This window comes from Lycium barbarum, chromosome 11 (genome assembly GCF_019175385.1).
Source record: "Lycium barbarum isolate Lr01 chromosome 11, ASM1917538v2, whole genome shotgun sequence".
Lineage (NCBI taxonomy): Eukaryota > Viridiplantae > Streptophyta > Magnoliopsida > Solanales > Solanaceae > Lycium > Lycium barbarum.
In genome coordinates, this window is record NC_083347.1 from 37,095,542 (window position 1) to 37,230,504 (window position 134,963).

Consider the following 134,963-nt stretch of genomic DNA (forward strand, 5'->3'; position numbering starts at 1 on the left):
CAAAGATATGCATACTTCACTAACTAAAAAAAGTCAATGCAATTTCAATAAATTCATAACTGAATGTATAAAGTTGTAAGCTCTAAGACACACATTTTAAATCTACTTGAAAATTAAGTTCTTTCAAGATTGATGGAAGAAATTTATAGTTGTAGCTTGTTCGTAGATTCCAATCTCTTGGTGGTGATATAACACTTTAATTGACGAAGATTCGCATCCAAACTTTCAGCAAATGAGTATTTAATTGCTTTCCTTGAAGGAAATATAAGAGTTGAACTGTTGAATATTCTATCGCATTCCAAGTAACAATAGGTTCAAGTTCTTCGTCAGCACTTTCATTGTGTCAAATTAAATATTTGGTTAAAATTTCTACACTTATTATTGGTAATCATAGATATTCTATTTTTATAAAGATAGTTAATTAATATTTTACGAAAAAAAGGAAGATAGTTATTATATGGGTAATTTCACAAAGAGCGTATTGTTGTAAAGTTGGTTGTTGCTGTTATAGGTAAAATGTTGTTACAGAGAAGTAAAATATAACATAAAAAATCGATTCCGAAAAATTTAGCTGTGTACAGAGAGGTGTTGTTATATATGGATGTTGTTATAGAGAGGTGAGACTGTTTATGATTTAAATTTTAAAATATTGAGTTAGATTAATCTAATTAATTTAGCTTCAAAGTTTAGTCAAATTGAATATCAAAAAATGAAAAATATCACATAATTGAGAATGAGTTATATATCTTTCTCAATTCATCAGTACTTGTCAAGGGAATTACATTATTGGTTAAGTTCCATTTGTTTTTTTACAATTACATTATTGGTTAAGTTCCTTTTGTTTTTTAACACGTAATATTTAACGACCGTCATCGACAAAGTTATCTCAAGTTCTCAACCGAGGTTGTAAATTGCAATCAAGAAATGTCAAAAGAAGGGATTAAGTCCGGAAAAACATTACAGTATCAAACAAAGAAATATTAATTTAAAAACCCAAAAATATTTTATTTTCATCCCCTTCTCTATAATTAAAATTAATGCTTGTGAATGTGCATTCATTTTCTACAATTGCTTGAAATTCAAGAAAAGGACTACTATTATAGCTTTAAAATCCAGTTTACTTTAGTGACATTCTGATTTGGCATTTAATATTGGATCGAAATAATCAGGGCGTAATGCGAAAGTTAATAATCCGCAAATCTTAAACATGATAAATCAGACGACAAAGAAAACTATATTAAAAGAAGCATATTATTCTAATTGGCCAATTGGCCTACATATGAAAAAAACGTAAAATCCTACTGAGAGAATAATCTCCCCCTAAACAAGATTCTTTAATTACTACATTGTGGATGTAGTTGTGTTTTATCTGAGAGAGACGGATTTTCAATTTGTAGAAGTCCGAAACTTTTCCTCCAAGAAAGGATTATTCAAATATGGAATAGATCTTTTCTAATAAGGAAACTTTTTCCATCAAGAAAACCTTTTAAAAATAAAATACAATTATGGTAGAATCTAAATAAGGTAGGAAATTCAGAGCAAACCCTAACAAATCTCCCCTTGGCCTAAATTTTGTGGCAAAATAATTTTGATTCTCCATCTTCATATAATCTTCATCACAACTGCTTGTCATTGTTAAAAGTAGGTATGGTTTAAAATTGGAGCCCTATGCGTTAAAAGTAAGCATGGGTTAAAACTGTTTTTTATTTTTAAAGATGTAACAACAAGATTGTTGATAATATGGTTGAAAACTTTGTCTCCACATCATGTAGTACTTCAGACAAAAATCTTGATTATCGTCGAGTTGATTGCAACTTGAACTGATCCACCTTGAACCTGTCTTCAATCTCGTTAAACCATTGGTTTAACAATTGGCATTGATACCACTTATTGAGATCGAAATAATCAGGGCGTCATGCGTAAACTAATAATTTGCAAACCTTAAACACGATAAATCAGACGACAAAGAAAACTATATTAAAAGAAGCATATTATTCTAATATAGTTTGACCAATTGGCCTACATATGAAAAAACTAATATAAAAAACATAAAATCCTACTGAGAGAATAATCTCCCCCTAAACAAGACTCGTTAATGACTACATTGTGGATGTAATTATGTTTTGTGTGAGAGAGACAGATCTTCAATTTATAGAAGTCCGAAACTTTTCCTCCAAGAAAAAATTATTCAAATGTGGAAGAGATCTTTTCCAACAAGGAAACTTTTTCTATCAAGAAAACCTTTTTAAAATAAAATACAATTATGGTAGAATCTAAATAAGATAGAAAATTCAGGCTAAACCCTAACATTTAATACATTGTTTGAACAGAGTACTAGAGTTGCCATCACTAGAGTCTTCAGGTTTTGTTGGGATTTTTGTACAGTTGTTACTGCAACTAAATATTTGGGTTTTATTGTGTATTTTGCTTATTAGGCACTCTCCAATGCTCTCTTGTAGTAAAGAGACTTGATTTAATCGATCGTAGGAGTATACTTTTTTGCACCTAAGTTAGAATTCATATATAATAGTAGTGATACTTTTGTTAATTAGAAGAGGTGGGAAGAAAGAATATTTGTTTAGATGTGATGTATGCTTCAAATACATACCTGAATAGTTTGTTCTACTTTTCTTCTTTTTTCGTCTATCCTTTTTTGTTCTTCATTTTTTGGTTCTTATTTCATATGCTATTTAGAGCAAATCATTATGATAAAATAAAAAGGAAAAATGAGTACAATAAAGGGAACGGGTAAAAGGAAATTATTTATTTCGTAAACGTTGATGTTATTTGTGTAGGTTTTAATTTTTCCTGTAGGATCAAATATTACGTAAAAGGAACATTAAAGAAGAAAACACGGCATATTTTAAGTGGCTACAAAAATGTTATTCCCTCCGTCTTAATTTGTGTGGCATCATTTGACTCGACGCAAAATTTAATAAAGAAAGTAAGACTTTTAAGTAATCCAAAATAGAGAAATAGTCAAATGCCCCCTCAACGTTTAGTCGGATTAATCATGACGCACCAAATCTTTACGGGTGACCTATTACCCCCTTGACTATTTTTCAAACGGAATTATTACCTCCCAGAAACGCTACCACCAGATCTGTATTTGAGTGGTGAAATGCACACGCCTGACGTGTATTTTTTTCACCTTTTACTTCTAATTTCGAAATTACTACACCAAATAAAGCCAATCCATCACCAAATGAAGCCATTTTTCACCAAATCAAGAATGCTATACTAAACAATGCCAACAAACAAGGCTAAATGGACATTTTTTTTTCCTATTTCTGTCAAAAGGGTACTGAAATTCTGGTTTTTCTTTGATTGTTTTTTTTTCCATCTTTTATGTCTTTGCTCACTTTTTAGGTGTATATGTATTTGTGGATGTTGAAGTATAAGGAAGTGTTTGGGGATGTTGAATTGGATGTAACAGAGAATTTCCCCAATAATGAAATGATTGAGCTTTACTGGTGATAATGGGGTACCCTCTAATGGAGGATGATGAGGAAGATGATAGCGGGGAGGGAGAGGAAGTTGAGGATAGTGTTAGGATTAGGACGGTGTGTGAGCAAGTTTTGGAGTGGGGTTTGGATAAAAGAAGGTGGGGGAAGTAATGGGTTAATTTTTAGAAAATTAACTGGCAGCGGTGGAAGGTGGCGGACAGTGGTGGACGGTGGCGGGCGGTGAAGAATAAAGGAATAAGAGGAAAAAAGAAGAGAGAGAGAATAAAAAAATAAAAATAAATAATGCTTATATATATTTTTTTTAAACATTTTTATTTGCTTCTCACTCTCTCAAAGAGAGTGAACGACACTCTCTGTGCCACCTCACCATCCAGGGAGGTATTAATTTTACTTTAAAATTGTCCAGGGGGATAATAGGTTACCCGTAAAGGTTGGGTGTGTCATAATTAATCCGGCTAAACGTTGAGGGGACATTTGACGATTTTCTCTAAATAGAAAAATAAGAGTTAGATATTGATGTGGCAGTAAATCATTTCATAAAGCTAAATTGTTTCTAAATATAAAAATGTGACAATCTTTTTTGGACAAACTAAAAAGAAAAATGTGCCACATATATTGGGTCGGAGGGAGTAATAACATGATTGAAATAAGTAAAAAAATCATTATGAAAGAGGTCCGTAGAAAACAAAATAAGAGTTTGGTCAATATTTTTATTGTATATTAATTTGAGGTCGCTGAAGGAATTGATAGATTTCAAATTCTGTGTGTGCAGAATTTTAAGTTTGTCAATTCCTTTAGCGACCTCAAGTTAATATACAATCAAACTAAAATGTACATAGTCAGATACTTTTAGAAATTTAGTGGATAATTTATTGACACCCAATTTTGGCTCGTGTTTTTCCTTTGATTAATTTCTATGTGCTTCTTAGTCCTAAGTAATCTACTAAGACAATTCGTTTAGTTTAATATCAATCTCTTGTGTCAATACTGACATTTATATTTTATTTAATTATGTTATTACTATTTTTAATTAGCTTAACTATTTCATTGTATGGTTACTACAACAACAAAAACAACATACTAGTGTAATCTCACAACATTAGGTCTGGGGAGGGTTAGAGTGTAAGCAGACCTTACCCCTATCTTGGGATATATAGAGGCTGTTTCCGGAAGACCCTCGGCTCAAGAATAGTATTTTATTATATGGTTACTCTATTTTATTAATTACAAAATTCATTTCTTAAAATTTACATATGCCAATTTAATAATTTTATAGTAATATATTGTAGAATTAATTAGGACAAAAGAAATATTTTTAAATATTAACTTAGTAGAAAAAGTATTGAGAAATTGGGATTTAAATCAAGTGATATTGTGATTCACCCAATTTGTTTCTTCCAATTTCAGACCAAAAAAGGCCCAAACCCGAAAAAATCCATTCCCGAATTCAACCATTTCTTTTATCCAACTCAGTAATCCATGCCATTCTCTTTCTTCCAACAAAATGGAGACACGTCACCCTGCATGAATATTTAATCCGAAGCGTTGGCCGACACACTGTTTGCCCTTGGAAACAAAAACCAAAATCCACTATCTTCCCCTAAGCAGCAAACACACAGCCATTAATAGCGCCGAATCTCTTCCATTTTTCGTTCATCTCATTCTTCACGCCTCGCCTATTATCAGACCCCTTATTTGTGCTAATATTGAAAACTCTTTGCATTAAAGCTCAACTGCTCCTTGCTTTTTCACACTCGAATCAGGCTTAGCGTAAGCCTTTATCTCTGAGCATGCATTTAAATGAATGCTTGGATCTTTGACTTTCAAACAGAATTTTGGTTTGCCTGCCCCACATGTTGAACTTTATTATATTAATGAAAATTATAACTCAAGTAATGTGAAAAAGTATAAATGTTCATCGATCATGTGATGTTAAGTTTGATTAAACTTGAGTTTTTCTTTAATGCTCAAACAATTAGTGACGTTAAGTTGATGTCTACCAAAAAAAAAAAAAAAAGAGGATGTAATGTGTTTGAAGATTAATCTTTGTTTTGTCATGGAAGTTTACTACTCCCTTTGTCCCAATTTGTTTTACACTTTTCACTGCTAGAGTCAAAATTGTTAGTTTTAATCGTGTATTTGAACATAAAATCTTTAATTTTTTCAAATAAAATTTATATAGTTAGAAACTACGTAAAAGGTACTATAAGTCACCATAATTTAATAATTTAAAATATTTAAATGACATATGAAAAAATTACGATCAAAGAACAATCCGTTTGACTCTCGAAAAGCGAAAAGTGTCAAACAAATTGGGACGAAGGAAGTATAATTTTAGGCTCGGACACATGGGGGTTTCTCTTGGACTTAACAAATTAGTGTATGTGATAGTCCTGGTGTTCAAGGTTTGGTTAAAAACTGATTCAATTCAAAAATCGAACCAAACTTATTTAATAAATTGATCTTTGTTTGGATTTGATTTGGTTGGTTTTACATTTTAAAAAATCGATAATATTTAATTTGGTTCGGTTTGGTTTTACTAAAAGCAACACCCAAAAAAACATCGAACTAAACTGATAAATTATATACACAAATTTTATAATTACATTTATACACCAATATATTAATTTTTATAAATAGTTTTAAATATTTTGTATACTTTTTTATGAAAATTTTATTTATCTCTAATAGGTTAATGAGTTTTACACCTTAAGCTCATTTCATAAAAGAAAGTCATGAATCAAAATTCATTAATTCAAAGAAACAACGAAGATTTACCTATATATCTTTTTGTATTTCTTATATATTTATTCACTTGATTAAAGCTTACAGATCTTAAGACATTTTATCCATAATCTAAAAGAATTATAGCCACCACAATAAAAGGTTAATAAAGAATTATAAGTTGGAAATGGGTGAAAAATACTTTTCTAATTGTGGGAAAAAAATGAAAGAGAGAAATACCATTAAGTTTATTAAAAATTGAATAAATCGAACTAAACCGATGAATGTGAATTATATTTGATTTTATTTGGTTTTAGTAATTAAAAAATCGACTAAATTGGTTTGGTTTTGATTTTGATTTTAACCAAAACCGACCCATGTACAGACTGGTAGTCTTTCGAAGTTGCATTAATCCGAATGATTTTCTTTAGGAGCTGTTTGGACATGATTTGAAACCATGAGATGAAATCATGATGATTTAAAGTTGAAGTTTTGTGATTATAAAAATAGCTTGTTTTGTGATTTATATATATTCTAAGCTAGCGGCGGAGCTACACTAGTGGAAGGGTGTTCAGCCGAACACCCGTCGCCGAAAAAGTACATTGTATATATAGGATAAATCCAAACCGTTGAACGCCCCTGACCGTACCAACAGCGATGACTCAGTGGTCAAGGGTGTTCCAATCTTCCTCAGGGTCGCGAGTTCGTTCTCTTTGTCTCGCCTTTGTTTTACATTATTCCAAAACGAAGTAATTTCTGCTAGCTGCGCTGTGTGGGCTGCATACTAAGGTCCATCTTTAACATCAACAATTTGATTTCAAATGGAGCATCTTACTTTTATTGTTTACTAATTTTATCTTTTGAAATATTCCCTCCTTCTTTATATTTTTTTATTTTCTTTAACAACATGATTCCGCTGTATAATATAATTCTTGTAAGATCTCTTTGTATTATTATTGGAAGAACACTAAAATTTTGATGAGAATAATAATTTGTTATTATTTAAAGAAGAGAATTAATTTGTTGTCTTTGCACTAAAATTGATATATATGCATAAAAAGATTATGTGCAAAGTAAAAACGCCATTTTATTGTCCGTAAATATCCCGGTGATAATAACATAGTTGTCGAGCTCTATTTTCCAATTTTTTTTGTTGGATTATATTTTTTCTAATTAAAATACCTTGTGATTCAATTTGAAATTTCAATAGGAAAATATTTTTAAATACCACAAAATTGTAGTCTTCTAAATAAAATGCACTACATGAATAATGAATTTTTTGGGATTCTGTCGTGGCTTATATAAATAGAAGTATCTAGTATTAATTATTTCTAATAATCTATCGTTAAATATTTCAGGGGATGAAACCTTCTCGAACGATTTGAATAATATATTCAAATTATGCTTTGACTAAAAGAATTTCTTTGTTGATTTTTACGTCAGTTTTGATTTGTACTATTGTTAATTTTATAACAAGTATTTTTATGAGTTGGTTTAATATTATATATAGTTTGACTTAAATTTCTCGGTGGATCCATCGATAGATTTTTTTATATGTATATATCTCTTCGAAGTTTGAATCCTTACCGAAAATTCTGACTCCACCATTGTTCTAAGCACTGCCTCGTGAGCGGCCTTGCATTTAAGAATATACCAGACATTGATTTTTTTGTGTCTAGGACTGCATGTACCCTCTAGGATCCTTCTATTTTCAATATAGAAAAGAAAACCATTTTTTGCATGTACGTACTATCTCTTTTATTTTTCTGTATCTGCTTGTTTTGGGGAAGCTTCATTGTAATAAATAAACATATTTCTACTATATTAGAAAAGTGGGTTGGATCGTCGTTCACCCACTCTTCTAATATAGTAAAAAAAATTAGGGCCCACTCTTTTACAATAGTAGATTTTTTTAAAAAAAAAACTTAAGGTGGGATCCACGTGAACTATTAGGAGGCAATTTAAAAAAGAAAAAAAATTAAAGTGGGGTCCACTTGAAGAATTATGAGACAATTGCAAAAAAATAAAAATAATAAGGTGGGTCCACGTGAAGAAGTAAGAGATAATTGCAAAAAAAAAAAAGGACATTTAAATAGTGATAATAAGTTCAGAAAATGGTAAAGGTACCTTAGAGAAATTTAAAGAAGAGAAATTCATGAAAAAAGAAATAATGATTTAAATTGAACACAAAAACTGCTAAAGAAGTTATAAAACCAAAAGATTTAAAACTTATACCTTTGGGTATAAGTTTAGACACATACGTGTCACACAAATAATGAGCAGACGAAACATAAACGATCAAGAAACGTATAGACATATTTTCTTAAAATGATGAAGTTGGTCTATACTTAAAAATTTAAGACTACAACAGATGCTAACACATGAAAGCGCTTTTCAGTGTTGTTGAGTAGAAAGAGATGATGGCATGAAACCAGTGTTTTAAAAGGCGGGGGCGTAAGGCGGGGCGTTTTACATACGCCTCAACGAGGCGTAAGCCTCGAGGCACGGGGCGTAAGCCCCATGAGTATTTAATTTTTAGTATTTCTTAAAATAATATAATTACAATAAATATTTTTAAATAGGTAAAATTACATAAAAAAAAATAAAAAAAAACTGTAAATAAATGAAATATATATATATGTATGTATGTATGTATGTGTGTGTGTGAGCGCGCGCGTGCGCTTGATCCTCACAAAAAAATGATCAAAGCAATCCATTATACACCGCTTATAACTTGTAATTATATATAACAGAATTTTACAAGTATAAACAATACAATGAAATAAAAGCTATTATGAAATGCAAAACAATTCTAACATTTTAACTTTCAAACACGGAAAAAAACACAGTTTCTTAAAACACTATTACTATCATACTATTCATTTTATCTCCCTATAAGCAAATAATCAATAAAATTTATCAATATTACAATTAAAACATAACTTCTTCATGAACAAAAAATTAAATTATATGATAATTCTGATACATAGGACTTATGACCAATGACAAGTGAAAATGTACAATTCCGCTATGTGTTTTTTTTTTTTTTAAATTAAGTGATATTCACCCTCACGACGTTCTCAAATAGTAAATATCCAATACTACGACTTGTTATTTGAGTTACACCCAATCTTCTATTTCTATAGATGAAAAACTATTAAGTATCATTATTTTGTTAAAACATTATGAGGGTGAATGATTTTAATTAAGGAATTTAAAATATAATTTGTGTAAGAACTGTTAGGCGAGCCCTGGGCGTTGGGCGTGTTTAGGGCGTACGGTTGGGCGCTTAAGGCGTAAGTCTCATAGGAACTAAGCCCCACACGTTAGCCCCAGGGCGTTTTGCCACTGCCCTGCCCCGAGGCGAGCCCCGGGGCGAGTCCTGACACTGCTTTTTAAAACAATGCATGAAACTCGGTAGAAGAAGGTGTATTTTAAATCTTTCAATTGAAGAACCAAACCAAGAAAGTATACGGGGAGAAACAGACTAAGTAAAATAATTTATTGATATTTTCAATTAATTGAATTATAATATTTTCTATAATAAAAATTCCATAATTATATTACTAAACGGTACTTTCTCTGTCCTAATTTATGACATAGTTTGACTAGGTACGAAGTTTTTTTTTTAAAAAAAGGAAAAATCTTTAAAACTTGTGGTCTAAAACAAGTCATAGATATTTGTGTGGATTTAAATAATTTCATTAGAGGTAAAAGGGAAAGTTTCAAGTTAAATGATTTCTAAACATAAAAATATATCATTCTTTTGAAGACAGACTAAAAAGAAAAGTGTGGTACTATTTTTTGTGTTGGGCCCGTGCTAGCACTGGCTTTCATCACCTAGTTAATAAAATATTTTTTTGCACGGATTGCCCTTCTTTTGGGGTGGTCTTTAAATTTTGCCCATCATATTTGTGTTCTTTAAGTTTTGGTCTTCGCTTGGATACCTGAGGTTCTGGGTTCGAACCCCCGCTCAAACATAAAATAAAAAAATAATTTCAAAGCCATATAATTAATTTAAAACTATTACAAATCACAATAATTAACAACTTAAAATATTTAAAAGGCATATAAAGAAATTCTGGTAAAAAAAAAAAAAATTTGGTTGACTCTAGAAATTCCAATTGTGCCACATAAATTGAGATTGCTGGAGCAATTAATTGCTGATGCTCGACCTATAGCACTTCGCGTGTATGATTAGCTACTTTCTTTGCTTACTTATATGTTGGAAATAGTTTAAAATAATAAGATGCATCAGGCAGCTTCTTCAGACGCTCACAACTGAGTTTTTGCCTCAGTTCTCAGTTGTTACCTTTCTTTTTATGCTTTTTCTATTTTGGTATTATACTGGCTAATGACCTGAAGATTTAGGAACTTTGTTTCTGAAACTCAATGCCTTTCTTTTATTCACGCTCCCTTTTTAATTTCCTCTTCGCCACTATCTATGTCTTATTTATTAATTTTCGTGGTGTTAATTAATTTGACTATCCTTTGAGAAAATTTATTTGCATTGTTACAATTTAGTGCTAAAGAAGTATTCTGTTGCAAGTGTAGCATTGTGTCTACTCATCTGTAAGACAGGTGTTATTGCTTTCGAGAAGATGAAAATTTATACTTGCTTTGTTACATTTCTGTGCTAAAGGGTACTCTTGTTCAAGTGTAGCATTGCATCTTCTGTGCTAAAGGGTACTCTTGTGCAAGTGTAGCATTGCATCTACTCTTCTATGAGACAAGTGACATGCCTTTAAAAGATGCCGCACTTTGCTGTGTTGAGAGTTGAGACCAAAAATGCCACATTAGCTAGATATTAACAAGAGTTATTCAGGAGGGGTTTAACGTTCTCCAAAACATGCTTATGAAATCTGATAATGTTACACTGAATAAAATAAATCTCTTCACTTATACTACTCAAAGGCCAAAAGCAATGACTGTAAAATAAAATGGGCATTATATATCAGGACGAAATGTGATATATTTGCTTCCGGCTAGAAGGGATTTAACCAGCTTTTGCAATATAAAAAAGTTAAGCTACTCAAACCATAATCCGTAAGACGGTAACTGTGACTTTAATTTACTCATAACAGGAAATTGATATAGCATACAACATAGAAATCTAAGGAATCAATTTATCAAGCTAAAACCAAGTAAATATATTCAACATTAAAAGATTCAAGACCAATTTAGCCTAAAAATACCGTAATTCCGCAACATAATTATATCAGATTTTAAACAAACAGAACGGAACCAAAAAAAGGGGAGCAAATATCTATGTTAACTGGAATTCAAATCATATAAAAGGGTTATAGAGAAACTACTAATTCCTCTTTGTCTTTGATAACCAAGTTCTTTTTGGCCTGCCTCTGTTTGTGCACTAAACTGTGTAGTCCCATTTTGCTTTCTAAAGTATGTTCACTTATAGTATTAATCTTCATGGCTTCCTCATCACTCAACATCTGCTTTTGAAATGTATTGAGTTTTCATGTTTCTGCTGTCATACTATTAGGTTTTAAAATGTCTCGAACACATTAGCTGTAGTTGGACTCCACATTTCTTTAAATATCATATTACTTGATGAACAATTTGCACATACATAAATGAAAATTGTATTTCTGGAATGAAAATGGTATGCTTCCCTGATTTGTTTGGCTTTTTCCTGCTGTTTTCACCAAGTCGACAACAATTTAATTAAATGTCCTTTTGTGAGTCAATAACGCCTGGATCCTTACAACATAGTAGCTCTTTAGCTGAAGATTCATGCTTGAAAGGTTCCAAGAAGAGGTGCACTTAATTAGTTTTTTGCAATTAAGAAATCACAAGACAGGTGCAGTTAGCCTGTCAATATGTTGTTTCTTATGATTGGGCTACTTATGTGTTGGGCCAAACGACCCAAAGATACTCTTAACGTGATGTGATATCGTCCGCTTTGGGCCAAACCCGCACGGTTTTCCCCAAAAGGCCTCACATCATTAAGAATATCCAACTCCTTATAAGTAGTTTCTTTTTCTTTTCAGCTACCAATGTGTTACTTTGTTCGCACACCCAACAATCTCCCCCTCGAACTAGGTTCCACATGACTCATTACGGGTCAGAGATTCAACGTGTCAATGTGTCACCCACATTGTCAGAGTATTTACGGTCACCGAAGCCCAAATGCTGTGTATGCGTCTTCAAAGCTACGGGTAAAGGTTGTAAACCGGCCCATAGACGGACAAAGGCACTAAGCCGGACCCCACGCCACACTTCGCCATCTTCATACTCGTCCCGCCAAACCATTGGCTCTGATACCAGTTGTTGGGTTAAACAGCCCAAAGATACTCTTAACATGATGTGATATTGTTCTCTTTGGACCAAGCCCGCACGGTTTTCCCCAAAAGGCCTCACATCATTAAGAATATCAAACTCCTTATAAGGAGCTCATTTTTCTTTTCAGCTACCAATGTGTTACTTTGTTCGCACACCAACAATCTCCCCCTCGAACTAAGTTCCCATAACTCATTACGGGTCAGAGATTCAAGCCCAAAGGCATTTATGCCTTCAAAGCTACGGGTAAAGGTTGTAAACCGGCCCACTCGTCCCGCCAAACCATTGGGGCTCTAATACCAGTTGTTGGGCTAAACGGCCCAAAGATACTCTTAACATGATGTGATATTGTCCGCTTTGGGCCAAGCCCACACGGTTTTCCCCAAAAGGTCTCACATCATTAATAGTATTCAACTCTTTATAAGTAGCTTCTTTTTCTTTTCAGCTACCAATATGGTACTTTGTTCGCACACCCAACATTATGTTTATGTTAATAACCTTGTTCCTACATTTTTAGATATCTCTCTATATATATAGACATCCCCCTTTCAAGTGGCTTAAATATTGATTGAGTTCATCTTTTGTCATAAGATAGTTAAAAATTATCGGAGTCCAGAGTTTCATGAAGTTGTGAGAGGAACGACCTACCATCTAGTAATACGTTTGGATTCAAAATATAAAGAGGTAAACATGCGAACAAGATAAAGGGATTCAATATATATGTAAAAAATTATTTTGGCCTTATGATGGTCAAATTAAGCATTTTAATATGTGCTTAATAGTAAAATAAATTGTATTAAAGTGTCTTTCACTTGATTCATTATCCAATTCATAGTGGCAAAAGCTGTGCCCGTTCTTTGCCTCATATTAAAGTATCCATAATGGTGCATTTCTTATTCATTGTTAAGTGGCAGTAACTCATTTTCCGTTGGAGGCATAATAAGACAGAAACGGTCTCTTAATTTCTCACGTTCTCAGTGACCATAATGTGACCAATATTCTTTTGTAACATTTGTAACCTTCTGCCCGTTATTCTTCATATTCACACCACTTTATTATCCCTTTAATCCACTCTTTTCATTCAATTAATTCAAGGATGAATTTTTCAGCTATAAATAGTTTGTCATCCTTACCTTATGGGTAGAGAAAAATACTTTGGAGAGTTCTTAAAAGAGTGAGGCAAATAAAAGAGAGTGGAATTAGTTGAAGAAAGATGTTCTTCTTTGTGGAGCTTTGGACTCAACTTCTTGTCCAGAGTTTGTTGAGTTATACGACGTGATCGGACTGTTGTATCCTGAAGGGGACATATTAGAAATATTACTGCTGGACTGGTGAAGATTTGCTGCGCTGGGCTTGAATCTCCTTAGAGAGAGCGAGATATCCACGCCTCAGTCGAAGATACTTATATTTCTTCATTTTATTTTTCAATTGTAATTGTAATTTCACCAACAATTTTAAGGAGATTCAATGGCTACTATTGAAAAATCCGCGGATGTCAAAGTGGGAGATCTTAACAAGACATTTCGGTTCAACATGACTCATTTTAAGAGATGGAAGGGTAAAGTGCTTTTCTATTTAAGTCTTTTCAATGTTTCTTATGTGTTAACTGAGAAGAATCCAAATAAAGTAGACAACTCTTCCATGAATGATGAAGAACTTATTTCTCTTCAAGAAAAAATTGAAAAGTACGATGAAGATTCATACAAGTGTCAGTATTATTTACTTAATTGTCTATCAGATAATTTTTATGATTATTATGATAGAACTTACTCGACTGCAGAGAAAATTTGGAATGCGTTGCAGAGTAAACATGATATCAAGAAGGTTGGAGCGAAAAAATATGCTGCTAGTAGATTTTTCGTTTTCAAATGGTGGACAACAAATCAGTGGTAGACCAAGCTCAAGACTTTATATTGATTGTTGGAGAGCTCAGGTCCGAAGAGATAAAAATTAGAGATAACCTTATTGTTTGTTGCATAATAGATAAACTTCTACCTTCATGGAAGGAATTTCAAAAAACTTAAAAAACTATGTGCCACAAACAAAAGGAAACCTCTCTTGAGACGTTGATTATACGAATTCGTATGGAAGAAGAGGCAAGGGGCCAAGATGCGCTTTTGCAAATAGAAGAGAGAAACTTACAACCGGTCACAAATAAAGTAAATTTAAATACTTCAAATAATGATGCTCGTAATGCTAACAAAAATACCTCTATGAAGCCTAAGAAGAAAATATTCAAGAAAAATAATGGTGGTAATAACCAAGCACAAAATTGAGGATCATGCTTTGTCTGTGGCAAGAGTGGGCATATTGTTCGGTTTTGCAAGTTTCGGAAACGTAGTCCTACATCTCAGGCGAACGTTACCAAAGAGCCACTTGTGGCGGTTGTTACGCCCTATTTTGAACGGGTCCAAGATAGTTTGCAACTTCACGGTTCTTCTAACTGATTTTAAAAGGGTTAGAGTCGCCACCTTATTTTTTAGGAAAATCAGGAAACCTATATGTACTTGTGTGTCTACTCCATTTTAGTCCACGAAACCTGTGAAATTCTAGATAAGGGTTTTATTTACCCCGAAGGGAAGGTATTAAGCATCCCTCAGAGCCTGCTCAAAGACAGTCCTTAAACTTAGTTTAACTGAACACTAGAGGGGGATTATCTATCTGTTTATCATTATTATTACCCGTCTTCAAAATGTTGTGATTTCACGAAAAAGCTACACTAGGTGATAATATGCTAAGTGTATACAATGTATAAAAAATGTATGTATATCAAGTATCAAGAATTTATGAAGAATGTATATCGATATGAATGTACAAAGGGGTGTAAAGAAAACATACCTCGTTTATATGGTAGTGTATTTGTTACTAAAAACAAGTGTATATCTATTAGCTCAAAGGTATATCAGTTGGTGTAAAGAATATATACAACAATATAGAAGATGTATAAAAATATAAGAGTATGTAAAATAGGTATATAAAGAATGTGTGTCTATGTGTAATGTATGTATATTAAACATATAAAGAACATATTTCAAGTATAAAAGAGTGTATATCAAATATAAAATGTCTAAAGAATTGTATAACTAGGTACATTAGTGCCTAAAGAATGTAAAAAATAATCTACGAATATTCTTTGATGTAAAGAGTTTATATAGCAAAATTATTCAGAAAAATAAAGTTTATTTGACTTGTTTCTACCATTTAGTTAAAAGAGTGTTTGTTTAATCATCCTATCAAAAGAATAAGAAGCAAAATAGTTGTAAAAAGTATTGGTAAAAAATAAGTATAAGAGATTGTGGATAAAAAATGAGTGAAAAAGATATAATGCCTTTAAAAAATGAAAGATTTGTAAATGGACGGCCTAGTATTTACCTAGCGTTAAAAATGTGGATTTAACTTAACTAAAATATGTATTGGTGTATACGAAATAATATAAAATGTACGTTGTATTAAAAGTGTATAAAGAATATAAAATAAAGGATGGACTAGTATTTTTTGCCTAAATGCCAAAAGTGTGAATTTAATTAACGAAGCATTTATACCAAGTCAATTTAATCTATTTATGAAAGTATTGACGGCCTAAATCTTGCCTAAAGCGAATGACAAATTTTAAGTTAAACAAACACGGCGACAAGTAAATACATATATCAACATGTCATTCCAAAAATAAAGTTTCCACTATACTACGAGTTCATGTTTTGTACATTTATAAAGAACGCAGAAAGTAAATACAAACAGTGATTCAGGTTCCTTTCGAGTATCGTCTTCGAGATGTATTTTCCCGTACCTATATAAGCACTTGGTAAAAATGTTAGTAAGAAAATAAATAACTATATAATGAATTAAAGAAATGATAAATAAACTTAAAATAAAAAACCCGTCTTTTGTACATGGGAGGCCTTGGAAACCGACGGAAATTTCTTCATCGGCCATTTGGGTTTAGTATTCGCCCAAATGAATTTAACTAAATGCGATAAAAAAGTTAACAGTACCATTGACCGCCAAAAGTATTTTTTTTTTTTCGGGCACAAAACCAACATTTATTTAGTAAAAGAAAATGTAAAATTAGTCCGAATGCAATGTAACAGGGATGAATGTAGTACAAAATCAATAGCAAATTAGCTATAGCTAAATTACAACAGAAGCAATAACTAAAAAATGAACTCTGCAGAATACGCCTGATAAATGCAAAGGCAGCGCCAATGATTTTCCGAAACAGTTAAGGCAACACAAAATTATTAAAGACAATAATAAACATAGCAATGGTTTAACGTAACAACAGCAGAGTTGGCAAACGTAGTAAAAAACGGGGCAGCCATGGTCGCCGGAAAAAAAAACCAGTAGGAATAAGCTTTAAGTACCCGGCTAAAAGAATGAAGTCGATGTTGTGGGCTCTTAGAGAACCCACAAGATCCTCCTCTGATAAACCCTCGGATGAATTCTTTGCTTTAGGAAACAAAATAACAGGGATGCCTTGCTCCCTTGCATACTTAGCACCTCCACAATCATGTTTATTAGTAACTAAAACAGCTACCTCTCCATGAACAATCCCTTCAAGTGTAGCTTCATAAATTGACTTGAAATTTGAACCACCACCAGATACAAAAACTGCTAATTTCTTCTTTTTAAGTTCTTTATTCACTGTAATAACTTCTTTTTCCATTCTTTGCAAACAATTAGTACACTGTAAGATTTTAGAAGAAAAAGAAAAATGGGGTTTCAAGAAAGAGCCTTTAAGGGTAAGATTATTATTTAATGGTTTGTGTAAAACATGAAAGAATGGGTTTTTTGGGATTTGATTTGGTGAAGTGGTGGGTGTGCTGAAGGAAAGTTTAAAAGATAAACTTTGAACTTCCATTGAAATTTGCACTATTTGAGTTGGCGGCAGACGGCGGTGAACGGCGGCGGGAAGTGGTGGTGCGGCCAAGGTAGTAAAGGAGAGGGTATTTTTTATTAAGTTTAGAAAAGGAGAGGGCAAAATCTGAAAATTGTATTGTGTTGTGTGTGAAAAAGATGTGTATAAGATTAAATTAACCCCCTCCCCTTCTCTTATAATGCAAAATGGCCCCTTACTTTGTCCAAAAAATAAAAGAGTGCACCTCTTTGTCCCCTCAATGCTTATTTTAATCCTTGGGTTATTGTCCAATGGGGATTTCACCCTTTTAACCAATGTATAAAAATTTATTAATCAATGGATCAAGAACTCAACTCATCACCTCAAATGACAACTTTTAAAAAGGTGACGAGACCTCGACTTGATCGAATTTTTGCTCTGCGTTTAAAAATTAATTGCTCCGATTTTCTCTGCACTGTCGGATTGTACTAAAATATAGTTAATTAATACATGTATAAATAATAACGTAAGTATAAAATATAAATATTAATGTGTAAGATATGAAAATGTATTGCTATAAAATTAAGAAACAATTATTAATTGCACAAAAATAGTAGTATTACACTGTACATGTGCAAAATAATGATTCTTGGAAAATTACAATAAATTGGTAAAATTCCCAAAATAAGGATAATCATCAATAAATTATCGAGAAATGTAAAAATGTGTAAAAAATGTATTTCGCGCTCTTTAACAAATCAGCCCCCCCCCCCCCCCCCCCAAACGTTAATTTTAAGCACGTCGAGCCAAAATTAGGTGTCAACAGCGGTGATAACAGACATAAACATGGTTGAAAATGTTGATGGATGTTGGGTTGATTCTGGTGTAAACTGTCATGTCTGCTATGACAAAGATTGGTTCAAAATGTATACTCCATTTGAGGAGCGCAAAACCATCATTGGTGATTCTCACACTACTCAAGTGCTTGGAAAGGGAGATGTCGAGTTGAGCTTTACATCAGGAAGGGTGTTAACATTAAAAGATGTACTTTTTACTCCTTCTATGAGAAAAAAATTGATGTCTAGTTTTCTTCTTAATAAAGCAGGCTTCAAACAAATTATTGAGTCTGATCAATATGTAATAGTGAAAAAAAATATTTTTGTGGGATAGGGGTATGCTTGTGATGGGATGTTCAAGTTGAATTTTGAGATGAATAAAGTTACTAATTCTGTTTACATGCTTTCTTCTACTAATTTTTGGCAAACTCGTTTGTATCATATTAATAATCGTTATGTGGGAATTATGAGTAGTTTATGATTAATCCCAATGATTAAAAAGGATTTTGAAAAATTTGAGGCTTGTAGTAAAGCCAAAATCACAAAAAGGCCTCATGTTCAAGTTGAAAGAAAAACTGAATTGTTAGAGTTAATTCATACTAATATTTGTGAACTTGGAGGAATTTTAACTCGTGAAAGAAATAGATATTTTATCACTTTTATCTATGATTTTTCTAAGTATGCATATGTTTTCTTGATGAAAAATAAAAGTAATGCTTTTGAAAATTTTAAAATTTATCTCCATGAAGTTGAAAATCAGTTTGGTAGAAAAATAAAAAGAATTAGAGGTGATAGAGGCCATGAATATGAGTCTAATGAGTTTAATTCTCTTGTTAGATCATTGAGAACAATTCATGAAACTACTCTATCTTATTCTGCGGCATCTAATGTGTAGCAGAAAGAAAAAATAGAACCTTAGTTGAGTTGAAAAATGTCATGCTTATTGAATCAAGTGCACTTCTAAATTTTTGGAGTGACGCTATTTTGACTACTTGTTATGTGTTGAATCGTGTGCCTCATAAAATGACAAAATTAACACCTTTTGAGTTGTGGAGAGGCCACAAACCAAATTTGGATATCTAAGAGTTTGGGGCTGTTTAGCTTATGTAAGGATAATGGATCCCAAAATTTTTAACTTGGGTAAAAAAGTTACTACTTATGCTTTTCTTGGTTATGATTTAAATAGTACAATAGATTTTTTAGTCTTGAAGATAATATAATAACAGAATCGGGTGATGCTATTTTTCATGAAAATAAATTTTCATTTGAATCTAAAAATAGTGGGGGTCATAGGACTGAAGAAGATATTTTATCACTACCTAGTTCTTCTACTTCTATTTTGAAGAATAAAGAAAATGATGACTGTTATACCCCATTTTAACTGGGTTAAATTAGAGTACAACATATTGGAGATTCCTAAATTTTTTTTTTTTTGAAGGAGTCGCCACCTAATTGATTTTAAGGTGAATTAGGACACCTAATTATTAACTAAGGTAAAGCTAGCTAAACCTCTGTTAATAGTCTGCTTAATCAGTGTGATTCTAGGTAAGGGTTCTATATTATCCTAAAGGGAAGGGAAGGGGTTAGGCATCCTTTAGAATCCGTTAACTACGGTTATCCGGCCAAACTTAGGTTAATTCATTAATACTAAATAAGATGCCTGAAATTTTAAGAAAAGGGGCTAAGAAATGTTGCTAAGGTTTTTAAGAAAAAAATATAAGAATGTTGCTTAAGATAGGATGTAGAGAAAATATAATAATTTGCATAAAAGAAGATTTTAAATGTCATTTAAAATAAAACTTATAAAAGTTGCTAAGGCTTTAAATAAAAATGCTATTTAGAATGAGATTTATAGAAAATATAATGATTTGCATAAAAAGAACTTCAAATGCCATTTAAAATAAACTTATAAATGTTGCAAAGACTTTAGATAATAATGCTATTTAAAATAAGATTTGCATAAAATATATAAATAGAAGAAAACGCGGGTTTGTGAAATGTTTTAATAAATACTTGAAACAAACTAAACAATGAGGTACTAATTGACTTTGCTTTTTAGAAGTATAAACAAAATTATGTTTTATTAACTACATTCGGCTAAAAGTATGCATAATTTGGATGACCTTAAAAGATGTTTACGAAATATTTTTTAGTTCTTTTCCTTAAACTAACTACCCATTCCTAAACTAAACCTACTAATTCATCAGGACTTATCTAAACTAAAAAAATAAAAGTTAGTTGCATAATACAAATTAATGTGCACAAAAATAAAACGAAAGGGCCAATGATATCAAATGGGCCAGCCCACTTTTGAGGGACTGCTGCTGCTGCTGCTGTTGGGCTTTTAGCCCAATAATTTCATTGCATTGCTGTGGGCTATTGCTGCTATATGGGTTGGCACGGGAATGACTCAATAATAATACGTTGGGCTTTGGCCCAACTCCGAATGCGGGAGAAGAACGAGTCTCTCGGACTCATATGCGGTAGTCATGCATAAAAACGAAAGGAAAAGGATTAGGATGCAATCGATAAACAGAACTACACATGTATAATATAAATAAAAGCAGACCAGTAGATTGTGTGTATAACATGTATATTTGAGTATATCTCATGTATATATACAACATGTAAACATAGAATGGCCTAAAATAGCTCCTAATGCATACTAAACAGGTTAAACTAACAATTAAATCATACTTAACAACCAACCAAACTAGCGTGCATAATTCTATTTTCGGATAAAAACTAAACTGAGCAAAAACTATAACTAACACACTTAAACAACTGGACTAATTCAACCTATCTAGACATGCTAATCTACTTAATTTAAACAGCAACATACCAAAACCGTCAACTACAATGAACAACTAAAAAAATGCAGAAAATTTAAAAGAGAAGGGGAATTACACCAGTAGATTTTAGGACACATAAGGCGATAGTTTGACTAACAAATCTGAATACCGTGTAACCACATAAAAAGCATACTTCAGATTAAAAGGGTCACTTTAGGTTAATACATGAGACATACTAAGACAGACTAAACTTGAATTAATACAACGACTATACCAACTAAGCTAAAAGTATCATACAAGAAGCATGGCTTAACTGTATAAATCAATTCAAACTAACACAAAAGCATATCTAACTAAACAAAATCCCAGCCAACTACAGTTTGAAAACGACCAAACGACAGCTAATACTTAATGTTGACACAAGGAAAGATTATCTAATTCAAATTGTTATTACAAAGAGGAAAACTGTTGACAAGTTGAAATAAAGAGGTTTCAAAACTGGACATTATCTAACACATAAAGGATTCCATCAACACCCTCTTATGTTTTAAAAGTAGCTTTGGGAATAATTATCGCCAATTATAAATTTTTCTACTGCAACAAAGGTGGTAAGTTTGCTGATCTAAAACAGTTTTTTTTTTTTTTTTGTTTTTAAAGAAAGAAGTTTGTGGATATTCAAAGAGCAATATTCATTTAGGCTTTACACGCATGGCACTGGCAAATAACTCAGGGAAGTCTACCTTTTATTGTAACTAAAAAAATAGCAGATACGAATTCATGCTTATGAGAAAATGAACTTCTAGAAGTCACCAAATGCACATGTAAGTACCATCATCCAAGCATCAAAATACATCCTAGAATGTCCAAAAGACCATGGTTTTGATTGAAAGCTCAATTTACTCAAAGAAACATGTATTAACGAACTCCTGGGCATGGTATCAAGAAATGAAAATACCTACCTAGACAATTATGCTTCAGGAAAGAAAATGAACTTAAGGGTTGGTCACAAACATTATAGCAAGGCATCAGACATATTCAGATCATGAAGGAGTTTTAGAATATAAGCTTGTAACTTAGTCTGATATGTTAAACTCATTTCTTAATTATCGGCTGACCTTACAATATGTTTTAGTCAAATAAGGAAAAGTAACTACCATATTTCAAGTTAAGTTACCATGACACAAATGACAAACAAGGCTCAAATCAAACGGAGACTCACAACTAAAGAAGCACAAAAGGTAAACATGCTTATACTCAGCTAATACGAAAGAGACATCAAACTGAAAACAACATTCAATTTTATATTAGACTACTGAAATATCCGAATAAGCATACATACTTGTATCAACAAGATTCCTGCTAAATTAGTATGTGGAATAATGATAAACCTAACCAACTATGACATCACATAAAGGCCTAGTTAGGCAAAACCACAGGTTAACTGCTGCACAACTAACCAAAGTTGGACATGTATGGCACAACTAAGCAGCTACAGACCTGAACTGATCTGTGAACAATCATTATTGAAAACTGCTATAAGCTGAATACATATGGCTAATCAAAATAAGAATAAAAATGAACCACTATAGAACAACTAAAAGGTAAGCACATGCACATAATTGGCAAACTACAAACTAATGTATAGAACTAATCAAATGAAGAATAAATAAGCGATGTAGACCTAACTAGCACATGACTAACCCAAGTTGATACATAATATGGAACTGAACAACTACGGAACTAGAACAGGATTAATCTAAGCTTAAACATGCATAATACAACTAAAACAACTACAAACAAAAACTGAAATACAACTAAGCAAACATATCACAAAACAGTTTCAAACATTATAACAAATACTAAAAATAAATTAAGGGAAGGAAATTTACCTTCTTCGGGTGCAGCGAAGTGGGGCAGGCGTCTCCGATTCACGCTCGAACACTTCAAATCTCCGAGTTTGCGGAGACTCGGATGCGAAACAATAACAAGGCAAAAAATGCGAAAATAAAAATGACTCGACACTTTGAATATTAAGAAAACAGTGGGTTAATATTTTAGGGGGAAAACAAAGGCGGTTGGAAAACTCAATACTTTCAGGGGATTTCCACCACCGAAAAATTGTTATTTTCCGGCGACTTCAAGGGTTCAAGATTGGTTTTGTAAGGGGATTCTTTTGCGATTCCAGGGCTTTCCCAAACCCCCCCCCCCCCCCCCCCCCCTCAAACGATTCAAACGCCCCTATTTATAGGGTTTTGCTTTGCATTATGTTGAATAAAAAGAGAGACACGTGGGGAACAGAGGGAATGGGGGTGGCAGTGAGCGTGGGGAACAGGAGAAGGTGGAAGTGGCAGAGGCAACGTGGGGGGAGAGAAGAGAGGGGAGAGGTGAGCGGCGGTGAGGAAAAAGTATGAAACCCTAGGGTTTCATATTTTATTAAAAGGGTAGTTGAGCCGGGTCGGGTATAAATTAAACGAGTATGGGCTGGTCCGTTTGGGTAATTATTTGGGCTGAATCGGCTGAAAATATAGGCTGGGCGGATGAAAAACATTGGGTTGCTTTTTTTATGAATTGATCAAAAAAAAAATAGTATGGGTTGATTGGGCTACTACATTTTAAATAAAAGACCTATTTAAATAAATCATATACTAAGTGTGCTAAAATATTACCTAATATAAAAGCATGTATTTATTAGTGCTCAGATACAACAAAATTATATGATGCCATAATAGCCATGCGATAATATATTTGAAATTCAACAGTAAGTAAACGCTATTATTAAATTACACGAAGATAAATGCGATGCGTGTGCATAAGCTGGTAAAAATCCTGAAATGATAAAAAAAAATGCAAATTATAATGATACTTGGTAACATAATAATAATAATAATAATAATAATAATAATAATAATAATAATAATAATAATAATAATAATAATAATAATAGTAGTAGTAGTAACGGTAATAAAATAAAAGATAATAACCGTAGTGACTGCAATAGAATAATGAAATGCCGGTATTAATAAAAACTAATAATTATAGTAAAAAATGCAAATAATTATTTGTTTGAAGTTGCCAAAAATACTAGAAACGTAAATAGATATTTCGGAGGAAAGGTGGGACAAAACTGGGTGTCAACAATGACTTTGAGTTAAGAAGAAGTAAAAGAGCTAGAGTAGAAAAAGATTTTGGTCCTGATTTTTATGTGTTTAATGTTGGAGATGACCCACTCACTTTACAAGAAGCTTTATCTTCACATGATTCTATTTTCTGGAAAGGGGCTCTAAATGATGAAATGGAATCACTTATTTCCAATAAAACTTGAAAGTTAGTTGAACCAGGTTGTAAAACAATTGGGTGTAAACGGGTCCTTAGAAAAAAGTTAAAACCGGATGGTTCTGTTGATAAATATAAGGCTAGACTAGTTGCTAAGGGTTTTAAACAACTAGAAGGCCTAGAATTTTTTGATACTTTTTCTCCGGTAACTAGAATTACATCTATAAGGCTTTTAATTGCTATTGTTGTAATTTTTGATTTGCATATTTACCAAATGGATGTAAAAACTGCTTTTTTAAATGGGTACCTTAATGAGGAAATTTATATAGAACAACCCGAAGGTTTTGTTGAAGCAGGCCAAGAAAGAAAAGTGTGTAAACTTACTAAATCCCTATATGACATGAAACAAGCACCAAAGCAGTGGCATGGGAAATTTGATTCCTGCATGATTGAAAATGGTTTTTGAACGAACAAGTGTGATAAGTGCATCTATCATAAGTCTTGGAATAATTCACATTTTATTGTTTGCCTCTATGTTGATGATTTATTGATCTTTGGCTCTAACATGAATGTTATTGGTGAAACTAAAAATATTCTTAGAAGCCATTTTGACATGAAAGATCTCGATGAGGCAAATTTTATTCTTGGAATAAAAATTACTTGAACATGTGAAGGAATTTTCCATGACCAGTCACATTATGTTGAGAAAATTTTGAAAAAATATAACTTTCTTGATTGCAAGCATGCTGTAACTCCTTTTGATTCAATTGTTCACTTGTTTCCTGTTCAAAGTGAAAATGATGTGATAAATCAAAAGGAATATGCTAGCTTAATTGAAAGTTTGAGATATGTGACTGATTGCACTAGGCGTGATATTGCGTATGTAGTTGGAGTACTTAGCAGGTTTACAAGCAAGCCAGGTAATGAACATTGGCATGCCATAACAAGAGTGATGAAATATTTACTTGGTACAAAATATTAGGGCTTGTTTTATAAAAAATATCCGGCTGTACTTGAAGGCTTTTCTGATACAGATTGGAACACTTTATCTGGTGATTCCTGTTCTACCACTGGTTATATTTTTAAGAAGGCAAGTGGTGTTATTTGTTAGAAATAAAAAAAAAAACTATTATTGCTAACTCTACCACGGAGGCTGAACTAATTGCATTAGCTTCAACTAGTGAAGAAGCGAATTGGTTAAGAGATTAATTATTTCAAATTCCTTATTCTGAAAAAACCAATTTCTCCTATTTTAATTCATTGTGATAGCACCGCTGCAATTGGTAGAGTTCAAAACCGTTATTACAACGGTAAATCCAGACTTATAAGGAGAAAACACAGTACTGTGAGATCATATTTGACAAGTGGCACCATTAACGTTGATTATGTCAAATCTTATAATAATCTTGCAGATCCACTAACCAAGGTCTTGACAAGAGAAAGGGTCTTGAGCACATCGAGGGGGATGAGATTGAAGCCCATAAATTCATGAGTCGTATATGAGGAAATCCAACCTGGAGACTAGAGATCCTATGTAACGACCCGTCTGTCGTTATTTAATACTTTGTAGGCCCGTACTAAATCAAGGCCTAAAGTCTTGAAAGATAAGCCCTATGGGGTATCTAAAATGAATATAGTGGGAAAAATCAATTTCGGAAAGAGTTAAAAATCGTGGGCTCGGGCAAAATTCGATCTGCCGCAGCGGCCAAGGTACCCGCGCAGCTGTCTCGCCGTAGCGAGAGCGAACATCACGGACCAGTGGGCGCGTTTTTCCGTACTTAGTTTTATATTTCACCCTCTTTTTTAATAAAAGACCCTTTAAGGCTGCCATTAGGTTTTACATGAAGAAAAACCCTTGACACCTAGAAAAAAAAAAGGGGCTCCTCCAACATTCTTTACATCTTCCCCTTCAATTATCATCTCTCGCGAATTTCAGACAAAGGTTAGGAGGGTGGATATTCAAGAAAGTTTGAATAGCTGCTCATCATCGAGGTAGGTTACGGTATACTTGAGTTAGACTTTGATTAGTGAGTCATATATATGTATAGAATTGATGGGAGAAAGCATGATTAGGTCTTCGGGCATGGAGTTCGATGGAATACACATAGTTTAAGGGAAGTTGTACATATGCAGTAACTAGGGTAATAACGAATGTATAAATGGGCACTAAGTTCTATACTTGTTGAGGTCTATGTGCTGCTAATTGGGAGGGATCACTTGTTACGATTAAGAATGGTTACCCCACAGGTTAGCATAATTATTCCGAGGTATATTTAGTTCCGCAATAAATTGTTGAGTATTTGCAATGTTCACACGGCTGTTCATTCTTGTCAATAAAAAGGGTTGCATTGGGTGAGTTGACGTGAAAGCAAAATAGTGTTACGCCCGCCAAGGGCATGTTTCATGACATTAATCTCATTCATTAGCATTGTTGCATATGTTGCGTGTAATTATTGAAGACTACATGAAACGGAAAGTATGGGTAAATATCAGTTGTACTACCCGGTTTATGGCTGAGGTGGTTGGATTATGAGGTGCTACTTGAAGTTCGATCATTGGAAGTGATGTGACAATAAATATATATATATATATATATATATATATATATATATATATATATGAAAAGGCACATTTGACAGGGGGTGAGATGTGGCCTAGTTGTGAGCTCGTGATCTGAGCTTCGTTCCGGAACGAGTGGTACATGGACACCATGGGTCCGCTGCAGGTCATGACTATTGGGAAAAGACACCAATTAACATGTATGTACAGTTTATGTATTAGGCCCTTGCATTGCATTACATACATTCATATCCTCATGTTTACATGTTGTCATTCTACTATGATTGCATTATCCATCTCTTACAATTGTGTTGGACTGTCTGAGGAGTTCTGATCATGCATGAAGGTGTTGGCATAGGAATGAATTACTAAATTTTAGAGTTTCTGTGTTAAATCTGGTGAACTTAGGGAGTCACAATGTTTGATGAAAGTGTGAGGAATATGTTCTGTGGATGTATCATACCCTAGCGAGTGAACCGGATGGAAAACTCTAAGGCTAAAAATCAAAGAGTAGACGTTAGAGAATTTGAGGAAATAAGGCTCAATTATTTGGCCCTAAAAAAATAAATGAGGTAGGACTAACGGGACTAGGCGGGTGGATGGTGTTATCGTGGTAATAAGGGTATCAGAATAACCAAGCGTTAGAGAGGTGAGCTCATATCGTGTAGTTGTCTATATTGAGAGTCTTGGGGCGTACGTTGACTTATCTGTTTATCTTGTCGATTTTATATTGTGTTGCGTGAACTAATCTTAGTCGACCTATGATGCTTACCGGTATGTGTAGTGTACTGATACTACTCTTGCTACATCCTTTTATGTGTAGATGTGTTGCAGATTATGACTTGAAGCTTCTCTTAGTGGACTACCGGACATCTTCTTACAGCCTTTCTCATCTCATTCTAGGCAGAGGTTGTGTCGTTTATTTTGGTTTATCCCTGTGTAATAGGAGCTCTTGTACCTGTCTAGACTAGATCCCCGAAAATTTTGCAGTCTTTCTTGTATTGATAACAGAGTCATTATGAATATTTACTTTTAAACTGCGATCATTAAGTATGTTATTGATAATAAAAGATCTTGGATATTGGGTTGGTTGGTATGGGTTCGCCTACTCGGTAGTAATACCGTAGGTGCCCACATGGCTCGTAGTTTGGTTCGTGACAGTTGGTATTAGAGCCTAGGTCACCAGTCTCACAAGTACAAGAACAAATGTCCAGTAAAGTCTTGTGGAATGGTACAAAATAACGTCCGTACCCATCTGCAGTTTTCCTTTGTTCATTCTATCATGCTACTCCAATACGCAATCTCCTAGTTGAATCCAATTGGTATCTGGGCGATTCCAATTGGTATCTTGATGGACTAATTGGTATCTGTCGATTCCAACAGGTATCTAATTATAATGTCCCAAAGAAGACCCTCTGTAGGTAGTATGTATGTTAAGCATGTGAATAAATGGAAATCCTGTTGCCAGTATTAGGGGGTATAGATGTTACACCTCGGAAAATTCATGTTGTTGTATGGTAGATAGACTAACGTAGGGTGAGAAGTATTCAATGTTCCTACAAGTAAGAAAGGTTACTTAACGGTTACCATTAAGATTCCAAAGACGTTTGAGGCAAGAAAAGAAAGTTCGCTGAAGAATGATTAAGTATAAGTCGTGTTTTGGAAAAGGATTTTGCCAAGTACCGAGCTAATGTTGATTTAATAATGTCTTGAGGAAAAGTTATAGCGCTCCTTATATTGTTAATGATGTGTTAAACAAGTGCCAAAAAGGTTCCATAAGGATTGGAGATCAAACGAAACGACGAGAACGAGTTCGGAGAAAAAGTGAATTATACGACCATTTATACGGTCCGTATAATGGTCCGTATAACCGTTACAGTGAAGGTCCATCACTGATGGAGTTATACGGTCACTTATACGGACCGTATAAAATTATACAGACCGTGTAATGTGCCGTATAATGGTTACAGAAATGAGATGTAGTTGGGGCGATTTCATGGTCACTTATACGGACCGTATAAGTGTCCGTAGAATACACGACGGGTCAGTTTTTTTCCAATTATAAATACAAGACCCCACATTATTATTTTCATTTTTCTCACTTCTCCACTTCTCTCCAAGTCTCTAGATCATTCTACACCCTTCATCCACAAGAATTTAAGGGAAATCAAATATCAATATCATAAATTCAAGGGAATCAAGTGTAAGAATGGTAGCTAGGGTTGCTTGAAGTCAAGAAATCTCTTTGGATTGAAGCTAGGGTTTTTCTGCAAGTGAAGCATTTCCATCCAAATCCCGTCCCTACATAATCAACGGTAAGTTTTATGATCATTTTATGTTATTTGGAATATTGAGGGGTTGAAAGACTTGGATTGTGGAAGAATGTAGGATATAGAGCTCATATGTAAAGAAATGGTGTTCTTGAATAATAGTGTGACATGAGCCATAATTCTTGAGATGTTATGAGTATAATCTTGTTATAAATGGTATTAAGAATATTGGAGAAACATTATATGAGGATGAATGTGGTGTTATAATATGGCTTTGGTTATGAGTGACTTTGAGGGGAATTTTGGGAATTTAATAATGTTGAACTTGTCAAGGTATGGATTATAATATTATGAATATGGTTATAGATGTTTGGGAGTTGTTATATTATATGGAGAAAGTTCTGATTAAGCTTAAGTACGTTTCTGATTATCTAATCTTAGCACGAATTACTTTGAATGTAGAATTACGAACTTGGAAGGAAGCGTTTAGTTGGCAAGATAGCAAGGCAAAAAGGTATGTGAGGCTAGTCCCTTCTTTTCTAAGGCATGATTCCTATGACATGATTCCCTTTATCTTTCAGTGACTTTCTTACATTCCGAAAACTATGAGTCTATGTTTATAAAGAGTTTCTCATGAGATAAAGATAAGAGACATGCTATGAAAACGATAATAATGATGATGAGTCCATGTCTAAAGATTCCAAAGCCTATGATATGATATTCTTATGAAGTCAATGATTCTTTGATGATATTCATTGTTGTTATACTCACCTTATAATGCTAGTTCCTTAAAGGTAAGGCAGGATGATTATGACTATTCCATAATGGAATTGGGGGTTCCCTACCTTACGTTACCCCGATAGAGTTATAGCTTATCCTTGAGTTCTTATGCATGCACTATGATAAGTACATGATGATGAGATTACACTGTTCCTAGATGGCCGGGCAGACACCGCTAAGGCGGGCGGCATATGCATCATGTCTAGAGAGCATGGGCAGACACCACTAGTGGGCGGCATGAGATGGTTACCCCGGACGCGGGAGGCATGGACACGGGCTTGATATGATGATATTTATGATGTAAGTTAGCATGCATTGTTCGGTTTTAAGTGATCCTCAGCACAAGTTGCTTCCTTACTTGATGTTCCCTTGTTTCTTCGATATGTTATTATTGTTCATGCCTAACATACTCAGTACAATGTTCGTACTGATGTCCTTTCTTTTTAGACGCTGTGTTCATGCCCACAGTTAGACAGGGAGGTGGCCCAGACCCATCGGAGTCTATCAGCAGCTACTTGGGAGCACCCTACTATTTCGGAGGTGCCAGTTATTGATGTATTCTTTTGTATGCATATATGGGCATGACGGGGTTCTGTCCCGTCCTTATGTCTAGTAATCTAGTAGAGGCTCGTAGATGTGTATGTGTGGGTAGTAGATGTTCCATGATGACTACATTATACATTTGTATATCATTTTTGCAGCTGTGAGGGCCTATATATATATATATATATGCATGTGTTGTCTTAGAGTTTATATGTGCTCAGGATGAGTATGATGATTAGCATAATGAGTGGTGCTCAGTAGTCAGCTCCGGGTACCCGTCACGGCCCCCTAGTCGGGTCGTGACAATAGATTTGTGTACGTATATTATAAGGGTTAGTTAATCGAGAATATGTTGTACCCGTTCGGTGAATTCCGTGTTTGTACGTGCTAAGCAAACAAACGAGCCCCTGTGTGCCCTGAGTTGATAGGCATCAAAATTCGCCCACTGACACTGTAGCTTCGCTGCAGCGGTGTGGGAACCACTCTAGCGGGCTCGCCATAGCGGATCCTTGTCTGCTATAGTAGGCCTAAAATTTTCCACAGTCCCGCTATAGCGAGGCTATCCCCGCCATAGCACTCTTGCTGCAGCGGTCAAGTGATCGCCGCAGCGGTGCCACAAACCAGTGACCTCCCCTGTTCCATATTTTCCCAACTTGTTCATCCATCAACAAAATTCAAAGAAAAGCCAATTTTCAAAGCAAAAACCTGCATAGAAACACCTTCTCAACGAGGGCAATTGTCTTACGAGTGCCCTTAAAATAGGACACCCGCACCCGCACCAAAAACAAAAATAAAATTATCCGAACATCTAAAACAAACCAAAGCAGTAAATTGTCTTAAAACAAGCACTACAAGGGCAAATGGGAACCAAGCTGATATAAGGGGAGGGGGGGAGGTCTCTAAGCCACTACTTTGCTAGTCGCCTCGTTACCTCCGGCATTTGAGTGGCTGGAGTCTTCGCTGCCAAGCCCGGACACACTCGGTAAGGAGAACTGCGGGACCTCTCGAGTGGTCAGCTTGGGGTGCTTCTCCTTCGGGACTAGGGCTTATCCCTAGCCCGGTTCTTCTTCTTCTCCCGGTTCAAGTTCTTCTGAAGATCTACGTGGGCCTAGGCTAGAGATCCAAAGGCACCCTGCAAGGCATCCACAGCGTCCCCCATCTTGGCCTGAGTGTCCAGATAACCCTTCATCTCATTCGGGGTGAAATAACCAGCACCAACAGCAACAGTAGATGACCCGGCCTCCATGGAAGGCCATGCAAACCCCATTATGGCCTCCTTTAACGCCGTCATATCCGCCTCCATGCGCTCTAAGGTACCCGAGGCCTATGAAGGACCACTCCCGTTTCCACCTCCCTCTTGGCCCTCGCTGGCTTTATCACCATCCGAGTCGGTCCTCCTCCTCTTACCCCTGCCCTATGACCCCTTCACCTTCAAAGGGTCGAAAGGGACATCGCACTCAATATATCGGTCGCAAGGATCCACAGTCACACCTGCCCTTTGGCGTAAGTGGGTAATCAGGGAAGAAAATATCAAGCTCGGGCCAGCCTTGGCCTTGAAACTCCGCCACTCTTTAATCACCTGCATCCTCACATTCACTGCACACTATCCAAAATGCAAGCAACCACAAGGGCCTAGGGGTAGGTGACATCAGTAGTGTTACTCGAAGGGTGAACCCTTCGGGCAATAAGGTTTAGCTACCTCCGAGCCTCTGGGGTAAAGTGACGGCTCTTGATGGCAGACCGAGTGATTCCCCAAGTGGTATTCCTTCTCTTGGACTCCTGTACCAACGTCCTCACCAACCAAGGCCCGTTCTCCTCGTGGTCCTTGGCCTTCAGCTCAGCCTGCGAAGGATTAGGCAATCTGTGAACAACATTTATTGCCTCCGCGCCAACCTTTATATTAACCCCTATAATGGTGATCTCAGGCTTCGGAGCAGTCCAATCAACAGTAAGGATCATGGCATGGAACTCCTTAACCCAATTACATTTAACCTCTCCTAACTCCTCGATCAATGGACCCCAACTAATTTGATGTAGGAGTTGATAAAATTTCTGGGCCGGCGCTTCCACCCGATCCTTGACAAAGGCCCTCTCATGAAGTAGACCCTTGGTCTGCTGCTCCATGAAGATTCTCTTGCATGAATACGAAGGAAACCTAACATAGGCGGGACCAGCAGGTGCTTCTTGTTGTTGTTGTTGTTGCGGATTTGCCATAGCAAAGTAAGATAGTTAGCCTGTAAAGGGAAGATTGAGTTAGAATAATATGGTACAAAGATTAGACAATGATAAGACGTGCGTAATTAAGTTAAAACCTGGACTCTATCTGTTTATAAGGTTCTGCCTCAGGCAGCTTCGCTGCGGCAGTAGGATGACTGATGCGATGAAGCCACTATAGCAGAAAAAAGGCTGCCACAGCAACGACGCTATAGCGGGCTCGCCTTGTTACGCCTCTCGTTTTCGTCATAAGAAAGTCTATGGCTTCCTAGTTGTGTATACCCTTAGTACGGAAATTCGTACCCGATTTTATGAGATATTAAGTGCCTTACCTTACATATATCGAGGCACAAGTATATGTTCCTTACAATGCGATAGGATTCGAAGTTAACGAATCAAATCAAACACAATTTGGAGAAACTTAGGGAACCAGGGACTAGTGCACATTGACGGTGCAAAAGGACGGCCCGTCAACACGTTGACAAGGCGTCCTTTCACGCCGTCAACCTGCCAAAGTCCCTGAATCTCAGATGGAAAAAGGATGGTGCATGTCGACGACCAACGACATGTTGACGGGCCGTCCACCCTGAGGCGTGGAGCTTTATTCCACTTACTATATATATAGCCAAATCACGTTTTCCTCTTCTATTTTTCACTTTCCCAACCAAAGATAAACCCTAAAATATTCCTCCCAACATTTCCCAACGTATTAGTGAAGTTTTAGCAAGATTCGAGCCCCGTGAACCCTAGCTAGTGAAAGGAAAGTTGTTCCTAGGGTTTTATTGAAGTTGTTGAGCTTAGGAGCTGGATGTGAAGTTTGAGTTTTGGAGTTCTAGTTCCTTCAATGTATGTATATAATTCTTACCTTTGTTATTGGATTAATTGCCAAGAGTTTTAATGTTATAAAGTGAATAAAATATAGTTATGAAGCGGTAAGTTGATTGAAGTTAAAGATGGGATTAGGGGCTGTTTTGGGAGATATTTTGGAATGGATTTGATTATATTTTGATATGAAAGTATTGATATTTTTGTTGTTGGTATTGTTGTTGATGTTTGGGTTGAAATGGAATTTTAGGGATTGTTGAGTTTACAGAGGAAATGCTGCCCGAATTCCGTTAAGTTATGAACTAGTTTAAAGGTTAGAATATAAGCACGTTCTAGTCTAATAGTTAAAATACTTGGTCTTGTGTGTAGATTTGTCAAGCGCGGGACATAAGAATAGTTAGCTCGAGGAGTGGATAAGGTATGTTCAGGCTATCCCTTTTATTCTTTTGGCATAATCGTTATGAGACGAACAAAAGAAGTAAACGAGCGAGTTCCAAAGACTCTATTCCTAGATAATATAGGAATCATTGTGTCCTTGATCTCACATGTTTCATATCCATAGCTTCCAAATATCTATTATATTGATACATTAGCTTTATATGCCACTTGGAAATCTTATGTTACCCCGAGGAGTTCAGAGTACTCTTTTACGAGTCTTTTATGCATTGATATATATATATATATATATATATATATATATGTGTGTGTGTGTGTGTGTGTACAACTACTTTCTTACACCGCGTCGCGCTATAGTCGTCCGGGCAGGCACGTAAATGTGCATACCACTGCAGTGGGTACGGTATGAGATTACCCTGGACGCGGGATGCTATGATATATGGATCGGGCTATACGTTCCGCAGCATTGACATTATGGATCGGGCTGTACATTCCACAGCTTTGACATTATGGATAGGGCTGTACGTTCCACAGCGCTAACATTTATATTATGATATATGTTTTTTTTAAAAGAAATCATGTATATCATACGCTCTCAGAGGCACTTTTAGTTATACAGAGTTATACAAGTACTTCGAGATATTCAGTCACACTGATATATTCAGATACCTAGATTAGCTTCCATGTTTCAGCTTTCTTTCATGATTCTTATGTATATGTTACTCTTATGCCTTACATACTCGGTACATTATTCGTACTGACTCCCCTTTCCTTAAGGGGTTGTGTTCATGCCCGCAGGTTCAGGTAGACAGACAAGCGGCCCAGCTCAGTAGGACTTCCACCCAGCAGTAGTCAGTGCGCTCCACTTAGTTTGGAGCTGCAGTCTATTTTTGATATGTATATATTGGTACGACGGGGCCTTGTCCCGTCCTTTCTATAGCTTTGTATTCCATTAGAGGTTTGTAGACAGTTGTACATAGTTGGGATGATATGTAGCCTTGTCGGCTCTTATTTTGTTGTACAACATATATAGCAGCCTAGTCGGCTTGCACTGTTATTTTCAGTATATATGTACAGGTGGTTGTGAGTTCTTGATGCCGAGTTCATGGTGTTGTTCTTACACGAGTCATTATAGTTCAATTATAAGTCATATATGGGCCACCCTATTGTTCAAGGAGATCCAAGTACAAGTATAAGGGTGTCTGGTCAGTAGGGTCAGGCACTCGTCATGACTCATCAGTTTGGATCGTAACAGAAGTGGTATCAGAGCAGTTCTGTCCTAGGGTTGTTTACAAATCGTGTTTTGTAGAGTCTTGTTTATGGGTGTGTTGTGCACCACACTTATAGACAGGAGGCTGCAGGACATTTAGGATGTTGTCATTCTTTCTATCCTAGATCGTGCGATAGAGCTATGTGATAAGAGTTCGCCTTCTAATAATCCGTTATGATTTCAGCGATGCCTCGGAAGAAAGCTACAGCTGCCCAGAAAGGCAAGACAGTGACCGGAGAGGCTACTAGTCGTACTCCTCGGACTACCAGGGCTCGGGCTGAGTCCCAGAGTGAGCTTAGAGGGGTGCCAGCCCCAGCTCCAGCACCTGCCCAAGTGCCTCCAGTTCCTCAGCCAGATGTACCGGATCAGGATATACAAGATGCTATACAGTTGTTAACTATATTGGTAGCCGCTCAGGCTTAGCGTCAGGGAGTTAGTGTTGATCAGGCAGATCGAGCTATTAGTGCGAGGGTAAAAAAAAATTATTTTAGATCCCCCCAGAATTCTCCGGATTGAGGCAGAATATGGTCCCCCAGGACTTTATTAATAGTATACAGAGGACATTGAGGGCCATGCATGCTAATGAGGTTGAGCCAGTGGAGTTGGCTTCTTATAGGCTCCGTGATATTGCAGTGCAGTGCAGTGTGCCAGATGTGGGAGCTATCTAGGGGATAGGATTCCCCCCAGCCATTTGGCAAGAGTTTTCAGAGGCCTTTATTCGCCATTACTTACCGCTAGAAGTTCGACGGTCCCGAGCAGATAGATTCTTACATATTGAGCAGGGCAGCATGAGTGTTCGGGAGTACAGTGTGCACTTTGATTCATTGGCTAGATATGCCCCAGTTATGGTGGCTGATATGGTGGATCGAGTTCACCGTTTTGTGGTCGGTTTAGGGCCATATTTGATTGACGAGTGTATGATATCTGCGTTACAGCCAGGTATGGATATTTCTCACATACAGGCATATGCACAGAATTTGAAGGATCGTAAGCGTCAGCGGATAATAGAGCGTGAGTGTGACCAGGGACATGGTAAGAGGGCTAGATCTTTACATATTGTTGGTGACTTTAGAGGAGGACAGAGACAACAGTATTTTCGGTATCCATCTCATTCAGCGACGAGTGCACCTCCATGGTTTTCAGGTCAGAGATTTGATTGGCCTTCTTATTCCGGAGCGGGTTAGAGTTCTAGAGCTTCGGGTTCTCAGTATAGACAGGAGTTGGGACAGATGAGGCCACCTTTTCCGCGGTGTACCCAATATGGTAGATTACATACTAGAAAGTTCTGATTGGGATCAGATGTTTGTTATGCTTATGGCCAGCCAGGTCACGAGATGAGGGAGTGTCCGTCGAGGGGTGGTGTAGGTATTGTTCAGCCTACAGGGTCTGTAGCTGGTTCTTCTTCATCGGTGCGCCCTTCAGGGCCAGACACCAACAGTACGTGGTAGAGGAAGGGGTGGAGCATCTAGTTCAAACGGTCCTCAGAACCGCATTTATGCATTAGCTGGTAGACAGGATCGTGAGTCGTCTCCTGATGTTGTTACAAGTATACTATTCGTCTCCTCCTATGATATATACACACTGATTAACCCAGGTACTACTTTGTCATATGTTAGTCCGTTGGTTGCTGGTAAGTTTAGGATAGAGCCTGAGTCGATTAAACCTTTTGAGGTGTCTACGCCAGTTGGTGACCCAGTCATAGCTAGACGAGTATATTGAGGTTGTGTAGTTATAACTTGTAATCGCCATACCATAGCAGACCTGATTGAGTTAGATATGATCGATTTTGATGTTATTATGGGTATGGATTGGTTGGCTTCCTGTTATGCTAATGTTTATTGTAGAACGAAGGTAGTCCGATTCTAGTTTCCAGATTTGCCAGTTTTAGAATGGAAGGGTAATGTTGCTTCACCGAGGGGTAGGTTTATTTCCTACCTTGAGGCAAGTAAGATGATTAGAAAAGGGTATATTTATCACCTAGTTCAGGTTCAGGATGTACAAGCAGAGTCACCGACCCTTCAGTCTGTTCCTGCGGTCAATGAGTTCCCAAAGGTGTTTCCAGATGAGCTTTCAGGCATTCCACCAGAGCGGGAGATTGATTTCACTATCGATCTATTACCAGATACTCAGCCGATATCCATTCCTCCTTATATAATGGCACCTGCAGACTTGAATGAATTGAAGGAATAATTGAGAGATTTACTTGAGAAGGGCTTTATTAGACCCAGTACATCGTAGTGGGGAGCATCGGTATTATTTGTAAGAAAGAAGGATGGCTCTTTGCGAATATGTATTGATTACAGGCAATTGAATAAGGTGACTATAAAGAATAAGTATCCACTTCCGAGGACTGATGACTTATTTGATCAGCTGCAGGGTGCCAAATATTTTTCGAAGATAGACTTGAGATCAGGGTATCATCAGCTTAGGGTGAAAGATGAACACATTCTTAAGACGGCATTCAGGACTCGATATGGGCACTATGAGTTTCGTGTTATGTCATTCGAGTTAACTAATGCTCCAACTGTATTCATAGACATGATGAACCGTGTATTCAGACCCTTTCTAGATCTATTTGTGATTATATTTATAGATGATATTCTGGTTTATTCACCGTCAGAGGCTGGACATGCAGATCATCTACGTGCAGTGCTTAGAGTTCTTCGAGATAGATAGTTATATGCGAAGTTTTCTACATATGAGTTCTGGCTGAACTCTGCGGCTTTTCTTGGTCACATTATTTTAGATGAAGGCATTAGAGTGGATACTCAAAAGATTGAGGCTGTAAGGAATTGGCCAAGACCCACGACACCAACAGAGATATGTAGTTTCTTGTGTCTGGCAGGATATTATAGGAGGTTTGTTGAGGGATTTTCTTCTCTTTCAACCCCACTAACCAAGTTGACTCAAAAATCAGCTAAGTTTCAGTAGACGGATGCATGTGAGCGGAGTTTTCAGTTATTAAAGGACAAGTTGACCTCAGCACCCGTCTTGACTCTTCCAGAGAGAACAAATGGCTATGTGATATATTGTGATGCTTCAGGTATCGGGTTGGGCTATGTATTAATGCAACACGGTAAGGTTGTTGCTTATGCTTCTAGCCAGCTGAGGAAGCACGAGTCGATGCTCTCAGTCGTAAGTCCATGGGTAGTTTATCATATGTGCAGCCAGAAAAAAGAGTGATCGTCCGCGAAGTTCGTCAGTTAGCTAGCCTTGGAGTTTGGTAGTTAGACTCAGGTGATACAAGAGTCACTGTCCAGGATATAGCGATGTCATCTTTGGCAGCTGAGATAAAGGAGCGTCAGTTTGAGGATCTTATTTTAGTTCATTATCGAGATACCGCCCCTCAGAAAGAAAAGATACCCTTGGTGATTACAAGGGATGGAGTGCTCAGATATCGAGGAAGATTATGTGTTCCTAATGTTGCAGGGCTTCGTTGGCAGGTTATGAGTGAAACCCACTATTCTCGTTATTCTATTCATCCGGGCACAACAAAAATGTACTATGATATCAAGGAAGTGTATTGGTGGGATGGTATGAAAAAGGACATAGCAGAGTTTGTGGCTCAGTGTGCAAATTGCCAACAAGTTAAGATAGAGCACTAGAAGCTCATAGGTTTATTGCAGGCTATTGAGATTCCGACATGAAAATGGGAGGTAATTGTCACGACAAAGCTAGGGGCTGCGACAGGTACCCAGGGCTAGCCACCAAGCACCACTCGTTCTACTACTCATCTTGCTCATTTAATGCCCTTTTATCACATTCTTATACTCAAAGCGTAGGAAGATCATATTTCATAGGAAAACACAAATACATTTATATACATATGCCCTTAGGTTATCCAAATAATATATATATATATATATATATATATATATATATATATATATATATATATATATATATATATACATATACAGTAGCATCCTCGGGAGACTGCCTAACCCACACTGCGCATCTACGAGCCTCTACTGGAGTACTGAACTCAAGGACGGGACAAGACCCCGTCATGCCCAAAAATATATATATATACATGACTATATACACAAAAGAATAATCAAGCACCTCCGGGACAAAGGAGTGCTTCCAATCGGCTGACAGCTACTACGAATCTGGATCAAGCTCCCCTCCCTGTCTACCTGTGGGCATGAACACAGCGTCCAAAGAGAACGGACGTCAGTACGAACATTGTACTGAGTATGAGAGGCATAAACAGTGAAATAAGACAATAATAGTAAGGAGATACCAATATAGGACATCTGAATCTGACTGTCAAACATGAGGGAAATAAGTCATACTGTCTTACTCATGCTCATCATCATATCATATATGCATAACGTATAATTGCCTGTCCATACCGGATCGGTGTGATAATCATAACATTAGCCTGCGTCCAAGCCTCACGCGTCAGGGGTACCATCTCATGCCGCCCACTAGTAGTGTCTCCCCATGCCATTCGGCCATGGTGTGTATAGCTGCCCGCCTTGGCGGTGACTGCCCAGCCAAATAGGCACGGTGTAATAGTAATATCATCATAATATGCTTAACTTATCATAATACATGCATAAGGCTCAAGATCAACCATACTTTATCAGGGTGACGTAAGGTCGTGATCCCCCTATTGCATTATGGAGCAATCATTGACATTCTGCCTCACCTTGATGGAATTAGCATATAAAGTGAGTGTAGGCAATAAATAACATCATTATACTTTAACTCATTACCTTGTGTAGCTAATTATGGACATAGGCTCATATCTTTCGGAACTTAAGAAGTTCATGGATAAGAAGGAAAGTACACTACAGGATTCATGCCGTTAGAAAGAAAGGACTAGCCTCACATACCTTTGACGTTTAACGAAGCTATCGTTCGCTTGTTCTCCTTTGATATCACGTCTAGAGGGAATTCGTACTAACGTTAGTTAATCGACTATAAAAACGTGCTACCATTTCTAGAGGAAATTGGGCAGCACTTCCCTTATTTATACTACTTTTCCCGTGTTCTATATCAACTCCCAAACGCTCACAGCAACATTCACAATATTGCAATCAACAATCATCGTTTATATACATTGACCACAATCCACCATTCCTTTTCAATTTCTCCACATTCATAGTTATAGCTTACTATCGCGTTTTCTCATGTATAATACTTATTTCATGGTCTAAGCGTCATTTATAACGTATTCATGATCTCAACACATCAACATTCATGATTTCATTCAACTACCATTCAACCATGGCACTATTCACTCATTTATGACCCATTTGCTATACTTTTCTACAATTCAGGTATCTTAACCTTTCAACACCTTAAACAACATGATATGGTCATGAAACTTACCTTGGATGATGGTTGAACAAGTCTTGAGTGGACTTCCTCCTCTAGCACCAAAACCCTACTTCACTTCTTTTGGGTTTTCTTGAGAAAGATGAATTTTAGTGTGATTCTTACACTTGATTTCGTGGGTTTCATGCAGTTGATCACTAATTTCCTTTGGTTTTCTTGTGATGAAGAGTAGAGAGTATTCTAGAGGCTTCTTGAGAGAAATACCATGGAATTGAAATGAATTGAATGAGGTTAGGTCTCCTTTTAATGACTTAAAATCTAATCCGGAATGAACAGTGACTGAGGTGTACAGTGGTCCTAAACCCACTTTTCGGGCCGTATTCTGGTTTACGGTCCGTACTTCGCGACCGTTTTTAAGCATAACAGAACCAGAAAGGTTTGCTAGAGTCATGGTGGTTTACGGTCACAGTTTACGGGCCGTATTTCGATTTACGGTCCGTATTCTGGGTCGTATTTAACCATTTAGACATTTGGCAGAAAGTTGAAATTTTGGAAGGTTGGAAGACAATAGCAATTTACGGGTCGTATTCCACTTTACGACCAACTGGGCCAAAGTGCAAACCTTCAAATTTTCACTGTACGTTCATGGGGAAATTTTCGAGGTGTAACAGTAATTAATATGGATTTCATTACAGTTTTTCCCCGTATGATTCGATATGGGTCATAGTTGATAGGCTTACCAAGTCAGCCCACTTGCTACTTGTCCGAACTACGTATTCAGTTGAAGATCGAAACTCTACCTTAGAGAGATTGTCCGACTTCATGGTGTTCCTACAGCCATTATTTCAGATGGAGGAGCGTAGTTCACCGCTAACTTCTGGAGATCTTTCCAGAACGGATTGGCAACTCAAGTGAGTCTTAGTACTGCATTTCACCCGAAGACAGAAGGGAAAGTTGATTGTACTATACAGACATTTGAGAATATGTTGAGGGCTTGTGTGATTGATTTTCGAGGTAGCTGGGATGATCACTTGCCTCTTATTGAGTTTGCGTATAACAACAGTTACCATTCTAGTATTCAGATGGCTCCTTATAAAGCTTTATATGGGCGGAGATGTAGATCACCCATAGGATGGTTTACTGTTAGAGGGAATCAGCTAGTAGGCCCAGATTTAATGCAGCAAGCAGTTGATAAGGTGAAGGTGATTCAAGAAAGGTTACTAGCGGCGCAGAGTCGACATAAATTCTTTGCAGATAATCGGCGATGTAAGTTAGAGTTTAAGGTAGGCGATTGGGTCTTCCTGAAGATCTCGCCTATGAAGGGAGTGATGAGATTTGGCAAGAAGGGTAAGTTAAGCCCTCGATACATTGGGCCATATAGAATCATTCGTACAGTGAGTAAGGTAGCATATGAGTTATAACTACCTTCTGAGCTCGAGTCTGTACACCCAGTATTCCATGTGTCCATGCTCCGTAAGTGCATAGGAGATCCCTCGAGATTCGTACCAGTAGATGATGTCCAATTGACCGAGCAGTTATCCTACGAGGAAATCCCTGTGGCTATATTAGATAAGTAAGTTCGTCGATTACGAACTAAGGATGTGGCTTTTGTTAAGATGCTCTGGATGAATAATAATGTTGAAGAAATGACATGGGAAGCAGAAAATGATATCAATACCAGATATCCACATCTATTCTCATCTTTCGAGGCAGTTCAGACTTCAGGTATGTGATATGCTTATAGCTATTTTATTTTGGTCGTGTGAGGCCATGGTTACTGTTGTTTTGCGTAGCCTTGTGATTGGTCGTGTGAGGCTATAATGTTGTATATTTTAGCATGTGGCATTGTGTTCAGTTGCTATGTATGGATTAGATTAGCATAGTTACAGGGGAGACTCTGCCAAAAGTTTTACAACTCATGACTTATATCAACATTCGAGGACGAATATTTCTAAGGGGGGAAGAATGTTACGCCTCTCGTTTTCGTCGTAAGAAAGTCTATGGCTTCCTATTTATGTATACCCTTAGTATGGAGATTCGTACCCGAGTTTATGAGATATTAAGTGCCTTACCTCGCGTATACCGAGGCACAAGTATATGTTTCTTACAATGCGATAGGATTAGAAGTTGACGAATCGAATCAACACGAATCGGAGCAACTCAGGGAACCAGGGACCAGTGCACTCTGACGGTGCAAAAGGACGGCCCATCAACATGTTGACGAGGCTTCCTTTCATGCTGTCAACCTGCCAAAGCCCCTGAATCTCAAGTGGAAAAAAGACGATGCATATCAACGGTCGTCGACATGTTGACGGGTCGTCGACCCTGAGGCGGTGGAGCTTTATTCCACTTACTATATATATAGCCAAATAACATTTTCCTCTTCATTTTTCACTTTCCCAACCAGAGATAAACCCTAAAATATTCCTCCCAACATTTCCCAACGAATTAGTGAAGTTTTAGCAAGATCCCAGCCCCGTGAACCCGAGCTAGTGAAAGGAAAGTTGTCCCTAGGGTTTTATTAAAGTTGTTGAGCTAATTAGGAGTTGGATGTGAAGTTTGATTTTTGGAGTTATAGTTCCTTCAAGGTATGTATATGATTATTACCTTTATAGTTATGAAGCGGTAAGTCGATTGAGGTTAAAGATGGGATTAAGGGCTGTTTTGGGAGATATTTTGGAATGGATTTGATTATATTTTTGATATGCAAGTATTGATATTTTTGTTGTTAGTATTGTTGTTGATGTTTGGGTTGAAATGGAATTTGAGGGATTGTTGAGTTTACAGAGGAAATGTTGCCCTAATTCCATTAAGTTATGAACTAGTTTAAAGGTTGGAATATAAGAACGTTCTAGTCTAATAGTTAGCATACTTGGTCTTGTGTGTAGATTTGTCAAGCTCGGGACATAAGCATAGTTAGCTCGAGGAACGGATAAGGTATGTTAAGGCTATCCCTTTCATTTTGTTTGCGTGATCCTTATGAGACGAACAAAAGAAGTAAACGAGCGAGTTCCAAAGACTTTATTCCTAGATAGCATAGGAATCATTGTGTCCTTGATCTCACATGTTTCATATCCATAGCCTCCAAAGATCTATTATAGTGATACATTAGCTTCTTATGCCACTTTGAAATCTTATGTTACCTCGAGAAGTTCAGAGTATTATTTTACAAGTCTTTCATGCATTGATATATATATATATATATATATATATATATATATATATATATAACTATTTTCTTACACCGCGCCGCGCTATAGTCGGTCGGGCAGACACGTAGATGTGCACACCACTGCAGTGGATACGGTATGAGATTACCCCGGACGCGGGATGCTATGATATATGAATCGGGTTTTACATTCCACAACATTGACATTATGGATCGGGCTGTACGTTCCACATCACTGACATTATGGATCGGGTTGTACGTTCCACAGTGCTAACATTTATATTACGATATATGTATTTTTAAAAGAAGGCATGCATATCATACGCTCTCAGAGGCACTTTTAGTTATATAGAGTTATACAGGTACTACCAGATGTTCAGTCACACCGATGTATTCAGATACTTGGATTAACTTCCATGTTTCAGCTTTCTTTCATGATTCTTATGTATATGTTGCTCTTATGCCTTACATACTCAGTACATTATTCGTACTCACTCCTCTTTGCTTGGGGGGCTGCGTTCATGCCCGCAGGTTCAGGTAGATAGACGGGCGGTCCAGCTCAGTAGGACTTCCACCCAGCAGTAGTCAGTTCGCTCCACTTGGTTCGGAGGCCCGTCCCGTCCTTTCTACAACTTTGTATTCTATTAGAGGTCTGTAGACAGTTGTACATAGTTGGGATGATATGTAGACTTGTCGGCTCTTATTTTGTTGTACCGCATATGTAGCGGCCTAGTCGGCTTGCATTGTTATTTTCAGTATATATGTACAGGTGGTTGTGATTTCTTGATGTCGAGTTCATGGCGTTGTTCTTACAAGAGTCATTATAGTTCAATTATAAGTCATATATGGGCCACCCTGTTGTTCAAGGAGATCCAGGTACAGGTATAAGGGTGTCTGGACAGTAGGAGTCAGGCACTCGTTATGATTCATCGGTTTGGCTTGTGATAAAAGTGGTATCAGAGCATTTCTGTCCTAGGGTTGTTTAAAGACCGTGTCTAATATAGTCTTGTTTATGGGTGTGTTGTGCACCACACTTATAGACAGGAGGCTGCAGGACATTTAGGATGTTGTCATTCTTTCTATCCTAGATCGTGCGATAGAGCTATGTGATAAGAGTTCGCCTTCTAATAATCTGTTATGATTTCAGCGATGCCTTGGAAGAAAGCTACAGCAGACATCTCCCAGATTTACTCGGTCCGCGCCTGCGATACCACGAGCACCGTAGCGCCACCGCTATGGCGAAGGGGGTTTCTCCAGCGAGCAACCCTCAGACCCAAATTCTAGAACCCTAAAAATTTCACCATAGTTTCCACATTTTTGGCAAGGATCAAGTACTATGATAGCATGCATGACTTTTACAAATATAACACCTTATTTCAACCACAATGAGCACCAAAATTTTGAGCAAAATCATCAAAAATTGCCCCTCTACCAAACACCCCCACCCCAACATGAACTACCCCATTGTAAGCAGATCTTTAGTATTAAGTGATAATTAAGACATTATGAATGACGAAATAACCTTTCATGACCCAAGAACTTCATACCCCAAGAAATCAAAAACCCTTGTTTTAAAGGACCGATTTTTCTCTCATTTAGCAACTTAGGCATGGAAATTTCAAAATAAAAGGCTATAATCAAGTTGTAGGACGATGAGAGGGAGTACATACCTTGAAATAGTTACAGATCTGCAAGATTTTGCTCTATAAGTGACCCTTGGGCTACAGAGAAATTCTTCCTCTTTCTTGAGTTATATGAGTAGTATAATGAATAATAAAGGGGGTAGGGTGTTTAAATGGGAAGTGAGGAGGGAGATAAGAGGTCTAGAGAAATTTTCATAGGGAGTGGGAGAGTTTTCGATTATTAAGAGCATAGAGGAATAAGGGGTGAACTGAACCATCCCACTTTTAAATCTGCCTGTGTTCCACTGTAGCGGTGGAGTTACCGCTGCGGCAATACCGCTATAGCGGTCCACTGACAGCTGTAGCGGACTGCGCCTGTCCGACCGCTTTGTAATTTTTCCCCTTTGCGCGACGATAACTCAAAAATCCTACCTCCTAGGGTGCAGGGGCTAGGAGTGTGACCATTACCCCATCCCACGCCGTTCGGGGATGAACAGTAGTTTAATTGGTATATGATGTAATGACCTGCTCGGTCGTTATTTAATACTTTGCAGACCCGTACCAATTCAAGGCCTAAAGTCTTAAATGATAAGCCCTATGGGATATCTAAAATGAATAATAGAGGGAAAATCAATTTAGGAAATAGTTAAAAATCGTGGGCCCGGGCAAAATTCGGTCCGTCGTAGCGGTCTCACCGTAGCGAGCCTGATGTCCGCCGCAGCGAACATCGCGGACCAGTGGGCGCGTTTTTCCATACTTAGTTTTATATTTCACTCTCTTTTTTAATAAAAGGCCCTTCAAGGCTGATATTAGGTTTTACATGAAGAAAAACCCTTGACACCAAGAAAAAAAAAGGGGCCTCCTCCAACATTCTTTACATCTTCCCCTTCAACTATCATCTATCGCGGATTTCAAACAAAGTCTAGGAGGGTGGATACTTCATGGAAGTTCGAATAGCTGCTCGTCATCGAGGTAGGTTACGGTTTACTTGAGTTAGACTTTGATTAGTGAGTCGTATATACGTATAGAATGACAGGAGAAAGCATGATTAGGTCTTCAAACATGAAGTTCTGATGGATATACATATAGTTTAAGGGAAGTTGTACATATATAGTAACTAGGGTAATAACGAATGTATAAATGGGCACTAAGTTTTATAATTGTTGAGGTTTATGTGTTGCTAATTGGGAGGGATCACTTGTTGCAATTAAGAAAGGTTACCCCACAGGTTAGCATAATTATTTCGAGGTATATTTAGTTCCGCAATAAATTGTTGAGTATTTGCAATGTTCACATGGCTGTTCATTCTTGTCAATGAAAAAGGTTGCATTGGGTGAGTTGAAGCGAAGGAAAAATAATGTTACGCCGGCCAAGGGAATGTTTCATGACATTGATCTCATTCATTAGCATTGTTGCATATGTTACGTGTAATTATTGAATACTGCATGAAACGGAAAGTATGGGTAAATAGCAGTTGTACTATCCGGTTTATGGCCAAGGTGGTTGGATTATGAGGTACTACTTGAAATTCGATCATTGGAAATATGTGACAATAAAGATATATACATATATGAAAAGGCACATTTGACCGGGGGTGTGGATGTGGCCTAGTTGTGAGCTCGTGGTCCAAGGTTCATTCTGGAACGAGTGGTACATGGACACCATGGGTCCTTTGCAGGTCATGACTATTGGGGAAAGACACCAATTAGCATGTATGTACAGTTTGTGTGTTGGGCCCTTGCATTGCATTACATATATTCATATCCTCATGTTTACATGGTTTCATTCTACTATGATTGCATTATGCATCTCTTACAATTGTGTTGGACTAACTGAGGAGTTCTAATCATGCATGAAGGTGTTGGCGTAAGAATGAATTACTAAATTTCAGAGTTTTTGTGTTAAATCTGGTGGACTTAGGGAGTCACAGTGTTTGATGAAAGTGTGAGCAGTACGTTCCATGGATGTAGCATACCCTAACGAGTGAACCGGATAGAAAACTCTAAGGCTAAAAATCAAAGAGTAGACGTTAGCGAATTTGAGGAAACAAGGCTCAATTATTTGTCCCTAAAAAAATAAACGAGGTAGGACTAACGGGACTAGTCGGATGGCTGGTGTTATCATAGTAATGAGGGTACCGGAATAACCAGGAGTTAGAAAGATGAGTTCATATCGTATAGTTGTCTATATTAGGAGTCTTGGGGGCATACGTTGACTTATATGTTTATCTTATTGATTTTATATTGTGTTGCGTGAACTAATCTTAGTCGACCTATGATGCTTATCAGTACGTGTGGTGTACTGATACTACTCTTGCTAAATCCTTTTAGGTGTAGATATGTTGCAGGTTATTACTTGAAGTTTCTCTTAGTGGACTACCAGACATCTTCCTACAACCTTGCTCATCTCATTCCAGGCAGAGGCTGTGTCGTTTATTTTGGTTTATCCCTATGTAATAGGAGCTCTTGTACCTGTCTAGACTAGATCCCGGGAAATTTTGCAGTCTTTCTTGTATTGATAACAGAGTCATTATGAATTTTTACTTTTAAATTGCGATCATTAAGTATGTTATTGATAATAAAATGTCTTGGATATTGGGTTGGTTAGTAAGGGTTCGCCTACTCAGTAGTAATACGGTAGGTGCCCACATGGCCCGTAATTTAGGTTGTGACATCCTATAACCAGGTTCAATGGGAAAAACGAATCATATGATGACTTATTGGGAAAAATGCACTATTTTATCTATTCCCTCCCTATGGTGTGAGTGCATTATTCTGTAACAGTTTGTGGAGGTTGAGTTTATAAACTCTTATTGAAATGTTGTAGCTTGTACGAGTGGGGTGTTAAGTTATAGAAGCACCCTTGACAGATTTCACATATGTAAGTGTGGAAGTAGGCCGCTTCCTATGAGAATTGGGCTCATTCTCAAAAGCACTCATGAAACCGGGATAGCACAAGGTCGTAATGTGCTGGCTGTGAAAGCTCATGTCAACACCTTGATTATTATGTGTAAGCAATATTTCTTTATTTCCCTTAAGCAGTCATAGTTCAAGTCTGAGACCACTACGACTCTGGAGTAAAGATTATTATTTTACTAAGTGAGGGTTCAATGCAGAGCACACCTTCATTATGCATAATAGTCTCTCTTCAACTAGTAAACTCTCTTATATTAATATTAAATTGAGTGGGGATTGATGGTCAAATTAAGCATTTTAATATTAAAATAAATTGTATTAAAGTGTCTTTCACTTGATTCATTATCCAATTCATAGTGGCAACAGCTGTGTCCGTTCTTTGTCTCATACTAAAGTATCCATAATGGTGCATTTCTTATTCATTGTTAAGTGGCAGTAACTCATTTTCCGTTGGAGGCATAATAAGATAGAAACGGTCTCTTTAATTTCTCACGTTCTTAGTGACCATAATGTGACCAATATTCTCTTTTTTTTTTTTTTTTTTTTTTTTTGTATCAACCTGCAATCTGATAGTACACATACGCTTAAAACAACAAGTTCAATACAAGGACAGTTTATTAACGACTCATTGCAGCACATACATATAATTGTCCAGCTGCTGCAGAAATTGCTTTTCCGAAGAAAATTGGAACCTATTCCTTCTTGGTGGGTTGCCAAGTTTGGTACCTAGTCCAGTCTCTCTGTCCAGGATTTAAAGTATGGCCTTTGGAGTGATATATGTACGCATCACCTTCACCAGAAAAGTTCTCCTTGTGCTCAAGCCCATACCTCTTTGGTTTCAGCAGTAGCAGTTCATCACCAGTGTGATCAGTGATGTGATGGAGCCAGCCATGCCATTCTGGTGGAACTTGTGAAGCATTGTAACGATCCTTCTGTGCATACTCCACCCACCGGTGTCTTCCATATTGCGTATCGCCTAGCTTCTCATAGTATTTGTTACCAAATTTATCCACACCAACAAGTGTTGCACCTATGTTGTGGATCTTGGTTTGCAAAAGATTTCCATCGGTGAGACAACTCAAGTATCCTTCTTCACGTAGCTCCCTGGCGAAATTTCCGAGACCTTTTTCCCTGATTGACTTGAAAATACCCCTCACTACCGACGCCATTTCTCTTCTCTTCTTTGAATTCTGAATTCTGCGAATGAGATTCGCTTGCTGTGATGAAAATAATTGACCAATATTCTTTTGTAACATTTGTAACCTTCTACCCATTATTCTCCATATTCACACCACTTTATTATCTCTTTAATCCACTCTTTTCATCCAATTAATTCAAGGATGAATTTTTCAACTATAAATAGTTTGTTATCCTTACCTTATGGGTAGAGAAAAATACTTTGGAGAGTTCTTAAAAGAGTAAGGAAAATAAAAGAGAGTTGAATTAGTTGAAGAAATGTGTTTTTCTTTGTGGAGCTTTGGACTCAACTTCTTGTCCAGAATTTGTTGAGTTATACAACATGATCGGGTTGTTGTATCCTGGAGGAGACAAGTCAGAAAGATTACTGCTGAACCGGTGAAGATTTGCTGCAGTGGGCTTGAATCTCCTTAAAGAGAGCGAGATATCCGCGCCTCAACCGAAGATATTTTTATTTCTTCATCTTATTTTTCAATTGTAATTATACTTTCAATTGTAATATCACCAACACATTATATATACAATGTAATTTTTTTACCGAAAAAGTACCCTAGCTCCGCCCGCCCTGAGTGACATAGTCGGTTTGGTTTTCTTTCAAGTTAAAACCGAATCGATGTTGGAGAAAGGTGCAGACGGAAGGAACTACAATAAGGGTAATATAGTCTACCACATCATGAAAATGTTATATTCCTGGATCAACATCAGCAGTTAAGAATCCTCAATTGTATGCACTTGTCAGTTTCAAACATGACAGCTGCTATTGTGATCCACACAATATGATCGATTTGACTGCTTCTAATATTTAAAATTGGTAGAAGCTGTCATCTTAGAAGTTGACTGCACGAATATGGACATTTTGTTGCTACTTTCAACTTTTAAATTAAATTGTAAAGCTGCCGTCTTTGAATTTAATTATAGTTCTATTGGCACTTTGTCAAATTAATTTGGCTGTCCTCAACAACAACCAAAGTGTTGACTTGCCAACTATATACAGAATATAAGGCTACTACTTTATGTTTCAAGAATTTCTCCCAAAAACTTCACTCTTCATCTCTAACACTAGTACATTAGTCCCACCTTAATCAATCTACAACCATGTCTAAAGATCAAAATCATCAAACTCTACCAATTGATCCTAATGTTGATCCCTATGGCTATGTAGGCATGGTTCGTCGTTCCGATGGCTCAATCACACGTCTACAAGAACCTTTTGTCCCTGTAGACACATCTAACAATCATTCCCTAGTCGTCACCAAGGATATTGCTATTAACTCCTCAAAGAACACGTGGGCACGTATTATTCTCCCTCGTCGACTACTCCATCCCCCCACCACCGCTAAACTTCCTCTTGTAATCTATTTTCACGGGGGAGGATTCATAGTGGGGACTGTAGATACGCCCATCTTTCAAGGCCTTTATGCGTCACTTGCTAGTGAAATTCCAGCAGTAGTTGTATCAATCGAGTATCGTCAGGCCCCTGAGCATCGACTTCCAGCAGCATATGAGGATTGCATGGAAGCATTGCATTGGATCAAGAACAAACCTGACGAATGGTTAGTCAACTCTGCTGATTTTTCCAAATGCTTTCTCATGGGCACCAGTGCTGGAGGCAACATAGTGTACCACTTGGGGCTAAAAGCTGCCTCAATTTGGGACAACCTTAAACCTTTGGAAATCAAGGGGCTAATATTGAATCAACCTTTCTTTGGTGGGACAGAAAGGACACAATCAGAATTAAAATTAGTTAATGACAAGATGTTGCCACCTATTGTAAGTGATATCATGTGGGAGTTAGGATTGCCTGAAGGCGTTGACCGCGATCACGAATATTCAAATCCAATGGTGGGGATTAAATCAAACCCCAACCTATTTGATCAAGTAAAATTACTGGGGTGGAAGATCTTGGTGACTGGTTGTGATGGTGATCCTTTAATTGACCGTCAAACTAACTTGGTAAGGGTCTTGAAAGAATTGGGCGTTCAAATATTGGGTAGTTTCACTCATGGAGCATATCACGGGTCTGTGGTTATTGATCCTTTGAAAGCTAAGGAATTTTCCATAGTAGTGAAGGAATTTGTGACGCCTAAGGCCTCATTTGTTCAAGATGTTAATGATTAAGATATATTCATACTAAATAAGTGTTTAGATCTTAATCCAAATAAATGCACTTAATAGCTTAATGTCTGGACCATGTATATTCAGACCTCCATTAAAGTGCAAATAAATGAGAAATAAGGCCTAAGTCATTTTAACGGGATAGGTTGTGGTCATTTTCTTCTATTCAAATCATTTCGCAATAATTTAAGAAACATAATTTTCTGTCACTTCACTATTTTCCTTGAATAATACGACAATGTTGAAATGGCCTGTCTGTGTTACGAAAGAACGCGAAGAAGCAGGTTTGGGCCAAAAATGATCTTTATTTTGTCTGATGATCCAATCCTTTTACTGTATTATTTAATTCCTTCTATATCTTTTGACTTCTTTGATTAGATTATACTATTAATATTAGTCCATATTAATATGTAGCCTAATTTTGTGTCTGTTTGATTTTGATTTCGTGCCAATTTCATTGCTTCTCTTTTCTCTAATTTTCTTGTGAATTGTTTAATTATTATCGGCTTAATTGTCCTTTTTATTGAGCCATGCTTTTCATTTCGAACCGATACTTAGAACATATTTGGTGATATTCGAGTTGTTGGTTCTTAAAGAGATTAAAGGGAATCCCTTCAGCGGAAAAAGGCAAAGAGTGTTGAGATCATTAGTGTGATCTAAAAGTCATCAGCCTTGCGTATAAACATGAGTAGAAAGAAATAGAGTACCATCTTTTTAGTAATAAAAACGTGTGAGGGAATTTGGAGTGTGTTTGGTATGAAGGAAAACATTTTGCGAAAATTGTTTTTCAATATTCTCATATTTGTTTGGTCAAAAATTCTTAAAAACATTTTCTTTAGAAAATAAGTTCCTTAATAATGGAAAAAATGACTTCCTTAATCAAAGTAGGGAAAACAACTCCACAATTAGCATTTCACCAATCATCCAACAACTCCCACAACCCACCCCCACCCAAAAAAAAAAAAAAATATTTTTTTTGGGTTTTCTACACTACCCATCCCCCCTCCACACCCCCCCCCCCAACAACTCCCTCCAAATTGTTTTTTTCCTTATTTTAAAAAGTTTTTTTGTTTGCTTTTTTACACCATCCACCTCCACAACCTCCCGCCTTCCCAACACCCCCACCATCCCCTCCAAATTATTTTTTTAAAGTTTTGATTTTTTTTTATTTTGGTTTTTTAGGACTCCCCTCGCACCCTGCCCCCCCAACACCCCACCAACCCCCCCCCCCCCCCCCCCCAAAAAAATAATTTTAAAAAAAAGTTTTGAAAAAAAATTCATTTTTTATTTTCTACACCCCCCCCCCCTCTCACTACCCCCTCCCGAAGTTTCTACTTCATATTTAATTTTACCTTTATAAAAAATTTATAAAAATGAAAAGTTTGTGGGGTTAAATTTGGTGTGGAATGGGTGGTGGTGAGAGATAGTGCGTGGTGGTGGGGTGGATAAGAAAAGATTTCCAATTTTTATAAAAGTTAAATAAAATATATGAAATATAAAATTTGGGAAGGGGTGGGTGGGAGGGTTGGATAGAGCGGTGGTGTGGGGGGTGGGGTGGGTGAAGATGAAGTGGTTGGTGGTTGTGTGGTGGGATTTGGTTGGGGGTGGGTAGGATGGGTGGTAGGTGGTGGGTGTGGCAGTTGGTGTGGTATGGGTGGTGGGGAAGGGGATGGGGTTGTGGGGCATGGGTGGTATTTTCCAAAAAATGATTTCTACCAACCAACCGAACATGAGAAAATAAGTAAAAAAATCACTTATTTTCAACTACTCAACTGAATATGAGAAAATAAGTAGAAATTCACTTATTTTCTAAGAATACATTTTCCCGGAAAACATTTTCCTCCATACCGAACACACCCTTGGTGATGTCCTTTTGCTAAGTCTTTCTTTATATTTGAACTATCTTCCATAGCTTCAAATGGTCCTTGTGATTATGATTTAAAGAACATGATAATGACGGAGATGAGGGACACTATGAGGATGTTTATGAGTCAAATGGAGATGGTAAAAACTTACTCATATCAGATGTTTATATCAAACCAATGAATCTATACATGTGTTTGAATATATACAACTATCACTTAATCATAATTAATTAATTAATTAATTAATATATATATATATTCACTTCATTAAATGACGTAAACATGATAAGTTACATTGGTTTGATGTAAATATCCGATATGAGTAAGTATTTAGTATTTACCAATAGAGATTGTGTAGTTTACAATTGGAAAAGAAAGCTCCTATAACGACAAGTATGGAGCCCATAATGGAGTAATTGAATGTTATGAGGCTCATGAAGAGGAACGTGAGGGTGAAGATCAATATGGCTTCAACCTAATAATGTGCTGAAAGAGATCCTAACATCCAGATTTGGTTTTTGTTACTCTTCTGACCACAACTTACATTAGCCTTTTAATTGCTAGCTATTATAAAATTATATTTGTTGGAATCTATTCTTACCAACAATGTTACCAAATTGTGAGCCTTTTTGGCCGAGCGGTTTTGAGGCCAAAATCGCTTCTTCTTCTTTTTTTTTTTTGTGAAGAAAAAACTTTTTTTTTGAATAATTTGAGGTGTTTGGTCAATTAGTAAAACTGCTTTAAGTAGAAATAGAAGCAGTTTTTTTGCAGTTGGGGAGAAGCAGAAATTGAAAAAAGCAGAAGCAGAAAATCATTTTTTTCAAGACAAAAATATCCCTACCACATGTACATATTACCAAATATATCCCTCATTAATTCATTAATTTTTAATTAATAATTCTTATTTTTCATAGTATAAAGTTAGCTTTCGCGTATGTAATAGACTTTTATAATTTGTGCAATGATTTTGAATTTTATTTTGGTTATATATTTTTAGTATATTTAAATCATCGTGTTGATATTACATCAACATTTAATCTTTTTATTTATTTATGTATGTATTATATTAATTGAAAATTTTAATATGTACTTTTAAATTTTAATTAAATAAAATTAAAAACTTAATTAGAATCTTTCATAATATATATTTAAAATAATTGCTCTCTGTAAAATAATCTTGATAGTAAATGTTCATTAGTAATTGTCTTTTTCGTAATTTGACACTCAAAAGCACTTTTTTAAGAAGATTAGTCAAACACAATCTGCTTATTAAAAACATTCAAAAGCACTTTTCAAATAAATTAGTCAAAAGCAAACTGCTTCTCACCAAAAGTGAAACACACTTCTCAAAATAAGCGATTTTTAGCTGCTGGGCCAAACAGGCTCTGACACTTAATTTGCCAAATTCATAATATTATAAATATGACTTCCAAACCTTTTTAAAATAAAATCTACTTAGTTCAGAAACAGTTTAGATTTTTGAGGATAACAGAAATAATGTGTAATGTACTGTTAAATTTTAAGACATAACACATGAAATTAAGGTTAACTTTTTATTAAATTTATAACAACAACAACATAGCCAGTATATTCTCACAAAGTGGGGTTTGGGGAGGGTAGAGTGTACAAGACAAGGTGGGAGTGCTTTATAGGAAGATAAGATGCGAGAAGCGAGTCTGAGATGGTTCGGGCATGTGAAGAGGAGATGCATGGATGCCCTAGTGTGGAGGTGTGAGAGGTTGGTTGTGGATGGTTTCAGGAGAGGTAGAGGTAGGCCGAAGAAGCATCGGGGAGAGGTGATTAGACAAGACATGACACAACTTCAGCTTACCGAGGTCATGCATGACTTAGATAGGAAGCCATGAAGGACACTGATTAGGGTAAATAGCTAGTAGGTAGTTGAATTGTCTCGCTTATCCTTCCATTTTAGTAGTCGTAGTAGTAATCTTGTAGTTTTTTGTTCTTCGATTTCTGTTATTATCTATTGTTCCTTATAATTTGAAAATAATACTATTTTGTTGTAGTTACTTTTTTTTTTTTTGGAATGCTTCATCATGTTGTCTTTAGTATCTTGATGTGGCTTTTTTACTTCCTTTATTTCTTTTCCATACTGCTTTGATATACTTTTTCTTTGAGTCGATTGTCTATCGGAAACAACCTCTTTACCTCTTATGGTAGAGATAAGGTTTGCATACACTCTAGCCTCCTCAAATTTCACTTGTGAAATTACACCGGATATGCTGTTGTTGTTGAAATAAATACTACGAATAACTAATGTAATATTGTAAAACTTGTTTGATGAGTATTTTAAGTGAAATAATCATTAGTTACCTCATCATTTTCACTAACAAGTTCTTTAACCTTTTCCCAAGTAAAATTCATGGCAAAAACAACCTTTATTACTCTTTTTAAATTTACAATCTTGGCATTTATGTTCCCTTTACTTATCATGTTTGTCTTTCGCACTCCACTTTAAAAAATATTAATTAAAATGATAAATTAGCTTTTTACTTATTGATTCAATTTATTATTATTTGTGGCTTTCACCACATTAATCTATCTCTGCATTTATTAAAGTTAAAGTTGGAACAAAAGAATCAATTTTCAGTACTTGTTTTTGTAAGACAACAATTAACTGAAATAAAGATTTATATATAATATAAAGTTAGGTATATACAAGGTGATGTAGCACCTCTCTATGGCCACCATTCCTATTTTTTTTTCTCAATTTTTTGGATTTTTTATACATAATCTACTAACTAAATGCCTTAATAAAACCTCACAAAAAAAAAAATGGAAACTGTTCTACATTCATTACTCCACTGCAGAGCATGTATTCAGGAAAATTAATGATGAAATGCTCCAGTTTCTATTTTTAAAACCTCTCATTTCAATTGGCTTTTCATTTTTTGCTACTAAATAAAGGCAATTAATGATGATCTTACAAACTATATAAAAACAAAGGTGGATATATCTTTTTACCTCCCATTTGTTTTGGCTTAGCATACTTTTTCTCGTAACCAAGACTTCTTTGCTCAACTTTAGCTACTTTGCCCATTTTTTCATCCTATGAAGAAGATAGCCTGGTGAGTGAGTCTACAATATGAGCTTATAATTAAATTGAACACATCTTGACCAACATTCTCTTCTTTTAGATTTTAGTCTTTGGTCATTCACTGTATCTATGGACTATTTTCTTCTATAGTATTAATTTGTTTCTCTATTTTGGCCAAATGAATATCCTATATATATATATGTCTCTTATTATTTGTCGTGACACATTTTATTTGAAATGAGTCAATCTAATTAATTAATGAGCAAAATAAACTAAGAATCGGGCCCGTTTGGGCATGGAGCGTTTTTTTTTTCCGAAATATTATTTCGGAAATCTTTGTGGACAGAGAATTGTCACAATTGAATAGAATTCAACTATAAGTTGAATTCCGAAATTTTCCGGAATTCCAAAATCTCCAAAAGTTATTTTCACAATTTTCACTCTAAATCACTAAAAGCAATTAAAAAACAACTCCAATGTGTATTCATGTCCAAACACAACTACAATTTCTAAACACCATTTTCAACTTGAAAACAAATACCACATTTTCTAAACTTTACAATTCTTATGTTCAAACTCCCACTTATTCTTATAGAATTCAGATCTTAGAAGTATTCAAAAAAAAAAAAAAAATTGTAAGATGAAGTTAAGTACGTATATATAAGTGTGGTATTTCAAATGTATAAATTCAGCTGATTTTAACTGAAATTTTGTAAATATTGTTAAATATTTTATTCATAATTTTGTATCACTCTTATATTTTTATTTTGTAAAATTTTTATTTCAAAAAGTAATGTCATACTCAAAGTCTCATAAAAGAGTTAAATTTGTCCATAATCGTACGTCACTCAATCTCTCTCTCTCTCTCTCTTTTTTTTTTTTTCTTTTTAATGTGAAACAGGAAGTATAATTTGCTATTCCTTTTTATACCAAAATGGTGAAAGAATAGATTAGGTATGAAAAAAGGGCCTAATAATGGCCTTCAAATTTTCTCGCTTATCTCACTCCGGATCGAAATTGCTTGGGAGGAATATATCAGTAGGTGAAAAACAATAAGGTATTGTTCTGCTATAAAATTCGTTTCTGGGAACATATATAAAAGGCATTAGCTATTACAGATAAAATTAATGACAAGAATAAGTATAAATTATTTATAATTATTTATAAAAATTAATATATTGCATATATGTAATTATAAGCATGAGTATGTAATTTATCGATTTGGTTTAATTTTTTCCTTCGAGTTTTCTAAATAATTAATAGAATAAAAATAATCAAATATTGTCAATTATTTAAAGATTTTAAACCAAATCAAACTAAAAGAATATCGTTTTTCACCCAACTGTGAACACCTGCCGTTTATATTTCAAATTACTTTGGTTTATATTATTCTTATCTTAGGAAGCGTAACGTGACACCTTTCTTAGACGGCCAGTTAGTTTATTATCTTTTTTCCTTTTGTTTTTGCTTTCTCTGCCCTCATCATTTTTTTTTCCTTCAAGTTTTTGTCTTTTATTTGCTGCATTTCTTAATTTGCTTTTTTCCTATAGCATGGCCTTCATATGGAATTCGGAAAGGCTAAACAAATAGACTTAATTAATCTTAATGTTGTGTGGATTGTTTTGCTATTGCTAATCGTTTCTTTCTATTCTCTAATTTAATTAACTAGACTAGATAAGTGATAGTAGTAATGTCTGTCTTTTCATATCTTTTGTAAGTAATTATTTGCAAGTCTACAAACACTTTTTACATTATTGAAAAAAATAATCTAAAACAAGGTATGCGATTCTTCTATTTGAATTTGTTTATATATATATATATAAGGGATTAATTATAGAAATGATGAATTTTAAGGGAATTTTCAAATTAATATAAGGGATTAATTGTATGAATTATTTTCCAATTTCCTTCCAATTTTTAGGCGTTACACACACACACATTTACTTCTGTGCATTTGGATAAGTTTTAGATTAATAAGGGATTAATTATATGAATTATTTGCCAATTTCCTTCCAATTTTTAGGTATTATGATCTTGTCACTTAATTTACATTTTCTCTAAAAAAAATTTAAAAAAGTTTTTACATGAATTTATTTATTTTTTCTTAATATTTGAAGAATATTATTTCGTAAATTTAATGAGATTTTTATGATCGGACGAAGCGCGGACATATTCTTTAGTTTTTAGTAAACTTAACAAGTAAAAAGGAATAGAGGGAGTAAGACAATTAAATACTGAAAGCTTTAACTAAATTAAATTGGGCAGCAATGGGGTTAATTGATTTTGTAGGCTATTACAATTTTTTTATTTTATGTTCAAACTCCCAAGATATTTTTTATATTACACATAAGAAATATGAAATTGTCACAACCCATTTTGACTAAGTTGTGCGGGCATTTATCTTTCCTACCTCGGTAAGCGAACCCTCAACCCAACGATAATAAAGGCATAATTAAATAAGTAAATTAAGCGGAAGAGAGTAATTCACGTAAGTCTTACGATAATAATATAGAAGCAAGTGCGGAAATAAGAAATACACCTAGGATCTGGTCTAATTCATACAAGAGCATCTAAATGAAAATATACAAGTCTGGAATATAATAATACATCAAATCTGTCTATGTCTCGGAATGGAAAAGTAAGACATAGTAAAAGGAGTCTTCAAGGCAGCGAACGTCTCGTGCTTACCCTGGAAACTCGAAGCGGTACTGATGGCGATTATCAGCCACGGGAGATGGAAGCAGATCCACCGTGGAACTCTGCATTCATAAAAGAATGCAGCAAGTGCAAGTCAGTACAAGACCACAGTACTGGTAGGTATCATCGGCCGACTAAGCATCGCTAACATAATTCAGACAATAAAGCGGGATAGGCAGATAAATCAACAAGTATAAGTCAAACACAAACCAGAACCGAGTACCTGTCATCACCTAGGTTGAAGCATCTAAACCCAAGTGTACCAAGGCTCAATGTATCCAATCCAAAATCAACAACACAAGTAAATCACCAGATCATCACAATATAAACCAAATTAAAATGCAATGCAATGATGTAAGAATGCCAATGCAATGCAATGTTGTGTACACATGTACTCCGGACGGAAGTATCGACGTCCCGGTAACACAGCCCATACCCGCAAAGTCTATGTGCTCACTCAATACACGATTCCGGGACAATCATCGGACATCGGACTCTCACATCACTCCACACAATCCACGATTCTGGGATAACCATAGGACATCGGACTACTCACATCACTCACACACAATCCACGATTCCAGGACAACTATCAGATATCAGACTACTCACATCACTCTCATGAAACTGAGCTCAGCTCATCACAGTGATATCAATAATGTATCAACAATATATCATGAGAGATGTGAATGCGTGTGATGTATGAGTCAACATGAATAATAAGATCAATATTACAAGTACCAAGCATGGGTACGCCAACAATATTATTGTTACACCTTGGAAAATTCATGTCGTAGTGTAGTGAGTGAACGACTGCGAGCTTAAGGATAACAGGAAGTTCTTAAGATTATAAGATGGATAATTAGTGGTCCTATAATGCGTACGTTAAGATCTTTAAGTTATATGAGTTGATGGGATAAGGATTGATAAGGATAAGTGGAGTATAAGTGAGGTTTAGGAGAGGTTTCATAAATTATTGCGTTAAGAATTGTTTGGCAAGGCCTTAAGGGCGAGTTATAGGGATGTTTAGATCCTTAATGAAGTATTAAACAAGTGTTAAGAAGGTTGTATAAGGATTGGAGATCAAACGAAACGACGAAAACAACATCGGAAAAACTGTGAGTTACACGACCATGTTATACGGCCCGTGAAATGTTATACGGACCGTATAATGGTCCGTATAACTCAACAGAAACTAAGTATTCCATGGTGGTGAACCACGACCACTTTCACGGACCATGCCATGTTCCACGAACCGTACAAGTGTCCGTGGAAGTCCCGACGGGCTGAGTAAGTTCAATTATATAAATGTGATTCCACTTCATTAATTTCATTTCCCACACACTTCTTCATCTCTCTCAAGACCTCTAGAAGGTTCCACATACTTCACCTTCAAGAATACAAGGGAAATCAAAGGTTTATACCATATATTCAAGTGAATCAAGTGCAAGGAAGCTCACTAGGGTTCCTCCAAGTCAAGAATTCTCTTGGAAGTGAAGTTAGGGTTTTCTCCAAGTGAAGTATTACCAACAAAAACCCATTCCTACGCATTCAAAGGTGAGTTTCATGATTATTCTATGTTGTTTAAGGTATGAAAAAGTTAAAACACTTGGATTATGGAAGAAAATGGAAAATGGATTACAAAAGGTGAGATTAGTGACAATTATGAATAGTGGATTAATATGAATCATGAATCTTGATATGTTGAGATTGTAATCACGTTATGAATGATGTTAGGAGTATGAGAGAAACATTAGATGAGAATGAATGTAACATTGTAGTATGGTTTTGACCATGGATGACCATGAGAGTAAACTGTAGGAATTCAATAATGACGATGATATTATGAATGTTATTATTGACGTTTGGGAGTTGAAATATGATATGGGGAAAGTAGTAGAAACAAAGGAAATGCTGCCCAATTTTCCCTAGAAATAGTAACACGTTCTTATAGCCGATTAACTAATGTTGATGCGAATTCTCTTGAAGGTAGAAAAGAGGGCATTGAAGGAGAACAAACAAGCAATAGATTAGTTAAGCGTAAAAGGTATGTGAGGCTAGTCATTTCTTTCTATGGCATGAATCCTATAGCATGATTTTTCTTCCCTCTCCATGAATCTCCTACATTCCGGAAAACGATGAGTCTATGTTCATGAATAGCTATATGAGATAAGAGATATATTATGAGCCTAAAAATGATGATGATGGGCTTGAGTCTAAAGATTCTAAAGTTTATGATATGATGTCCTTATAACGCTAATGATGTCATTTATTGTATACACTCACCTTATATACTATTTCCTTCAAGGTGATGCAGAATACTTATAAATGCTCCATAATGGAATCGGGGGTTCACGACCTTTTGTCACCCCGATAGAGTATAACTGTCTTAAGTTTCCAGTCATGCATTGTGGTAATAGTATGATGAGAATATGATGAGTCTATGATATGTATATGATGTTATCACACAGCGCCTACATGGTCGAGCAGACACCGCTAAGGCGGGCAGCGTATACACCATGTCCAGATGACATGGGCAGACACCACTAGTGGGCGGCATGAGATGGTACCTCGGACGCGGGAGGCCTGGACGCAGGCTAATGATTATCACACCGATCCGATATGGATGGGCAGCTTATACATTTATGCATATATGATATGATGATGATTATGAGTAAGACAACATGTGTTATTTCTTTTATAAGAGATAGTCATATGCAGTTGCTCCTTATTGATGCTTCCTTTATCTCATTGACGTATTGTTGTTGTTTATGCCTCTTATACTCAGTACAATGTTCGTACTGACGTTCGTTTTCTTTGGACGCTGTGTTCATGCCCACAGGTAGACAGGGAGGTGATCTTGACCCAGACTCGTAGGAGCTAGTAGCTGATCTGAGAGCACTCCATTATCCCGGAGGTGCCTTGATTATTCTTTTGTGTACATATACATATTTTGGGCACGACGGGATCCTGTCTCGTCCTTATGTCTAGCACTCCAGTAGAGGCTCGTAGATACGCAATGTGGGTTATATGGTCTCACGAGGTTTATGTATATAAAAGTATTTATGTTTTCAAATGAAAGATGATTTTCTTATAATTTGATTATGAATTTGATAAAAGAACGTTTAATGAGTATGATGAGTAGTAGAACGAGTGGTGCTCGGTGGTTAGCCCCGGGTACCCGTCACGGCCCCTAGCCGGGTCGTGACAATCATGAAAGACTACGCGAGTCATATGGAACACTATCCTTGAAATCAAGCCAACAAGTAAGGCATCACAATATCATGAACAAGATATATAAATAGTCTCTGATATCTACTATCACTACGCGGCATCAAGCCCAAAACAATGGAACAAATCGAATCACAACACAACGGGGTGGCTGGCCACAATCACACAACAAGGCCCAACCTAATACGATATCCAACCCAACTTTATCCCCTAAGGTTTACATGCTTTCTCCGACAATATAATCTAGATATATGTTTCGCTACACGAAGTCTCACCAAGGGTAAGCCATAACCTACCTGGATGGCCGAACAGCAAAACACCAATAATCACTCCTTCGCTTTCCCCTTCTGTTGAGCCTCAAGATCAAGAAAGTCTAGGCATAATCGAAATCTAAATTAGAAATCATGAATATCGATACTTATATTGCTATCATTCAATTTAGGTCAAAACCCAACCCTAGAATTTGGGGAAATGGGGCCCACAAGGTCAGAACGGGAAATTCGGGGGTAAAATAGGTGATCAAAACCCATCAACTAATTGCTAAATTAACTCAAAGTTTCACCCAATTTCGAAATCCAAGTAAAACTCTCAATTTTGGGTATAAACCCTAACTCTTAGATTCAAGAATTCAACACTAAAAATGGGAGATATATTATTAACAACCTTAGATACATCATAATCTAGAATAAGCCCAATCAATTTCATCATTAATAATCCTAGATAGGAAAATCGCTCAAAACCCACTTTTAATCTTCCATTACTAATGAAATAACAAGAAAAAAGGGTTCTAAGATGATTAGGAAAATGAATTAGCAAGAATGTTAGGAGAACTTACCACCAAGAATCTTCACCAATAATCCCCAAGAATAGTTCCCACGAGCTCAAATTTCGAATTGGTATTAAATGATAGACTAAGGGCTTTTAACACTTCATTTAATGAACTAACTGCCCGTCACCCTCTTTCGCGACGCTAATGCCGCTCCAGCAGTACCATGACCGCTACAACGATCATGCTCAATTGGCAAGGACCGCTCCAGCAGCAGGGTGACCACTTCAGCGGTACTGCTGCCGCGGTGCTGGTGCCGCCAAAGCGAGCACCAGACACGAGAAACTCCCCCCAAGTTTCACACCTCAACTTGAATTTTTGATTAATTCCCGAGGCCATCTGCTCACCAACCACATACACATACACACATAAAAACATGCTGCAAACACGCTCGTGGCCTCGAAATTCCCAACGGAGGTCTCGTTGACCGAGTCAACCCCCGATACCTCAATTTCCAACTTCCCAAACTAAGTCCCAAAACACATCCGGGTACATTGGGAACCGAACCAGATATACACACCAGTTCTAAACGGCCATCCGGACCTCTCGAAATTGGCGGATCTTCGAAAAAGGCCCGTTTACCCAAAAGTCAACTTTGGGTCAACTCTTTTTCGCTTACAGCCCAAATTTCAGAAAAAGTCACCCGAATCAAATCTAGACACCTCGCGAAGCGTGTCAACGGTCCCCTCGGGTCAAAAGTGAGCTACCAAGCTCGGAAAAGGGCGAAAGTGTCGAAAAGACTATAACGACCAAACGGGTCGTTACAGAAATAAAATAATGCACAACAAATTTTATGGTCATTTTTCTGTACAAATTGTAAAATGTATGTTGAACCATTTCTCATTCCAACTTATGAGAATGACGTTGTTACTAACAACTTGTTTGGATGGTTATTACCCATTGTTTCATAATGTATAATGTTGTACTGAATTGTATTATTGTCACGCTTCAAAACTGGAGGATGAACCAACATTTGGTGCCTTAAACTTCCACCGAATTAACCAACATACTAGACATAATCATGCATGAGAAGAGAATATCAAGCTTTTCCATAGAACATTTTCATAATTGCATAAATATCGTAAAACATTAGATAGCCAAAAATAGTTAATTGTTCATGACATTGGAGACTTCAATAGTATGATAAAAGAGCGTAACTTAGACTCATAATGTCTATAGAGCATCTGTGACATGTCGAATAAGAAAATTTTGGTGATAAAACCACGACATACCCAAAAAAAAAAAAACAAAGTCCATGATAGTCAAAAGACCTTCCAAACATGAGATTAGGCTCACCAAATGAAGCTGGAGTAATGAAGGAGATGTCTAACAGGTGACAATCTCATCTTGAATACGCACATCCATAACAAAGATGCAACACCTATAAGAAAGGGCGTGAGTACAATATTCAATATGCATCATAGACTCCTCATTCATAGAATGAGACATGACATTTGAAACTCTAACTCAAAAAATATTTCGTGAGCTCATAAAAGAATTGAAGTCTTTAACATATGTATATCTTTTGGTGGGAGTTTCTATAGGCACTTACCTAACCATGAAAATCATCATGTGTACCTCATAGCATTCCATCTCGGTCTGATAAGTTAAGTCGCCTCACCACAAATGCCATGAGGATTTGACGTGGGATATGTTAGTATAATATAATCCCAACCAAGGGAAGATATCCAGTCGCCCAAGTAATGGTTACGATTATAGTCCTATGCCGACACTTATAATTGAGTATATGACCCTTTTGCATATGCTCTCTCAGTTTTTTAAGAATGCTCCCAAAACACAAACTTTACATTGGCACCTTAGTCCCATAAACATAAACATTAAAGGGAAATTTACGTGGTGTAGGGAACACTTTGGAGGTATTTATATTTAGTAACTACACATTATTTTAATTACAACTTATGGCTAAATGTTGTATTTCAATTACACAAAGTAACTAATACAGTAAAACTATGTTATATTTAGTATTTCAAACCATTTTCTCTCTCAATCCCCTCCATTTTTTCTCCATTTTCTCTCTCCTCCCCCGCCTCTCTCTCTGTTCCCTCTCTCTCAAGTTCTGGAGATCTTGAAAATTTCTGATGTGTTATTCTTACATGAGCGGTATCATTGGTTTGTAGTATTCAAGTCCTGATTGATAAAACTTGGTTCAAACGTGTTTATTTGTTGGGTTAGGGAGAACAAATCACAGTGTTCATTCTAACTGCTCCAATTCAATGAAAAACAATACTATCTTTTTCTCTCAGTCTCTATCTTCCTCCTCCTAGCTCCGGTGTCATTGCCGATCTCGGTGGTAGAGTTCGTCGTTGACGGCTGTGGGAAAGTATTGGAGCTTGCTAAATCCAACTTCGATGCTGCAATTTCCACTATCTTCACCACTTCCGCCTCTTCCTCCTCCAACATCATCGCCACTTCCGCCTCTGAGTGTATTTCTCAGATCTGAGTGTATATTAAAAGTTTGGGAGATCTTTCTGGGAGTTGCTGGATATCAAAAGTTTGGGAGTTGTCGGCTGGAGTTTATCATTATTGTTGCTTGAGATGTATTTGTATTTGTGTTGAATACATAGAAAGAAATAGTTTCTAATTGGATTCTTACCGGACGACGGTGCCGTTGCCGGCTATGAAAAAAATCTCCGGTGGTGTATTTTAGATCTGAGTGTATTTTATTTCTTGTATCTCAAATCTGAGTGTATTTTATTTTTTGTATCTCAAATCTGAGTGTATTTTTTTCTTGTATCTCAGATCTGAGTGTATATTTTTCTTGTATCTCAGATCTGAGTGTATTTCAGTGTATTTGTTATTTTTGTTTAGTGTAAAATACAGTGTTTCTTTATGTATTTTTCGCCTATATTTCGAAAGTTGTATACAAATGAATACAGTGAATTTAAATACATCTGAATATCCCTCTATTTTTTTATTTTTTTTTGCACTTATGTTGTTCGAATACAATCGAATCCAAATACAATAAGTTGAATACAATGTAAAATTAGCTACGAACGAATACAATCGAATTGAATACAGCTGAATTGAATACAACCAAATTTGAATACATATTACTGTAGCTACGAAATGTAATTAGCAAAAGTGAAGCTATGCTTAAAGAAAACCGCCCAAAGTATAGTCATTTGTGTAGATTCCCCAACATTAAATGTAGCCTTTAAAGCTAATATCTCATTCTTTTCATTATTATAAGAGTAGAAATGAATCTTGAGTCTCATTCATTTCCTTTTCACGGTCTGACAACCATTGCCACAATTGACTGAGCTCTGCAAGCCCCATTCTTTTCCATTCGGAAACGTGTTCCAGTATAATCGGAGCAACGTTTGATGTCAAGGTTTTATATTCTCTGGCTTCCCTCTCAACTAAATTTACTTAGTTTCATCAATAATAGTACCTCTTTTCACTAATGATATCTCAAGTTTATTTGTCATTTTCTTTCATTTCACCAATAACACCTCAATTCCATTTATATATTTAATCTCGAAGTTGGCCAAAATCAAATAAAAGTTTTACAAACTACCATTATATATTAATTTCATGAAGTTTTAAATTATCACATTTCAAACTCCATTAAAATTTTCAGAAGTTTTCTCATATATTAACTAGAGGTAACTTTATCTAAACTTTATTTTTGCACTAAAAATTAACCATTTCCAATTACATTTCACACGTGGCTAATTTAAATACTGATCCAAAAAGTGGCTAGTCCACCCATTTTTCCCTTTTTTGATATAATTTCAATAATATTCAGCATAAAATATTACATCCTCCTGATCACCTTTTTAATTTGCATTCGCCTAGTCAATATTTTGTTTGCAATCGTGTTTATACACACCATATATAACATTATACATTTATTGTAAATAATATATAAATTTTATATAAAAATGTATAATAATGTATAAAATGGTCATTTCGGGTAAATATTGTCTCCAAATAGAGTTATAATAGTGTTATTTTCCCCTTTTTTTTATTTTTATTTTGAATTCTGCATTCTCCCAACCCTTTGTAACTCGATTTGCTAAACCCCGAAATATTGAGGTAGCAATGGGGACAACAGCCATGGACTGCCGTAACTGGGACGAAGACATGTACAGAGATTCCGTTATACGGGAAAGACAATCCCAATGCCGAACTGTTTTCCGTACTGCATTTGCCCCGAACCCGAACCATGATTCCTATCCGGACCTCATCGTCGCCGCCATTAGCGACGGCTCCATCGCCTCTTACCCTATCTCTTCTTGCCACGTAAGCTCAATAAATATCGCATCGCCCTTTTTTTCTTGATTAACTCAAAGAAGCAAACTAATTACTATTATTTGTTTTGTTGATAGGAATTGAACTCTGCTGCCAAGTGAGTTTCTGTTTTGCCCATGCTTTGGCCATGACAATTTATTCACTTTTTTCTGAATTTTTTTTTTTTTTGGGGAAAATTACGCTCTACGTCTACTGGGAGAAAATATTTATGCCACGTAGCCCATATTTTGAGTTTGTTACCCGGTTTAGCCCATATTTTTGTATAAACACCTTTTATATAAGGTTGATACATTATGTATAATGCTTTCCCTAGGTATAGTGTTGTATAAACTGAAAATATGGCTACATGGCGAAATATTTTTTGGCGGATTGTATATTTTTGAAAATTGCCCAATTTTTTTAATGGCCAAACGCTGATTTTCAAATAAAGTGAACAAAAAAATTCGAATATTTGGAATCTGGAAAACACCTAAAACTCTGTTTTCACTTTCAGTACATTCAAACAACCAAATATTTTTTTGCAAAAACTGTTACCAAACACTACTTCATCTTCAACTCAAACTTCAAAACTTTCCAGATAAAGTGAAAATATTTGGTTTCTATGGCCAAGCGCCTACTTAGTTTGAATTAATATATTATTTGGTGACGTTTGGTTTAGTTCATTGGTGCCAGTTGCTGAACCTAGTTGGATGGTACAAGGACATGATGGACCTTCTTATGATGTTACATTTTATGGTAACCACGAAGATTCGTTGTTATTGAGGTATTTTTTCCAAAATTTGCTTCTTTTAGTACTGGTAAAAGCTGTAGGCAAATTAGCACAGATGGGGAAATAGTGCAAATTTTTTGTTTAGAATCAAAATTATGGGCAAATGTTAAGTATACAAAATGAAGGTACATAACTATTAAGTTGGCTAGAGCTCATATAGCTGTGTTGTCAAATGTTACCTCAAGTATACAAAATGAAGGTACATAACTATTAAGCTTTATTTATGCTTTGCGCTTAAAGCCCCAATGGGCCTTAGAGCTTTTTTGCACTTTTCACCTTTGATAACCCTGAGGGCAAGTACAGAAAAAGTTGTAAACTGTTCGACACTGTAAACAGTCAGTTTTAGAGAGCTGTAGGTACTGACTAGGCTGTGAAACTAGGTGAACTAATTTCTTTTTAATCAAGTAAACAAGAAAGGCAATTATCTTTGTGGTACTTGTCACATAAGATTTTTGTAAAGTTGCAAAGTAGTGTTTTATTTCTAGTTTCCTTTTGGTGTACTTATGAGGTCCCTATTTGTATAGAAGATTGGATCTCTTTTGTTGAGAATCATATTTTGGTGTAGATTCTCTTCTTTTGGTATACGGCTTGTATACGGGGACTTCCCCATTTGTTAATAAAATGCTTATCTCATCAAAAAATAAGTGTTACTTGTTTTATCATACGTGCCAATTCTTTGTTAACATAGGTAATTTCATGCAGTTGTGGTGATGATGGTCGGATTCGAGGATGGAAGTGGAAAGAAATGTTGGAGTCTAAGGAATCGGCACAAGGTACCATCTTTTTTGTGTGTGCAGTAAATGAATCCTTGAGTAGTTTGGGATTAAGGCGTAGTTATATTGTTGTTGAATGACGGATTCTAACATTTGAAAATGTTGAGTTCCTCTGCTTGGCTTTGCTTCCACATCTTTTTTTTTTTTTTTTTTGTGGTCAAGTAATAGTATTTTCATTGCTTCCATTTCTAGCATCCAACTCTTTTGCTTTACTGAAACTCATGCAGCTGAATGATTTCTTTGCCAGACAAACTTGTTATAATGTCCTCACATTATGAAAGGAAGTTCAGGAGGGGAAAGAATGGGGCGCTTGCATATCAGGGTCACAGACACGGACACGGACATTGAGGTTGTCCAAATACAGATTCAGATACCAAGACAAACTTTTGAAAATTAGTGGGGGGGATGACAGCTGTAGGATATGGTGTTTAGCGTATAACATTAATAACCGAAAATGTTGAAGACAATATCAATAACTATAGATTGCATAGAATTACGCTAGTATCATAAGGAATAACAAAATAAATGACCTTGAGGATTCAAGACACCACGACTACCTACCTAACACAGATTGAGTAGTTTTTGGTGAAGGGTGGTGGGGTAACTTAACCTGGGACCTCTACTTGCTCAAATATCATGTTGAATTGGGTAATTACCATATCTAAAAGCTTAACTATCAATTACTTAATTATATCAACACATCTTGTCATGAGATTGTTTTTGGTCTTGAGTTTTTTTGCTCTTGAGTTAGACTCAAGATAAATTTTCTAATGTTGAATTACCCAATGCCAGGCCACTCTTATGTTATCATGCTCCAAATGTCCAGCCTTGGGCGTGCAAGCGTGTTGAGGTGTGTTTGAGTCCCATATTGGTTGAAACTATGTTGCTCGGACCCTTCACTTTTGCCGCCGTACCCGTGTCCGACACGACACGACACGGGTTTGGGTACGGAATTCGTGTCGGATCCGGTCAATAGAGATCGGATACTTTGACCGAAATTCATGACCAAATTAAAGAAAAATTTTGAGATTGTGATTTCTCAAGATAGCAAAAGGTAGAGATTTGAAGACATGAGATGGCATACCTTCAATATTATGTAGAAAATTTAACTAGTTTCTCGGAGCACGCAGTCTAGCACCTAGTAGAATGGAAGATTGAATCACATGTCTGGTACAAACTACATGTAGGTGCTTCCACAAAAAGCTCTCATAATCTAGGCATATTCTTGTAGCTATATTATTAGAATTTTGAATTATTTTTGCCGAATCCCCGCACCCGTATCCGTACCCGGATCCGTACCCACGAATCTTAAAATTTAGATCATGCCGAGTCCGACCTCTAGATCCATACCCGTATCCGACACCCGCACCCGAGTCCGAGCAACATAGGGTTGAAATGATGGTTATAGTCTCTGATAATAATCGGGTTACTTGAACAAAACAAGATTATAATGCGGAAGCGAAAATATGAAGATTAAAGACAAGAATATAAAGATAGGCGAAATTCAAGAATAAAATCCCCAAATTTCAAGATTAAGTGATAAGAACCCTAATTGGTCTTAGTATTCAAAATTAGCGGATTAAGACTAATTAAGATACTAATAGAGTCAATTCAAGAACTTATATCAAAAGGTGATCTAGACCCCTATTTCGAAGAAATTAGAGACAATAATTAGTGTAAGACTAATTACCTTCTTTAATTTACGAATAAGAACCAAAGATATCAAGTACGAATTAATCTTACCTCTTAAAAAGAATCGTTCTTATAAGGTTGCTAGATAAATCCAAAGTAGCCACACAAAGGTGTAAAATAGAGAAACTCTCAATAATAATAATAATATTTGTCTTATGAAAATAACAAAATCCAACCCTATATAAAGGGAAACCTATCCCAAATAGAATGAGATTCGAATTCTACTCTTATGGAAATAATAAATAATAAAACCTAACTAGGATTAAACTAGGACAATAAGTAAAACCTTTCCAAGAATTGCCTAACCAAAGTAAGGAAAGAAGTGCCAAATCCTGGCACCAAATCCCACGGCCAGAATGTGATGACCAAGGAATCACTTTTCAGCCCATTATTTGGGCGTGAGAAGCAGCCCACTTTGGGGCAGAATTTTAAGCTCATTGGGCCTCCTTTGGGGTTCCATGTGGGCCTAATTTTCCTCCTTTTGGGTTTGGACTTGGATCATGAAATATGTGTAGCACTTAGTACATTCTTTGTCATTATTCTTGGGCTCTTCTTCTACGATAAACAACTTCTTGATTTTTCATTGAAGCTCGTCAACCTTTGATGGAGGTATGCCACCGTGAATGCTATCAGTCTCTTAATATGGTTTTGAGGGATCCTCACCACTTAGCTAGTTTTTGGGGGGTTGAGTTAGTTCAAGTCCATTTTCTTAACAAGAGTACAAAATAATATGCAAGCATATAGTTTGTGTCCGTATAGTGATCTAGGTTATGGCATTATCTGATTTTTTAAATGTTTCAAAAAGAGAAAGTCTAAGGGGGTGTATTTCTGGGGAAAATGCCTCGAGTATGCTTTTTACCAATAAGAGTTAGTTTTAAAGAAAACAGATTGAAAAAGGTTAAAATTAGAAGAAAAATTTCGGCAGAGAAAAAGTAGCAGCCCACTCAAATTATGCTGAACGTAAGAGTAAATCAAATCAGCCATGCAAACTATATGTCACGACTTGTCCCAGCCAAGTGGTGCTTCAATTTATTGGAACTAACTCTTCTGATTGCAAAACGTAGAAGTAAGATGCTTGTCCCCTTTATTTGTTTGTCAATCCTTCATTCAGTATGATCTTGTTAGGTAAAGAGAAACTGAATAATAATGACAAGGAGATGGAACACGAGGGTAGGGGCAAGATGGCCTGCAAAAGTTGTGTCAGACATAAGTGAAAAAGCAAAGAAAGATAATAGTACATTGGATTCTAATAATTGTGGCCCTATTGCATTATAGATCTACCAGTGCAGTCTTGGATGACAGAGAAGTGAGGAAATGCACTTACTGCCACACCTAATGAACTGGCAAAATATTAGACTTGAAATGCTGTTGCCTATTTCTGTAAGATGGCCCTTTCTTGGTTCCCACATTATATTTTGTTGTTTGCCCTCTTAGATACTAGTTTAGCAGCCACAAACCAAATTGCCTTTTGAACATCAACATACTTTTTCTGTTTGGGGCAGAAAAATTTCTCCAAGTCAAAGCATCAGCTGGATGCCCATAGGGTGTCTGGTTCTAACTGTGATGTTGATGCAACTTGAAATTATTTTGTTATCGCATTTGGCAAAGAGTTGGATTCTCTGCTTACTTTTCCTTTGTTCCTATTCAGGAGGTGTATCAAAGCCGGTACTTGACTTGGTAAATCCTCAAAAGAAGTAAGTTATCGAGGAACATGAAATAATTTCAGATTAAGGAATTTTACTACCTTCTCAGGCAGTTTGCATTATTTCTAGGTGCTGATATTGCATCCTTAGCAATTGATGGTTATTGAAATTTTCCTCTCATACATACTGATTAAGAAAATTCCTTGACATTATTGTTGGTAGCTTTTATTAGTTACCTGGAACCGGGTGGTTTGGGTGTGTGGGGGGCCTGAACAAATAAATTATGCAATTAAAGATTTTCATTGCTTTTAGTTTAAAACTTTTTTAGATTGGTCTGTAGATGATATGTTGTCTTTGATCTTTGCCTTCTGTATCTGAAAGTTAGTAGTTACTGCTTATGATGGTTCTATTATTACATCTTCATTTACTCCACACTCTCATTGCTTTATTTATGTTCCAACCATGTCCTCTTATCTCAGAGGTCCGTGGGGTGCGCTTTCGCCAATTCCTGAAAATAATTGCATGGCTGTTAATAATCAGGTATGTTATCCTATTATCTCTTTCTAAACCAGCCAAGTGGCTTCTTGATTGAGACTATGGATTGAGGATAGAATTATAGGTAAGTCTGATTTCTGGTTACGCATTAGCTGGTTTTTCTAGGAGGTAGATGTGAATCGTGATTTAATTATCTTCTAATGTTAGATGCTTCTTAAATCTGAGAGGCAAAACCAGCTGTATCACTACAGATGCTCTTCGTTGTGAAGGAATGTCTTGGGTTCTTCACTAGATTATGATTTTCGTTTGAAACCTATATGCTGTGTAGCAGTGAGGCAATATTTTGTTTCATTTCATTTTTTACGAACAAGAGAGTGGAGCGTGGTGGAAGCTATCATGTTTTCAATTCATGCAATTTACTAAGTAGGCGTTTGGCTATGCGATATGAAATCATGATTTCATATTTTGATTTAAAATCAGCGTTTATTTATGCAATTTGCACAAAATTTCAACTTCAACTTCATATCATGATTTCAAGTCCCAAATTCTCAAAGAAGGTATGATTTGGGATTCAAAATCACGATTTTAAATGTAGAACTTGACCCATAAGTTTATATTTTGTAAAAAAAGATCCATAAGTTGGTAGATATATTAATTATAAAATAAAAAAATAAAAATAAGAAGTTGGTAGATATATTTACCAACTACATTTACTTATACAACTCATGGTCAATTTTCCTTTTTATTGAACTATAGTTCGATCACTGAATGTTGTATTTTTAAGAAAGGCCTTCTGGTAGCGTATTAATTTTGTTATGAACTATGATTCGCTTTGGTAAGATTGTATAAGAATTGGGAAAGTTTTGATGGTTTTCACAACTTGTCCGGTTTTTATTTCTATGATAAAAAATACAACGTAAGAAATCCAAATTGCATGTCCAAACAAAACTTCAACTTCAAATCATCATGATTTCAAATCATGTCCCAACGGCTCCCAAAGGTGCTAAATTTTGGATGAACTGTAATAAAACTTCATAGTAGTGGGCAATTTGTTCTATACTCTTATTCATCTGATTCTTTGATGCTGTGTGTGTGTGTGGGGGGGGGGGGGGGGGGGGGGTTGGCAGTCTTCTTTTGTACAACATTGACCTCCTCCATTTGGAAATGTTATTGTGCATTTGAGTTTATAATAGTATTGTGCATTCAAGTAGGCACCTAGGCATTCATGTTGCGTGGACTTTGGGGTGTTGATGCCGTAGTTGGAGCTGTTAGTTCAAAGCATGTGACTAGCTAACTTTGTTTATACTTATGCGTTTAGCGTTTATATCTCATGGATTCTTCTCTTGCTTCTCTCAAGTCCAATATCCTACCTCAAAGTTGTCTTGTCTAAATATTCTTATTTCATTTTCTGTGTTCTATTGCAGACCGGATCCATTTTTGCTGCTTCTGGTGATTCTTGTGCATACTGCTGGGATGTGGTATGTATTTGGGCGAGGTGCATGGTTGTTTATCATATTATAATAACTCTTAATCACTTATTTCTTTTCTTTTGTCCTATGTTATTCATTGCTTCTTCTGAAAAGGATTTCTTTTTTCAATAAAAGAAAAAAGAAATCTTCTGAATACGATTTCTGCTATAACAATGTGATTTAAATTATGGTGCTCAGGAGAAGAATGAAATAAAGATGGTTTTTAAAGGACATTCAGACTACTTGCATTGCATTGTTGCGCGAAATTCTCACAATCAGGTAAAAATTCTGTTTGGTTCTCTCATACATACACACTATTTCTGTGTGTCTACTCTTACCCTTTTCCATTTTATGCACTTGTTTATTAAAACAGCACCCTTGTGTTTTAAAAAAAATAATGTGGCTTGAAACTTTAATTGTTCCTTGGTGTTTGGCTCAATGTTATTGCTTAGTGGATATAACTTTTTGCTTCTCTCTCTTTCTCTCCCCCTCTCCCTCGGCAATTTTCAGGTTATAACTGGTTCAGAGGATGGGACAGCACGAATATGGGGTATATCTTTATATTCTTTCTAATAATAGGAGCAATATTTCTTCATCAAAAATAATAGCAGCAGTAGTAAAAAAACAAAAAAAAATTAGAGCACAAGGCCAGCCCTGATAAATTGCCAATTTTGCCTTCTATTGATTGCTTTTTGCTCTCCCTTACTTGGGAGTAACACATGTTTTTCTCAATTTTGATCTATCTTTATGTGTTGACTATTGACTGTCATTTATGAAATTGCCTTAGATTGCAGAAGTGGTAAATGTATTCAAATAATTGATCCCCAGAAGGGTAAGAAGTTGAAGGAGTTGTTTCCATATGTCAGTTGCATAGCACTTGATGCAAGCGAGAGTTGGCTGGTAAGAATTCAGATGCCATTACCAAACTAACTTTCTTCTAAGTTTGCTACTGTACTAACTATTATAATTGTTGTTTGGTTAGAGCTGTCATCTGCAATTGCCTCTGTTGCACAGTTTAACTACTGAAGCTTACAATTGTTAATAATGTTTAGGATGACATACTGTATAGTTATAAGTCAATGAAGACTGGGTTTTCTGAAGATGACAGTAAGATTGAACCTCCTAATTTTGGAGAGTTTACACTTTGTTCATTCATGATGTATTGTTTCTCTTTGTTATGTCTGATGAAACAGTTTGAGATAGCAGTCTTCAAACTCGGTGTGTGATTCTTTAACACTAAAAATTTTGGGGTGGGGTTTTTTTTTTTTTTTTTTTTTTGTTGTGGGGGTGGGGTGGTTACTGAGAGCAGCTCCATGCATTAGATGTAGACCCTTGAGCCAGGTACTGTGTTTGCTTGATTGCTACTGGACGTCTGAGGTATTTGCAACTGTAAGCCTTTGATAGCGGTGCTTCCATAAATGTGCAAAGTACTTGTTATTCCCATTGTCAGAAAACCTAAATATTTTTGTTTCCAATTAGTATAATTGGAGGACAATGAAGGGTTTTCCTATTTCACTGTTGAAGGTCTTGCATTGTCGGAATCCACATAATAATGGTTTTCTCTAGATGAATGCATGAAATATGTGAAATGCTTAGCGATTAACAAGTGGATTGAGTTTCATTTGAAACTCTAGTACTGCCAAGTGAGGTTGTTCTCCTAATATAGTCCCTAGCACTTACGTGTTCTTTTTTTCCAGAAAAAGATTGTTTCTCTTCAAAATAAAGCAATTTCTTCATCCTGATCAATAGTTAGATGTTCTGAATTCTTGTTGATGCATATTTTGCATCTGACCATGCAATCTTATCATCTCCTGGTTTGTTTCAAGTTATGCTTCTTCTTTTTTCATTTTCTTTTGCCTGGTTTATGTTTGCCTCACAACCTTGAGGTTGAGATCAAAGAAATGAATATTTTTTCAATTTTTCATGCATAAAAGTAACTTCTCTGCATCAAGAATATTAATTGTAGCCACTCTGCTTTGACTTCATAGGCGTGTGGAAGTGGCCGGTCTTTATCTGTTTGGAATCTTCAAGCTTGTGAAAGTGTTTCATGTATCACGACAAGTGCTGCTATCCAGGGTGCAGTATTTGATGATAATCAAGTCAGTTCTTTAACTTATATCAAATTCCAAGTAGTTTTGATGTTTCCTGTGTTTGTTCAAATATAATATACAATGACCCTTTCTTTAAATCCCTTTTTGCTATGTCTTCCTGTCAGGTTTTAGCTGTTGGAGCGGAGCCTCTGCTTAGTCGCTTTGACCTGAATGGAGATATTATTTCACAGATACCATGCGCTCCTCAGTCATTGTTTTCCGTTTCTGCACATCCTTCAGGGGTAAGAGACTACTTTTCTTTAGTTTGCTGATACCAAACACTTTATACTTTCACAAGTGTGATCGGCATTTTTTAGGTAGATTTGTAATTCTACTCTTTTTTTGTATAAAAAGCCAGAAATACTATATACACCAAAACTGAAGTCGAGTCGCCATCGTGGCAGAAAGGATAGTACAACGTTTGATTATCGTTATCGAAATCATAACTCAAACACAGTTCCACTTGTACATTACTTTCAGGTCACAGCAGTAGCTGGTTACGGAGCATTAGTGGATATTGTATCACAATTTGGAAGTCATTTGTGCACATTCCAGTGCAAAGGAGTTCAGAAGGGACTGCCAATGCAGCTTATTTAACTTTGTGACATTGTTAGATGCAGTCAAGACATGAAAAAATCGCCTCCAAAAAGCTTGTCAGTGAGATGCCATGGTTAAGGAAAACCAACTTTTTGTATGAAAAAAACTAAGTCGCCATGTACATGCAACGACCTGTATGAGTTTAACTTCAAATTGTCATTTAATGACCAATCCCAGGAGCCTGTAACATCAGCTGCTGGGGGGAGGGGTTTCAAATATTAGAGCTTTTTCTATTGAAGGTGTCCATATGAATAGCTGATGAAGTACCACTGTGAAGTAACTATTGCCAGCAAAAATGGAAAATTTAGTAGGCATTTGGCCATAGAAACCCAAAAAAAAAAAAAAACACTTTTTTGGGAATTTTGGAGTTGGAGTTGTGTTTGGCCCAAGTTTTTGAAATTGATTTTTTTTTTTTATTGAAATGTATTTGTTTTGGTTGTGAAAAAAGTGAACAACTTGAAAAACAAGTATTTCTTGTTTTTCAAATTCCAAATACAACTTAATTTTCATGACCAAACACTAATTTTTGAAAAAAGCAAAAAATTTCCTGAAAAAAGTGATAATTCTTATGGCCAAACGGGTCTGAATTCACTGGTCCAATGTTGTTTTAAGGTTTTGGCACATACATTAAGAAAATCACTTATAACATTAAATTATAAGAATTATTTGACTAAACTACCCTCTACATCTCCTTAAACTACCATTTATCTCTATGATCTTTAAGAAAATCAAGGGTGGATTTGAAAAAGGTAAATAATGTCTTCCTAGTTTCCTAAAGCAGCTCTACTTTGGACCAAATTGGTGAAAGCCAGATGACCATGTATGTCTTGATATATTACCGTAAGAGCATTTAACTAAAATTAGAAGAGGCTATTCATCGAAATGGTGTGTGTGAATGACAGCTCCATGGAAAGGGTCATTGGCACGTATGCCCCTATCTTGGTGCTGGTTTTTAATCTCTATCTCTCGTAACAAACAACTTTTTTGTGTAACATAAGTTTATATATTCGCATCTCGATTGCCAAGAGCAAAAATTAAAACCACCCATTTGAATGGTAAACTGTGCAATTTCTTCCCTTTTCTTTTTTTTTTTGCTCGGATTGTCCTTTATTTGGGGTGGTCTTTAATTTTTGCCCTTCAAATTGGTGGCCTTTAAGTTTTACCCCTCGCCTAACACTTCGAGGTTGTGGGTTCGAACCTAAAAAAAAAAAAAAAATCACAAGACAGAATTTCTACCTGAAGGGCAAAATTTAAGAACCACCATTTTGACGAGTAAAAATTAAAGACCAACCCCAGCAAAGGACAATCCTGCAAATTGCCCATTTCTTCCCATGGGCAAGGTTGATGCTATAGAAGTCCTATGAAGGCCGTCGTCAAGGTCACAAGCCAAGGAGTTGCAAGCCAAGATTGTTAGGCTTCAATGGGAATAAAAAAGATGCTTATTGTGGAAGAAGAGTCCAAGAACCAATACAAGAATTGTGAGTTGAATAGGCTAAGTGCAACACATATTTCATCCGGTAATTGCACGGTTTGTCGTTCAAATGGATTGGTCTTTAATTTTTTCCCTTCAAATGGGCTGGCCTTTAATTTTTGTACTTCAAAATAGAACTTATGCCTAGTGGGGCATAAGTTCTTTAAGGGTAAAAACTTACCCACATCGGGTGTTTACACCAAACAAATGGGTGTATGACATGTGTTTGAATATTTAGTACAATTATCAATTAATCATGTTTAATTAATGTATATATTCATTTCATTAAATCACTTAACCATGGTAAATTGCATTAGTTTGGTGTAAACACCCGGTGTGGATAAGTATTTAACTTATTTTAAGGCGGGTGCACAACTTGTAGATATTATGATACGTATCTTATGCCATTCTAGGCAGAAGTTTGATTTTGAAGGATAAAAGTTAAAGACCAGGACAAAAAGGGCAGAAATGCAAATGACCTATATTTCATGGTTCCAGTTCAAACCCAAAGAGGAGGAAGATTGGGCCCACGTGAAACCCAAAGAGCTAAAATCAATCCCACAAAGGGACTGAAACTCTGTCTAGAGAACTGGCATAAGGTCTTATTTATATTTAGTAGCTATATTTTATATTAATTACATCTCATAGCTAAAAGGTGTATTTCAATTACACAAAGTAACTAATTCAAAACCCAACTGTTCTTATTCCATTGTATCAATTTTTCCCTCCCCCCCCCCCCCCCCCCCCCCAAACTCTCTCCCTCTCTTGCAACCACCAGGGAATGAAAAATCAAAATCAGCACCTACCTTCATCTTCTTTACTGCTCCCGCCAGGAGCTTCTAGCTCCGGTAAACTGAAGCAGTCACCACGAATAGCAGCTCCGACCAAACGCCACTAGCAAACGGTAGAGAACAGAGGAAAATCAGTCTCTCTCTCTCTAAAAATTTAATCTCCATATCTCTCTATATCGTCATATAATACAGATAGATAGTTACACATACATCTGTATCTATCAATTTTATTGGTTCGTTTAAATTGTTCTTCAGGTTCGACGTTTCTTATTTTTTATTTTTATTTTTTTGTGTGTGTTCGAATTGATCGGATGATGGAGAATAGGTATGCACCGACGAACTCCTTAAACTCCGGCGGGTCTCATCTTCTCCGGTGACTTCGATCGAGTGTATTTATCAGATCTGCAATCGAAATGTTGCTGGAGATGAGTGTATTTATTCAAATCTGAGTATTTATCATTGTTGGTTTCTAGTTGGATCCTTACCGAACGACAGCGCCATTGCTGGCGATGGGAAAATTTTCGGCATCGTATCTCAAATCTGAGTGTATTTTATTTCTTGCATCTCTGTGTATTTTTTTCTTGTATCTCAAATCTGAGTATATTTCAGTGTATTAGTTATTTTTTTTTAGTGTAAAATAGAGTGTTTCTTTATGTATTTTTCGCTTGTATTTCAAAGGAGATTTTTTTGTATACAAGTGAATGCAATGAATTTTGAATACAACAGAATATCCCTGTATTTTTTTTACATTTATGTTGTTTTGAATACAACCGAATTTAAATAGAATAAGTTGAATACAATGTAAAAGTTGTTATGAATGAATACATTCAAATTGAATACAACGAAATACAGCCGAATTGGAATACAACCGAATTTAAATATACGTTATTATAACTACAAAATGTAATTAACAAAAGTGTAGCTATGCTTTAAAAAAAAAAAAACCTAAAATGTAGTCATTTGTGTAAAATGCCCATTTTATTTTACATACATTTGTTTGTTCGGGAGTTGGGACAAGTGACAACCTTAATCTTCGAAAAGGGCCCATATATTTAGTTGTAGGAAGTCACAGCGTGCCACGTGTAGGCTGTAGGACAATTGTAATAAGGGGCGTAATCGTCAGAACAAGAAAACATTATACAACTCCCATTGGAAAACCCTAACTCACACTATTTTATCCCTCACACAAAGTGGAGGGGCGTAGATCCGAGGAGTTTGGGCAAACCCTAACTTCTCTTTATTCACTTTCACACTAACAACAACTCCTCTTTCTCTTTCTCTTCTCTTTACTTTCAATCTCACCTTTTCTTCAGGTACCTTTTTACAAAAGAAACATAGTGCTGCTCTTTTTTTTTTTTTTTGAAGCTCTAGATAATAAATGCAGTTATTAAATGCTTTATTTTATTGTCTTGTGTGGTTTGAGGGATATGTATCTGTTATTGTCTGTTTTTGGGTTGTGATTTAGTTTTGAAAGTTGATGGTTTGTCAAGTAGGGTGAAAGATTTCTTAGTCTTTGTTGTTTGTAGAGCATGACATATTATTAAACTAAACCAGGTTAAAAATGGGGCTATTCAAAACAAAAAAAGTGTATTATTGGCGTTGTTTATGTGGTTGGTTTTGTTAATCTTATGGAAAGACGTGGAACTGATGTAATGTATGTAGTAAATTACCTGCTTGAGTTGTAATATGGAAGGTTGCTTCTGTCAAAAAGGTGTTTTTATGGGTGGGGTGGGCAGAAATTTGTACTTAACATTGTTTTATGCTGACGTTAAATTGTCCAAGTGCTAAACTTTATAGATAAGTACATTGAACTTGTCATGTTGGAAGTTAGAAGTCTAAATACAAAAGGGCTGGATGATTATTCCTTCTAGGATTCTAGCTAATCTAGTTAAGATGGTGTGAGTTTATTTTTATTTTTGTGCATGAGATTTTTTCTTGAACCAATAAAAGCTTAAGGCGATTTTACTTGCCCTTACAAGGTAGATATTCTTTCTAATGTTTTGTTGGTATTTCTAATGTTGGGTTTTGTTTTGTTTTTTGAGACTGGTAATAATCTTGTTAATGTTGAGTTTTATTCCTGGTTGGACACATTTAACCAAATCAAGAACTAGTATGTTTAAAACTACAAGAAAATATGATTTAGTTCCCTAGGAGATTGTTTTTTTTTTCTAACCCAAAGTGGTACCAGGGATAGTAATGAGCTATGTCATTCTTTTGATGGTCTCCAACTCGAATGGACCTACATGTTTTTTATTAGTTTGGTTTGGTTTTTTCGATTGTGGACTTTTTCGGTATTATGGAATGGATGTTTTGACAATATGTAAGTTCACGCTAACTCTCTCTTTATCCTTATGTGCTGTGAATTCCTTCTAGTCATGGCGGGTGAAGCTCCTGATGGATCCCAATTTGATGCTCGTAAATTTGATTCGAAAATGACAGAGTTGTGAGTACTACTGCCTCAATATTTTTTTGCGTTCTCATTTTCAATTTTTGGAATTCTGCATGAGTTTCTATATCCACACATAGGCATACCTGTGAGTCACAATGTTTATTTTACTCGTTTGTGGAAAATACTACTTTTTTGCTATAACATGCATCATATCCTTCTTTGATTGTGGATGCAGGCTAAATGCTGAGGGGCAAGAGTTCTTTACCTCATATGACGAGGCTTGTGATAGTTTTGATGCTATGGGATTGAAGGAGAACCTCCTGAGAGGCATTTATGCATATGGTCAGTTGAGAGTCTTTCCCGCTTCTCTTATTTGGTTCTTGACTTGTGCACATTTTATTAAGGTCATTTTCTATCATATAAACTATATCTAATATTAAACTATATAACCTTGTAGGTTTTGAGAAACCCTCAGCAATCCAGCAAAGAGGAATTGTACCTTTTTGCAAAGGTCTTGATGTGATTCAACAGGCTCAGTCTGGAACCGGAAAGACTGCTACTTTTTGTTCAGGAGTTCTGCAACAACTGGACTATGAACTGTTAGATTGTCAAGCTTTGGTCTTGGCACCTACTCGTGAGCTTGCACAACAAATTGAAAAGGTCATGCGAGCACTTGGAGACTATCTTGGTGTCAAGGTTCATGCTTGTGTGGGAGGTACCAGTGTCCGTGAGGATCAACGAATCCTTTCAAGTGGGGTTCATGTTGTTGTGGGAACACCTGGACGTGTATTTGACATGTTGAGAAGACAGTCTCTCCGCCCTGATCACATTAAGATGTTTGTATTAGACGAGGCTGATGAAATGCTTTCCAGAGGTTTCAAGGATCAGGTGACTATTTTAGATGGGAAAGTCCCCTTCTCCCCATATTTGTATATAAATCTATAGTTTCGATGAATGCATAAGCACATGCGTTTTGTATTGATATGTCTATCTTTTATACTAAAGTATCAACTTGTAATTAATTAAAGGAAAATGGAAGTCTAAATCCATAACATCCTTCAGTTAATGAGAGCAATAGCATTAGTTTTGTAATTTGTATAAATGTAGTGGTACTGATAATGCTTGGAAGTTAGTTTTTCTTCATTCTGAGAAATATGTGTCCCTACAGAGTGGTTCACTTGTGTTCTCGGGGAGGAAGGGTGTGGAAGGTTTAGTTCTTAGCAAAAGTGATTTCTGGTTTATGGTGCACTTTAGCATACTTGACTGACTCAATTATGGTGCACTTTAGCATACTCAACTGACTCCAATTTTAGTGTTAGAAGGCAAGGATGCTACTTGTTTTTCTGTTTTCTTTGTGCTAATTTCTTTTCTTTCACAATTAAGTATGCTGTAACATAGTTTTAAATCCATAGTCCTGTTTCCCAGGAAGTGTGTGATCAGGCATGTGCGAAGCTGTAAATTATGTGTAGGTTTGCACTGATGTCCGATTCCTTTGTGAATCTGCTGTCCAATGCTCTGTATACAATGGATATCCCCGTATTGTGTGCTAGGATTCTGGGTCTGTATCCATTGCTTGCGCTAACATGGCATATACTCTCTAAATTTATAGCCACACAGCTTTACATGATTTCTTCCCTGGTTCTAAAATCTATACTTTTGTCTCCAGATCTATGATATCTTCCAGCTCTTGCCTCCTAAGATTCAGGTTGGTGTTTTCTCTGCCACAATGCCTCCTGAGGCTCTTGAGATCACAAGGAAGTTCATGAACAAACCTGTGAGGATTCTTGTGAAACGTGATGAACTGACCTTGGAAGGTATCAAACAGTTTTATGTGAATGTGGAAAAGGAAGAATGGAAGCTTGAGACCCTTTGCGATCTGTATGAAACCTTAGCCATCACCCAGAGTGTGATTTTTGTGAATACACGTCGCAAAGTTGACTTGTTAACAGACCAGATGCGAGGCAGAGACCATACAGTCTCAGCCACCCATGGTGACATGGACCAGAACACTAGGGATATTATAATGCGTGAATTCCGTTCTGGTTCCTCGCGTGTTCTCATCACCACCGATCTTTTAGCCAGAGGAATTGATGTCCAACAAGTCTCCCTTGTCATAAATTATGACCTCCCCACTCAACCTGAGAATTATCTTCATCGTATTGGACGTAGTGGACGGTTTGGTAGGAAGGGTGTTGCAATCAACTTTACGACCAAGGATGATGAGAGAATGTTGTCTGACATTCAGAGGTTTTATAACGTGGTAATTGAGGAGCTTCCAGCAAATGTCGCTGATCTCCTGTAAGCTTTTTTCGGCTCTAATGGCTACAAGAATCGAACAGCAGGCCGTTGTTTGCTTTGGCCATTTCTCCACAATTTACGCAATTTTTCTTCTTTTTATCGTTTTGATTTAATTTTAACTCTTTGTTTTGTTTGTTTATTTAGTTTGATAGTTTTAGTGTAGTGCTGAACTAATGAGTAATACACATTAGATTGTCTTATTTATCATCATATACAGTGGTGCGCTTTTGCTAGTCTTTTTTATTGTGTAATCCATCATCATATACAGTGGTGGGATTTTGCTAGTATCTTTTTTCTTTCTTTCTGACATCCAAAACTGTATCTGAAATACAATGTCAAATAGCCTTATTACTAGTTCACAATTTTGAGAGATGCTTCAGTTAGGACCTTTTTATCAAAGGAGATAGATATTATTATGAAGCGAATACAAAAAATTGTGGATTAGTTCCACTTCCTATTGGAGGCAAAAGGGATACGGTTAATGACATGAAAAGCGCACGACATAAAGGCATATGGTAATCGGAAGGCCAGGGAATGTACCACTTGTTCATGGCCAAGAGGAGGGCTGCGGTCAAGCATATGGGCCAATGAAATAGGGACTTTGGGCGCATATATACTAGTGCTAATAATTAGTATTGTTTTAGTTTTTTTTTATTTGCTCGGATTGTCCTTCATTTGGGATGGTCTCTAGTTTTTGCCCTTTAAATTGGTGGTTTTAAGGTTTGTCCTTCGTTTAATATTTCGAGGTTGTGGGTTCGAACTCCAGCTCAATATATAAACAAAAAAAAAATAAAAAAATCGCAAGGCAGAATTTTAAAAATCTGGCCATGCTTAAGGCAGAATTTGCAAAACAACCCATGTAAATTCTGCTTGGGCCTTAAGGGTAAAAGTTAAAGACCTCCAATTTGAGGGACAAAAATTAAAGACCACCCCAGCGAAGGGATGATCCTGCAAATTGTCCGTTTTAGTTAAACATTAGGCTTAGCAATTATAGCCCAAAAAATGGCAGCAAATAGCCAGATTCTGACTTTTAGCAATACTTTCATCCAGATTATTCATTATGATACATCACATCCCTCGGGATGCGGTTCTTTCTCGGACCTGCTAATGCGGGATGCTTTGTGCACCAGACTGTCCTTTTTTGACTAAATGATTATTCATCCACTACCAATTGGACTGATTTTTTGATCCTCCATTGCCTATCACCTTAAAATTACTGAGTTTCACTATCGGGGAATAAAAGATTCTCAGTCAATCAATGGCAAACTCTCACCAAAATACCAATCCTGAAATCATAACTAAATTAAGGTTTGATGCTTTAATGGGTTTTTGAATGAGTGTGATTAAGATTCGTTGCAAGCACCTAAACGAAGCTAATACAAAATTCAAGGAAGATGGGAGGTTATGTGACCTGGATTTGAGTCAAAATTCAAACATGGAATCTATCACTCCGACGTGTATATCATACAGAGAATTTTGCGGATATACATTGACATACAGTATATACGGTGATAAGCGAAATGGCATGATAATATTGATATATTTATGGTGATATGCACATATATACAATGCGGGATACATGAATGGAGTTTTATCTACATCGATTTTACAATCTGAAAATCATCTTAAATCTAACTCAAATCATCTCTAAATATGACCAAATTGATATCCAAGCTTCTTAGATGTTTCCAACAAAGTTTGATATCACCCAATCAAAATAATTCACAAATCAAAAAAATCCAAATCAACCTTCGACGATCTTTAATTTCAATAAAAAAGAAGAAGACAAGAATGCATAACTATTTCACAACAATGTAGCCACCAAATGCACTCCTCCACAGTTTCTATTTCAGTAACAAAGGAGAGAGAGAGACAGATAGATAAAAGATGAGAATAATGAAAACGAAAGTACCAGCTTGGGATAGACAGATAAATAGAAGATGCATAACAATTTCAGAACAACGTAGCCACCAAATGCACTCCTCTACATTTTACCAACTTTTTTTAGTTAAAGTACCAGTTTGGGATACAGAGTCCCAATAACAAGAAATGAGACAATTTTTTTTGCCATTAAGTGCCTTTATGCAAATTTCTCGTTAGACAATAGCCATTTTCAGATCACTTATTAAGTTTTTAGTCAGTCTCGCAAAACAACTCAGCGCATCACTTTTTGATACAAAATAAAATTTTGACAAGAATACTTTTAGACTTTTAGTTAAATTATAGAAAATCTTCAAGAAACTTTATTAGAGTTTTGAACATTTGTTAGTTTGAACTCCGTGAATCATTCTCGGAGTTTGAACCTATTTGAACTCCATGATATGGAGTCGAAATTCCAACAATTCACACTTAGATTGTGGAAGTTTGAACATCATTAATTATTCATGGAGTTTGAATTGGTAAAGGTATGAATTTTATGAATCGTTTATGGAGTTTGTAACTCCGGCAAGACAACAAATTTTCAAACTTAGATTGTAAAAGTTTGAACAGATAATAGTTTGAACACTATGAATAGTTCATGGACTTTGAAACTCCAATAAATTTTCGAACTTTAGCACATTGTATTGGAATTCTACTTATCAGAGTTTCGATATCCAACACCATATGCTAGAGTTGTTTCGTTTAGCTAGGAAATTTTTTATCCAATTATAATTTCCGCCTTAAAAAGTAACTATTCCTCATTACCTTTTAAATGATGGCTAGACATCAACCAAAAATTGATCATTTGAAATATTTACGACAAATATAACTAAAATTGAATGGTCCCGTAATGAGACCCAATCCTCATCATTTGCGCTAACTTCATTGAAGATTAGGTGCACACTGTCAAGCTCCAAACCTGGGGAGGCGAGACCGGCACTCGGTACCTTACTTCACCGAGCGTACCAACCTGTAACACGTACAACCTAAACACATACAGAAACACCTAGACTAACTAGGCCGAGTCACATGATAACCTGGGGCATCTAGGCCGACAAGGCTGTAGCACATGAAAATCTGGAGACATGAAAGGTATGCCAACATCAACTAAGAACAACTCAAAAGGTTTATACATAAATAAAGGCCGACAAGGCCACCACGGATATCGCACATCAACATCAAGGACGGCAAGGCCATAACATATACTATATACATAACATCTGTCTACAAGCCTTTAAGAGTATGTCATCTGCAATATGGTCGAGACAGGGCCCCGACCTACTCATCAAGTCTACGTATCAACTCCCACAAAACCTCTACGACTTGGCAACTCCGGAAGACATGAAGCTTACTGATCAAAAGCTGACACAAGCAACTGCCTAATGAGGAGGCTTGTCCGACTGTCTATTTGAACCTACAACATGAAATACAACGCCCCGGCAAAAGGGATGTCAGTACGAAGAATTATTCCGAGTATGTAAGGCAAATGAATAACTTTAAGATGAAACTGAACTGATATGGAACATCAAATGTAACTGTGTAATAAACACAATAAAGAGCACTGAAGCTTAACAATTACAATACAATACAACCAAAGGCATCTGTGGGCACACAACCAACGTACCGAGCCACAAAAGGGGTCTCGTGTGTAAAATGATGTACCGAGCCATACAAAGGGTCTCATGTGTAAAAGAGCCATCGTGGGCGTATATTAAACCATGTACCAAGCCAAAAAAAAAAGAGGTCTCGTGTGTAATACAAGCAATAAACACAATGAAGAACACTAAGGCTTAACAACAAGCTGTAGATACAATATATAACACTAGGCTTAACTCTTCTTTTTGAGATGTGGGACGTTCATAGTTATAGGTCGTTACTCTTCAAAAGGACATTATTGATGTTACTTTAACACATTTCCTTTTTGAATGGGACAAGGACTTTATATGATATAGAACTTTCGTCAATCAAAATATCACGACATATGAAGGAAGGGAATATCATAAATAGAGTGTTTTACGACAAACTCTTCTTTTAAACCTTTCGTTCTGGAAATAACACTAGAAGCAGATTCATGCCAATCAGAAATAGAATGAATAGCCATTACATACCTTTATTATCGATTCTACCACCGACGCTAACCTCGACCTTCTCTACACGTCAATCGACAACAAAACGATAGTAATACTAGTGTCAAGCTATGGGAAGCCACAACAACAACAAATCGAGCGGCAAGCTCGTTATACGATTATCTAAACGGCGTTTTTCCGTGCCCCTTGTTGCTCCCAAACACACACACAAGTATACGTGGTCGTATAAGTAATATAGGAATAAAGTCCAGATATCGTACCCGCAGGGACTTATGATTAACTATTTACTAAATTATGCTAATGCTAATTATCTAAACAAGAAATAAAATCCAAAGTTAAAGCAAATAATGAACTTCAACAAAGAAAGAGCAATTTTTATCGGAGAAGAGATAAATCTAGGGCTATGACCACTAACAATTCAGTTGTACATCTATTTTATTTCTCGGGTTACTAGTTGATGAGTTAATTATTGCTTTATGAGTATCTTCCGAGTTGCTCACAAGCTTGTAGATGTTATTCTAACGCCTATATTCCTATGGTCATTAGCAAATAACAAGAACGCATTTATAGCTCCGTATTCAATTAAGTAAGGCTAAAGGGTATATTCCTATCCTCAATAGCGAAATGATTATTTGAACAAGCTCTATTTATTCTTATTACGCATACAAATTCCCTTTCACAAGTTCAATTCACACGCCACAGATAGTGTTTAACTATTGGTCAGATAATCAAACAATTAAGACCAAGAATAAATAAATAACCCCAAAGATGGAAAATTAATAGATGTAAACGATAATCAAACGTCAACTTTCATGTTTGAGCCAAAACCCTAGAACTAAAGAATTTAGCTCCACATAGACATGGAGGAAAAATAACAAATCATCCGAATAAAAACGTAAAAATGAGTATTACAGAGAAGAGAAGATAAAACCCTGTAACTACGGCCTTCACGGCGGCTCCAAGCTCTCTCAAGGTCAAAAGTTCTGAACTCCGGATCACAAGTTATCCAAAATTGTGTAAAACACTGTCTTATGGAGTATTTATACGTGTAGGAAAAAATTCAAACAAAATAACTGAGTCCAGAAAGAATTGGGAAACATTTAGAATCCGAAAATTATTTAGACCCTCTGCACTGTCTACCGCTTCAACACATTCAGTGATGCGTTAGTCCATCTCTTTCTTCATTCTCAATTTCAATTGTCTCCTTTTGCATTTGTTGTCTTTTTCTTCTTCTTTATTTTTATACTTTAATTCCTCCGTCATTATATTTTCATGTTGTCTCCCTTCATTTTCTCTATTCTTTTATTTTCTCTCTTTTTATTCAACTTCGTTCCAAATTCCTTTAATCTTCTCACCCCTTTATTCCTACACAGTAAAATATAATATTAAGCACAAAGTTATATAATAGTACTAAAAAATAATTAAAAATACTAAAATGTGAGGCAGAATGAATAAATATATACATTTTAGGCTGAACATCACCCCTCTCCCTTTTGAAACTCATAAAAACATACATAATACATATAAACAACTATACACATCTCCAGCACCTCAACATAGCAAGAACAGCCCCAAAAATAAATACAACAACAACCAACTATTCATTTAGGACTTTTGACCGCCGTCCCGTGAGTTCTTAACAATAAAACATATCCAAAGCTTAAAAAAGCTCATACACATGAAGAAGAAGAATATTACCTTATAAGCCAAGAACAAGTCTTTCTAGATCTTCCTTCAACTTGAAGTAATCTTCAATCCAATAACGAAGCGGAAGAAACAAGATCTACTAGCACCACGATCTTCCCGATGGGAGATTTACATTATAATCTTATAATTTTATTAAATCGCAATATATACTATTTGTAGAATACAAGTTATATATATATGATGGGGGTAATGCCCCCAAGAGCTCCTAGGCAACAAGGGGATATTGCCTTATTCCTATTCAATGTCGGTCACTCACAACTTTTCTAGTAGAATTAAACTAAGTCATAGCTCTAAAAAGATTTTTTTTTTTCAATGGATGGCACTCCCTGGCTATATGTCTGCGGCTTGTAAAGCCTTATAATGAAGAAAAGAGATGGGGAAAAGAGCTGCAGGAAAGCCAAAACTAAAGAAAAGCATAAAAAAAAAAAAAAAGGAATCCGCTAATCCCGGTCATCCTATGCACCCTCTGCCGACAAATAACTAGAGCCAAGGGGTCCCAGCGTAAGGAGCCACTCCTCTCCCTCATTGCTTTGGGTAAATGCCTGCCTTGAGGAGAAGATTACCGAATGAGTTTCAAACTTGTCCTCTTAGCTTCCCAAGATATTTAGGGAAATTAAAGGGGCGTTCAACCACTTGACTGTAAGGAAGGCCACCGCTTGCTGATGACGGAGCGCATTGTTAATTAAAGGGTCCTCGCCTTGGACTTAGTTAGAAAGGTACGTGTTCGGCATGTCCCTTGCTTGCGAACTTCTTTAGTAGGGCGGAGGTGCCATTCCTCACGTTTACCGTTGTCCCCAGACTTCACTCTTCTAACACTTGTATACTTTCTAAAGAGGCAGGCATACCCCTGTCCCTGTCTCCAAGTGTGTGATCCACCGATTCACTGAGTGACTTTTTCTTACCGCTGCGCGGGAGTCCCTATCTCAACAGGGAGTGTGTGTGTATGTATATATTGTCACAAAAATCTATTTATGTAGTAAGATTAGCCTCTACTTGAGCACTCAAAGTGAGGAACTCTAGAAAGGCGAAACACAAGTGCCAACTTTCTTATTTCAAAGATCATGATTCAGTTGATTTTAATCCATTTTTAATCTAAATAAACTAATTTAGTTATAGGCTAAAAAACACGTTGAGCTCATTATAACCCAAATTTAAGTGGGACAATTTTGAAACAGATTTATTATAGAGATAATACATAATCCCGTCGATCTTTCCTAACACTTTCTTAAGGAATTGACAAAATCCAACGTGGACATATGTCATAGTACTGAATATTTATTCTCATTTCATGTATACACGTATACACTTTAATTTTAATTCTCCGACACATTTATTTCCTCCGTGCACTTTTACTTGTTTACTTTTGACTTTTCACGTTCTTGCTGAATATTTATTCTCTTCTCATGTATACATGTATGTGCTTCAATTTTAATTCTCCGATACATGTTTATTTCCTCCGTGCACTTTTACTTGTTCACTTTTGACTTTTCACGTTCTTTAAGAATTAATAAGTGAAGTTGTTACACCCCGAAAAATTTTGCGTTACCAAGACTGTCGACGACTTAGTATGGGCTCAAGGGAGAGCAAAGTTATACAAGGATTAAGGATGAAGATTATATTATCTGAGTATAAGAATATATATATATATATATATATATATATATATATATATATATATATATATATATGACATTTGGAGACCCTATGGGGTGAATTGGTTCATATGGCACTTGATGAAAAGCTCTCGTCGCGGCAAGCTAAGTGGGACCCACACGTCGGAGTGTTATAAAGGACATATGAAGAGACACACAAGTAGTATATGGAAAGTTGAGCAAGTCGTAAGAAGGACCCATAAGCCAAAAATGGGCATAAGCCCTCTAAAAGGACGATTTAAGGAAACACTTTCGGATGATCCGACTTCGAGGGGACAAAACGATATTATAAGTTTGGAATTTGGAAAAATACAAAGAATGAAAGTTTTAGATAATTGAATTATCTTTCCAACCATAGGTCGTGGACCCTCACAGCATATCAGGATCAAAAGTTATGGCCATTTTAAGATCAGGACTCTAAGCTGCCAAAATGGCTCCGCGGGCCCCACATGGGTAAGTCGGTGGAACGGACCTAGGGGGGCTATAAATACCCCATCAACTCGTTTTTTTTTCCAGCATATTAACATTCCAAAAAGTCCTAGAAGTCTCTCAAAACATCTCCCAAGCATTATAGTCCGATAAATCAAGAATTTAACGAGATTACGTCAAACTAGTCTATTCTTTTGGCATGTCCTAGACCTAAGTAAGGTATGACACGCACCTTGGGGTAACTCTATTCTTTAATTCTGAGCTTGTTTACGATTCTTATTCACTTCTTGACACGAGCATACTTGGTATAGTCGAGCTTATTGTATGATTGAATAACGAGCAAAGCATAAAGAGTCCCTATTCCTAAAAGGGTTCTATAAGGATTAATGTCCCTAACTTTCATAGGCGGTCTCGGATTGCTTTGAAACGTTCGTAGAGGTTTCTGTAATGAATAATGTCCATAACTTTCTTATGTTAACTCGAATTGACTCGAAACGTGTTTATGATCCTTCAAGTGTCGATTAGTGTACTTACCTATCGAGTCTTGAAAATTGATTTATATGCATATAGTTTCTCACTACTCTGCTCGTGCATGCCTCAATATGTCTTTCACTGAGTCCCGGGCCAGGACATGTTCTCGTGCGCACTCCACTGCATTGTTCACCGAGTCCCTCACTAGAGGGCCGGGACACGTTATATGTATATGTATATGTATATGTATATGATGATATGATGACATGATGATATGATGACATCGGGATGGCGGCCAGGATGGCATATGATGACTCTATTCACCGAGTCCCTCACTAGAGGACCGGGACACGTTATATGTATATGATATATGATGATGACATGCATGACTTTATCCACCGAGTCCCTCACTAGAGGGCTGGGACACGTTATATGTATATATGATATATGATGATGATATGCATGATGTTCATTTCAAAAGGCAAAGGTACTGATGTTTTTAACGATCATACTTGTTTCTGGTAAAATCTTCATTTCAGTTATGATCCCCTTTACTGTATTTCATGCCTTACATGCTCAGTACACATTCCGTACTGACCCCCTTTCTTCGGGGGCTGCGTTTCATGCCACGCAGGTATACAGATGAGTAGAGAACATTGCTAGAAGATGACCCAGCTGGATTGGCGAGCTCCATTTCCTTCTGGAGTGTTGCCGAGTCGGAGTATTCATGATTATGGTATCTTGATTGATGTTAGAGATTTTGTAGACAGAGTCACGTGTATAAGATGTCAGTTTTGTAAGCGGCTCTGCAAGCCGACGTACCATTATGCTTTATGTTACAAATTCCATATGATTACAAATTTTACTTGATTGGAGAACAACGAAACAATAATTTTGACAAGTTTTCATTATGCATTTCACTTCGTAACTTAAGAGTCCAGTGAGGTTATGAACATAACGAGAGTTAAAGGGGTTCGCTCGGCTCTGAGTATGGGGTCGGGTGCCCATCATGCCCTATCAATATTAGGGTGTGACAGAAGTACTCCCTCCGTCCCATATTTTGTTTTTGGTAATTAAAGATTTTATTTACCAAAGTAGGAAATATGTACACAGTTGCTCTAGGTGCGACTGGACAGAATGCCCCAGTTTGCACCAGTTCAAATTTCTCAACTTCACACCTAATATAATACTTTTCACATTCTTTAAGAATTAATAAATGAAGTACTCCCTTCGTCCCATATTATTTGGCCACATTGCTATACTTGACTTTTCACATTCTTTAAAAATTAATAAATGAAGTACTCTCTTCGTCTCATATTACTTGGTCACATTACTAAAAATATATGTCTACTTTTCTATTCTATATTTTTCTTATTATTTATAAACGCTCAAGGTGGACGAACACAGCAACAATAAGTTGTACAACAAGCAACTTAAATTGTACTCTAAGTAGGGACTAACATGTGTACATTTCAGAAGTTGAACGTTGATTCTACCTCTTGTGTGTTTACTTTTTTAAGTCCCCACGGCTCCGCAGTGTCTTAATTGTCCTTTAATTTCCTTCATTTGGCATAAACTCCCTCTGTCTCAATTTAAGTGTCTACATTTGACTAGACACATAGTTTAAGAAATAAAGATAGACTTTCAAATCTTGTGGTTCTAAATTAATAATGTGTCTAATATAATAAAATATCCTCTGAATCTTGTGACTATAAACTTTTTATGTAGGATATTTGAATGGTCAACTTATTAAATATAAAAAGAGGTGGACATAACCAAAATGAGATAATTTTTTTTATTTAACAACAAACGCCCAAGGTGGACAAACACAGCAATAATAAGTTGTACAAAAAGAAACTGAAATTGTACTCTAAGCCGGGACTAACATGCGTACATTTCAGAAGTTTAACATTAATACTACCTCTTGTGTGTTTTCTTTTTAAGTCCCCACATGTTCGCAGTGTCTCAACTGTCCTTTCATTTCCTTCATTTGGCATATAATCCCTCTGTCTCAATTTAAGTGTCTATGTTTCACTAGACACGAAATTTAAGAAATAAAGATAGACTTTTCAATCTTGTGATTCTAAATTAAAAATGTGTATAATATAATAAAATATCATTTGAATCTTGTGATTATAAACTTGACATGTAGGATATTTGAATTGTCAACTTACTAAATATAAAAAGAGGGGGACATAATCAAAATAAGATAACTTTTAACAACAATTGAGAAATTAAGGGGAAAAATAAGAGAAAAAGAAAAAAAATATGGAGACTCACTAAGGAGAATCGCAGTATCCTTTGCAAAATATACAAATCATAAAGACTAACTAAAATGAGTAACCAAATTAAACATATTGGATCCCGTGCATAGCCCGGGCATAGTTTGCTAGTCTTCTCTGGAATGACAGTTAAGAGTGTACGAACACTGCAATCTAAGAATGTTCAATGTTCAAGTTGTTAAAGAAATATTTGTTTGAAATGCATTTAATATGAGATCATCAATGTTCAAGTTGGATCAAGTCCTATATTGAAATGTATCGCCTTTTGACTTGCATATGAGTATAAATGTATGTATCATCTAACTTTGTCATTGTTACACTTCGAAAAATTTCATGCCGTTGTGCGGTGAATAGACTAACGTAAGTTAAGGTGTATATGATGTCCCTACCAGTAAGAAGGGATATTTAATGATTCTAATTAAGATTCCAAAGACATTGAGGAGAGAGAAGAAAGCTTGTTGGAAAAAGTTAAGGTAGAGAATATCTTACCCCGAATACAACGTACCAGCAGGTATTCCCGGTGATTTACGAGGTTAGAAGTTGAACAAATCGAATCGACGCAATCTGAGCGGATTCAGGAAATTCTGCAGACACTAGTCAGTGCCAACGGGCTGCCGATAGTGCACCGTCAACACGTTTCAGCAAACTGGAATCTGCAGGCGCGACTCGACGGGACCGTCGACCCAACCGTCAACATATTTCTGCAATTAGAGATTTTCAGGCGTAAGTCGACGGAGCAAGTCGACGGACCGTTGACACGTTGATGGGTCGTCGACCCGCTTTTCTGGAACTTTCCAGTTTCAGCTATAAATAGACGAGTCATGCTCCTAATTTTCAGATTTCATTCTCTCTCTGAGTCTTGAAGGTTCTAGAATATTTCTCTCATCATATTATCATATATCCAAGGGAAATCAAGGAGTAAACACCAAGAACTAGTAAAAATCAAGTGTATGGATGCTCACTAGGGTTTGTAGAGATCAAGAAGTCCTTTTGTATTGAAGTGGGGTTTTCTCCAAGTGAAGTATTGCCATCCAAAGTCCATTCCTACATCATCAAAGGTGAGTGTTATGTTCAATTTATGTTATTAGGAATATTCAGAGGTTAAAAGACTTGGATTATGGAAGGGAGGAGAATATGGAGAGCAAATATGGAAATAGTGATATTCTTGAATGATGACTTAACTCGAATAATAGTTCTTGACATGTTATGAGTACAATCTTGTGGTGAATAATATAATGATGTTAAAGGAGTATTATATGAGAGTGAATATGATGTTGTATTATAGGTATGGTTATGGATTATTTTGAAGGTGGATTTTAAAAAAAAAGTAAACAATGTTTAACTTGAAGAATTTATTGATTATGTTATTATGGGTGTTCTTATTGATGTTTGAGGGTTGTCTTATTTTATGGAAGAAGTTGTCGAAACAAAGGAAATGTCACCAAATTTTCATTAACTCTTAGTTGCTTTAGCTTAAGCTTAAGTATGTTTCCGGTTGTCTAATCTTAGTACAAATTCCGTTGAAGGTAGAATCGCGAGCTCGAAAGGCAAGCAAGTAGGCAATAGAGTTAAAAAGACATAAAGGTATGTAAGGCTAGTCCCTTCTTTTCTAAGGCATGATTCCTACAAGATGACTTCCTTTATCTTTTCATGACTCTCTTGTATCCCAGAAACTATGAGTCTATGATTATTAAGAGTTTCTCGTAAGATAAAGATAAGAGATGTGTTATGAATACGATAAAGATGATGATGAATCCATGTCTAGAGATTCTAAAGCTTATGATACGATAATATTATGAAGCTAATGATCCTTACATGATTCCTTGATGTTATTCATTGTTACTAGTCTCACCTTATAATGCTAGTTCCTTTAAGGTGAAACATGATGATCATGACTACTCCATAATGGAATCGGGGGTTTGCGACCTTACGTCACCGCGATAGAGTTGTAGCTCTTACTGGAGTTCTTATGCCTGCTTTATGATAAGTATATGATGATAAGATTACACTGAGCCTATATGGCCGGGCAGACACCTATTACACCTCGAAAAAATTTTGTGTCGTCATATGATAGATAGAATAATGTAGGGTGAGACGAATATGATGTTTCTATAAGTAAGGAAGGTTATTTAACGATCCTAGTTGAGATTTCAAAGATGTTGGAAGTAAGAGGAGAAAGTTCCTTAAGGAGGGCAAAGTATATATTGTGTTTTGGAAAATTCCGTAAGGTACCGAGCTAATGTTGACTTAATGATGTCTTAAATAAGAGTTTTAACTCTCCTTAGATTGGTAATGAAGTGTTACACAAGTGTTAAGAAGGTTCCATAAGGATTGGAGATCGAACGAAACGACGGAAACCATTTCAGGGAAGTGGAGTTATACGACCACTTATACGGTCTGTATAACTTTATATGGTCCGTATAAGGTGTCCGTATAACCCCCAGCAGGAAGATTATTTCCATGACGGTGAACCAAGGCCACTTATACGGACCGTACAATGTTATACGGACCGTATGAGTGTCCGTATAACACCCGACAGGCTGAGTTATTCTCAAGTGTATAAATGTGATCTCACTTCATCATTTTCATTTTAACACTTCTCCACTTCTCTCCAAGTCTCTAGAACATTCCATGTATTTCATATACAAGAATCCAAAGGAGATCCAAGGCTCATATCATTAATCTAAGGGAATCAAGTATAAGGAAGCTCTTAGGGGTTGCTAGAGTCAAGAAGACTTTATGGATTGAAGCTAGGGTTTTTCTTCAAGTGAAGTATTTTCATCCAAGAGTTATTCCTACTCAATCAAAGGTAATTTTTATGATCATTTCTTGTTATTTGGACTATGGAGAGGTTGATAGACTTGGGTAGAAGAAGAAAGTAGAAGATGAAGCCTAAATGTAGCTTTTATGATGTTTATGAGTAGTAATATATATGTAGTCATGATTCTTAGTATGATATGAATATAACCATGTTATGGAAGGTAATAATGGTGATGAAGAAGCATTCTATGAAAATGTGCTAAAATGGGTATGAAGTCGCTAGTATGAGTTAAACATGGTGGTGAATATTGGAGGCTTAGTGTAATGTGATTACTTGAATTGGATATTATGAGCGTATTATGGATGTTATTGTGGTTGTTGGGAGTTGTTTTGTGATATGGTGGAAGTTGACGAAATAGGGGAAGTGCTGCCCAATTTTCATTAGACTATGAATTATTATAGTTTGAATTTAATAGTATCATTAAGGTTTAACCATGGTATAAATCCTTCTAAATGTAGATTATTCAAGCTTCAACGGTGAACGTTAGATAGTTGAGAAGACAAAGAGGTATGTAAGGCTAACCCTTCTTTCAATAAGGCATGGTTCCTTAGCTATATATATATATATATATATATCCTTTTATGAGTTCCATAATGTCCTCCAAATGATTCTTTCTCCAAAGCTACTAAAGCTCATGATCCTCGTTACTTTCATGATTCCATTGCATCCTTTATACGATAGTTGATCCTCCAAGGATAGACGTAACAAAAAATGATAATTGTAATGATGTTGATAATTCTTATGGACCCTTATGTATACGTGTTTAAGTATGTATGATTATCATGTGACACTGAGCTTATATAGTCGGGTATGATACCTAATGCGCGCACACCGCTGCAGTTGGGTATGAAACATGTCATGGCCGGGTATGCGAAACACCGAACCTTCATAGTCGGGTATGGTATGGATACGAATATGAATATGAACACGAATGTATATGTATGTATGTACACGTGCACGCTTTAGAAATGGAAGGTCCCTATGAAAGACAAGTAAGTAAGTAATGATGATGATGGCTTTACTATCTCCCGATTCTCCCATCTTAGGTTGTTTCTTATGTTGTCTCTTATGCTCCTATTATGATGTTGATTATGCTTTACATACTCAGTACAATATTCGTACTGACGTCCTTTTGTTTATGGACGCTGCGTCCTGCCCGCAGGTGGCCTGGGAGACAGGCTTGATCGATAGCTTTCTTATTCAGGGACTACTTAGAGGAGCTCCATTTCATCCGGAGCTACAGCTTTTGGTATTATTCTTTTGTGTACATACATGGGCACGGTGGGGTCCTCTCCCGCCTATATGATGTTACCTACTCTTCTGAGAGGCTCGTAGACAGTTGTATATGGTTAGATGTCTTGAAGCCTTGTCGGCTTATATTTTGTATATCATTTTGATGGCCTCGTCGGCTTATATATATTGATGTGGGAATAATTGTCAATGATGGTATAAATGTGTTGTTGCCCAATGAGTTTAGCGTTATTGATGTTTAGCATTCATGAATAAGCTATGTGGTTCACCTAGATGTGAATACGAATGTACAATAAGAGGTACCCGGGTGGGTTAGCACCTGGTGCCCGTCATGCCCTCGGGTCGGGTCGTGACAACACCGCTAAGGCGGGAAGTATATACACCATGTCTAGATGGCAGGGGCCGACACCACTAGTGGGTGGCATGAGAGGTTTACCCCGGACGTGGGCTAATGATGATCACACTGTACCTATATGGTCGGGTAGCTTATATATGTATACATGAGATGATGGGTTTATGATGTAAGTTAGTATGCATAATTCTGCCTTAAGAGGCACTCAGTTACAGATTGTTTTCCTTACTTTATATTTCTTTATTTCTTACCGTGTTATTATTAATCATGCCTTACATACTCAGTATATTGTTCGTACTGACGTCCTTTCTTTTATGGACGCTGTGTTCATGCCCATTGTTAGGATATCTAAAAGATAGCTATGTGGTTATTTAAATTGTATCCTATAGTTTTCAAATTCATGCTTTGGATAGACTTCACAGACTCCTAATCCCATTAGGAGTTTATCTCCTTTGTATCTATATATTATGTACGTGTATGTTACAAGTGATAGTGAAGAGAACCATAATTATCTCTAACTCTTTCATGGTATCGGAGCAGTGTAGCGGCTCGCTTCCTTCATCTATGGTAGACCCCTCCGTCACCACGTTAATCCTTCCCTCTCAAAACTCATCCACCAGTAGTGGTCCATTCTCTTCCAATTTTACTCATTCTAATCTTATTAAGTTGGACAGAAATAACTATATTCTGTGGAAGTCTCAAGTTTTACCCACTCTAAGAGGACATGACCTTGAGGGTTATGTAGATGTCTCTCACAAATTCCCATCAAAATTTGCTGCAAGTAGCTCGACAGAAGAAACCTCAGCGGAAGCTACTGTGAATCCAGCTTATTTGGCATGGCGGAAATAGGACCAATTACTCTTAAGTTGGTTATTGTCAACACTCACAGAGAGTGTTTTGGGGCAAATTGTTGGTTGTACCACATCCATGGAGGTTTGGCAGACCTTGGAGACTATGTTCGCATCACAGTCTAAGGCACGACTAATGCAACTCCGCCTACAACTTCAGACAATGAAAAAGGGATCCATGTCGATGACGGACTACTTACAGAAGATGAAATCCATTGCAGATAACTTGACTGCTGCAGCACAAACCCTCAAAGATGAAGATCTTACCTTGTATATTCTTGGTGGTTTAGGTCCCGAGTATGATGCATTGGTGGTTTCTGTTACCTCTAGAGTTGAACCCATATCCCTTGCTGACTTACATGGGTTGTTGCTAAGCCATGAGACACGTCTTGAGAATCTTAGTATTGTTGAACAAGGGCAAGTAAACTTTACTGCAAAATCTTCAAACTCTAATCCTAAAAGTGATGCTGGCTACAAAAAGAACTCGAACCCAAATCAACATTATGGAGGACGTTCGGGAAGGGGTCGAGGACGTGGTGGCAAGTTCAACAATGCACACGGTCAGACTAACACTTCCACGGGTTCATCCCAGTGTCAAGTGTGTAATAAGTTTGGTCACACGACTCTCAATTGCTAATATAGGTTCGATCACTCTTATCAAGCCAATGCAAAAACTCAAATGGCAGCCTATGTCGCTCATCCAAATGTTGTATCTGATCCAGCTTGGTATCCGGATTCTGGTGCTACGAACCATCTAACAAATGATCTCAACAACTTGACTCTTAAAGGAGACTACCATGGTACAGATCAAATTTTGGTTGGCAATGGAGCAGGTTTGAAAATTTCTCATATTGGTGATTCTAAATTATTATTGTCATCTAGAGCCTTACACTTAAAAAGAATCTTATTTGTCCCAGAAATTACTAAGAGTTTATTAAGTGTGGCTCAATTTACAGCTGACAACAATGTTTATTTTGAATTTCATCCTCGTTTTTGTGTTGTGAAGGATCGGGCAACGGGGAAGGTACTACTGGAAGGGAAACTTGAGCATGGCCTTTACAAGCTTCTTTTCACCCGCAGATCCAATTGGCAGTCCTCAAATAAACCACAAGTTTTTCTTGTGTCCAAATCCTCTTTTGATGTTTGGCATAGTAGATTAGGTCACCCCTCAATAAAAGTCATTCAAAGTGTTGCTAAAACACTTGATTTTCTCATTCCAGCAAATAAGAGTTCTAGTGTTTGTGCGTCTTTTCAACAAGGAAAAAGCCATAAATTACCTTTTACTTCGTCCTCGTCTATGGCTTTGAATCTCTTAGACTTGATTCACTCTGATGTATGGGGTCCTGCCCCTCATTTATCAAATAATAAATTTCGTTATTATGTTATTTTTATTGATGATTGCACAAAATTCACTTGGTATTATCCCATGTCCTCTAAAAGTGAAGTCTACTCTATCTTTTTGTGCTTTAAGTCTCAAGTTGAAAATTATTTTGAGCGTAACATTAAAGTAGTTCAATCAGATTGGGGTGGAGAATATAAAAAATGTTTGAACTTTTTTGAACAAGTTGGAATTCTGCATCATATTTCTTGCCCTCATACCCATGAACAAAATGGATCCGCGGAACGAAAACATCGCCATATTGTCTAGACTGGCTTAACATTATTGGCTCATGCTTCACTTCCTCTTCATTTTTGGGATGATGCCTTTTCTACTGCTGTGTATCTCATCAATCGTATGCCTACTCCTGTTCTCCATAACATCTCACCTTTTGAGAAATTATATAAGAAAATTCCTGATTATAATTTCTTAAAAGTTTTTGGGTGTGCTTGCTATCCTTACTTAAGGCCATACAACTCTCACAAACTTGCTTTTAGATCTTCCCAATGTGTTTTTCTAGGATATAGCTCGAATCACAAAGGCTATAAATGTCTTCATGTACCTACTGGTCGCATCTACATAACTCGTCATGTTGTATTTGATGAGTCGATTTTTCCGTTTGCACTAAACAAGAGTACGTTGCCTGTGTCACTGCCTCCTTCACAAGTGACTTCAACGTTACATGTAGTTGCCCCATGTTCAACATCTACTTCTTCCCTTTCTTCCATGCAAGTTCCTATACATTCAACTCCAATGCAACCCCTTCAAAATCTAACCCCTCCAGGACCTTCATTACTTCCCCTTCTACCTATTAATTCTCCTAAGTCTCCGCCAATGTCCCCAAATTCACTTCCAACAGTGAATCTCACTGTTGATTTGCCCTTGTTACCAAGTGTAGTGCCTTCAACTTCATCCATTCCATCCAAACCCTTAACTCAGTTCAAAACCACACACTCTACTGCTTATGTCCCACACCATATGGTCACTAGACATAAAGCTAAGCACTCTCATTCTCAAGCCAACTTGACCACCAAATATCCCCTTTCAAGTTCTCCTCTGCCAATTGAGCCTACTTATTTCACTCAAGCCAATAAGGATGTAAATTGGAGAAAGGCTATGCAAGAGGAATATAATGCTCTCATCCAAAATTGTACCTGGACCCTTGTGCCTGCATCTAATGCAAAGAACATTGTTGGTAGCAAGTGGATTTTCAAACTTAAGCTTCATCCGGATGGTTCTATTGAGCGATACAAGGCTCGTTTAGTAGCTAAAGGGTTTAATCAAGAAGCTGGAATTGATTATCATGAAACATTCAGTCCAGTTGTGAAGCCTACGACCATTAGAGTGGTTCTTACTTTAGCATTATCAAAATGATGGTCACTACGTCAACTTGACGTGAAGAATGCATTTTTACATGGTGACTTGCACGAGGAGGTCTATATGACTCAACCAGCTAGGTTTGTTGATCCGAAATATCCTACGCATGTCTGTAGACTTTACAAGGCTCTTTATGGTCTTAAACAAGCTCATCGAGCTTGGTTTGCGAAACTAAGCGCCGCCTTACTTCATTTTGGATTTCTTGCATCCAAGTCTGATTCATCACTATCTATTTTATATTCTGGTGACATATTCATCATTGTTTTGGTCTATGTTGATGACCTTGTTATTACAGGAAATTCAGATGCCTTCATAAACAATCTTATTGATAAGCTCTCCGGAAACTTTGCTTTGAAGGACCTTGGCAGATTACATTACTTCTTGGTGGTGGAAGTTCACTCTAGTTCACAAGGCTTAATTCTTACTCAGACCAAATATATAAGAGATCTTCTCCAACGTGCCAACATGGAGGGTGCAAAGCCTATTTCAACACCTATGGTGGGAGGCCTTCAACTTTCCAAAGTTGGCAGCACCCCATTTGATGATCCAGGCCTTTATCGTAGTCTTGCCGGAGCTCTTCAGTATGTGACCTTAACACGGCCTGATGTATCTTTCAGTGTGAATAAATTATGCCAATTTATGCAGGCTCCTACTCAATCTCACTTTCAAGCACTGAAAAGAGTCTTGCGTTATTTGAAAGGTACATTACATCTTGGTTTACATCTCAAAAAATCACCTAAGCTACTAATTAATGGTCTTACGGATGCCGATTGGGCTGGATGTCTGGATGATATGCGTTCTACGCATGGTTACTGCATCTTTTTAGGCCCCAATTTAGTCTCATGGTGCTCCACGAAACAAAGAGTCGTTGCTCGGTCTAGTACAGAGTCTGAATACAGAGGCTTAGCTGCTGCTACGGCTGAAATCACATGGCTTCAACATCTTCTTCAAGAATTACATGTCCCTCTACCTTCTGCACCTAAGCTTTGGTGTGACAACTTGTCTGCTACTTATCTTACTGCTAATCCAATTTTTCATGCACGCACAAAGCACATTGAATTAGATTTTCATTTTGTCCAAGAAAAAGTAGCTTCGAAGGACCTTGAGGTTGGATATATTAGCTCATTGGATCAGGTAGCAGATACATTGACCAAAATCTTACCGGTTCGAAGATTTCAATTTCTGAGAGACAAGCTTGCTGTTGTGAACACACAACTTCACTTGAGGGGGAATGTTAGGATATCTAAAGGATAGCTATGTGGTTATTTAAATTGTATCATATAGTTTTCAAATTCATGTTTTGGATAGACTTCATAGACTCCTAATCCCATTAGGAGTTTATCTCCTCTGTATCTATATATTATGTACGTGTATGTTACAAGTGATAGTGAAGAGAACCATAATTATCTCTAACTCTTTCACCCACAAGTAGACAAGGAGGCAGTGCAGACCCGTAGGAGCTTATCAGCAGATACGCAGGAGCAGTTCCCTACTCCGGAGGTGCAGCTTTTGATATATTCTTTTGTACGCAGGAGGTCACGGGTTCGAGCCGTGGAAACAGCCTCTTGCAGAAATGCAAGGTAAGGCTGCGTACAACAGACCCTTGTGGTCCGGCCCTTCCCCGGACCCCGCGCATAGCGGGAGCTTAGTGCACCGGGCTGCCCTTTTTATATATATATATATATATATATATATTCGGGCATGATGGGGCCCTGTCCCGTCCTTATGTCTCAGTATTCTAGTAGAGGCTCGAAGATACATATGTGCGGGTAGTAGATGTCTTATGATCCCCTCAGTGTATATTTTGTATGTCATTTTTGGTAGCCCCGTGAGCTTATAAATATACGTACATGTTTGGAAGTGATAACGATTATCTTATGATGAGTTTCGTGTTGGGGATAATGTATATTTAGGATGAGCTTGATGACAAGTATGGTGGGTGGTGCTGGGTAGAGTAGCTCCGGATACCCGTCATGGCCCCTAGTTGGGTCGTGACTGTCATGCATATGCATGCAGGTTAGGAGGATCGGTTGACATGAAAAGGTCTACCTATATGCTTTTGCTTATTTGGACTAAGTGAGATCAATGTAAGTAACATTTATCTTCATAAATAGAGATGTATTATCTTAAGAAGTTGTATTTGTTTATCTTTCAACTCAAGTGATGTGTTGTAACTGCTACTATGCCTATGATAAAACTAACTGTTGTTAGTTTCTCTAATATGAATTTTTTGTTGTAGTACATTTCATGTGGCGAAAATAATATGCAAGTTCTCAAAAAGAAAAAAGGTAAATAGAGAAATTAAACATATTATGATCCTCTTTTTCTTAGAGTTGCATTTTGCATATTCTAATTTTAACATTTGTTGTTGTAGGTGATTGTGAAGTGCTTCTTTGGGCTTTTTTTCTTTTGCAGTATGAGTTTCTTAACAATTTGTAGAATATCAGGTAATTCCTCTTTGTAAATTCTAACTAAAATGTTCAAGAAACAACAACCTTTTTCATATTCTTTATGTGTTTGACAATATGGTCTAAAGAAGATAGAAGAAAAATAGTATAAGAAATATTTCATGAGAACTACATTGAATACTAATTGTTAATTATTAAATAGCACTTTTGAATAACTCATCTTGCGCATGATATATGCACCTACAAACGTCTGAAAAATCAAGTAAACATGCCTACAGGTAATATATCAATTAATTAAGTAAGTTTATATGATATTTGTCGAGTAGACGTTAATATTTAAGTCATTTGAATGAAGACGCTAAAGACATTTGATTATGTAAATATGGGTATAGGGATTTTAGTTTTTTGTTTTAAACGTTAAGATGTAATTGTATTTTTAAACAATGAAAAGAACTTCCAGTTTTTTGCTAAAAATAATGATAATTTTCATGATGTCTCCAGTTTTTCACATCTTTGTTGTTTCCTTAAATTCTCTTTTTGCTTTTCCAATATGATTCGGTTGTTCACTCTGTTTTTCCAATAGCAGCGCGCTTCTTGGTTCTCTGTCCCTCGAGTAATCCTAGGGTAAGGAAATATATTCTTTTTATTTTATTTTGGCTTCCAAATTTGAAAAAAAAAATCCCAAAAAAATTAATTAAATTAAATCTTGAATATGGATATCATTTTCCTCTTTGATATCCTGATCAAAGTTGTTTAACGAACTAATGTAAAGAGTTTTTTTTTTATTATATATTTTTTTAATTTTTTTTAACCCAAGAAGGTTCTAGAGATGGGTTTGCTGAGTGAGTAGTTGAACATTTGATTGCATTTTTGACAGCGTATATGAGGGTAATAAGGTTTAATTCAAGACATTGAACAAGGTGGTCAATTGATGTGCGTTTATTCACTGATAATAGGGTGAGTTGTCTTCAAGAAGTTTTATTGGATAAATTTTGATTGCTGAAATGCTATCCCTGTCTGGGATTTGTTACTTCCAGTTGGATGCGTTAATTGACTAGATACAAGCTGCTAATAACTTTGCAACTTGAAAAGAGGAAGTGGCCCTTTCAGCATTTAAAGAGGGAGGTGTGTACCTTGTAATTTTATCAAATGTTTTCATGAGTTCAAATATCTATGAGTTGATATGTTACATTATCAACTTTTCATTGAAGGTTAGTTCTTGGAGATGGGTAAGAAATACATCTTGAAGTGCAAAGGACGTATATGCCAACGTATTAGACGTATATGCTAATGTATTTCTTTTCAAGACAACAATAAGGTTGTTTAGAAGAAAGTGACAAAAAAAATATGCAGAAGAATGTCCAAAATCAATTGTTGTAATATTATTATTTTTGTAATTTGAATTCTATAGCTAAGCAAGCATGCAGTGCTCAATGATGCTTCGTATCCTTATAGATGAACTAATTGAATTGGCTATCAGTGGGTTAAATTACTTTTGTTTTCTTCTGTTTAGTATCTAAGGGCATCGTTATTTTCTTGAGCTATTATAAAGTCATGTTGTTCTCTCTAAATTATCTTACTTCAGATTATATTCTTCACATGAGCTCAAGTGTTGGGCCCGTGCTCATCACTATCTAGTATTATTTAGAAGCCAACAAGAGTTGTATGAACACTGCAATTATTAGTTGTATCACAAGTTTTGTGAATGGTACATTATAGTTGGGCCCATCTGATGTTTTGACTTTTTCCTGTTAACACGTGTATTGCTCCCTCGTTTGTAAGCAAACCACCCTAGACAATATTAGTAAGCAATACCCGTTACATTAAAGAATGGCTTTTTGAAATCCGTTACGTTAAAGAATGGCTTTTTGAAATAATCTTCATTTGATTCCATGTATATTTTGATTGTAAAATTGTTATCTTATACATTTGTGTTAACCAAAAAGACTTAGATATAAAGAATTGTAATCATGATCCGAATGTGATTTTGCATTTACAAAGTAATTCTGGCTACAGAAGAAGGAGATAAAGCCTAACTATCAATAACTCAAGCTTATTAACTGAGTTTTTCACTTGATTCGTCTATAATTATAAATGGATGTGAGAATTTCTCTAAATATATAAGTGTTGTCTAGATGATTTTATTTCTTTTATGGAGTTTCTGAAAAGAAATTACCAAAAGCAATACTTCTATTCAAGGTCTGAGCTCCAAGCTAAACCTGAATTTAAGCTTTCGATCAGCATATGACATGGTCTTTATGAATTAGCTAAGCTTGAGGTTTGAGTTGTTAAGTTCACTCTATTTATATTTTCAAACCTTGAAGCCTTCCTTTAGAATTAGAAAATGAGTTGCAGCTAACTTTCTCTAAGCAATCAAGATGCACAAGAAGGAAGCATGCACACACAAAATGGAGGTAAGAAGAAATAGAAGGAAAAAACTAATATTAGTTAGTAGAAATTTTATTTCCTTTGGTACTGTTTCTATACAACAGATATTCGAAAAGTGAAAGTGATACTTGAAAAGCACTTCTTAGCTATAAGTTAAAGTTATATATTGATGCTTAAATTATACAATTAGGAACCTAAGAATTCTGCTGCAAACTGTTTTGGTTCTCCGTGCATTTCAACAATTAGTGTGTGTGATTTCCAATATTTGATGAGTATCATCAGATTGAAATAAACAATTCAGCAGAAATGCAAGTACAGAGAAAAAGAAAACTCACAGAAATGAAGAGAAAAGAGGGAGAACGACACTGCAAGATAGTAAATAACACAAAATTAAAAGCAATCCAGAAGATAACACTGATCAAAAAGGAAAGAGAAAGAAGAGGAATCCACTATAGAGTGTAAAATGTTAGGATTTAAATCCCAAATCCGACCTTTGTAAGCAGGTTCCCAGGAAAGATTGGAGGGTCACAGCTGGACCACTTAAATACCAACCTCCTTAGACAGAACCTACTTACGCCGTGATGTAAGCGAAGAATAAATAGCACACACAGATTTATAGTGGTTCACCCTCAATGTGAGAGCTACGTCCACGTTGCTACTGCAGATCTTATTAAAGAAGAAATATTACAAGTGTTTACAACACTCAACCTCACAACCCCAATCCCAATTACACTCAAGAATTTTACCACAGAAAATTCTCTCAAAGACCTTTTCTTACTTAGGCCTTTCACTAAGAGTATTTCTCTTAGATTTTTTCTCTCTTGGGATGTGTATAGCAAATGATCTTAATGATATCTTACAAATGAACCATAAGCTACCTATTTATAGGAATGAATTTCCTATGATGAGGTAAGCGCTTACATCACGACTATGTGAACAAAAGAATTGACTTGTTTGGCCAATTCCACACCTAACAAATCTCCCACTTGAAGACTAATTTTAATTTGTCTTCACACTTTGATCGATGCAGCAGCTCTTTCCTACTTTCATACTTCGTGCAGGCCAACTGAAGTTGAGCATAACTTCAGTTTGTCTATCGTCACTGCCTTTGTCAGCATGTCTGCTGGATTCTGACTCCCTGCAATCTTCTCAAGCACCAGCGCTCCATCTTTCAAAGCTGATCTAATGAAATGGTACCGGAGTTGTATATGCTTCGTTCGAGCATGGTAAACCGGGTTCTTTGCCAAATGAATGGCGCTTTGGCTATCACAATATAGCACACTTCCCTCGTGGCCCTGATCCAATTCCCGCAGAAAAGATTGTAGCCACATCATTTCCTTTGTGGCCTCCGTCACAGCAACGTACTCAGCCTCACAACTAGAGAGAGCTACTATCTTTTGCAACTTGGAAACCCAAGAGATTGCAGTACCTCCGAAGGTGTAAACATACCCGGATGTGCTCTTTCTGCTATCAATATCACCACCGTTGTCAGCATCAACATACCCTTGCAATCCTGTTTTTGATTTTTGGAAATACAGAGCTGAACTCGAGCTGCCTTTCAGATATCTGAATATCCACTTCACAGCCTCCCAGTGTTGCTTTCCCGGATTGCTCATAAATCGGCTGACAACTCCCACTGCATGTGCAATGTCTGGCCTTGTACATATCATTGCATACATAAGACTACCGATTGCAGATGCATAAGGTATCTTGTCCATCTGCTTCTTCTCATCCTCGGTTGTCGGCGACTGATCCTTTGACAACCGAAAGTGTCCAGCCAAGGGAGTGCTGACTGGCTTGGCATCATGCATGTTAAACCTTTTGATAACTTTCCTCACATATTCTTCTTGTGAGAGTTTGATGCCCTCCTTGCTTCGGTCGATTCTCATCCCAAGGATTTGCTTTGCAGCTCCCAAATCCTTCATTGCAAACTCTTCCGATAACCCTTTTTTCAACCGATCAATCTCCTGTAGGTTTGCTCCTACGATTAGCATGTCGTCGACATAGAGTAGCAGTATCATGTACGAGTCTTCAAATTTTTTGAAGTAACAGCAGTGATCTGCCTCGCACCTTGAAAAATCAGCTTTCTTCATAAAGCTGTCAAACTTTAAATACCACTGTCTTGGAGCCTGTTTTAGTCCGTACAGACTCTTTTGAAGTTTGCACACCAGATTCTCCTTTCCTTTGATTTTGAATCCCTCCGGCTGTCGCATGTAGATTTCCTCGTCTAGATCACCGTGAAGAAATGCAGTTTTCACGTCCATCTGTTGCAGATGTAGATTTTCCTTTGCTACCAGCCCAAGAACAGTTCTGATAGTCACCATCTTGACTACGGGAGAGAAGATCTCCGTATAGTCAATGCCTTCTTTCTGTTGAAATCCCTTTGCAACCAGCCTTGCTTTATAACGCTTGCTTCCATTGGGTTCTTCCTTTATCCGATAAACCCATTTGTTTTGCAATGCCTTTTTATCCTTTGGCAACTCGAATAATTCCCATGTATGATTTGCCGATAGTGAATCCATTTCATCCTTCATTGCCAGCTCCCACTTAGTCGATTCATCGACTTGCATTGCTTCTTCATAACATTCCGGCTCCCCTCTATCAGTGAGTAGAATGTAGTTGAGGGATGGAGAGTACCTGTGAAGCGGCTTCCTGATCCTGGATGATCTACGCAACTCTGTGATTGGCGTCTGTTCATTTGTTTCAGAATCAACACTTTCATCAGCACCTTCTCGGATTGTTTGTTCCTCTGCCTCGGTTGTACCTGGCTGCGGCTCAGGTGCCGGAAAGTCCCTCAAATCGACTATTTCCGATTCCTTGTCCTGACATTCTGAATTCTTTTGCAGCTTGTCTTTGTACAGTACCTCTTCGTTAAAGACAACATTCCTGCTTCGGATGATCTTCCGATTTTGTTCATCCCAAAATCGGTACCCAAGCTCGGTGTCACCATAGCCAATAAAGTAACACTTCTTTGATTTTGGATCAAGCTTGCTTCTAGCCGTATCATCATTATGAACATATGATAAGCAACCGAACACTTTCAGAAATGAAAGATTTACCTTCTTGCCACTCCAGACTTCTTCTGGAATTCTGAAATCCAAGGGAACTGACGGTCCTCGGTTAATTAAGAAGGCCGCGGTATTGACTGCATCTGCCCAGAATGTCTTAGGCAGTCCAGAGTGTATTCTCATACTCCGAGCACGCTCGTTCAACGTTCGATTCATTCTTTCGGCTATTCCATTTTGTTGCGGCGTTCCAGGAATAGTCTTCATCATCTTGATCCCATTATCGACACAGTACCGTTTGAAATCACCATCAGTATATTCTCCGCCGTTGTCGGACCTCAAACACTTCAACTTGAGGTTTGTTTCATTCTCAACCATGGCTTTCCATCTTTTGAATACACTAAACACATCGGATTTATTTTTCATAAAATAAACCCATACCTTCCTGGTTGAATCATCAATGAAGGTCACGTAGTAGTGTGATCCTCCAAGAGAGGGGACAGTGGTAGGTCCCCACACGTCTGTGTGCACCAATTCTAGCTTCTCGACCTTCAACTCTCTGCCTGCACTTGAGAAGCTTACTCGCTTTTGTTTTCCGAGAATGCAGCTCTCACACGTATGAAGGTCCACCGTCTTTAGCTCCGGAATTAAGCCATTTGTCACCAACAGCTTCATCCCCTTCTGGCTGATATGCCCAAGCCGACAATGCCACAAATCTGTCTTCTTTGTGTTGTCAACCACAGCAACAATATCACGACAGCTATCCGTCATGTAGAGAGTGTCAATCTTCTTTCCTCGGCCAACTACCATAGCACCTTTCGCCACCTTCCAAGACCCATTACCAAAGTTGAGATCATATCCCTCATCATCAAGCTGACCTACTGAAATCAGGTTTCGCATCAGCTTTGGAACATGTCTAACTTTTGTAATCTTCCACGAGGATCCATTTGACATCTTCAAATTAATGTCTCCCGTGCCAACAACGTCTAGCGGCTCTCCATCGGCTAAATAAACTTTGCCGAGATTCCCAGCCACGTAGTTTGTCATTATATCATGATGTGGGGTGGTATGAAAGGACGCTCCTGAGTCAAGCACCCAAGAGTCTATCGGGCTGTCAACCGATAGCAACAACGCATCGCCAATGTCTTCCGTAGCAGCGTTGATTCCAGCCCCCTTGTTGTCCTCCTTCTTTGGCGCCCTGCAGTTCTTCTTGAAGTGACCTGGTTTTCCACAGTTCCAACAATCAAATGTTCGTCCTGGTCTGGATTGACCCCTGCCATTCCTTGACTTCGATCTGCCCCTATTTCGGTTGTAGTTTCTGTCATAATTTCTGCTTCTGTTTTCAACATTAAAAGCAGAACTCGTCGATGCCTCTCCAGAATCTGTCCTGCGCACCTCCTCAGCAAGGATACGATCCCTAACATCGTTGAACTTTAGTTTGTCACTGCCGACAGAATTACTAACCGCTGCTCTCATTGGCTCCCAGCTATTTGGTAGGGATGCCAACAAAATTAAAGCTTGCACTTCATCATCGAAGTCAATTTTTACCGATGACAATTGATTTACAATGGTATTGAATTCATTTACGTGTGCAGCAACATGAGCATTTTCCATCATCGTTAGATGAAATAGTTTCTTCATGAGAAATACCTTATTATTTGCCGAAGGTTTCTCATACATGTCAGACAATACCTTCATCATATCTGCGGTGGTCTTCTCCTTTGCCACGTTGTGAGCAACGTTCTTCGACAGCGTCAGTCGAATGACTCCCAGAAATTGTCTGTCGAGGAGATCCCAATCTGCTTGCTTCATCTCCTCTGGTTTCGGACTCAGAGGTTCATGAAGCTTTCTGCCATATAAATAATCTTCAATTTGCATTCTCCAGAACGCAAAATCTGTACCATCGAATTTACCGATGCCGTGCGTCGTACCATCTTCGCCTCTCATCGTTTCTAAATCACAACACAACCTGTTGCTCTGATACCAGTTGTTAGGATTTAAATCCCAAATCCGACCTTTGTAAGCAGGTTCCCAGGAAAGATTGGAGGGTCACAGCTGGACCACTTAAATACCAACATCCTTAGACAGAACCTACTTACGCCGTGATGTAAGCGAAGAATAAATAGCACACACAGATTTATAGTGGTTCACCCTCAATGTGAGAGCTACGTCCACGTTGCTGCTGCAGATCTTATTAAAGAAGAAATATTACAAGTACACTCAACCTCACAACCCCAATCCCAATTACACTCAAGAATTTTACCACAGAAAATTCTCTCAAAGACCTTCTCTTACTTAGGCCTTTCACTAAGAGTATTTCTCTTAAATTTTTTCTCTCTTGGGATGTGTATAGCAAATGATTTTAATGATATCTTACAAATGAACCATAAGCTACCTATTTATAGGAATGAATTTCCTATGATGAGGTAAGCGCTTACATCACGACTATTATAAGGTAAGCGCTTACATCACGACTATGTGAACAAAAGAATTGACTTGTTTGGCCAATTTCACACCTAACAAATTGAAATAAACAATTCAGCAGAAATGCAAGTACAGAGAAAAAGAAAACTCACAGAAATGAAGAGAAAAGAGGGAGAACGACACTGCAAGATAGTAAATAACACAAAATTAAAAGCAATCCAGAAGATAACACTGATCAAAAAGGAAAGAGAAAGAAGAGGAATCCACTATAGAGTGTAAAAGAACAGGCAGAGAAAAGCAAAGAAGAAGCACAAATACGGTAAAGGTTTGTGCAATTTTACAAAGAAGAAAACCAAAGTCTGGTGGGTTTAGGCCGAATTTTATGTGCATTCTAATGCAGTCAAGTTGTTTGATGATATGCTTGAAGCAACTGGAGATTTTTCTTGTTGCTTTTCTTCATAGGAATTATATAATATACACATGAACTTAATTATGTTTGGTGGACATAGTCGTATAGCTCCCGAAAAGAAAAACATACACTCTCCGACCCAATTTAAGTGTCTTACTTTCTTTTTTGGTAAGTTGTTAAAAGAGTGCCTCTTTCTATATTTAGTAAGTTTTTCAATTCCAAGACAATTTTAAGACTTAAAAACACATCTTTAATTTAAGACCACAAGATTCAAAAGTCTCCCTTTATTTTTTAAAACTCCATGCCCAGTCAAACTAAGACATTTAAATTGAAACGGAGAGAATATATAGTTATAGTTATGTAGGTTCTTATGTATTATCAGTCTACTTGGGGAAATTCTAAAGAAAGTTTGTTGAGAAAGCTGCATTTTGCTTTAATTTCAATGATCACGAACAGACACTTTTTATTATTCATTTATTTCCAGGAACAGTGTAGATAGGATGGTGCATTTCACTTGGCTTGTGATAGTCTATGGATGAATGCTTTATCTACACGTGTACATGCTTGGTATTTAATTGGTAGACTGCAGAGATATACTTTCTTTCTATTATACTTGCTATTGTTTTTTTTTTTTAAATTTAATTTTGTAGTATCTCATTCTTTAGAGGTACTGTACATTATTTCAGCTTTTTACTCTATCTCACTTCTAATTTTAGTGGATTATTTGAAATGTGGTTTAGCTAACAGCCTACAACTTTTAAGAGTTTTTCACAAACTTGTGAGGCTTAAATCAGTGTTTTCCTAATTTATCTTTGTATAATTGCAAAGTATTTTTACTCTTGTGATTTGTTTCATAAACTCAATTTTTTCTTCTTTCAAGAAATAAGGGTAATGCAATGTTTTGGAGTATTGTCTGTTGGAAGAAGTCATTTTAGAGTAGGGTTGTTGTTACCATCAGAATACTTGATTGTAGAACCATACTATTTAACCAGTGCAGTATACATGTGAGGCTCTCAAGCGAGATATGAGTCGTTGGGTCTTAATTTAACATGCTTAGATAAATTGGTTTCACAAAATTTTTGAGACATTATGAAGAATTGCAGTCACGAAAAGTGATGAGCTTTTCAGGCCAAGATATAAAAGGATGTCGTAGATAAAGTATGACTATTGTAAACTTCATTTCTTCTGGCCGGAGCCCTTGGAAAGGTGCATTGATTAGTCTTGGTTTGGCAACATATACTTTTCTGGATCCTGGGTGTGGTGATTTTGTTGTCATTTGATACAAGAGTAGAGCTTATAGTAAAGCTTTACATTGCCCTGTAAGATATTTGTATTTATATGCTTTCTTAGTTTGCTTCCTTATACACAACCTAGATATCCATGCATTGCTTCTTATCTTTTCAGTGATTAACACTAGCTCTTTGCCCCTTTATTCTCAACTTAGTTGCATGACCTTAAAAAACCAGCAGTCAAGCAATATCGGAAAGGACTACAAGTAGAAGACTTAGCCATCTTACTACTCACAGTTGATAGAAAGCATGAGCTTTTGGCAATCTTTTGGCTCTCGACCTCTCATATCTTACCATGTTTTGTCAGTGTTCTTTGGATTTTCAGCATCAAAATATTGTTATTTTCAATCTTCAGTTTAGTTGTGTTATCGAGTTACATTCGTCGTCTTATAGTAGCTATTGCTAAAAAAGTAGCCTCTCTCTTCACCAACGGATACTAACGTATCTAAAACCACGATTGCCCCCCACGCGCCACTCTATGGCGACGGTGGCTGGACCCTATCCGGCGTGTCTTGACCATCCACCTGATCTAGGAGAGGGGGCGAAGAAAATCTCAGAAACTATTCCACCAAAAGCCAATTACTTGAATGCTTTGTCCGGATCTCAAATGATTACAGAACAAAAGAGGGATTCGGTGCAATCGATAGTAAAAAAACACAATGGGATGGTGCGGTGATATTTGATGTTGAGGATTATTATGGTCTCATGGCCGACGAATGCAAGTACACAATTAATGGTCGATTCCTGAAAACTTGACGTCAAATTGAAACAATTCGAGCTACTATCAAAGAAAGCTTCGCTCTTAAAGGTACTGTGAAAACTGGGGTGTATGACAATCGTAACGTTTTCATATATGTCCATAATGAAGAGGATTTCAATACTATTTACTTCAAACATGTTATTGAAATAGAAGAACAACCTATGTGGATGAGTAGATGGACTTCTGATTTTACCCCAGAAGAGGATTGCCCTCTTACTCCTGTTTGGGTATTGCTTCCAAAACTCCCCTTCCATCTACATACATGGCAATATATAAAACAGATTTTGGCTCCTATTGGAGTGTCGTTGGCCATGGATGCAACTACTAAAGGAAAGACTAGGCCAAGTATGGCAAAAGTCCGCGTTGAAATTGATCTTACTAAGCCAAGACTGAATAAGATTTGGGTGGGACTTAGGAATGCTGTTAATACCCTACAAGGATTTGAACAAAAAATTGAATATGAAGGGGTTCCTAAGTACTGCAACTACTGTCGACTACAAGGACACTATATGAATCAATGCAGAAGAATGGAGAAGGATAAGGTTGAAAGGGAAGACTTTGACAAAAATAACCAGGAGAAGAACAAAAAAAAACAGAAATCAGGAAGTAAATGCTACAAAGGGCACAAATATGTTTAAGGATTCTAATTGGGCTAAGAGTGCTGAGATCTCTAATACCGTCAATGTCAATCAGGTTATTACTATGCTAAAAGATAATGTTGAGACTGGTGGCGCTAAAAGGACAATGGAAGCTACAACGTCTAAGGGAACTGTGGTGACTAAGAACTCTGCTAAAGAAGTAGTTTCTCAAAGCCAAAGAGGTAGACAAGTGCAGGCCCAGAAAGAAACCAGATTCAACAATAAAAGAGGAGCCAGTGCCCCTCCGAAACAATCTTTTAAACCTACTGGAGCTATTTTTGGGGTGGATAAACCTCCTCCTACCAATGAGGTGGTTAAATCTGGTGAAACTGAGAAGAAGAAGATGCATGATGTTACAATAGAAAGCAACACCACCAACACTGCAAACAATCCTCAAAGACATGATAAGGATTTGGAGCCTCAACGACAATTAATGGCAAAAGGCACACAAATAGTAGCTACTCCTATTAAGGACCCTAATGAACTACATGTGATGTTATTTCAATATGGAAAGGACAGGACTGCTAATGATCATCTTTGGATTACTGAGAGGAAGAAGAAAGGCAGAACTCAGAAACATAACTCAGTTCCTGATGAATGCGAATTTACTCAAAATAGGTTTATTGAGTTGGGGAATGAAGGTGATAAAGACACTGAAGCTTAAGAAACAAATGAACCTGATAAACAGGATCCAACTCAAAACAAAAAACCTCCTGAAGATGAGTGGGCTGACAACACCTCTACTGAATATGATGATAGTAGCGATGGATCATCTGATGAGGAAGTACAAAATCTGATTGATACTACTATTTGGAAAGATAAAGCCACTGAAGAACAACAAAAGGTTATTGCAAAAGTTTGTAATAAACAAGGATTATCCCCAAGGAAAAAATAAACCCAGTGGCAAGCCAAACACACAGGCACAAAAGATGTCCTCACAAAAAACCCCCAAGAGTCCAGTTTTATGATTAAGCTCATTAACTGGAACATTAGGGGAATGAAATCCCAGGCTGCTACTGAAAGACTGGTATACCTTGTCAAATCTCATAGAGTATCTTTTATTGCTTTACAAGAACCTTTTTTGCAGGATACTTCTATTGAGAATTACAAAAATGTATTAGGAATGAATGGTTGTTTTGCTAATAGCAACAACAAAATTTGGATTTTCTGGAGCTCTAAATTGATGTGAAATGTATTTGCTAATCATGCCCAGATGTTCACATGTTTAATAAAGTTTGGGTATCCTATGAGTAACCTATTTGTTTCCTCTGTTTATGCTAAGTCTAACTCTGCAGGTAGTGAAGAATTATGGGATCATATGAGAGCATTCTCTTCTACTGTTTCTTCCCCTTGGATGGTTTGTGGAGATTATAATTGTATCTTGAACCCGAGGAGAAATTTGAAGCATTACCTCATAGACTCAACAAAAGTTTACCTTTCTTGGACTGTATGAATGACTGTGGAATTTCTGATTTGGGTTACTTTGGAAGCAACTTTACTTGGTGTAATGAAAGAAAGAACAGTGATGTTATATGGAAAAGATTGGACAGGGTATTGGATAATGATGAGTGGACTAATCTATTTTATAAAACTATTGTTCAACACCTGCCTAGGATTAGCTCTGATCCTGTCCTCTTCTAATTTCTTCCTGTAAAGAGGACAATAATTTTGTTAAATACTTTAGATTCCTTAATTTATGGGTAGATCAGGCTGGTTTCTATGATCTGGTGAAACCGCATTGGAATTCTGAGATTACGGGTAATATTTTTTGGGTGCTTCACCAGAAACTCAAACTTGTTAGTAAAGCTCTTAGTGAGTGGTCAAGATCTCAGGTTGGAGACATTTTCCTGAAACTTCAGCTTATGGAGGAAAGCTTGGATGAATTCGCTGGATCATAATGACAGAATGGCTCTTAACAAAGCCAAGGCAAAACTTGTACTGCAACATAAAATTGTTGACAACTTTTGGAGACAAAAGGCTAACATCCAGTGGTACAAGGAGGGAGATGAGAATACTAAATACTTTCACAACTTAGTGAAAGGAAGGAGGAAAGTGCTGAATATCCATAGAATCGGTGTCAATGATCAATGGGTGGAGGGAGATGGCAACATTGGAGCTGCTACTGTTTCTTTCTATCAAAATCTATTCAAAAATGAGGACAAAAAGGTGGATATGGAATTGATCAACTTGGTTCCTCAGATGATCACAGATGAGGATAATAGGATGCTCACAGAAGATCCTACTCACGAAGAAGTCAGGAGAGCTGTTTTTAGCATGGATCCTAATAGCTCTGCAGGGTCAGATGGGTTTAATGGTTTTTTCTATCAGAAAACTTGGGAGATCATTGATCCAGAGATTGTGAAGATGGTCAAAGCTGTTTTGAATGGACAACATCTTACTAAATTTTTTACTAACACTTGTTTAGTTCTTATTCCTAAAACTGATAACCCTCAAACTTTTTCTGATTTCAGGCCTATCAGTTTAAGCAATGTATCACAAAAGATTATTTCTAAAGTGCTGAATGAAAGGATTTCCAGAATTATCCCAAGAATCATATCACAAAATCAAAGTGGTTTTGTGAGAGATATATCTATTGGACAAAATGTTTTGTTGGCTCCGGAAATAATCCATAATATCAGAAAACCAAACAAAGGGGGAAATGTCCTTATAAAATTGGACATGAACAAAGCATATGACAGACTGTCATGGAATTTTCTATGTATTGTCATGAGAAGAATGGGTTTCTCTGAGAAATGGATTACTATGATTTGGAATCTCCTATCCAACATGTGGTACTCAGTGGTCATAAATGGAAGAATACATGGTTTTTTCAAATCAGACAGGGGTGTAAAGCAAGGGGACCTAATTTCTCCTTCTCTCTTTATTATAGCTGCTGAAGTGTTAACTAGAGCTTTGAATAAATTACATGATGATCCAAGGTCCATTGGCTTCAATATGCCAACTAATGGACCTAGGATCAATTATCTGTCCTATGCTAATGACATAATTATTTTTTGTGCAGGTAAAACATATACTATTCAATTGGTACTGGATGTTCTGAAAAGATATGAAGCAAATTCTGGACAAATTATCAATAAGAACAAAAGCTGCTTCTTGATGGCTGATGATGCTCCAACTAAGAGGAGGAAGATTGTTGCTAAGCTACTGGATTTTCAGAGAAAGGAATTTCCAATCACTTATTTGGGATGTCCTCTTTTCTCAGGAAGGAAAAGAATACATTTCTTCACTGATATGGTTACAAAAATAGTTCAAAGGATTGGTGCTTGGCAAAACAGACTCCTCTCTCCTGGAGGAAGAATGATCCTTATCAGACATGTTTTGAGTGCTATGCCAATGCACCTCCTATCCATTTGTCAACCTCCTAAGTCAATTTTTCAACAAATTGAGAGAGCGTTTGCTAATTTCTTCTGGGGATCTGTGGAGGGCAAGAATAAGTTTCATTGGTCATCATGGGAGAAGATGTGTCTTCCTACTATTGAAGGAGGAATTGGTGTAAGATCTATGGAAGATATCTCTGATTCTTTTTCAGCAAAATTATGGTGGCATTTTAGAAGTAAGAATTCCTTGTGGACTGACTTCGTGAAAGGTAAATACTGTCAAAGAGTCCATCCCATTGCTTGAAAATGGAATTATTCTCAATCTCACACTTGGAGAAGAATGATGAAGATTAGAAGCAGAGTGGACCACTTGATAAATTGGAAAATCAACTCTAGCTCTTCTAGTTTTTGGTGGGACAATTGGACAGGTTGTGGTAAATTAGCTGATTTTGGTGTTTCTTCTACCTCTATCAAGATTCAGGTGTCTAATTTTATAGTTGATGGAAGGGGGAACATTTCAAAACTCTCCCAAGTTCTTCCTCCTGATAAAGTTCAACTTATCCTTGGAGTTAAAATTGGATCTTCTCATCTAAATGACTTTCCTGTGTGGATTGTTTCAACAAATGAAAAATTCAATTATAACTCTGCTTGGAATGTTTTAAGAACTTCCCACAATATCTCTTTGGTCAACAAATTGATTTGGCACAAGAAATGCCCCTTTAAAATTTCCTTTTTTTCTTTGGAAACTCTTGAGACATAAAGTAGCTGTGGATGGTAATCTCATGAGATTTGGCTGTAATATTCCATCGAGATGTGACTACTGCTCAAGTCCAGCTTCTGAGGATGAAGAGAATTTATTTGGTCAGGGATCTATCAGTAAGATAATATGGAAGAATTTTAGCCAGATGATGGGGATAAATATAGACCAAGACAATCTGAGGCAAATGATTCTCAAATGGTGGTTCATGAAGCCCTCTAATCCTGTTCAAAAACTGATTTTGCAAATTACACCTGACATCATCATCTGGAAAATATGGAAAGCCAAGTGTAAAAGCAGATATGGGAATGTTAGAATGTCCCCTTATATAATCATTTTGAAGATTAATCAACAACTTATTTTGATTGCTCATAATCGGTTCCCTAAAATTCCTCCTTTTATGAAGAGCTTACATTTTTATGATCTTATTGAAAAAGCTCAACATACAACTACTACATTTGCAGTAAAGTGGATTTCACCTCCAACTAATTGGGTGAAACTGAACTCCGATGGATGTTCTAAGGGTAATCCTGGACTTAGTGGTGGAGGAGGAATTATTAGGAATACACAAGGAGATTTGATTACTGCATATGCATCAAATTTGGGACATATGTCTAACAATTTAGCAGAGGCAATGGCCCTACAAGTTGGACTTCAATGGTGCAAAGACAAGGGAATCAGATTCCTTGAAATTGAAAGTGACTCTCTTATGCTTGTCAATTGGATCAAAGATACTAACAAGATCCCTTGGAATATTGCTTTTGTAGTGCTTAATATTAGAAGATTATTCGAGTCCTTTGAAGAGATCAACATACATCACTGCTATAGGGAAGCAAATATGGTTGCCGATGTGCTTGCTAATCATGGTTTGGAATGCATTGATACAAACTGGTTTTCTACATATTCCCAGCTGCCTTTGAGTGCTAAAGGTGTTTACAATATGGATAAACTAAGCTTCCCATCTTTTAGAACAAAGATTTCTCAAAAATCTTTCAGTCTTGACATGCAACTACAAAGAATTTATCTCTTTGATGTTCATTAATTCACATTTGTATAGACAGGGGAGCAAATGTATAGGCTAACATCTCCCTCCCTCTTGGAACATATTTTTGAGATCTTACATGCTAACCTACTTTCATGGCATGGTTGGAGCCTGTTCCACCTGCTGTAGGGTAAGGAGTTCCGAAGTATGAACTCCCTCTTTTGTACTGTTGAATCAATAAATATATCCAAGTCCATGCTCATTGAGCAAATATGGACAAGCTTTAAAAAAAAAAAAATAGTAGCTATTGCTTCTTGTAAGATGTTATGAAGTCTGTATTTGATCTGCAAATGAATTAACTATAGTTATCTGTCAGACCATAGTTTAATGTCTGCTAGTATGTTGTTTACTATTACTACTTTGGCTGAAATAGAAACATTTCATACACTGGATCCAGATAGTATATGAAGGTCTTTAGAATGAATTTCATATTCAGTTTGAGTATCTCGAAACGGAGTGTGTTTTACTTGCTCCGGAGCTAACGTGAACACGGGCCTGCACTCTCTAGTATCTTAATATTTTGTTAGGTATGTATCATTCAATTGCCGTGAGTTTGTATTATATTACTACATTCTTCCAATTTCAGTTCCACTAATGTTTTTTATATAGTTGGTGCTATCTAATCTCTTGATTTTTGTTGTGTGAAATAATTACAGATTTCATGGGATTTTTCAATTTGAAAACATAAAGAAATCAACCCAGAAAATTTTAGATTATCAAATGAATTCTAAAACTATGAGTATTTTGATATTGCATTTTACAAACTTGTAAATCACCACTCAATACCGAAAATATACTAACGTACAGTACAGAGAAATATTTAAGCCTTTTCCGTATGAGAAGTCAAGTTGGATTGGACTAAGCGACAATCCTTACTGTGGAAGCAGGCCTTGCCATTCTTCTCCTTCAATGCCAGTGGATAAGTACACTAAGGCTGGAATGCTCTTTTACCATGTATGTGGATTATTTGGTCAATCATCTGGTTGCACTAGTCTCATAGTCATCTCTTCAAGGACGAAAACAATGATCAAGACTGACTTTCGGCATTTCCTCACCCCAGTTGTGCCATAATTGATCATATGCCATTTTCTTATTCTTCTTTTTTTTTTCTTTTTTTTTTTTTGGGTGGAGGCTAAGAAAAAATCAATATTCCTTCCGTGAGACAGCGTAAGGAATTTGTTGCATTATGAAATTATTTATAAATAATCAACCATGCATAAAAGTAAAAATTATAATCTATAAGTAAGACAGGTTACCTACTAGAGCAGGTAAATATGACATAATATTAATAATCAATCATGCATAAAATAAACATTGTAACCTTGAAAGTAAGACATGTTAACTAGAACAGGTAAATGTGACATAATATCGATCGTGTAACATTCTTTTATGTTACATAAGATATATTTCCACCGTTTTCTAACAGCAACGGTATAACGGGGGTATATCTGTTTTAAATCGCAAAGTTGAGGATTCCATATATATATATATATATATATATAGATAGATAGATAGATATATATATATATATATATATATATATATATATATATATATATATATATATATATATAGAGAGAGAGAGAGAGAGAGAGAGAGGGGGGGGGGGGGGGGAGAGAGGGGGAGAGACTGAGACTGTTACATCCTGTCGCATGCACAATGCAAAGAGATTATATATGCGTCGAGCAATTTTATACAGTTAAAAAACAAAATAAATATATCAAAGAATCATACAATAATAATTTATATCAAAATATTTTATACTCCCTCCGTTCACTTTTACTTATACTAAACATAAATTTACTTTTATTTGTCCACTTTAACATATCAAGAAAAGAGAAACTTTTTTTTTTGTTTTTGTTTTATCCTCAACATTAATTACTCCCTTTCCAAATTTATTGAGATATATACAAATTACTATGGGTATTATGATAAAATGTATATTTCATTTTTATTAATTCTTAAAGGGTGTGCAAAGTAAAAAATGAATAAATTAAAGTGAACAGAGAGATATTCATTAAAGAACCCGAATTCGTTACTCCTAGAAACTTCGGAGCGGCCTTCTTGTGATCTTGAAGATCTTTGTCACTTCCTTTCCCCACCACTTGTTCCTCCATGACTATCAGTAGATGCACATTATTATATTAAAATTAGTGTTTATACAGCTGGAAAATTAAAAAACATAGGTGATACAAAATCAAACTCAAAACATAGGTGATACAAAATCAAACTCAAAACATAGGTGATATAAAATCAAACTCATAACCGCCTTAAGTCCTTAACTTGGCGTCAAAAAAATTGTCAGTTGATCACTCGTTTTTGTATTCATTATTATTTTTGTAATATTCTACCATAAAAATCGTATACTCTCTGACTCTCAAATTATTCATTTGTTTCTTCTTACACGTCTCTTAAAAAAAATTAATTAGAAAATTTTGACTATTTTACTCTTATCTATATCTTATTACTATATATAATCATTTTCATTGAATTTTAACTATTGAGGTGTTTGTATTTTTCAAAAACAATTACTACTAAAGTAAAGTAAAAAATAGTAATTAATCTTATTTAGAACTTCTATAATAATAAATAATTTGAAATAACTATTTTTAAAAAATACGATAAATAATTTTGAGACGAGCGAGTCTTCCGTTGGTTACGACAAAATTAAGTATTACTTGTCCGAAATCTTTGACTTTGACATCATTAATTTTTGTCATATATTTTCTTCATGCTAAGTGAAGACACCTTTTTGTTTGCTTATACATGCGGAATATGACATTGACATTGTAGAATGTAGGGGTGTTCACGAATAATCAAATTGAAAATCGAAGAAAAAGTTTACACTTTTTGGTTGGAACTAATTTTGGTTTTTAATTTTATAAACCGACAAAATTTGATTTGATTTTGATATTAAGCAAAAAAAAAAATTGAAATAACCGAACCAAGCAGACAATATATATATATATATATATATATATATATATATATATATATATATATATATATATATATATATATATATATATATATATGAATGTATACTTTTATAGAAAAAGTTTGAAATTTTACGATATTAATCTTTTGCACTCTTGATTCATAATCTATGTTTTTACCTTTATAGTAATCCAATTTCTGTATTTACTTTCTAGTTGATTTGTTACTTTTATTTTGATAATTCTAATAATCTAATTCTTGTTCAAAATAACTTGTTTTGAGTCCTTTAATTATTCATCAAGATATCTTGGTATATCACAACTAGATCTTTAATTTATTGCACAAAAATAAATTCATGCTAAGAACTTTTTTTTTAATGTTCCGTGTAAATGGCTAAATTCTTAAATGGTGCATACAAATTTTTGGAGAAAGTACATATATAACTTGATTAGGTTTATATTTCTTTCTTTTCTCAAATAGGAGTAATTGATTTGATAGTGTTATGCAAGAAAATAAATCAATTTAATATGTGCTTGGATGTATATTGTCATATATTTAAATAAAATCCAACAAAATCGAAAAACCCGGCAAAACCGATAAAAACCGAAGCAATGAAAAACCGACTTAATTAATTTAATTCTAACATTTGAAAAATCGACTAAGTTGATTTGGTCATTTTTTAGAGGATAACCGACTCAAACCGAACCATGAACACCCCTAGTAGAATGGAACGTCGTTAGAAAAATGAAAAAGCTACTCGGAAATTTCAAAAGTGATTTCGATTGACCAATAGTTTATAAAGATTACTTTAATTTACTTCTCAGCTTTGAATAATAAATACGTTATTATCTTATTTCTCTTTTGATTAACATATGGATCTAAGCTACCTATTTTTTATTGGAAAGTTTTTGCAGTTAATAATAAAATAACATATACAAATGTAAAATTACCATTTCCGAGTAGATTTTTATTCAAAGATGTAAAATCTGTCAGTTTTACACTTAATGAGATTTTAGAGTTGACTAGTAAATTTGTCGCGCTTCGCGCGGTCATAAAATTAAACATCAAGGAATGTTTGAAGTGATCAGCAGGTTAAGTATGATCTACAGTCTGTTGTTCCAGTAATTAGCTCCAAAATTCTCAATGTAGTAATTTCGCGTAAATAGTCTACAACACTTTCCATGTCATATTATAAGATGTTTACTTAAAACAATTTGGCTAATCCTGTTAAAGAAGAAATAGCAATTTGGATAACAAATCTAAGACGATACTGTTTCGAAATTCGGCATCCTATGTTTGATGTCTTAAAAGTACTTGCATGTTTATAATTTGCTCTAGAACACAATTCTTGTTCAAGTTTAGTTTCAAATTGACCACAATAGAAAGATACTTCACGATAAGTTATGCTATTTCATGTTTTGATGATTTGACAAACTGATTCGAGGAACCAGATATGCCTTTAGAGGAACCAGATGGGATCAGGTCCTACTAGCCGTTGCGGGGTCAACTCTACAGTTACTGACACTGTATCGACTTGCAACAACGCAACTGCAGTTTGCTAGTGGACAACGAAATGTCCCTTTCATATCAACACTTGCTCCACCTGTATAAACAACATGTTACAAGTGAAAACCTAACACTTGCAAATTTGAAAATCACTCTCTTCTCAAGTGCCAGCCGCCGCATCTCCAAGTGCTCTCAAGAACAAAGCTGCAACAAACAGAAGGACCAGTCTCAATCACTGAAGATGTCTTAAGTCCTTAGGTTTGTTGAGTCTTTGTCATTTGTTCTTTATCTTGTATTCCTACACAGCTGTTGACACCTAATGTTTGACTTCCCATAATTTATTTTAATTACTTAGAGTACTTGGATAATAAATAAAGCAAACCAGGCATATTAAAGAGGTTAAATAATTTTATAAAATTATTCAGGTAAATATTCCACTCTTTCAAATTGATAAAGAGATCTTTATGGCATTATAAATTATTTAGAAATTAATTGGTATTTATGGCATTCATGAAATATTTTGTTAGGATTAATCAAAGACAAAACAGTTTTTGAATAACTATTCACTTAATCTCTAAATTGTCAAGAAGACAAATTAATTATTTCCTTTAAATCCAAAGAACTTGAGTAATTAAGAGAATTGACTATTTGCCATCCAGCCTTTAATTTTGTGTGTTTGCATAATTGTTTGAAATAAATAAAACTGTTTTGGTGCATTAGATTAATTAATCAATTAGAGGGTCACTATTGCAAAATTGATTTTTATTACTTATTGTTTACATTATCGCCACAATTGAATTGACCAATTCATGGTTTAAGACAATTAGAGTCGTTTTTGCAAAGTTAGCCTTTGAGTGGCCTTAATTGATATGACCAAATTCATTGGAAGCAACTTTTCACAAATCAGTGACCAAAAAAGTCATGACTGACTTCGTCAAGAACAATCTCGTATGCCGCTTCGGTATGCCCGAGTCCATCATAACAGACAATGGAGCAAATCTGAACCGCCATCTGATGAAAGATGTCTATGAATAATTCAAGATAACTCACATGAACTCTACCGCCTACCGGCCACAGATGAATGGAGCCGTAGAGGTTTCCAACAAGAACATCAAAAGAATCTTGTGAAAGATGATCGATAACTACAAGAATTGGCACGAGCAGCTGTCTTATGCTTTATTAGGGTACAGAACGACGACCCGAACATCTACCGGAGCAACCCCATATCTCATTGTCTACGGTACAGAAGCAGTCATACCCACAGAAGCAGAGATTCCTTCACTCAGGATCATCCAAGAAGCAGAACTGAACGACGCAGAATGGGTCAGAAACCGCTATAAGTAGCTGGACATGATCGACGAAAAAAGAATGGTGGCAGTATGCCACGAACAACTATACAGACAGAGAATGTCCCGAGCTTTCAACAAACGGATCAGAGCTCGACTCTTCCAAATTGGGCAACTCGTACTCAAGCGAGTCTTCCCTCACCAAGAGTCGAGATGGATGGACAAGAATGGCCCAAAGCTATCAATGCAGGCGCACTCAAGAGATACTACATTTAGGACTCCATTTGTTTGTAATCACATTATCATTTCCCTGTAATCGTATCTTTTGTTTGTAATCGTACTTTTGTAATAGAATAGGGAAAAACAGTCATCCATGTAATGAACTACGCAATGACTTGATTTCCCTATAGTGGGATACGTAAGCAGTCCATATTGGACCCGATCGCATTATTAGTAAAAAAAAAAAAAACAAAAAAAAACCAAAAACTCAAATACTTTATTCTGAACTACGTTCAACCTAATTTTTTGCTGCGACGGGATACGTAAGCCCTTTCGAGCTCGGTCGTCACAAAAAAAAATCCAAGAAACCCTTAGGAAGCCTCAGAGACACAAAATCAGGAGGAATCAACAAGATCAGAATATAAGGATAAACGCAAGAGTCAGCCAACATCAACCCTACACTGAGGCAGAATTTTTAAGAAGACCTAAAAAATTCCTGTCAAAAGCAATCAGCAAAGAAGATGACAAGTCCAGACCATACACTTGGGCAAAAATTTTGAGGGAACCTAAAAAATTCCCGCACGATGAGACGATACAAGAGTCAATCAAATCAAGGCCTGAAAATGGGGCAGAATTTTTGAGAAAGATCTCAAAAATTCCACCTATTCAGGGACTTAGCAACGAAATCCCCTGAAAGATCGGAAGACTTCGTTCGAAAAAACACATGTCATGACATCCAAAATGAAAACAAAGATTTTCAAAAGAAAAAACACGCATTTTATAACTTTACTTTTAGATTTTCAAAATTAGTATAAGTTCGCTCTAAAGCCATCTCTCGAAATACTGAGTCCAAGAGGATTCAGATGAGTATCGAGAGAAGACATAAGACGGGAGGACAACGACGCTAATTGACCTCTTAGGAACCTAACTATTTTTCTGTGGATGTAGGTCTTTAAATAGGAGGGCGGATACGTCATCAACCGTCTTACCCGCAACAAAACAAAAGACAAAACTCAACCAGACATATTCGACCAAAAGGGTCATGAAACGAATAAGAAAGGCACATCTGACCAAAAGGGTCATACAAAGAATGAACGACAAAGATATGTCGGACCAAAAGGGTCACAATGAGTGAGCATAAAGACATATTCGACCAAAAGGGTGATGAAACAAATGAGAAAGACACATCTGACCAAAAGGGTCATACAAAGAATAAGCGACAAAGATATATCGAACCAAAAGGGTCACAATAATTGAGCATAAAGACGTATTCGACCAAAATGGGCATGACAAAGGCAAAAAGGGCATATTCGACCACAAGGGTCATAGCCAATACACCAGACGAAAGAAAGATTATCCAGCCACAAGGGCCATATCTGTCATGTGCATGCCAAAAGGGCCATTCGTACAAAACAGTGCCAAAAGGGCCATTCATATCAAACAAGCCAAAAGGTCCATTCATTCAAACAGCTAAAAGGGTCATTCATTCAAACAACCAAAAAGGCCATTCATTCAAAATAGCCAAAGGGCCATTCATATGAAACAAACCAAAAGGGTCATTAATTCAAAACAGCCAAAAGGGCCATTCATTTCAAACAAGCCAAGAGGGTCATTCATTCAAAACAGCCAAAAGGGCCATTCATATCAAACAAGCCAAAATGGTCATTCATTCAAAACAGCCAAAAGGGCCATTCATTCAAACAGCCAAAAGGGCCATTCATTCAAACAGCCAAAAGGGCCATTCGTACAAAATAGCCAAAAGGGCCATTCATATCAAACAAGCCAAAAGAGCCATTCACTTAAATAGCCAAAAGGGTCATTCATACAAACAACCAAATGGGCCATTCATTCAAACACCATGAAGAATATATGCAATGCAGTCAAATTCAGGAAACAGGTACACAACCGCCAGAAAGAAGCCGGCTTGCTGAACCAGATCCAGACAAATTGCGGAGCAAACATGAAGCTTTTTCTTACGCAACCAGTCAATATAGGGTGCCCATGAGAGTCAAGCTCTCCGGTCAGGATTTGGAAGCCATCCGATCTCAGACTCAGCCACAAGTTTTGTCCGTTTTTATTTTTTCTTATTAAAAAGCTCGACCGGTCGGACACACACTAGGAAATCTGAAGGTATTCCCGCATAAGAGACATACTCTTCTCCAGCGGGTCGAACTGCATGTGACCTGATTCTAGAGACCAAGGATATGTAGGCAGGCTCAAAACTAGAGATTCGGTCACATTCTAACAGCCATCCTGAGAAAACCCAGTCATAACACCGAGAATCTCAAGATTTTCCTTCTGAATCACTTAAAAGTATTTAGTTGAGTCGAACTACAAGTGGCCTGAATTCTCATATAGCCCCAGATATGTAGGAAACCCAGAAGCCAGGGTCCGATCATATATGTGAAAATTGCATAAAAATTGAGAAGTAGAATGAGTCGGGTCGGTCAAAAATATTAGGGTTAGTCAAATTTCGCTACTCAAGGATGGTCCCGCCATCCCTGAACATCGAAGGAGCAGCTGTTGACACCTAATTTTTGACTTCCCATGATTTATTTTAATTACTCAGAGTCCTTGGATAATAAATAAAGCAAATCAGACATCTTAAAGAGTTTAAATAATTTTATAAAATTATTCAGGTCAATATTCTACTCCTTCAAATTGATAAAGAGGTCTTTATGGCATTATAAATTATATAGAAATTATTTGGTATTTATGGCATTCATGAAATATTTTGTTAGGATTAATCAAAGACAAAACAATTTTTGAATAACTATTCACGTAATCGCTAAATTGTCAAAAAGACAAATTAACAATTTCCTTTAAATCCAAGGAACTTGAGTAATTAAGAGAATTGACCATTTGGCCTTCAAACTTTAATTCTGTGTGTTTGCATAATTGTTTGAAATAAATAAAACTGTTTTAGTGCATTAGATTAATTAATCAATTAGAGGGTCATTATTGCAAAATTGGTTTTTATTACTAATTGTTTACATTATGACCACAATTGAATTGCCCAATTCATGGTTTAAGAAAATTAGGGTCGTTTTTGCAAAGTTAGCCTTTGAGTGGCCTTAATTGAAATGACCAAATCCATTGGCAAAGCAATTGAAGTCATTAGTGCAAATCTAGCTTTAATTGGTTAATTAGGATAAACGAGGTCACAATTGAAATAATTAATTGGATTGAAATTAATTGAGGACATTATTACAATTAGTTATCACAAGGGTCATAATTGCAGCACTCATTTAGATTTAAAACCAATTGAGGCTATACTTGCAAATTAAGTCTGTTTAAACAATTATTCGTATCTTAAAATTAATTAAAAGGATAATTATGTCCCAATTACTATAATATGATCAATAATATTTACTTTTAGCACTTTCATTTATTTAACTTACCCATTTTGCCCTTTATGTACGCGTATACACTAAATATACGTATGTATACACGTCTGATATACATGTATAGGGTCCCTTTCTTGTTCCCCAAAAAATGGATCAGGCCCAGTCCACTAAGTAGATCAACCCGGCCCATCCCCCTACCTGATAAGGGGGAATACCCCTTTAACATTTCATTCATACCAACACACACCAAACGACCCCTTATATCTCCCTCTCTCTCATCCCTTCCATTTTCCCCTAAAACCCTAGGCGCCGTTCCAAGCCTACCCTCTTTCCCATGCCAAGAACGGCAAAAACACAGGATGCCCAGAGATTGTGCAGTCCTTGTACGACAAAAAATGTGAAACAATTAATGTTTCAATATCACTTTTGCTCGAAATCGTCCAAACACGGTAATAAATCCCTTCTTTTAAATTTCTGAGTCAAACCTGTGATTTTATGTTATTGTATTGTTGTATTGCATTGTTACTTTTGCGATTTCTCATTAGTCCATGGTTGTTGGTTCGGATCGATACAAAGCAAGACAGATCTGATCATATACACTCATTTCTTTGTAGAATCTAGCCGTTAATTTCAAAGTCTCACATTTTGCATCTGAAATCGGTTTAAGTACCACATTGAAATTTCAAGTCTTTGAATGGACCTTGGGGTCCTCACCATTTGATAAGTTTTCACAACCTGAAAAAGGCTCTAGTTTTAAGTTAAAAACTTGAAATATGAGCTATTAGTATAATTTTAGACTTTAGCCTAATAAGGGTTCGAGTCTCTCTTAGTTTAAAGATTTTTATTTACTTTGTTCTTTTGTGTTTTTGTTGTTGAGTTTGAGAATTGGAAGCAAGGGGTTCCAAATTCATTCTTGACAAAAGTTGCACAAACAAAAGGTAACATTTTATCTTATTAGTGCTTTTATTAGTTTTATTTCTCTATTTTATGTATGTTTAATTACTGATTTGTTGTTATGCTAATTAGTTTACCTTAATATGTTCTCTTTAGGCCTCTTTCTGTTTAGTCTAATTATTAGTTGTAGTGGATTTAAAACTGTGTTAATTTGAAGACTGTTTCCTGTGATCATACTTAAGTAAACTTCCCTGTTCAGTTAACAATTTGTTATAGTCATTAATGTATATGTGTTAGCTTCAGATTGATGTCTTAATCCTAATCAAGTTAGCTTATGCTCATTTATAATAGGAACCTGCCTGTGATAAGCCAATAAAGCCTTGGGGTCAATTAGGTCAAAAAATGAAATTTTACTTTGTTTAGGCTTATCAAATGTAGTAGATCAACCTCACTTAGTTATCCTGTCTAAATAGTATTGACTGAAAGGTTCAGGAAGGAGGTAGCGGTAGTTTGAGCCTAGTTAGATCTTTGTTCTAGCTTGGCTAAGATTTACTTGACAAGAAAATGGTATTTGACGATTAGGTGAGTAGTAATCATAGAAAAAAAAATGCATTCTAACCCCTCTCGTAAGAAGTAAAGCAACCCTACCTTAGTCCTGTTTTGTGTTATAAAATGAAAGTGAAGAGGCCAAATAGAACCTAGAGCAGGTTTAATTGTGCATCTACTTACCTAGATCAGGACAATGTGATAATCCAACTTCTGCCCTCATTGCTTGGAATCAGCTTAACTGTGCATATAAGATTTTTGTGTGAAATGCTTTGTCTGCTCTTTATGTCTTCCCGTAAGCTGATTCTAAGTGTTGTATAGTGTAATGCATGACATCTTCTGTAGTTTGCTTCTTTCTTTATTGGTTGATTAAATTCATGATGTGTAGTGACTTACCAATTTGTTAATAAATATGATTCGTGGTAGGTTAATAGGTATAAACTGATTGAATAAAAAAAAACATGTTGTGTCTATCATGCCTAGGAAGTTTTGTGTTCTGCGTAGAGATCAATCTGGTTCAGTTCAAAGTGGAAATCAACCTTCGGGAGTGTAGCACTTAGATTAGCTGATGTCTCGTTAGAAACAGTAAGCTTAAGATCATAATTTAATTATGTCTTCTAAAATGGATTTAGTTTGAGATAGCAATTGGCTTTGCTGTTAATGCTTAAGTTGGTTGATTGATGAGGGAATAAATTAGAGTGTGTGTAGGTGTGAACTCTAAGTCACATGAACAATGGATGCCTTTTAAAGGCACCTTGGAGTATGGATTGGGAAGAACTAAGGAAAATTTGCTTCATAGTACCTTTCCCTCAAATAAGACGTGCCATGGCATGCCTTATGGTCTATGGAATATGTGTTTGCTATGAGCACCTCTCTGGTTCTTACTCTTATCAATAGACCAAGGATAAAAGGGGTGAGACTAAAGCTGTCTTTGTCTGAATTATGCTTGTCAATTCCTGATAAAGAAACTGTGTATATAGAGCTGGTTAATTTTAGACTAAAAAGGGAGAAAAGATTAATTAAGGATGGGATATGAATGCTAAACTCATTTAGGGATAAGGGACTAGATGATCAAGAAATCATGGAAACCTTTTGAATTCCTCATGTTGTTAGTTCTGATCTGAGATCCTGCTAAAATTTGAAAACATGATTGCTGTTCCTTTTCTTTGCACTTCCACAAAATTATAGCATGCCATGAGCTTTGAATGTTTGTTTATGCATTGTCCCCTATTCACTCAACTTGATTATGATTTAAAGATCATCTCTATGCCATTTCTGAAAAATTCAAGCATGTCTATGTTCTGTCTCTGCTAATACTGCATTCTATCTGTTCAAACTATAAGTCCCATGATATTGTATCTTGCTTCTGAACATCTGATTAGATCAAAATATAATATTTTCATATGATGTGCTTCCCTGGTCAAATCATAGACTTAATAACTGTGAATGCTGTTGTTGGGGAGCATGACAAATCCCTCCCCATGATTCCCTCTTTGTTCTTCCTTGAAATTTGCCTTCTCTGTGTGTATGTGTCCATCTGTACCCTCATCATGAAAATGGTTAATACATCAAACTAATATGCCTATGTGTGTTAATTGCTAATGCCTAAGAACCTGATAGTTGTTAATATACAGTTATATAGCCTCATAAATAAGAGGGAAGAATCTGACTTAAAATAGGATAGTTGTATCATTAGAGACTATTAGAACCATGTGGATCCCTAGAGATACTGCTACAAAGGCATGTTGTTTTCCCTCTATATTCTCTCCATCTCCCCTGAGTTGCATTTATGTAGAAGTCCTACACATTTTCCTATACAGTGTTATCACTATGTTATACTTAACTGGAATTTTGAAGAGTAATCCTGTATCATCTTTGTGGATATAAACCTGCATGCCTTTTATCTTGTCTATGCTGCTCTCGTTTAATTGAAGCTAAATCTGCTCTCTGCGTGTTTGGTATCCTACATATGAACACCTACACTTAGAAAGAGCCCTGCTCTGTCTGTATGATGCTTGTTTGTTTAGATTGCAAATCCGGTTGTCTTATATGTTTCATTTCTGATTAGCATGATGAATGTTTCCTACGGTCTTCCCTATTTGGTGTTTGGTGTCTTGTATGAGCATGTGATTCTTTTTTCCATCCCTTGCATCATTCAGAGTTGAGAGGTAATCGATGTGTCCAAATTAAGTTCTCCTTTCCTTCTATTATCTGAATTGTTGGAACTTGAGTTTGATACAGGTTTTGATTGTATGGCTTGCCTGCCTTTGTATTAGTGTAATTAGCTTTTATTTGAATTTGATATAAGGTAGGAATCACTCTTTATAAATGCTCAAGGATAGAAGTTTGAGTTAATTAATGGAAGTGTGAGTTCCAAAAACTGAGTTAAGGCTAAATATACAAGAGATATACATTAGGGCCTTGAGAAAAGGAAGGTATATACCTGATATACCTCTGATACACACCTGACATCCAAATCATGTATATATGTTCTTAGTATACTGCGTGAGAGATGCTGAGTATACAATAGATGTATACATTAAGAAAGTAAGAGGGGAAGAGGGTCTCACTTAGTCTTAATTTTTAATTGTGTTCCTAGTTGGAAGGCAGATGGACCTGGACCCATTCAGGATTAGTAAGGAACAGCCCAATCTTTAAGGTAGAAGGAGAGGGAGTTGAGTATTTTGTTATCCGCATTTAATCTTGGGCCGCTAAGGCCCAATGGTATGTAAATGTGTGTATAAACTGTTTTGCTTGTAAATTGTATACGTATATATGTACACTATGTATATCTATGAATGTGATAAGTTCAAAAGATTGAAAACTAACCAGTTCCCTTTTCTTTTTCCTCTCCTCTACTACATGGCCACATGGACCGAGTCCAGCCAACCTCGCAACTTCTTTAAAAAATTATGGAGTCCGACGAAGGGATATAGAAGCTAGTATACAAACGCATAGAAGGCCAAGCCATGTGCCCGCTTGAATTTCACTTTCACTCTTGGATAGCTATAGCTACGGGGCTTTTCTGGCTTGAACGGGAAGAAATCCATGAGAGGAAAAAAAAGAGGGGGATGCAGTTGATCAAAGAAATAAATATCGTACGTTCCCTCTCGGAACCGCCCTACTCCAATTCATGGTTAGTAGAGATGTGATTAGTTTAGAGACAGATCAGGAATGGAGATGTTCGCCTTTGTTTGGAATGAAGATGGATGAACAGGCACTTGAGCTTGGAACTGATGAAATTCGGGGAATCACTTTCCACCCTTCTGTTTTTGAGGGGCTTCTTTCAGTTTCTTAGTAAGAATGGGTGAGGGTATTCTGCCTAAATAGTAGACACATGTAATAAATAAGAGAATACTAATTTCTCAATTCTAACAAA

At 36.3% G+C, this 134,963-nt stretch overlaps 4 protein-coding genes, 1 long non-coding RNA gene and 1 other non-coding gene across 6 annotated transcripts; 4 read left to right on the top strand and 2 right to left on the bottom strand.

The window, feature by feature from the left end:
• Window positions 1-16,126: 16,126 nt before the first annotated feature.
• Window positions 16,127-17,486, bottom strand: LOC132617518 (phosphoribosylglycinamide formyltransferase, chloroplastic-like). The gene is made up of 2 exons (XM_060332530.1): window positions 16,853-17,486; window positions 16,127-16,278 (listed from the first exon to the last, which is right to left on the bottom strand). The coding sequence occupies exons 1-2, from the start codon at window positions 17,347-17,349 to the stop codon at window positions 16,170-16,172; spliced, it is 606 nt and encodes a 201-aa protein (XP_060188513.1). The 5' UTR covers window positions 17,350-17,486; the 3' UTR covers window positions 16,127-16,169.
• Window positions 17,487-48,703: 31,217 nt separating this feature from the next.
• LOC132617464 (probable NADH dehydrogenase [ubiquinone] 1 alpha subcomplex subunit 12) lies at window positions 48,704-49,367 on the bottom strand. The gene has a single exon (XM_060332463.1). It carries the CDS (start codon window positions 49,350-49,352, stop codon window positions 48,771-48,773), a length of 582 nt encoding a protein of 193 aa, XP_060188446.1. The 5' UTR covers window positions 49,353-49,367; the 3' UTR covers window positions 48,704-48,770.
• An 891-nt stretch (window positions 49,368-50,258) lies between these two features.
• On the top strand, window positions 50,259-51,642 carry LOC132617463 (carboxylesterase 1). The gene has a single exon (XM_060332462.1). The coding sequence runs from the start codon at window positions 50,371-50,373 to the stop codon at window positions 51,391-51,393; it is 1,023 nt and encodes a 340-aa protein (XP_060188445.1). The 5' UTR covers window positions 50,259-50,370; the 3' UTR covers window positions 51,394-51,642.
• A 15,418-nt stretch (window positions 51,643-67,060) lies between these two features.
• On the top strand, window positions 67,061-84,052 carry LOC132619740 (uncharacterized). The gene is made up of 18 exons (XM_060334554.1): window positions 67,061-67,330; window positions 67,417-67,436; window positions 67,998-68,102; window positions 68,811-68,881; window positions 72,222-72,267; window positions 72,696-72,756; window positions 74,136-74,189; window positions 74,379-74,459; window positions 74,691-74,730; window positions 74,968-75,080; window positions 76,169-76,279; window positions 76,396-76,512; window positions 76,751-76,864; window positions 80,334-80,442; window positions 81,503-81,572; window positions 81,754-81,860; window positions 81,976-82,406; window positions 83,185-84,052. The coding sequence occupies exons 1-18, from the start codon at window positions 67,130-67,132 to the stop codon at window positions 83,818-83,820; spliced, it is 2,487 nt and encodes an 828-aa protein (XP_060190537.1). The 5' UTR covers window positions 67,061-67,129; the 3' UTR covers window positions 83,821-84,052.
• A 15,828-nt stretch (window positions 84,053-99,880) lies between these two features.
• Window positions 99,881-100,019, top strand: LOC132620681 (small nucleolar RNA Z247). Its single transcript, XR_009575119.1, has one exon. It is a non-coding gene; the product is annotated as a small nucleolar RNA Z247 (small nucleolar RNA).
• Window positions 100,020-130,382: 30,363 nt separating this feature from the next.
• Window positions 130,383-134,963, top strand: LOC132619188 (uncharacterized). Its single transcript, XR_009574604.1, has 2 exons — window positions 130,383-131,082; window positions 134,470-134,963. It is a non-coding gene; the product is annotated as an uncharacterized LOC132619188 (long non-coding RNA).

Excerpts from the sequence above, each read along its gene's own strand:
- LOC132617463 (XM_060332462.1), top strand. The coding sequence starts at position 50,371 with ATGTCTAAAGATCAAAATCATCAAACTCTACCAATTGATCCTAATGTT.
- LOC132617518 (XM_060332530.1), bottom strand. The coding sequence starts at position 17,349 with ATGGAAGTTCAAAGTTTATCTTTTAAACTTTCCTTCAGCACACCCACC. Across the intron at positions 16,279-16,852 it reads GACTTCATTCTTTTAGCCGG|GTACGGGAAAATACATCTCG; the intron begins GTACTTAAAGCT and ends GTGCTTATATAG.
- LOC132619740 (XM_060334554.1), top strand. The coding sequence starts at position 67,130 with ATGGGGACAACAGCCATGGACTGCCGTAACTGGGACGAAGACATGTAC. Across the intron at positions 67,331-67,416 it reads ACCCTATCTCTTCTTGCCAC|GAATTGAACTCTGCTGCCAA; the intron begins GTAAGCTCAATA and ends TTTTGTTGATAG. Across the intron at positions 76,280-76,395 it reads CAGTATTTGATGATAATCAA|GTTTTAGCTGTTGGAGCGGA; the intron begins GTCAGTTCTTTA and ends TCTTCCTGTCAG.
- LOC132617464 (XM_060332463.1), bottom strand. The coding sequence starts at position 49,352 with ATGGGTAGAAGGTTACAAATGTTACAAAAGAATATTGGTCAATTATTT.